The following is a 125,916-nucleotide window of genomic DNA, read 5'->3' as shown; positions in this document are numbered from 1 at the left end:
ACGTGACTTTACCGAAAGAACCAAAGAGTATGAATCCATGCAGTCACGAAAACTTCAAATCTATAAATACAGAATTTCACCAAGTTTACCACTGCACTTTAAACAATTTTGATGCAACCAGGTAAGGCCCAGTGAGCGATGTAGATTTTGTTTTCAGAAGCAGCCCTGGCCACAAATGATAGCCCCAAACGAAGTGGCTTATCACGTGGACATCTTGAGCAGCCAAAGACTCCAAACGCGGGTGATGTTGATTCTAAATGTGGAGGGAAAACCCGGAGGACCCGGAGAAAAATCTCTGCGGGGAGAGAAAGAGAGAGACACGCAAACTTCAAATATCCAGCAGGCGTCAGGGGATCGAACCGACGACCTCCTGTACACCAGGCGAGGTCGTCAACATTTCGCTACCGAGACGCCCCGAAGGCTGACGGAAGAAAACCCAAAGTGCTTGCAACGATGATGCCAGGCGCCGCCCTTCACAGAACCACCACCACCACTCATTACAGGTCATTACAGAGCCATTATCGGCACCAACGACTGCAACACTGCCGCAACGAAAGCGCAACAGTTACACAATAACTGTTGCCATTACACAATGACTGTTGCGATGACACAATGACTGTTGCGATGACACAATGACTGTTGCGATGACACAATGACTGATGCGAGTGAACGTGAGCGCAGTGCGGGTGTTGTGTGGAGTTGGCTCGTTTCGAGGCGCGGCTTGAAATGCGACTCGGAGCCGGGCCGGTCGAGTGACGAATATTGTGTGAACCCCACTGCTGTCTTGGTGGTCCAGAACTCTGGACCCTTCAAGACCTACCCCCCTCACTACCCCCCCACCCCCCTCACTAGCCCTCCCCCCACTAGCCCCCCCCCCACTACCCCCTCCCCACTCACTACCCCCCCACCCCCCTCACTAGCCCCACCCTCACTAGCCCCCCCCACTACCCCCTCCCCACTCACTACCCCCCCACCCCCCTCACTAGCCCCCCCCCCCACTACCCCCTCCCCACTACCCCCTCCCCACTCACTACCCCCCCACCCCCCTCACTAGCCCCCCCCCTCACTACCCGCCCCTCCCCTCACTACCCCCCCTCACTACCCCCCCCTCACCTCACTAGCCCCCCCTCACCTCACTAGCCCCCCCTCACTAGCCCCCCCCCCTTCACTACCCCCCACCCCCCTCACTAGCCCCCCCCACTACCCCCTCCCCCTCACTACCCCCCCCCACCCCCCTCACTACCCCCTACCCCTCTCACTACCCCCCCCCCCCTCACTACCCCCCCCCCTCACTACCCCCTCCCCCTCACTACCCCCCCACCCCCCTCACTACCCCCCTCACTACCCCCTACCCACCCCCCCTCACTAACCCCCTCACTACCCCTCCCCCTCACTAGCCCCCCCGCCCCCCATATTCTACCCCCAGGTAACCCAGCTGACAGGGCGGCAGCCATCAATCACCGAACAGTCGCCGGGGCGTGCCTCGCTAATTCTCAAGTGGCCGTGCTCACCTGAGTGTGATTAATGGGGTGCGAGCAGCAGCTCCCTGGGCAGCAGCAGCAGGAGGCTCGTGAAGGACGCTGCTTGGGGCAGTTGGAGGGCCATCGTCGCCCTCCACCACCACTAACAGTGGCGGCGACGTCATCAAGGCGCTTGTGCCAGGCTAAGTGCACTTTAAGGCCACGTGAAGTGTCGAACGCTGCGCTGGTAGGTCACGGGGCAGACCCAGCAGGTGCCACGGGTCGACCGACTGAGATGACTGCTGGCCGATGCACCACCCGTGCCCCCTACTGTGCCAACTCGCTGTATTGTATCCACAAACAACTGGGGTAAGCTCAGTGGTCCTTACCTTGTAAAATGAAATAGTTTATAGTTTGATACGGTTGGCATCAGCGAGGTGAAAAAAAGCTTCATAGCTCATCGGATTCCTCCAATAAATATTCCGATTCTGAGAAGGAACGGAGAAGAGGCTCGCTGCTGAAGAGTGGAAACAGTCTCTGTTATCAGGAGCAGAAGAATCTTTATTTCGACTGGAGAACTCCGCCGAGCTATGAAGGCCCTCTTCACAGATGTCCAGTGGAGGGGCGGGTCAGCAGGTCACAGCAGAAATATCAGGGTCAGTTGATAGGTAGACATCGTGGAGGAGTGGAGAGTTCGTTTCTCGATTAGTCGCAACCACATGGTTCAGGATTCCATCGGCATTGTGCAGCGCGTGTATCAAGGATCTAAAAAAAAAACCTACACTCCCAACGAGTTAAAGATTACTCATCGTTTATGCTCCAACAACGAGCCACGCTCGCGAAGACGTCGCCTGAATGTGTGGAAAAAATGTGTCTCAACTATTGTAGTGCCGTTTAACACGCAGGCCTTCGCGACCAATATCATCGATAATACAGGTATTATTTGGCGAGATCGCAAATCTGGCCGTCGCCTGATGATGCTAGTTGTAATTCCCGGCGAAAAGTCGTCCTCAGATTGTAAAATGTCGTGGCTTTGCTCTCCAACACACCGGTTAGTGCTGTACTAGTATACTACACTACTATACACTAGTGCTGTACTAGTGACGAATTGGCCACGTTCTGTTTACGTGACAACCCTTACTAGTTGGCTGTGTCGGGTGGCGGCTGGTTTCGACACATTTCTAACCCCCCCCCCCCCCCCCCTTGGACTATCGTTCTACCACGAGGGTTTACGAGATATTTCAACTCCACAACGGATGGCCTACCCCCCTCGTTGTCACCATCCCTCACGAGGCTGCGATGCCCGTAACCCCAAGTCGCTCCTCCGCAGAAGCCGATTGTTCCACCCCCTACCCACCAACAATCTCCATCAATGCGTGGAGAGGTTCTAGGCCACCGGCTCATGTCAGCGTTCTCGCCCCTCTCAGCCCTCGCTTGATGATGAATTAAGCTGTCGCAATAAAGCGGTCGACCAAGGTGACATCACTTTGACTTCACCCACTCACCACAACCCCCCCTTCTTTTTAATCCAACCTAGAGCTGACATAATTCGTGAGAGAGAAAATCAAAATCTCCTCCCGCCCCCACATAGATTCGACAGCGGCTACGTGGGCCATCAGGGGAGGGGGGGGTCGAGATTTCCCTGGACCCCCTTCTTGGCCCCTCGTGGGGGGCGGGGGGTGATGGAGGGTGGTGGTTGGGGGGGCTCATGCGCGTGGAATGAGGGGGGGGGGTGGTGGGGGGGGGCACGTCGAGCTAAGGCTGCGAGAGACGTAAAATGCTTCATTATGCAGAAGGCTGCCAATCACCGGCACTCATTATGATGCGTAATTGTAAGCAGGGGCGCAAAGTCGCTTGAAATAATTCTAGATTTGAAGCTTTCGTGACTTGCAAGGATTAATACTCTTAGGTTTTTTTCGGTAAAGTCACGTAGGTAAAAATAAAAAATATTAATTATTCACTTATTTTTCTCCGCGGATTTGTTGTTGTTGTACATTTTACGGCATCTCTAGGTTAAAAAAAAAACTAAAATGAACATTAAAAAAAGTACCCACTTTTTTTCCCCCTCGAATAATTTAACCACACATGGGCACTTGTTGGTGAACATGCAAACAAAAAAACATGCTCTGATGCCATATGTAATTATCAGAGCATGTATTTTTGTTTGCACGATCACCACAAAAGACTGTGTGTGGTTAATGCAGACAGGATTTGTTCTTTCGGTAAAATTAAAATAGATCACGTTTCGAACGCAACACAAGCGCTCGTCCTCAGGTGAAAATGGCTTAAACCACACAGAGGGACATCACACACAGAGCACGGCAAACTGCACGGAAGGTTTCTGTTCGGCGTTTTAACATCTGAACAAAAACTGTTTTCATTGTCAGAAAGGGGTTAAACTTATACTGGTAGTAACCTCCTGGTTCCACCAGCCCACAGGGGATTATTGTGTCCGTCCGTCCGTCGTGCATCTAAAAATGGGAGGGGTGGGGCTGTGTGGAGAGGGGAGGGTGGGGAGTGGCTGGGTGGGGAGGGTGGGGCTGGGTGGGGAGAGGAAAGTGGGGAGGGGCTGGGTGGGGAGGGTGGGAAGGGGCTGGGTGGGGAGGGGCTGGGTGGGAAGGGTGGGGCTGGGTGGGGAGGGGCTGGTCACCCCGTGGTGCCCTTATAAAACTCAACGTTTAACCTACTCACGCCGGCTTGTGCCCGCCCTCACAGTCGGGCATATTTGCGGAATACACCACGCCGCCGTTGACCCTGGCCATTGACCGAGCAACCCAACGTTCCTACCAGCTCCCTCCGCAGGAATGTTTGCTATATTTTGGGCGCGATTTTTCTAACTTTTTTTGTCTTTTACAGTGGGGGCGAGCGAGCTTTGTTGAATCGTGGTCACGTCCCATTCTGGGCGGCATCTTAACGAAAGCCACCAGCAGTCACCTCGTCCTGAAGATAGATGCCGACCCAGTGGTTGCCACTCGCCGTTCCCTGCCCGTCGCTCCTCACCCACCACCCCCTTCACGAAACCGTTTCGCGACGCACCGTGACTATCTCCTCGGCCCTTGCACGCACTTTCCCCCCCTGTCATCTAAACTCATTCCATTTTTTTGACATAAAACTTTCGTGACTGCGAGCTTCTTTGGTTCTTTCGGTAAAGCCACGTAGATAACAAAAATAAAATAAAAAACCAAAACCACATCAGCCTTTCCTGATGACGACCGCCTGTGTTAGCGATCGAAACAGTCGTGCTTTAAATTTTTAAAATTTTATTATAATTCTATTTTGTCACCGGTGTTTTTTTTATACCAAATTTTAAAAACGATGTCGAGCAAACCTTTAGCGAAGGCGCGCTCCCGTAAATATAAATTAGGATCAGGTTGTGTTATGCCGCCTGCCTAATTGTAATGTACGCACGTATGCGTGTTGAACTTCTTTCGCACCGTACGTAGCCTAACCGCGCTAATCGTAGGTGCGGGGGAAGGACAAAAAACTAAACACAAACAGCAGCTCTAAATAAATGAGTTCTCAATGTAGTTTCGTGGAGTAGTGTATAGTGTAGTGGATGCATATTGAACTTCTTTCGCACCGTACGCAGCCTAACCGCGCTAATCGTAGGTGCGGGAGCAGGGCAACAAAACTAAACACACACAAAACAACTAAACCACAAGAACCTGTGCAAAAGCACACGTCTCTTGAGCACGTTCCCTTCCTTGGCTGCCACTTGGTTGATATCCCCTTGCCCAGCCGACACGTCGTGCCTCGCATTCAACATCTCCTGCCCCGAATTTGCCCAAATTTTGCCCAAATTGTGGCCACGCACTTGGGACTCCCCATTGGTGACACGGCACTCTGGTGGCGTGTGCGGCCAACCATCGGCACAGAGCTACTCATCCACATTTCCGTGACATCCGAGGGCAATCGCAGTCCACCCAAGAGGGCTCAACGATTCGGGGCAGTACGTTGCCAGAGGACAGCCGAATCTACCAACTTAACGATGGGCGAACATTTAAGCCAAAATCTACCCGAACCCACCGGGGTCTTAAATCTCACTCAGCTTTGCAATCTGAAGGTCGCTTCGAAAAGGAGGGCCCCCGGTTAGAAATGACGCAAGTCGCTGCGATCTGGCATGATCGATCGCAGTTATTCTGAGCACCCCCGCTGGGATTTCGAGCTCATCTCCATGGTTCCCCCACGGTTTCTCCACGACCTCCTTTAACAGAGAACAACCATCCACTCTTTAATGGAGAACAACTGTTCACTCTTAAGCCGGGCAGATTAACCCAAAGCCACAAACCCTTCCTCGCCTCTTGCGTAATTGCTTGCAACAACCGTGCCGTCACTTGCTGCTCAAGCGAACACATTAAAAAAATATATATGAAGTTTTAAAAAAGAGCAAATTTTTGTATTTGTCCGAACGAGTGACTCTTCTTTCTGATCATTTGTTAAAGTTGCCTCAAACAACTTGTTGTGAGGGTGAATCCTTGATAAAGTTGCCTCAAACAACTTGTTGTGAGGGTGAATCCTTGATAAAGTTGCCTCATAGAACTTGTTGTGAGGGTGAATCCTTGTTAAAGTTGCCTCATACAACTTGTTGATGCATCCTTGTTAAAGGTGCCTCATACAACTTGTTGTTGATGCATCCTTGTTAAAGTTGCCTCATACAACTTGTTAATACATCCTTGTTAAAGTTGCCTCATGCAACTTGTTGTGAGGGTGAATCCTTGTTAAAGTTGCCTCATGCAACTTGTTAATGCATCCTTGTTAAAGTTGCCTCATACAACTTGTTAATGCATCCTTGTTAAAGTTGCCTCATACAACTTGTTGTGAGGGTGAATCCTTGTTAAAGTTGCCTCATGCAACTTGTTAATGCATCCTTGTTAAAGTTGCCTCATGCAACTTGTTGTGAGGGTGAATCCTTGTTAAAGTTGCCTCATACAACTTGTTGTTGATGCATCCTTGTTAAAGTTGCCCCATGCAAGTTGTTGATGCATCCTTGTGAAAGTTGCCTCATAAAACTTGTTGTTGATGCACCCTTGATAAAGTTGCCTCAAAAAGTTGTTGATGCATCCTTGTTAAAGTTGCCTCATACAACTTGTTGTTGATGCATCCTTGTGAAAGTTGCCTCATACAACTTGTTGTTGATGCACCCTTGATAAAGTTGCCTCAAAAAGTTGTTGATGCATCCTTGTTAAAGTTGCCTCATACATACAACTTGTTGATGCATCCTTGTTAAAGTTGCCTCATACAACTTGTTGTTGATGCATCCTTGTTAAAGTTGCCCCATGCAAGTTGTTGATGCATCCTTGTGAAAGTTGCCTCATACAACTTGTTGTTGATGCACCCTTGATAAAGTTGCCTCAAAAAGTTGTTGATGCATCCTTGTTAAAGTTGCCTCATACAACTTGTTGTTGATGCATCCTTGTTAAAGTTGCCCCATGCAAGTTGTTGATGCATCCTTGTGAAAGTTGCCTCATACAACTTGTTGTTGATGCACCCTTGATAAAGTTGCCTCAAAAAGTTGTTGATGCATCCTTGTTAAAGTTGCCTCATACAACTTGTTGTTGATGCATCCTTGTGAAAGTTGCCTCATACAACTTGTTGTTGATGCACCCTTGATAAAGTTGCCTCAAAAAGTTGTTGATGCATCCTTGTGAAAGTTGCCTCATGCAACTTGTTGTTGATGCACCCTTGATAAAGTTGCCTCAAAAAGTTGTTGATGCATCCTTGTGAAAGTTGCCTCATACAACTTGTTGTTGATGCACCCTTGATAAAGTTGCCTCAAAAAGTTGTTGATGCATCCTTGTTAAAGTTGCCTCATACATACTTGTTGATGCATCCTTGTGAAAGTTGCCTCATACAACTTGTTGTTGATGCACCCTTGATAAAGTTGCCTCATACAACTTGTTGTGAGGGTGCATCCTTGTTAAAGTTGCCTCATACCCCCCTCTACCCTCACAGTTGAAGCCTCTCCACTCACGGTCCCATCGCTAGAGCTCCCTCAAGATAGCTTCGTTTGCTTCACCAGACGAGATCTCGGGAGACACAAGAGAGAGTGATTCCGCAAGAGTGACTTGGGGGGGCATGAATCTCCCCTTAGGAGGAGTGCGACGATTGCCCAAGCAGAAACTGCTGTGCGCATGTGCGTTGATTTTTATTTTGCGCCGTACGCAGCCAACCATGCTAACCGGAGGTGCCCGGATGTCAACAGTTGTTGACATGCCGGATGCGGTACACTCATTTTACGAATCTTAGAGTGGAAGATGGGGAGGAGGGGGGGTAAACGGTGGACAGAGTAGTCTGCCACAGTACCATGTAACTAAATATGAGACCCTTGGGTGAATCTGATGGCTACAGTGGTCCATGAGACTCGCATATGAAATAAAACGTGCGATAGGAAAGTTACTCAAAACTCCTACAGGGATGTTGATAAAAACGAACATTGCCGCGTTACGTAACAACTTAGTTTCTCTACTCGTGGAGACTGCACGCTAAAAAGCAAAAATAAAAACGGCCACCACAATCTTTAAAACAGTTTTTTAAGCAAATTTTATTTCAACATTTTCCAAGCTAGAGGTAACTTCAGAAGTAACCAATGTGTGTTTTAATTGTTTATTGTTGTAAGTTGTCCAAAGGTGAAGAAGCGGGTGGCGGGGGGGGGGGTCAGAGGGGGGGGGGGGGGAGGGGCACGTGTGGCAAGCCAGCCCAGTCTGAGAAGCTGCTGCATGCCCGGACGACCACCACCACCACCACCACCGGTTCCGTTCCAAGCTCGCTCGCTGGCGCCGCCATCACGGAAAGGAAGGGGGGGGGGGGGTGTCGCCGCTGCCGTCGTTCATCTGCGTTGAGAAATTCTCCTCGTCGGTGGAGGCCGTTCACAAAACGTCCCAGGCGAGTGTGGTCACACAAATCGGGGGCGGCCTGCCCCGTGGTCGCCGTCGCCAGGCCGGTTCGGGCCGGAGGGCCGCCCCCCCCACCCCACCACCGCCCCCCCCCCCGCCTGACCCCTTCACCCCCACGCGCCCCCCTCCCGCCTACGTGGTCAGATCCGAGTGAGATGGTGCCACAGGCTGGACGGAAGAAAGCTCTCGATCTTCTCCACCATGAAGTTGAACGGCGCGAATAATGTGCTGAAGAACTGCAACGAGACGAACGCACGCGGTCCCATCGGGCGTTTTCGCAACCGCGCGCAAGAATGAGCACGCAGGGAACACGCGCCGCCAAAAAGTCGTGCAACATGTTGCTAAATGCATCACGCACTTATGATATCTATATATATATATATAAATCGGCTAAAGCCTCCAGTAATCACGGGAATTTGTGTGTGTGTGTGGCCACACCCAATCCGAATCCTTCCACTCTCCCCGCCAACAGGTGACACTGCTTCCAGTATCAGAGTGAACTTAATAATAATACATTTTGCATTCAAATGGCACTTACACGCCTTAGCAATGCAATGCACTGGTCGTCACATCTCATCGCAAACAATTCCAAGAGCACTCCTCCCCCCAAGCGGCAGTTGTCCCTGTGCGGCGCTAGATGGCTTGGCACCGGCCTCAGTGCCGGATTATCCTAGGAGCAAAAGTAGCTACATATGTAGCTACTCATCTATATGTAGCTACACATGTATGTAGCTAGTTGTGGAGCTACACAAGTAGCTACATATGATGCTACGGGCCCCGCACTTTCAAGGGCCCCGCGCTAAATGCTTTCAAGCTATCAATTCCGGTTCAGTGATTCTGCACTTGCTCTATTACTATAGTACTATACCGCCTTCAACTTTTATGAACGACTGGGTGTTTAAGGTGAGCGATTTGTCCTATTATCTGGCTGTATAGCAAATGAAACAATACAATTACTTGACAATGCAAGTAAAACATTTGTGTGTTTTAATATTTATGTGTTTTTATTTTATTTAGGGCCCCTTTATAACATAAAATAACAGGCCTCGTGCACTACCTTCATCCGGCACTGACCGGCCTGCGAGTGGACATTTGGTCTCCCTGTCAGGGGGAGCAGGCGAGGGGGGGCGATGACGATCGCCGTGTGTAATCCCACCCAAGCGATAATTTTTTCAATTTGGTAAATTTGAACGACGACGCCGCTGATGCACGGTGGGCCTGCTCTGCCAATGAACACCACGGTGGTTATCTTTGACGGCGCACGTGTGCACGGTGAGCTAAAACTAAATGATAACTTTATTTTAGATGAGTTTTTATTTGACCAGGTAAGGCCCACAGAGCTATACAGCTCTTATTTTTCAAAAGCGACCAGGCTATCAGCAATGACAGCTCAACGAAGTGGGGGGACTTATCACGTGGAAATTTATAGCAGCCGAATAACGCTAAACGCACGTTTGTAGACATGGAGGGAAACACCGGAGGACCCGGAGTAAAATCCACGCGACCACAGGGAGAGAGAACACGCAAACTCCAATTATACAACAGGCATCGGGGTCAAGATCGAACCCACGACCTCCTGCATACCGGGCGAGGTGACTAACATCTCGCCACGCGCGAGGGGGCTACGCGCTGGTGGACGCGTGCCGGGAGGACTCACAGCCTTGGCGAACACTCCCATGAGGTCCGGAAACTGGTGGGTGAGCAGGGCGAGCATGGCGGTGAAGGAGCACAGCCCCGCTGTGAAGAGGATGAAGAACGGCAGCTCCTTCTTCGGGTAAACAGATACCTCGTGGAACACTGCAAGACACGCGGGGGCGCGGGGCGGCAACGCACGCCCCACACACACACGCTTAATTGCGCTTCTTGCGAGGGCAGGAGCCACGCGTCTGGAGGCGTGCGTTCGTTCGCTCGCTCGGGAGTAACGTTTAATGCGCAGGAGGCTTATCGCGCCCGACGTTGATCATGGTGAAGGTTTTTTTGGGCCCTTCATTTGTCACGCAACGGCAGCGAAGAACCGTACCCTTCGTTCTTCACGAGGGTCCTGCATTGAGAGATGTTTGACCAACAGCAATTACATTGTACTTTTATTTAATGATTATTAATATTATTATCTGCAATGTGCTGGACATTTCCCCACCGTACCAGCTACTACTGATTTGAGGCGAGTCGACCTAGGGGAGGCCAAGGACCGCTTCAGATAATCGTCATTGGTGTTGGGCCGTGAGTGGGAATGGTGATGGCCGGGAGTGGGAATCGAACTCGGGTCACCAGGTTTGTAGCGAGTCGCGCTAACCGCTACACTACCGCTCCACACTGTTACTGTAAAACACAAGCACAAACATAGGCAAACATACGAGGCCACACACGTGGAATTACGCGCAGACGCAGGCACAATAGAGCAGGCGCGATATGAAGCGATTGTGCGGTCAGCATCTGTGCGGATGAGCTGACGATTGGGTTCTTGGGCTGAAGTTCATCGCCGGTTTAACGAGAGATTTACATCGATTTAAAGTGCATTTTGTTTAACGAGTGATTTTAAAGTGTATTGTGTTTAACGAGGCAAGGACTCGGAAGACCAGGGATAGGAGTCTCTTTTGCAGAAGCTGACCTGGGTCACCGCAAGTACGATAGCAAGGAACAAACAAAAACACAGTCCGGCAATAAAGGAACGCAATCAGAACAACAACAAAAAACTGAATCAGACGAAAAAAGGAAGAAACCTCAGACATATATTCACGCTAAATCGCTGCTAAATGTTGATAATTCCCTGCGGCGCAAATCATCACCTTTCAAAGCCACGGCCACCCAGAACGAACTTGAATCTATCGGGGAAACTTAAACCCGAAACTCCTGCAATGCAACCGCGTAACATGTTGCTTGCGTGTAAAAGATGGCAGTCTGCTCAATGGAAAACTCCCCTTGTGCCCACGCACATGTCCCCTGTACTGTTTGCACAAAACAGGAAGTTACCTGTAATTTAGAAATACAAGAATATAGGTTTTACCCTTTCTGGCAATAAAACAACATGTGTTAAGATGTTCAAACAAAGAAATAAGTCCCCATGACTTGTAGCTGTTCAATCCAAGCTATAAATACTCTGACACTTGCAATGTCTTCGTAGTGTTCACCTTTTGGCGTTCTCTGATCTCATTCTGGTGAGACTGGGCCATGAAGAAGGTTGTCTCTGGCGTAGGTCAATCAGTTTAAGAGACAATGCTTCTATTACCAGTGGGTGTTTGTTCCCCACAAGTACGTGTGGTTAACGCAGACTTGATGCCTCGCAAGAGGTTTCTATTTGGTGTTTGGACATTTTAACACGACTGTTTTCTTGCCAGAAAGGGTAAAAACCTATTCTCATTTTGCGTACTTTCATACTGGCAAAAAAAAATGCCCCACAATACCTGCCGTTTTGTTTGCGCGTAAAAGATGGCAGCTTATGCCCAATGGGAAAAAAACGCCACGCTCACGCGTGTCCTCCTGTGCCCACGGACATTTCCCCTGGACCGTTTGCCAAAGACGGGAAGTCACCTGTTCCTTGTTCGGAACGAGCACGGCTGTTGGGCGAATAACAACGTTGACGTCTCCTGCCCTCCGCTCGCGTAGGCGGCAGTTTGACGCAAATTGTGACGGGGGGGCGGGGGGGGTTATTTCCCTCGGGTTAACGGTGCGGGCAACATCCTGACAACTTGCAGCACCAGGTGCTGCAAGGTTACCTTTCGTCAAGTTTAAAGTATATTTGTTTAAGCAGAGGTGACAACTCAAGTGACCAGGATTGAGTCTCACTTTGCAGAGGTTGACCTGCGTCAACATAACGACTAAAGAAGAAACAAACAAAATAAATAAAAGCTCGCCAATGAAACGAATTGGAGCAAACACAAAACTGCGTCCACGTGAGAAATTGAAAAATGCTGCACGAACCATGAATCAACGTTAAGTCAAAACATTCCCTGTAGCGTAAAAGTCGGCTCGGGCAGATTATGTTCGGATTGATTACGAGCACAATTACAATTAGAGGTCACGGAAACATTTAGTGGATATAGGGTTGGCTTTCAATGCGTGTATCTTTCGCGACCAATATTACGATTTCTTGATAGATCTTTGGGGTCAGTCCGTGCGAGTAAATTGGATTGCTATCCAACACGCCGGTGGTGCTGCTGAAGCAATGGCAACGGGCGCGAGGGACTTGCGGTGTTTACCTGGCAACAGCTCTCGGTCTGCACTCTCAGTGCAGCTGGGGTACGGGTAGAAGAGATGCCCCTTCTCCAGTGGGTAAGGAATCATTCGAAATGCTGCAACAGACATTCAGATAATACAGAGAGTCAGTACAAATTACCATTGGGTGATGCTGCTGCTGCTGCTGTGAATTTGCAGCGGCGCACAGGCACAATTAATACAATAAAACAAGCTTAATACATTCGTCAATAATACGGATAGCATCACATGGCAGCCCAGGGGTGAATGCAACCCAAATTGAATGATTCGCGTGTCATTTTGCAGCATTGGCATATTCTGGCCAATACCCGACAGAAACCAATGCGGAACTAGGCGAGGACACACACGCGCACGCGCCCCACAGGGAAAGACGCTGGAAATAAAACTCGGATGCATATTGCCGCCGCTGTGAGACGTGCGAGCGTCAGCACAGCGCCAGCCGCCACCCACGCCAGCGTCCATCACGGCGGTTCGTGTCGAGGAACCGGAGGAGGCCACTGTTCAACCCCCACCCCGCGTTGCATCACCACGCCGCTGAAGCGCAACGCAATCTTCGGAGGGTGGTGGGGGGGGCACCACGTTTTGGTTGGCAAGCGCCGCGCCGGGCCGGGTCAGCTTGCGGTGGGGTCACATATTTTTTAGGGAACGAGCTAAAAAAACAAAATGCAGGTAGTAACACCTGGGACGGCCGCCATCCCCGCGCGCACTTCTCACGCGTGTGTTAAGTGCTCGGCTCCGCCAGCGAACTCTGACCTCGGTAATGTGTGCACGGCCGGGGTGAGCTGTGGGTGAGGAGGCAGGGGAGAGGGGATGGAGTGCGCGGGCTGCTGGTGTATTTATCAGGTGTCGGCACTCGGGAGGGGGTTCAGGAGGCATGTGCACTGTGGCAGGCATGCATGGCCTGCGGCTGAGCCACCAGGAATGTTTGCCAAAGTCTTGTGCGATGAAGGACAAACTGGGCCGTGATGTGTAAAGAAAAGGTGATTTATGGGTATTATTAGTTTACAAACTTGAGGCTACAGACAGATGGGCACCGGCGGTAGCTCTCGGTACCATCGGCTGTGAAACTCAAACGGGGCCCACCTTCCCCTGGGGGTGCCCAGAGCCTGAGTGCGGTAGAGGAACCGCACAGCAACCCACAGCGGCCACAAAGTGGGTTAATGCGCAATGAAAACATTGGCGCACGGAGTGGCGAGGACAACCATGTAGACGGGCGGCTGTCGCCTGGCACAGTCACCCGCACGGCTGATTAACTGCGGAATATTTGGCAGCGGGAAGAAAAAAAAAACGCCGCTCTTATTTTGCGGTTTACTGCCTGGGAATGACGACAACGATGGATGGAGGGCAAAACGGCACAAGAGTGGAACTAATACAACCGGTTGCTTCAGCTCGAAATGTGCACGGCAGAGTTTAGTGCGTGTCTGTCAACCACATGATGGAAGCAACCATAACGATATGAATTGTAGACACATGTAAAAAAAAATCGCACAATTAATGTATTCCGATGGCAAAATAAACACATATTTGTCAATTATATGACAGAAATTGTCTCCAAAAAGTTGCGATTTTAACGTCTTGATGGTAATTTGCATAACACACACAGAAAGTATGAAGACCCTGCGGATGCCACACAGCTACCCAGCAGTGCCCAACACGTTGAACTTATTTCGCTCCGCACGTAGCCGACCGCGCTATTCGGCGGTGCAGGGAATAACCCGAAGCACGCAACACAAGCCGCCCCCCGCCCACAGCAACGGGACGCACGCAGCCAGCGCCGTCGAGGGTAACCTTTGAAAGCACCGCTGCCCCGGCTAGGTTACTCGATGGCCTGCAACGGGGCAGCTCGCACAGGTGTGTGGTGTCTGACACGAGAGAGAGCGCTCGCAAGCGCCCTGCTCGTGCCGTGTCCACTGGAAACGCAGCACGGGCAAGCCGCTCTCTTACCCCCCCCCCTCCCCGCGCCTTTCCCCGTTCCGACGACGTCTGCAAGTTGCGGGGCGGTGGGTGCCCCCTCCGTTCATCGCTGAACGTCGGAACGCGCAAAGCGGCTCGGAGTTTAACTTCGTTCAGAGTAGGCGTAGTTGCGCCCGTTGTTTTTAAAGACGTTGTACTCACACCGCATGGCGGCACGACCGGCGCACGCCCTCCCACGTGGCATTTTACTTCCGATTCTGTTCCGGTAACGTACACGTACGTACGTCCTCGCGACGGATTAGCCTCGTGCCATTTGGCACTGTACACGCGGCTGACCTGCATCTACCAAAAATTCACTCCATCGTGAGGTTTGAATTCACTCATGCGCGGATACGCGCTACTCGGGACGGCAGCTATCTCGTGCGATGCATTATTTAAAATGGAAACAATTTTTATTTTTTATTTTATCAGCTCAGAGACGCGGCACGCAATGGTGATTAGGGGCAGCATCGATGATCACGAGAGAGGCACATGGCTGAGCACATCCGCCCTCGAGCGACACCCTACGTGAACATTCACGACGGACAACGCCAAACAGCGGCGTCAGTCGTGCGACAGGGCACCAACAGCCCTCCTGCGCACGGCTACAGCCACAAAGGGGCTGCGCTCGGGGAAATTAATTTCTCCAGTCAGCGTTCAAGTATGTAAACATGCATGCGGGCGGGCGGGTAGGTAGGTTGGTTTGACTTAACATGTCTGAAACAGGAGCTATGCATGACAGAGAGACTGCAACAAGGGGGTTGTCGGACTCTCGCGTTCCGACCGAAGGCAACAGACTGATTAATTACTGCGCGACAAGTGGCAGACTGCCGGGGCGGGCATGGCCACCGTACTGACATGCTTAATTTAGTGGAAAACGGAGGAGCAGTCTGCCACACGGAGCCAGAGTGTCTTCTCCAGCCGAGCGCACAGAGTCGGGAGGAGCATGACGAGTGGTAAAGCTCTCTCTCTTTTACAGACGTCCCAGTAGGGGCAGGTCAGAACGTCACAACCAAAAACAAAACAAAAACACGATAGGGGCGGCAAAGTATAGGAAAGGTAAGCAAATCGCTTAGAAATATATACAGATACAAACTAAACTATCATTATCTTAGCAGGTAAAGCCTACCGAGTTATTTCGCTTCTTTTTCCTTGCACATGTGTGCTGCTTTTTTGTGTGTTTAGTTTGTTGTCCTTCACCCGCACGTCCGATGAGCACGGTTGGCTACGTACGGTGCGAAAGAAGTTCAACACACACACACGGACGTACACATCGAGCGATCTAACACCCGGCTGTCCGTCATGCTCCACCGCTCGCCGAGTGGGCGACGGGGACGGGACCCCAACGACAGCGGCCAACGAAACCCGGGGAGCGGGACGGGACGACGGAGGTCGGGAAAACACCGACCCGTTCATTTTGACATCGCCAACAGCAACAGGGCCAAGCAAAAACAAACAAGGTCAAGGTTAAGAAGTCATCACGGCTCATGTCACAGATGCCACCACAACCAAACCCAACAGCTTTCTCACCCCCCCCCCACTGCCACATTCCACAACCTGACCACCTCCCAAGGGCCGCTCCTACAGGACCCCCACCAGTTGAGCTTGAGGGCTTCCCCCCTGGTCACTCAACTCTCGGCTGCCACTCCAACGCCCGTCTCGGTGGGCTGCTCCCCCCTCCTACCGCCACCCTCCCCCCCCACAAACTCCCCTTGCACACAGGTCCCACCAGTCGCTGCCAACGTGCAATTACGCCTGCAATGTTGTCTTGCCACCTTGTAATCCTCAACTCCCAGGTCGCTTAACTTGCCGGGTCGTGAAATTCCAAGTGTTCTCCGCGTGCCAGAAGCGGCTACGATAGCTGCTTTGTTGCAGTCAAGGTGTGTCCGGGTGTCTGGCCCATCCAGTCACACGGCCGTTACTCCTGCCACAAGCATCCTCCTTTTGACACCAACATTGAGCTTTGTAGTCTTTTAAATTGATTAACATGGAGTAAGATCCTGTTGCCGAAGCACTGCCAGCTTCCAAGCCAGACCACCTAAAACTGCCAATAAGCTGCACTACCTCCTGCGAATGTCACAGCTAAAACAAAAAACCCCACGTCGCTTGCAAGAAAGGGGGATGGTGACGCGTCACGAGAGGCAACCCCCCCACACCCCCCCCACCCCGCCCAAGAGTAACCCCCCCCCCCCCCCCCATTTTCTTCTCAACAACATTTACGTCGACTTCGTGGCCGCAAAAAAAACGTTCGATATGGCCGAATGATCCATCTCTTTAGAGAGAGAGTGAGTGTGGCAGAGAGAGAGAGAGAGAGTGTGGCAGAGAGGGAGAGAGCGTGGCAGGGAGAGAGTGTGGCAGAGAGAGAGTGTGGCAGAGAGAGAGAGAGTGTGGCAGAGAGGGAGAGAGCGTGGCAGAGAGAGAGTGTGGCAGAGAGAGAGAGAGTGTGGCAGAGAGGGAGAGAGCGTGGCAGGGAGAGAGTGTGGCAGAGAGAGAGTGTGGCAGAGAGGGAGAGAGCGTGGCAGAGAGAGAGTGTGGCAGAGAGAGAGAGAGTGTGGCAGAGAGGGAGAGAGCGTGGCAGAGAGAGAGCGTGGCAGAGAGAGAGAGAGCGTGGCGGAGACAGAGAGAGTGTGGCAGAGAGAGAGAGTGTGGCGGAAACAGATAGAAAATGTGGCGGACAGAGTGTGGCGGAGAGCGAGCGTGGCGGAGAGAGAGTGTGGCGGAGTGAGAGAGAGAGTGTGGCGGAGAGAGAGAGTGTGGCGGAGGGAGTGTGGCAGAGACAGATAGCGAGTGTGGCAGAGACAGATAGCGAGTGTGGCGGAGGGAGAGAGTGTGGCAGAGCGAGAGCGAGCGTGGCGGAGGGAGTGTGGCAGAGACAGATAGTGTGGCGGAGAGAGCGAGTGTGGCGGAGGGAGTGCGGCAGAGACAGATAGCGAGTGTGGCGGAGGGAGAGAGTGTGGCAGAGGGAGAGCGAGCGTGGCGGAGGGAGTGTGGCAGAGACAGATAGTGTGGCGGAGAGAGCGAGTGTGGCGGAAGGAGTGCGGCAGAGACAGATAGCGAGTGTGGCGGAGGGAGAGAGCGAGTGTGGCGGAGGAGCGCTACTCACTGCCCTCCCACGTGCAGTGCAGCAGATTGAGCGCTCCCTCCACCCGCTTCCAGTGCTGCAGGTGGAAGAAGGCGTACGCGATGGCCTCACTGTCCCCGCGCTTCAGGATGTGCTCCGGTGGCAGGATGAGGCTCTTCATCTCCAGCAAATACTGCGCACCGGACACGGAGCAGCGGCGTGAATGTCAAGACGAGGCGGACCTGGTCGCGGGAAGCAGAGGTCGCAAACGGGTTTTGATTCCTTACCCGTACCCGGCCGCACCAGGGTCGCAAATGGGTACCCGTACCCGTATCCAGCTGGGTACGGGTACCCGTTCCCTACCCGTACCCTACCCGAAATGAGTGACAAATGGTTACTCACCAGTGACTCACGGCCTACCCGTACCTGTACCCGGCCGCACCAGGGTCGCAAACGGGTACCCGATACCCGTACCCTACCCGATACCCGGCTACCCGTACCCGGCCGGGTACGGGTAGCCGGGTATCGGGTAGGGTACGGGTATCGGGTACCCGGTTGCGACCTCTGGCGTGAAGGAGTCGCGTGGCCCCGGCGGTTCGCGCCGAGTTCGCAGGCTTGTCGGCGCGGTTCGTGGTTCGAAACCGCGGAGGCGCCCACTGCACGGGCATCACCTGCGGGCAGCGCCGGTCGTCGAGCCCGCACGCCCCGCCCGCCCCCACCGCGCCCATATTCCCGCTTCGTAGCGGACATTTTAGATAAGCGGTTCTTAACCTTTACAGCAGCCTTGCACCCCCGCGGTTCTCAATCTTAAAAAAAAAATGTTTCGTGTTAATAAATACATAGGGCTTGATGAAACTAAGTAGTTGTTACTTACGTGCCCGTGATATACCTTTAAAAAATTGGCCGTCTCTCGCACCCCGAGAAAGGGCATCTCGCTCCCCCAGGGGGTGCGTGCACCTCGGGTTAAGAAGAAGAACCACTGGCTTAGACGATCCCCGGAGCGTCATCCGAAATGGAGAGGGCCATCAGCGTCGCGGCGTGAATTGGCAAGAGTAAAAAAAAAAATTGTCCACGAATTTAAGCAACTAAGATTACGCACACATACACAGCAACATCGCCCCCCACGCACACACACACAGCAACATCGCCCCCCACGCACACACACAGCAACATCGCCCCCCACGGACACACACACAGCAACATCGCCCCCCACGGACACACACACAGCAACATCGCCCCCCACGCACACACACAGCAACATCGCCCCCCACGCACACACACACAGCAACATCGCCCCCCACGCACACACACAGCAACATCGCCCCCCACGGACACACACACAGCAACATCGCCCCCCACGCACACACACACAGCAACATCGCCCCCCACGCACACACACACAGCAACATCGCCCCCCACGCACACACACACAGCAACATCGCCCCCCACGCACACACACAGCAACATCGCCCCCCACGGACACACACACAGCAACATCGCCCCCCACGCACACACACACAGCAACATCGCCCCCCACGCACACACACAGCAACATCGCCCCCCACGGACACACACACAGCAACATCGCCCCCCACGGACACACACACAGCAACATCGCCCCCCACGCACACACACACAGCAACATCGCCCCCCACGCACACACACAGCAACATCGCCCCCCACGCACACACACAGCAACATCGCCCCCCACGGACACACACACAGCAACATCGCCCCCCACGGACACACACACAGCAACATCGCCCCCCACGGACACACACAGCAACATCGCCCCCCCCCCCCCTACTGGCATGGCTACAACACAGCACCTTCCCTCACGTGCTAGAGAGAGAGCCCCGCGCTATACGGATGATGCAAATACCAAAGCGGTAAACTACTGAGACGGTCACGAACGCACGCCACGACCGCAAGGACAAAGCGAGCCCACGCCGCAACACGCACGTTGTGCAAACAAGGGAGCGAGAGACGGACGACTGCACCGCTCATTTTCTCACGAACATTTCTGCTTTAACAAATTTTAATTGTATGTCATTCATCCAAGGTTGCACAAAACCTAAAGGGGAGGGGGGGGAAGACATTCAGGTAGGTGAGGAATTGCAAACACAAAGCGGTTCTACACTCACGACTGCCAAACACCACCCGGCATGTACTACAACAATTTACTTGATACAGCTGTCGTGGCTGTGACGGTTCCACCTGAAGACGGAAGCTTGTGTTGCCTCCGAAACGTCGTGATTTTTTTTTTTTTTTTTTTTTACTTTTATACTTTTATTAATTTTAATGTTTTACCTACGTGACTTTACCGAAAAACCTAAGAATATGAATCCTTGCAGTCACGAAAGCTTCACATCTAGAAGTACTACAACAACTCACCTCTGCATTCTCGCCTCATCAGAGTTTGCAGCGGTGAAGGCTAATCTCAACCACCTGCGCTCTTGGGTCTGTTCGCTGGCGATGACGGTCGCCCTGTCGTGAATGTAAAACTAGAAACAATTTTTTTATTCTACCAGGTAAGGCCCCACTGGGCTATACGGCTCTCTTTCAGAGGCGACCTGCCCACCAATGACAGCTCAGCGAAGTGGCTTTTCAAGCGGAAATTTCTCGCAGCCAAATACTGGAAATGCATGTTTTCTTTGATGTGGAGGGGAAAAATCCACACGGCCACGGGGAGAACACGCAAACTCGAACTACACAGGAGTCGTAGTCAGGATTGTACCCAAGACCTCTTGCATACCAGGCGAGGCAGTGAACATCTCGCCATCGCGGCGAGGTTGAATCTGTCACATATTCGAATACGGTCCATGGTATGGTTATTACTACACAGGAGGTAAGTACGTACGTGAGTGGGAACTTCTTTCGCACCGTACGTAGCCGGCCATGCTAATCGGGAGGTACCCACGCTACGCATGGCCTAGTGTGTCGGCATGAGTGAAGTGTGAACAAATAAACTGCAACTCCGCCTTGAAGAGAACACTTTTTTTAATATCAGATGTTTCAGGACACTGACCCTTCTTCATAGCGAACATCCGGTGAAAGTCGCGGCGTTACTGACGAACATGTTCAGTTTTTTTTTTACGTTGGCTGATTTTGTGCACCGTTGCCAATGTAGCGGCATCGCCAAATCATTTGTGAAGTGTTGTATCGGTGTGGTGTATATTAGTGTGTGGTATAGTGTAGTATTAAGGGAGTAGTATTAGTGTGGTGTAGTGTCCTGTGCCGTATTTGTCGCCAACACAGGAGGGTAACACGGGATTCTATACAGCAGGCAACTCCTGGTGCAACCAAATTGATTGCCAGACTCAACACGCAGTTATGACGGTGTCAGCTGCTTCCAACAGCCATAGGAAAGCAGATAGGATTCAAAATTGTCATGATCTTGACTTTTTTTATTTTAACACGGTTGGCTACGTACGGTGCGAAAGAAGTTAAACATATTCGGATACATTTTCCCCCAACAACTTTTAAATAAACGGCCTTGCACTGATCTTTACCAACGGTTTGTTTCCTCTGTTTAATACCGTACTCTATTTACAAGTTCAATTCCATGGTTGACGGTCGATTCAACCCATTATGGCGCTCGGCCAATAGTATTAGTACTCATCCTGTGGATAGGCCGGGCCCCCGCCATGGGACTGTGGAGTTTCCACCACTGGAACAGGGAGAAGCGCGCCGCCATGCATCCACACGAACTCTGTGACGCTTTTGAAATCAATTCCCATGGCGAAGGAAGGCCCCACTTTGGAAATTTGCCAGGTGGAAAATTTACGTGTTTTGCCGCAGTCCAAGGATTGTGAAACCACGCGCCGTGCGCATTTTGCTGTGCCCCAAAGCCGCTTGAAAAATCGCTGTGTGGTGGCCCACTGCGCTGGTCATGCATTGAACAGAGAGACAAACACACAAGTATGGCTCAGATCCTGGGGGGGTAGGCGTACGGCGAGGTGATTTTGTTTACGCAGTCGTGAGCAAAGGTGCCACCATGCCCTCGACTCCCTTACCCACGCCGAGCCTGACGGCGACCTTCTTCCCGAGGGGTCACCGAGAACTCAACCTCGGCTCGGTTAGCCAGGCCGCTGTTTAAAACTCCTCTTGTCACACAAGCCGGGGGCTGACGTTTCTGTGCCGAGCATCGTTGTTGTTGTTGTTGTGTCACTGTACGTGCAAGGAAATGCGCAATATGAAATGTGAAGGCTTTGATGTCGAAAGGGCCGTGACATTTTACCGAGACAAAAAGTGTTATGGGCATTAGTTTTGACGTATAGTTTTTTAAAACCAACACATGCCACCGCCACACGCTACATTGCTGGCAGGAGGACCGGTCTTAGTGTGACTTGGAGGTGGGAAAGAAATTACCGTGGAGATCGCCTCGCCAAGTTCCGTGATAAAAATCAAACCCCAGTTCGCTGTGGAACTTCCAACAAGCAAAACCCGACACACAAACCACACACGTTCAAATTGTCTCCACGCCCCACCGAGTCCGGGCGTGCTGCTCGTATCCGGTGGAGGCCCTCAGTCAGTGGTAGAAATTCAACATTCCTAAGGCAGGGGCCAAGTTTATTCCTAAGGCGGCGAGATGTTAACCACCTCGCCTGGTATGCAGGAGGTCGTGGGTTCGATCCCGACCCTGATGCCTGCTGTATATTTGGAGTTTGCGGTGTCTCTCTCACCGTGGTCGTGTGGATTTTTCTCCAGGTCCTCCGGTATTTCCCTCCACATTTAGAATGAGCGTGCGTTTGTGTGTGGGTAGCAGTAGTGTAGCGGTTAGCGAGCTGCGTTCCGAACCCGGCGACCCGGGTTAGATTCCCGCTCAGTGACGATTATCTGAACCGGTCCTTGTCGACTCAGCCCCAAATGAGTACCTGGTGCGACGTGTAAACATCACCACGAGGGAAATAAAAGCGGCCGGGCGTGGTGTGGCCCACCCACCTCCCTTGTGTGCCGTGCCGGCCTAACAGCGCTTACCCCAACAGTCTGTTAAGGCTACACGGGGGGGGGGGGGGGGGATCTTTGTGCGTGTCTAAAACCACGTGTTACTCCGCCTGGTTTCATAAAGGGAGGCAGCTTCTGACCGCATTCGCCTGCCTGCCTGTACGCGTCCACCGTTGCCCACGCACGTGGACGTGCGACGCCAGGGAGGAATCTCGTGCCGTTTCCCAAAAAATAACGGCCGGCCGGAAAAATTGGGGGGTGGCGGAGACCTTGGCCGAGTTTTTTACAGACAAACGTCTGCGACCGCGCTAATGGCAGATTTGGCAAAGGGTACGAAATATCCACCCAAGTCAGAAGTTAATGGGGGGGGGGGGGGGGGCTGCTCAATCTCCAGCCATAAAACTGGCTTGACAGTGTTATGGTCCGGGAGAGACAGCGCCTGTTTGCCAACTGTAACAAACCTCATCTTGCGCAGACCACCAACAAGCAAAGCGACCATCCTCCTCCTCCTCTCAAAAAAAAAAAACACAACTTGGAAATACGTTACATTTTTTTCCTGTTGCTTTGCACAAAGTTCCCGACCCGACAGTGGGAATCGTATTCTCATAACTCTTTGTTATGACAAATCGCCTGATTTGCTGAGCGCGGCCCGTCGCAGGGACGACGCCGTGAATCACGTCCTCAACCCAGATGTACCGCAACAGCGGGATCAACAGCTCACCCCCCGTGAGCGCTCTCGCATCTCTCTCAAGTGCAGGCAACCTACCCCCTACCACCCCGACGTCGCATTGCAAGCTTTCGCACGGAGACGTTTCCTGCCACTCGTTAGACAACCAGCTAGAACCCCCCCCCCGCCTCCCCCAGAAACAGCTTTATCTGGTGTGGACAACTCAGTTTCAAAGACAATGCATCAGATACTACCAGAGCATGTAATTTGCTTGCATCACAAGTATATGTGGTTAATGCAGATAATGATTCCTCGAACAAAGGTTTCAGTTCGGTGTTTAAACATCTTAAGACACAACTGTTTTATTGCCAGAAAGGCTAAGACCCAGTCTGATATTTTGACACTGGCACGGGAGGTCCCGTGATGTGCCCACAGAATTGTTCGCCGCGCGATCAGCTGGCGTGGGGTCCCGGGGTCCGGCTCTCTTATCGAAGCAAATCTGACACACAACACCGGAGATGTTGTCACGGGCACACACGCCCTCATACCCAACTCCGCACGTGTTTGCGGCGCACGCAGCCGTGCGCGCCCTCTCCGATACCATTCATCTTCCGCGGCATTTCGGAGGGCCGCCGACAAACCCCTCCCCTGTTGCGTGCGCAAGGGGCAGCAGCGTAGGAGCGTGAGAGAGCCTCGCGCGTGAACGCGACGCTTTCGGACCATGTGCCAGTGACGACCGCGACGAAGATAACAATTAAATATGAAGATGAAGACCGACGCTTTGCTTAACTAGTTATAATAATGATGACGTGATCAAGGGGACGTTTCATAAGTCTATCCGATTGGTCAATGATACATTTTCTGTACTGTCCTTCCCCTCCCCACCTGCCATCCCATCCTGCGATCCGGCAAAAGGTTTGTTCGACTATAGTACAGATAAAACACTCATCACGTCCGTCCATAACACCGTGGCCTCGAAAGGTAACATACACAATTCCCGACTTATCAGGGGCAATGTCTCTTCTCCGTAGCACGCACGCGGAGAGGCCACAGAGAGATGAGTGGATAAGATTGGGAGACTGCCACTTGACACCATTCTCAGTTCTGCCATCTCCAAGTTGGCTCACATCGCCAGCAGGCTCGGATGTGACTCGGCTGTGATCCACCAAGTCTCGCAGTGGGCTACGTGCGTACGCCAACGTGCCTGGCAACGCGAACTCCCACCGAGGGTCTTTTAGAAATCGTAAGCATGTAATCATCTCTGTACATCTTTGACCCTGGTCACACCAATCCACGTTTCTGTATAGACAAAAAAAAACGTATTTTACTGGTGCCTGAAGTGTAAATAAAATGTTTAGTTTCCAACAACGGAACTGTTTATACTGTAGTAAATTACACGGCCAAAGGATATAGCTGCTTTATTAATGTATTACACTCGGTCGCAAACATAAAACTAATTTATGAGCAACTTGACCAAACTCGTACACGCATATACTTGCCATCAGGCCAGCACATGCCCATGGTGATCATCGGCCGTGAACGATCAACCGTAACGTCGAGCGCTGAACGAAGACCTGAACACGGTGGCGATATTCACCTCCTTCGACCGACCGCCACTCCCGGTCATTGGCCTTGAACGGCAACACACCGGGCAAACTCCTCGGATGAGAAAAGAAAGCGCAGTTTCCACTGCCAGAACATTGTTTACCTTCATCCCGGGGCAGATACCAACTCCACCCTTCTTCAAAAGTTCTCCACTCCCCTCCCACCACACCCCGATCACCCCCCACATCCCCGCCCCAACATCAAAGTAACAGGTGTGACTTTTATTGTTTTAATGCACGCATCTGCAAGAGGTCATTTCGTAAAAGCCATAGGCGTTTTGGTACTAAAGCGGAGAGAAATGTTAACGACCTCGCCTGGTTTGCAGGAGGTCGTGGGTTCCGATTCCTGAACCCTGATGCCTGCTGTATATTTGGAGTTTGCGTGTCTCTCTCTCTCCCCGTGGTGGCGTGAATTTTTATCCGGGTCCTCCGGTTTTAATCTCCACATTCGGAATCAACATCACGCGTTTAGAGTATATTGGCTTCTGTAAATTTCCACGTGGTAAGCCACTTTGTTGAGCCATCATTTGTGGCCAGGTCACTTCTGAAAAAGAGCTATAAAAGCTAAGTGGGCCTCACCTGGTAAAAATAAAAAGTTGAGTTTAGTTTTATTTGGCGCTATTAAAGCTATGGTTCTCATAAACCATGCCAGCCAGCACAGACGTCAATTCCCGCGACGGTCCAGGTCAAACCCGGCCAGGGCTGCAACCTGAGAAACCCCGTTTGCAAATGCCAGTGCTTCACAGCAGGCATACGACCGTGTGCCATGGCCACCCACAGCATTTTTTTGTTGTTGTAAATGGGCACTGGCGACTTCAGCTGCGTTGCTTGGGTGCAGACAGGCCATGTGGAGAACCATGGGCAAGTTAAGACTCGTGTCAATAACGCATCCTCGAGGAGAGTGCTAGCAAACGTTACCATGGACGCCGTGGAGTGCGTGGGCCATCTGCATATGATGCACGGCGCGGCGAACGAGTGACCTGCATGAAAGCTCTGCATATCCTTCAGAGCTCTGCAGCCATGCAAAACATATTTGTACGTGACAACGCGGACAAGCTGACATTTTTGTCTGGTTGCGTGGCACTGTGGTGGGGTAACGTGACCCACAATCCGGAAGGTGGAGTGTGTGTGCACGGACCAAATCCTAGTTGGGGGCTCGAATCAGCTCATCATCTCTCTGCGGCGGTTCGATGAAGATAGAAAGCAGTTTGCGTGAAGTCAACAGCGGTTGTGCTACAGAGGCCGGTCCTTGCAATAGGAATGTGGAATTCCCACCAATGGATCAGAGCAGCCAACATAGGCATGGGTGCAACCTAATGCTGGCTGGAGCATGGATACAGGATATAGCATTTCTCTTATCGGCAAATACCACAGACCAGTGACTCCAAGTGTGGCAGACCAACTGGCTCCACCTGTGGATATGGGGAGGTTATACTACAGTAATTATAAAAATAATTAAACTAGCCACAGAGTAAATGCAAAAACATGAAATGTATAACCAGCCGAGAGGCCACCGAGACAGAAAAAAAGCATCTTTTGAAAATAATGCACAGTACAATAAAATTTAAATTTTTATTAAAAGCATAAATGCATTAGCCCTACACTTTGGTTCTTTCGGTAAAGTCACGTAGGTATGAAATAAAAGAAATCACGACGTTTCGGGCGCAACACAAGCGTCCGTCATCTGTGTCGTGATTTATTTTATTTTCTACCTACGTGACTTTACCGAAAGAACCAAAGAGTATGGATGGATTCCTGCAGTCACGAAAGCTTCAAATCTAGATTGCATAATCCCTGCCCGCCTCCTTCTCTGTCTGTACTTCTGTCTGCACTTCTGTCTGCACAGGGGAATCACGGAAACTCTCGTGATGATGATGATTCCACAGGAATTCCATTTGATTGCAAAGCTGCGTTGCTATCAGGGGACTTACCCGACAGACAACCGAGCAAAACGATTAATCGGGTGAAAGGAGTACACACATCATAAATAAGGTATCACGCACAAATTGCATGCTCTGCACAATCTTCTCATTGTGCGTGATGTGATGATGTTTTCCAAATAATTGATCGATTTTAAACGTTCACGCGCTTGAGGCCTAGTGTCGCTGGCACCAGGCCTGGGGTGCCCTGTTCTGCCTGCCCAGGTTCCTGCAACTGCATGGGCAAGGGAATCTAGTCAAGGCTGGGATATGCCCAAGTCGTCATCGTCACCATCATGGGCCACGATCTATCCAGTTCTGAATGATGACCAATACAATGTCTAGTTTTTTTGCCTCATCCTCTTTCTGTCTCCCAGTGTACATTCCAAGCACGCATCTATCCAATCTTTCATCACATTGACCATGCTCTATCCCACTGCTGCATTACGAGCAAAATTACGTCTCTAAAAACTTGTTCTGATCCACGTGTTCCTCTCTCTTTACCTCCCGATACAATTCCAGGCATGCATCTCTACACGCTTCTGCACGCACTTTTTAGCTTTTGTTAAATTTACATTTCTTTCAATGTCCAGCTCTATTGATCCACATCCAGGCTAGTAATATGGTAATGCTGCACTGACAGCCACAAAATAAATTATACTCGCGTCAATAACACTGCGGGCCTTCATAAAAACGATATATATAATAGGTGACCGTTTCGGGCAATGGCCCTTCTTAATGCACATTAATAGAGAGGCCAGGGGGGATAATAGTTCTAAAAGGCCACATAGCAGGCAATACGCATTCATACTGGTAGGAACCTCCTGGTTACACCAGCCCACAGGGGAGTATTGTGTCCGTACGTGCAGGGAGGGTCTGGGTGGAGAGGGGAGGGTGGGGAGGGGCTGGGTGGGGAGGGTGGGGCTGGGTGGGGCTAGGTGGGGGGTGAGAGGGGTGGAGCTGGGTGGGGAGGGGAGGGGCTGGTCATCCCATGGTGCCCTTATAAAACTCAACATTTAACCTACTCACGACGGCTTGTGCCCGCCCTCAGTCGGGCATATTTGCGGAATACACCACGCGCCGTTGACCCTGGCCATTGACCGAGCAACCCAACGTTCCTACCAGCTCCCTCCGCAGGACAATGTGTTTAAAAACTCTGCACTAAAACACATTGGTAAGGTAACATTTGAGTTCAGAATTCCAAAAGGTACTCCGACACGCTCTCATCCACACTCTCCCTGTTTGATAATATTGATCCAGGTCCACCTTGAGCACCTGCCCTCGGCACACACGGCCGCCGTGCGTTGTGTCCAGTCTACGCGATCAAATGCCACCGCCAGGGATGGAGCAGAGCATGAAGAATGAAAATAGCCACTAAACTCACGAACTTACGAGGACAATGACGTGTCGGAAAGTGTTACCGAATCCGTGCGTGTGCAAGGTTTTTCTTCCCCCCTGTTGATTATTTAGCGCAGCTCGGCAACTGCGAGCTGTTTACGTCGGCGTGCACGGACGGCAAGGCTGTAGCAAATCACGCTTCGCTCGATTCCCGACTAGGCCCGTCAGTAGTCCCACCCCTCGCTCTCAGCTCTCCAACGCCGGTCACGCTGCATACACCACTATTGATCTATCGCCCCTTCCAGTTTACTTAGAGAACTTCAAAATTCCCGCTGTGGCAATATAAATACACACTCAAGCGCACTCTCGTACATGAACTGCAACAGCTGCCATTGCTATTAAGTTATTGTGATGTCACCATGACGACTGCGCCAGGCTAGGTGCATTTCGAGAGCACTTCAACTGCTGGAGAAGGCTAGCCGACAGGGATTCATTGAACAGAGGCAGGTATTATGGGTGGCTTCTTCCTTCTCTATTTCTTTCATACGGCCAATGTAGATGCAGAGCGACGACTACAATTTCACATTCAGGTAGTCATGCCAGATAACCGTGTCGGAAGCAGCGGAGGAGTGCATCATTGCTCCTCCGTTGTTTGCGGATAAATAATAATAATAGTTCAATTTGTAACGCGCGCAAATTTGCAGACGTAGTGGCCGCAACTCAGAGGCGCGGAGCCAAGCTCAGAGTCGCTCGAAAGCATGATTGTAGAGGTGAGTTTTTAAGTTTCTCTTGAAGGAGGCGATTGAGGTGATGCTGCGAATATGCAGAGGGATATCGTTCCAGACTGTTGGGGCTGCCACCGAGAAGCGTCGCATAGACATGACCATCCTAGATCTTGGTATCAAGAGGAAGATCGGGGCATTGCGTCGTTATGCGTTGTGCTGCGGTCCGTTCTGGATGACCACAGTCGCACACTACTACCGGAGAGTTTTTAACTTTCCATTTTAGCATCAGGTATCCGCGGCTGCCATGGTTCTTGCGGATGCCGTTTAAGGTGGACCATGAGCTTCGTGGAAGATCGCAACCCGGTAATCTTCCGCGTTGGGTCTATCACAAGGGTCGCTGATCTCGAGCGAGCAGGAGCAACGCACCAGCTGTGCACGCCCCATATCAACTCTCCGTGTTTCATGCATCATCACCAGTTGCCTCCGCTGGATTTCTACGAGCGTCGCTCCGCAGTCGCCCGTTGTGGCTCGAGAGGGACTGCCACTAAGGCCACCCAGGGGCATATCGTCATCCGCAAGCCTACGCCAGATGCCCAAGCTGACACCGCTGGCAAGAACAACAGAGACGACGTTTCCCGGTAACCACAAATTGTCCAATCCCGATTGGTCGATGACACACCTGTTTATTGGGTCCGCTCTTGTTCAATCGAACACGAGCCGTTTTGGCCATGCAATGGCTTGGCAAGCTGGCCTACACGGACCAGCCAAACGCAGTCTCACCTGTCGGAGGGGAGCCACAGGGATTTAGTGAAGAGCTCTCCTGTACTTTACCTTGAAACCGCTTGCACAATCGAAGTATCATGAACACAATACGCAGCATCGACCAAGCCTCAACGTTCCCGAAGCTGGTACGTACGTTCCCCCCCTCCTCCTTCAAGGGAGCTCCGAGTTTCACATGCGAAACGAGGGCCATCGCTGCGGCCAAAGAGACCCGGGGAGTGGAACAACAAGCCGGGCAGCTTCCTCGCAGAGCGCGGCGTGAAGACACGCACGCTCCCCCCGTGGTGACGAGGACACACGCACGCACACCCACACAAGCGCACGCACACGAACGTTAAGTCGTGAAAGCGACATAAACAGGCTTGACCAGAAATGTTTAGAGAAAGTGCCCTAAAAGAAGACAGCTTTACGGCTTCCCAGCCCCTCTTCATCACAAGTATGGCCCATAAAGCAGCAGAAAGATAAACTAGCCTTGCGGGGGCCTGCATGCAAGGCTACGGTCACGTGCTGCCCATGTCCCAGACCAGGTGGCCCAACACAACCACGACACTTCCACTGTAACGACGGTGCATTCCTGCTACACCCCCTTGGTATGTACAAAAAAAATTATAATCTAACAAAAAAAAATACATCTTACACCGACACACGCGCGACATACGACCGAACAAATGACCACCGAAGGAAGATGGTATTCTCATTTGACACAAGAGGCTCGTCTTCGGAATGTTTGACGAGAAAGACTGTGCTCTGAAAAATGCATCACCGTTACGGCATAGCCAACGCAATAAGGGAACTAAGACAAAACGGAGAAGCTGAGAGCAAAACGTGAAAAGATGTGCAAGAACAAAACAGGAGATAAGTTAACGACAAATATTTATCGTTACAAAAGACGTCCCTTTAAAACCACCGTGACGTTGTTTTGAAGTGCAAATGCCATCGTACAGAGTGTACCAAAGGCAGCGTGACAAATGGCCAATGAGAAGCTGAGTGAAACACGACTTAGCAGTGACCTGCGATGGAAGTCGGACACCTTTACGAAAATATATATTCAGATCCCATTAGTGTGGGGGGGGGGAGGGGGGTGGTGGTGGTGGGTACTGCCAGCAAAATTTCCTTTCGCACCGTACGTAGCCGACCGTGCTAATCGAAGGAGCAGGGGAACGACAAATGAAACACAAAAAGCACTTCCAAAGAAATGTGTTTTCATACAAGGTCCAATCAAGAACGGCGCGACTCAAAATTTTGTGGGCCAAGCGGAGACACGTTAGTAACGCTTGTTCTCTAATTCACAAGCCGGGAGGGGGGGAAAAAGCGTGGAAAGATGTACTGTGTGTTTGACTAGGCCTGGATTTACCCATACCTGTACCAAAACAGGAGGGATTATATCCGTAAACACCATTAATTGCTGGGTAATATTTAGATCTTTCGAATAATTTAAAGCTTTGTTGTAAAAGTGACAGAGAACATTTTAAACACATTAACAAACAGTACAAAAAAACGAACTTTCAAGAGCTTACAGAAACAAGGCAATAACATTTTGGTCAAAAAAAAAAACGGATAATAAAAACGTTTGGATCGAATATAAGTGTTATTTTTTTTGGTTATTTGAGGACTTGAGGTCAAGAGGTCATTCATGGAGTGCCACCACACCTGAGCACTGCTTCTTTTCACCCACTGCTATCCCCCCCCCTCATCCCCCCCACCGTATCCCCGGCCCCCCCCCATCATCCTCCTGCCCCCCACCGTCCCCCCCTCCACCGAACCCCCGCCCCCCCCCCCATCATCCGACCCCCCCCCACCCCCCGTCAACCGTCTCTTCTATACGGGATAAAATGTCGCCACGTGACGCGGGGGGGGGGTTCTCTCCGGGTGCGCCGATGTCCTCTCACTCGCGCTTGTTCGTTGCCTGAAGTACATTGTAGTATATATGTGTGTGTATAGAGGGTTGTCGGGCTTCGGGGCAACTGTCTGTATCGCCAGCTAACCCGCCCTGGCTGCCATTGCATCTTGTCTGCGGCTCCTCAAGGGACCGTGACAGAGGCAATTTGCAATGAACGACGGCGAAGCTCAATCAACTTCAAGGACAGTGCAAATGATTATCATCATCAGAGTTGTTTCTTTTTGTTTGCATTTTGACCGCTTGTGTTGTGGTTATTGCAAACATGATGCCTTGTATAAAGGTGTCAGTTTTTGTACCAGTTGAAAGGGTAAAAACCTATCACTATATTTTGCCACTGGTAAAGGAGATGTCTCATAGAGTAAAAACATTACTATTATATTGAACAATTTAAGGAGCGAATAGTGTGCGTTAGTGCACACAAGGCCACAGATGAATAAACACAGAACAATCTCGGGCTATTATATAATATTTCTATTTGTTACATACATTATTTTGTTCAAATTGCCATTCAAGAACCCAGGATACTAAGAATATTTCAAAAAGTGGGTGGAAACCAGCGAGTAACGTCTAACAAAAACTCGGCTTAATACATCCCCCTTTAAAGTACGGGATCGACCGTGGGACTCCGAGGCTCGCCGCCCCCTCGCGGTCAGGGAAACAATCGGGAGCAGCGTGTTTAACGTACATTGTTGAGATGCAGTGACATGCAGGACACGTTGTTTCTGCGTATCTATTTTGTCATCCTTGTCGCCACCCCCCCGCCCCCAAAATCCCTCATCCTAAAATCACAAACCACTAAGCCACGTTGGAACTTTAGAGGATCGCTGACTGAAAGTGGTTTGCCAAATACCTAAATGAAGCTTCAAATCAAGTTTTTTAAAATTTACTTTACCAAGTGAGGCCCACTGAGCTATGTAGCTCTATTTCAGAAGTGACCCAGCCACCACAAATGATAGCTCAACGAAGTGGCTTTATAGCAGCCAGAGACCCGAAACGCTTGATGTTGTTTCTAAATGCGGAGAGAGAAAAACCAGAGGACCTGGATAAAAATCCACACGACCACGGGGAGAGAGACACGCACACTCCAAATATACAGGCGTCAGGGTCGGGATCTCTTGCATACCAGGCGAGGTAACATGAATATAAAGCCCGCCATGCTTAAAGAGAGTTGGTGGCGCGGCATTTGAATAGTTTGTCAAATGAAAAGCGATAGGAAACAAGGGCCACGCCTAGCGCGCAACGGTGCGGTGAAGACCCCGACCAGACATCGGCTCACCTTGGGCACATGGGGGTTGAACTCCACAGCTCTGTGAATCGCCTCCACTGCGTTCATCTCTGCTGTGCTCAGCCCCCGCTTGGAGGCCGTCTCTGGGGAGAATCTGCACACGGGGAAAGGGGGGGGCACACGGGGGGGGGGGCAAGCGGGAGGAGTGCCGCACCATTACCGGCCGATCAAATCTTAATTCCTTAATTCCTAGATTTCAGTGCATGGGCCGCGGGCCTTAGAAAATGCGGCCAGAAGTACTGAGCCGTTGTGAAAACAGAAAACTGTCCACAAAGTTTTTTCCCCATCAAAAAACTGATTTCGGAGAGTCAGATGGGACTCTACGAGCGAAACGAAGACGTTTTTAAACCACTCAGGGCTACAGAGACCGGCACGGCGGCTGTGTGTGCGAGTCCTACGCTTGGCGTGCGCCAACGCAGTTCAGCACTGCGCTCTCGCTCCTAGCAATGTCCTCACTACCAGTACTGCCCGCACTCGCAGCACAAGATGGGGGCCTTGACAGTTGAGCACACAGTGGCAGGCGAGACACAGAAGCCATCGCAGCCTGTGTCACCACCATCACCATCACAGCCAAGATCATCACCCACCACCACCACTATCACCATCACAGGTGGCATGACCATCACAGGTAGCATGACCATCACAGCTGGCATCACCACCGCCACCATAACAGCCAACACCACCATGACCACCACCACCATCACAGCCAGCATAACTACCACCACCACCACCAAAACAGCCAACACCACCATCACCACCACCATCACAGCCAGCATAACCACCACCACCATAACAGCCGACACCACCATCACCACCACCATCACATGCAAACTACTCACTTGTCGCAGACCGCCCTGGCTTTGAGCAGCGCTGCTGTGTAACATATTGTTGCTGATTTTGGCAAACTTATGTCTGCAACAAGAGTACAAAAACACAGACACACACACAACAAAATTACAAAAAAATACAACATTGCACGTGAAAATAACTATATACACAGCAGCGTTAATGATCTGCATCGCGTATCAGCGTCAAGTCTACTCAAAACACAAACTGAACCCGGGTAGAATACGCCACGGAACCAGGCGTCAATGCAAGTCCGAGCGAAGAAGCCTTCAATAGCGAAAGGCGCGACATAGATCCGTGTGGCAAGAGGCAGAATCGACGAAAGAGGCGTTGGCGGACGCTTGGTCCGGCCTTAACGCAACCACTCCTGAGACGGTGAGGGCACGGAGAGCGGCCCCCTCTCACTGCCCTCAGTCCCAGTGCCACCCTCACTGCTGCCCTCACTGCCCTCAGTCCCAGTGCCACCCTCACTGCCCTCAGTCCCAGTGCCACCCTCACTGCCCTCAGTCCCAGTGCCACACTCACTGCCCTCAGTCCCAGTGCCACCCTCACTGCCCTCACTCCCAGTGCCACCCTCACTGCCCTCAGTCCCAGTGCCACCCTCACTGCTGCCCTCACTGCCCTCAGTCCCAGTGCCACCCTCACTGCCCTCAGTCCCAGTGCCACCCTCACTGCCCTCAGTCCCAGTGCCACACTCACTGCCCTCAGTCCCAGTGCCACCCTCACTGCCCTCACTCCCAGTGCCACCCTCACTGCCCTCAGTCCCAGTGCCACACTCACTGCTGCCCTCACTGCCCTCAGTCCCAGTGCCACCCTCACTGCTGCCCTCACTGGCCTCAGTCTCAGGTTGAGGGTGCAGTGGCAGATGAGTGAGTCACACGGTGGTAGAGACACAGGAGTTAACACAGGCGGCATAATCACCATCATCAAAGCCGGTATCACCACCATCATCACAGCTGGCACCACCACCACAGCTAGCATCACCACCATCATCATCACGGCCATCACCACCACCACCATCATCATCATAGCCAGCCTCATCACTACCATCACCATCACAGCCGTCATCACCACCATCACAGCCGGCATTACCGTCATACTTGGCCAGCACGGCTTGCACATCTGCGTAGGCCTGTAGCTCCAGGAGAGCTTCCAGTAAATTTTCATGAATATTTAACACATTTGGTAGAGGGAACTCTTTCATGAGCTGCAAAAAAAAGAAGCAAATATGCAATTCGAAACGTGAGTTATGAACAACGATCGTTAAAGAACACCTCCCGTTTGTTTGTAAACGTTTTATTTAATTATTGTAATTAATGTTTCTTTTTTTCTTTTTGTGTAACACAATTGCCGAACGCAGGCCCGAAAGGGCCCAGAATCTTAAACGCTCAGCAACTTAACATCATAAATAAATGTTGTCTTCTTGACATTGAGCAAGGTTAGTCTACGAGCTTAGGGATGGAAAGAGGATGGGAGAAAATTACGAAGCGGAGCAGCGCACGAGAAGAAGCAGAAAGTGTTGAGACCTGCAGTTTGGTGAGTGGGTGTGGTGAGTGGGTGTGGTGGAGTTAGTGTGGTGAGTGGGTGTGGTGAGTGGGTGTGGCGAGTGGGTGTGGCGAGTGAGTGTGGTGAGTGGGTGTGGTGAGTGGTGAGTGGGTGTGGTGAGTGGGTGTGTTGAATGGGTGTGGTGAGTGGGTGTGGTGAGTGGGTGTGGTGAGTGGGTTGTTGAGAGCGGTAGCCTAACAGTTAGTGGGCTGCACTACGAACCCGGCCACCTGGGTTCGATTCCTGCTCACGGTCGACACCAGTGACGATTATCTGAACCGGTCCTGGGCCTCCCCTAGGTCGACTGAGCCTCAAATGAGCACCTTGGTGCAGTGTGTAAACATTGCCACTGGAGAGGCAAAGGCGGCCGGACATGACCACTTGCCCCAACAGTCTGTTAAGGCTAAAGGAGGGGATTTTTATCGTTGTCTTGTGTGTTGCTGAGACCTGCAGTGTTGTTAGTGAGTGGGTGGGTAGGTGAGTTGTTGTGAGCTGCAGTGTGGTGGCTGAACGCGCTGTGGATGAGACGGAGCGATCAGTCTGGTCGCGGGTGTACGGGTGTGTGGGTGTGTGGGTGTGCGGGTGTACGATTGTGGGTGAGCGCAGATGTGCACACGCACTCAGAAATAAGTGTGTGTACGCATTAACTGCTTGCCGTCAATGTAATGTAATACAGGCCGCCCTCGAACCGAAGTCAGGTTACCCTCCAGAAAAAGTGCCGTACGTCAGAACGACGCTAAGAAACAATGATATAATAGGGCGTTACGTTCCCGATATGAATACAAACTGCATATTTGATCAACTATCAATCACGCAATGAGGTCACGAGCGTCACCCCACACTGCACCACCCTGCCCTCCCAGGTTCAACGTAAACGACGCAAAGTCTGCGTAGACGATGCAACGTCTGCGCCGACGTTCCGTACGCGCGCGCTGGGCGTATACAGGGCGTCCGCGAAGGTACAGCCCACTACAGGAGGCAGGCATTATAATGAGAGAGCGGTCGGTAAAACTGTAAAACTGGAAATGAACAAAGATAAAGATCCCCCGTACAAACTGTTGGGGCAAGTGCTGTTCGCGAACGCCAAACAAGCAAAGGCAACAGATAAGGCGATACACGGGGGATCTTTTTTTAAATCCTTTATATTAAGTTCATTTGCTTGCTTGCGCGCTTACGACCGTGCAAATCTTTCGGTCGTTTTTTAACCCACTTCCCGTGATACAATCGAGCTGACATTTTGCACACAGACTCGTTGTGCGTGACAATTTATTTTCGTGAAAAAATGTTTCCAAAATTTTCCACTTTTTAGGAAATTTTTTTTTCAGATTTTATTTAGAATACCAATGTGATAAAAATGAAACTCTTACTCAAGAAAAACAGAAATGAATAATAAAATAAAACCGATGCCATGCATATAAAGGATTTATAGTGAAAAACTTAGTTTTATGGGTTAGTTTATTCTTTGTTTGTTAGGTGCTCGCTTGTGGGGAGGTGGTAGCGTAGCGGCGAGCGCTACGAACCTGGCGACCCCGAGTTCGATTCCCGCTCACGGCTCACGCAGGCGTGAACGCTCTGCCAGTTGTGTGTTCGCGCGAGTCTGGTTCCTCTCAGCCCGCAGTCGTGCGGCCCTGCCGGCAGCGGACGTCGACGTTTGACGCGATCGCAGGTGTGCTCGCCAGACATGTCGCGAGCGTGCGGTCGTTTCAAATGCCTCTCGTTACGTGCTCTTGAAAATCACTCAAGCTTCTCATTTTTTGGCAAACTTTTCCGCCACATAAACCACAACATTCACCCAACGCCGTTCCAAACTGCTGTCGAATTATAATTCTTTAATAATAATGGATGAGATCTTCATGGATACCCTGTGTGTATATATATATACAGTGTGTGAATACAAAAACAAATATCCCTCGTATTTCCTTTTCAGACTGTTGGAGCAAGTGCTGTTAAGCAAGCACCTATGAAGGCTGGCACGGCACACAAGCAGGTGGTTGTGGCCAGCACCATGCCAGGCCGCCTTTGTCTCCGCAGTGGAAATGTTTACACGCCACAGCGGGTACTCATTTGAGGCCGAATCGACCTAGGAGAAGCCCAGTTCAAATAATCGTCACCGGTGTCGAGGTCGCGCAGGTTCGTAAGCGCAGCGTGCTGCCTGCTACACTACCGTGTGAATATAAACACACACCAGTAACTGAAAAGTAATTGCAAGCAAGCTCTATTGGTTTTAGAAATACGGTAGAACCCCTCTTAACGACCATCCCTGTCCACGACTAATCACTTAACGACAAACTGTTGAATAATAACATTTTGTCTTTTTTTCACTTCACTCGATCGAATTCCAGCACCGGGACTTTGCTCGGTTCGTTCTGTGGCATTGCGACGAACACCGCTTTGCAGGGCATCGGCAAGGCGCGACCCCTTGCCGCAGGTCAACAAGTCGGCTGCAGTGGCCCCCGGTCGTAGTGATTTTAGCGAGATCGTCTTCCTGGGCCCGTTCACTGACACAAGGCGATGCACCGCTTTCGCCGCATTGTGCTCCGAATGGTTCTTCTTTCTCGGATGATACGACACCGATAGCAGGCATGGAAGTGAATTGGGACCAAAAAGAAATAACTTTTCACTTTTTAAAGCGTTTCTGATGGTAAAAAATTATTTAAATTTAGATTCAGCACACCTTAAAGCCTCCATATATAGCCCATTGTAGACCTAGGGCTGCCCAAAGTAAAAAAATATATATATTTCTAAGAATAGTCTGGGCTATAACCATTTGAAACCTAAGCTCTCTGGCCGATTTTCAACAAGAAAATTAAACGCATGCCAAGAACGAAGGAGAGAGATGCATGTTGGGAATTCAGGAGAGAGAGAGACAGAAAGAGGAGCGCATGGATCAGGGAAGTAACGCAAATTATAAACATTTAATAATCCAGGAGAGGACGCTTGGTAGCAGGACAAAAATAAAATATGCTTAAAAATCACGAGAACCGGAGCGCCGTGCCGGGAGGCAGACCGACCGGCCGATGCATGAGAGACAATGGACAAGTTCCGGAGGCAGACCGACTGGCCGAGGGAGACTGAATGTGGCATCGCAGGACTGCCATTGACGGCATCGACGTGACGAGGCCTTCAGCGCGCGCTGATGTCGGGTGGAGGCCTCGCAAAAGCAGAAGTTCGACACCACGCGCACACACACACATAGTGCGCGCGTGGCGTCGAACTTCTTCCACGCTGCACGCAGCCAAACTGCGCTAAATCGGATCCGCCGGGGGACTCCGCGGGTTCATTTGACGCGGGGTTCGAGCGACGCGGCGAGGGAGAGGCGCGCGTCACTTACGTCTCTCATCATTTTGACGGCCTCCCTCGTGCGGCCCAGCTTGCGAGCGCACATGGCGAGCCGCCGCTTAATGTACACCAGTACGTTGGTGTCCCGTCCTGCCACGTCACGCGCGCGCGCAGGGAATCATCGTCAGCGCCTATCGCCCGCTTCACCACATTTATTCGTATTATTCTAATAAAGGTGCGTTTATAAAGTGCCTTTCCACAAAGTTGCTCACGGTGCTGTACATCGCGATGAATACCAAAACGTGTCCGCCAACGGGAGGGAAGACAAAGACGTTTAGAAGCGAATTAAGAGAACCGACAACGGGAGAGAATCAATGCGTCTTGAGGTGGGGTTCAAACCACATGGCCTTTGTCTCAGAACTGCAAACAACGCTGGGCAGGGCGCTGCACAGCCGGGGAGCGGCGCAACCCTGCGGAGTTCCGGCAGCGCTCCGACTTTGTAACGAGCGTCAACCACCACACTCGCTGTGCCGCTCCACGCTCAGTGCGGCACGCTCTACACCACACCCTCTGTGGGGTTCAACCTATACCACACCCTCTGTGGGGTTCAACCTATACCACACCCTCTGTGGGGTTCACCCTATACCACGCACTCTGTGCGGTGCGCTGTGTGGTTCACCCTATACCACGCCCTCTGTGCGGTGCACCCTATACCACGCCCTCTGTGCCACGCCCTCTGTGGGGTTCACCCTATACCACGCCCTCTGTGGGGTTCACCCTATACCACGCCCTCTGTGCCACGCCCTCTGTGCGGTGCACCCTATACCATGCCCTCTGTGGGGTTCACCCTATACCACGCCCTCTGTGGAGTGCGCTCTGTGCTACGTGCTCGGTGCCACGCTCTCTGTGCGGTACGCTCTGTGCCACACTCTCCGTGCGGTGCGCTGTGTGCGGCATGCGCTCACTGTGCTGCGCTTCGTGCTGCGTGCTGTGGTGCTGGAGTTGCTGGCTGCGCCTGTAGCACGATTCTCCGGCCTTGAGCGCCAGCTTGAAGAGCCGCTCCGCCTCGACGATGGTCGTGGCTTCTTCCTCCGCCAACAGGATGTAGGCGGAGGCGCACCTGGCGATCGCAGCACAGACACACGCCATCGACTCCAGCACGATGACCTCCAACCACGCATCATACGGTGGCGAGATGTCAACTACCTCTAGATTTGAAGCTTTCGTGACTGCAAGGATTCATATTCTTAGTTCTTTCGGTAAAGTCACGTAGGTAAAAAATGAAATTAAAATTAATAAAAAATAAAAACAATAAAATCACGACGTTTCGGAGGCAACACAAGCTTCCGTCTTCAGGTGAAACTGTCACATCTTGATACAGATTTTTTGCTGTGTATTGCCTCCGAAACGTCGTGATTTTATTGTTTAAATTTTTTATTAATTTCATTTTTTATCCTACGTGACTTTACCGAAAGAACTAAGAGTATGTCAACTACCTCTCCCGGTATGCAGGAGGTCGTGGGTTCGATCCCGACCCTGACGCCTGCTGTATATTTGGAGTTTGCGGTGTCTCTCTCTCTCTCATCATCATCACGGTGGCTAGGAAATGTCAACTACCTCGCCCAGTATGCAGGAGGTCGTGGGTTCGATCCCGCAGGTGCAAGTAAGCGCCATTTTTTGTCGTCTTATAAACGGTGACATGACGCACGCGGGTCGAAAGAGATGGCGCAAACGTGTGGGAGCAACGGGCGCCAGAAAAGAGTGAGGTGCAGGTGCAAGTAAGCCTCCGCGTTTTTGGTATAATAAAGAGGTGGGAAGGGGGCGCGCGCAAGCCGATCTACATCCATTCCTCATCGGCAGCCAAGCAAGGCGCACATTTGTTCTGGGAGCAGAGGCATCGCAAAAGTCAAAACTACCCCGAGCAAGGTCACATCCAAAAACCAACCGCGCACAACACACACAACAATGCTTAAAGTACAAACACATTTGAACCGTGTTATAAAATGCGCCACGGATGATCTTTTTTTTCTCCGTGTTACAGAATAAACATTATTCGAATTTTTTCCCCCAATTTTTTTTTTGGTGGAAATTTCCAGAAATGCAACATTTGCGACGCTTTTTTTTTTGACAGCAGGGACAACGACGCGGAACTTGACAGAGCCGCCGGAGAACCCGGGGCAATGACAGCGCCCAGATTAAGGTTCTTGTAGGCCCGAGGCACTTCTGTTTCGTTAGGCCTCCAGTGATAACTTTCTACAATTGAGACTGCCGCCCCATGTAACTACCGCTGTCACCGTCACTCCGCTTGTCCCACGCGGTACTTCGTCCAGCCGCTGGACAGATGTCGTCCATCTACACACAAGCATTTGAAGATGTTGCTGCTAATTTTTCAATGAAAAAAAATCTCTAAAAGTTCATCTCCGGTTGTTAATTTCTCTCACCTTATGAACAAAATGTTTTTCATTTGGAAATACATTGTGCCTATCCTTGTTATATATATATATAAAATACATTTACTTATCATACAAAAAACAAGGTCAACATTTTTTTTCCCTCGCCTGCAAGTGTTGCGATGGACGGCGCTCTGGGTGGAACAACGCAATGGACGGGGCCCCTGAGTGGCACCGCCAGATCTGTTTTCAACACCCAACGCCGAGTAAGAACGCTCATAGAAGACGATTCTCGTATATTCGATGTTTAAGATTGTTGCGTTTAGATCATTTGGCTGCATTGACAGGCCGACACTTTTTTTTTGAGATATCGTTTGTGGCCAGGTCGCTTTTCGAAATAGAGCTATGTAGCTCAGTGGGCCTTACGTGATGTAAAAAAAAAAGCTTAGTTTAGTAGGATGTTTTTATTTGGCCAGTGATTGCGAGTGAAATTTTGGACCGCTCCTCTAACCTCACCCCATCCTAAACCGCATCCACTGCACAAACCATGGCGGACGCAGACACCTGATGCACAAATGAATTAAAAACTCTCCGGCGTGCGACTGTGGTCATCCAGAACAGACTGTACAACGTATAAGGACGCAATGCCCAATCCACAAATACGAAGAAGACATCACTGCGATACACTACGCCGCTGCTCTTGACGCAGTTATCTGGCTTGACCCCCTGAGCGTGACATTGTAGTCGTTGCTCTGCATCCACATCAGCCGTACGAAAGAAGATTTCCACGCGATAAGCCACTACGTTGAGCTATCATTTGTGGCCAGGTCACTTCTGAAAAATAGCTATCTCGCCGAGCGAGCCTTAACCGGTAAAATAAAAATGATTTACCGGTTAATGTTTACATGGGTACTGAAGTGTTGCCGGTTCTATAATGGTTTACATTGGCTCGAACAAAAGAAAAATGCAGAGATGAGCCGAGTGTAAATTCTGTTTCTCACTGTATATATATATAGCCATTTCCGAATGTGACAAAACTTACTCAATGTTTTCCCAACGTGGACACAAAATAAGGTAGCCAGCGGAGGCGATGTCTCTACATGGCGTCGGCGAGGTTCTCAACTCCGCAGCATCACCCGGGAACATCATGAACGCTGCAAAGCATGTGCTGTCTGTCAGCAAACAGTATACCCCACCTGTCATCTCCAGCATGCCCCATGAGCAAGAAAATCATAACACACACTCATCTGCCTCCAGAGCAACAAGCACTCAAAAGTGGCTCTCTGTCCCGTCCCGCGAAGGAGGCCACAAAAACGTTGTCAAAATACTGCCCCCCCCCCCGCCCCTCCCCCCCCCCGCGTCGGAAATGTGCGCACGGCACGGCACGCCACGCCAAATGGATCCAACGTGCGCGCTACCGCGCCGTGACGTGGCACAAACGGCTAATAATGTTCATTCCTGTTCCGGGCGACTTCACAACACAGACATTCCCGTGAGAATAGGCGTGCTACATTTATGAAATGCTCACCGGCTCCCAACCCAACGCCAATCCCTACCCCCAAATCAGTCAACAAAGAGGTACCGGTGTGGTCAGGCGTCGGCTCCAGGGGCCGGCTGCCACAGCTCACTGGCACCGCCACGGCGAGAGGCCTTGACGACCTCGTGCACGCCGCAGCCACCGAGACGGCGCAACGACCGGCTCTCTCCACCGTGGAGAGACGGACAGCACGCACCCCACACACAACCACCTCACACACCACACCACGCACCACCACCCCACCACACACAACCACCACCACCAACCCACCACACACAACTACCTCATGCACCCCACCACCACCCCACTACGCATGCACCCCACCACCACGCCACACACAACCACCTCACACACCCCACCACCCCACCACACACAACCACCACCACCACCACCCCACCACACACAACCACCACCACCAACCCACCACACACAACTACCTCATGCACCCCCCACCACCACCCCACTACGCATGCACCCCATCGCCACGCAACCCGCCACCACGCCACCACGCCACGCACCCCACCACCACCCCACTCACCCCCACCACCACACCACCACCCCACCACTATGCCATGTACCACATCGCCATGCACCACATCGCCACGCACCCCACCAAGCACGCAACGCACCCCACACACGCCACTTGCTCTTCATCTCGCCCTACCCCAACCGCCACCACCCCCCCCCCCCCCCGCCCTCCCTCCCTCCTTTTCTCATCTTCACTCTTTTTAAATACTTTTTGTGTTCAGTTTGTGATCCTTCCCTCCCGCCTCACCTCCGATTAGCTACGGTTGGTTGGCTACGTACGGTGCGAAATAAGTTCCACGTGCGTACGTAAGTGACAGCGGCATTTTCAATTTGTCACTGCCAACCCACGCACTGCAGCTCGCCCGGCCGCCCGCGCGTAATGAATAACCGGGCCACGCTTCTTCTCGAAATGCCGGAGATGACCACTCGAAGCCTGCGTCACATGTAGTGTGGGGGGGGGGGGGGGGGGGATCCCCGCAGAGGGAAAAAAAATGAAGGGCTGATTAAAACCGTTCAATGGTCGGGAGTAAAACTGGAACCATTTCCAAAATGTTGGAGAGATTTTATTGAACACATTCTACAATAACCTTGCCTTTCCCTTTCCAGGCCACACACTGCTGTTATTGACAAGTGTGTTGAGGTGTTGCTATTTGTGCTTGAGCACCGATGCCAACACAGCAGCAGCAGCATCACCAAATAGCTTAGCTACATCTACAGCGCTCAGGAAGGGCTCTTGGTAAACGGAGCGCTACACGAAACAGCACGATAGGTCACTACATCATGGTTCCAATTGAGATGCGTTACCGACAGCGCTATAGGAAACAGCACTATAGGATGTCACTATAACATGGTTCCAATGGAGATGCGTTACTGACAGCGCTATAGGAAACAGCACTATAGGAGGTCACTATAACATGGTTCCAATGGGGATGCGTTACCAACAACGCTATAGGAAACAGCACTATAGGAGGTCACTATAACATGGTTCCAATGGAGATGCGTTACCGACAGAACTATAGGAGGTCACTATAACACGGTTGCAATGGAGATGCGCCCTCTTCGTAACTCCGCGGCAACCATGCATCGGACCCTCCGCCCGAACACTCAAGGTGTTGCCGGATAAACGTGCCAAGGATGCGTGCCGCCCTTGGTCGCTCCGTCACACGTACGAGCCGCTGAGAAATTCATTACAGAGCATTGCGGTTAGAGGAAACGTCATCGGGAACGATGGGGTCAACGATTCGATGCTTCTCGTTCAACCGGCGCAGGGCGCGGCCAAATTTAAACGCAGAAAACGTTGGAATATGTTCAGCAATTTAAACTATTGATGAAGCCAACTTATTGCCAAGTATCAAGCACCACATCGTCTCTGTACAATTGCATGGATCCAGCCAATTGAAGTAGGAAAACCATAGCAATGGTTAACATGCCAAACGAGCTTAAAATACAGCCAAGGAATGCGCCAACTTAGTTATTGGCTTTTTAAAAAATCTATAAATTTGTGTTTAACAATCACCGTCACAACGTGGACAATGAAGTTGAACGAGCAGAAGGATGATTTTGTGCATGCAAAAGCAATTCTGTCAAATTAAGGCAAAAATAAATAATAATTCTGACCCACAACTTGTATTAACCTTCAACGCTTTGGCGGGGATAGAATGTGCCTGTGGACTACGCGCAACCGTGCCAGCTGTAATGGCAACCGCATGTCGAATGCCCTATGAATAAAGCCATCCCCTGTTTCAATGTTCCCACGGGGAGAAGGAGGTAAAATGTTTGCCTTTCCGACATCGACTCCGCTGCTGCTTACGTGACTCCGTCCACCAAAAGCGCGTCAACGATCGCGGTCCCACAACAATTACCCGCGCGGCCTCGTGACAGCAAGCGGCTTGTAAAGAGTTGCTCAGCTCAGTGGAGCTCGGCGGTTGAAGTCCGGTGATACGACGTGAAGAAACAACATCGCGCCCTTTTTTTTGTTAATGCGTCAGGCTTTCACGAAACAATATTACGATTCGTAATCGGGGATTTGTTTTGTTATTTGGCTAGGTCGTGGAAGAAAAAAAGTGTCGGAATGCCCTCCTCCGACCCGACACGGCCACTGAAATAAAAGTGTCACACGTGAATCAAACGTGGCCAAAAGTACGACCGCTTCAGCAGCACTCGGTGTTGTTCGTGTTGTTCTTGGACAGCGATCTCACACACGCTTAAAATGGGTAATGATGTTTCGCTGGAGGTTACATCCAGAATCCTCCGGTTGTTAACAGGAGCTTCAGATCTCGAGATTGTACCGACCCAGTTAAAACACAGGGTGCTGCTGAAGCACAAACAAATCTGGCCATGCTTCATTCACGCGAGGTGCTTATTAATCGGCCGTGTCGGGTTGGAGGAGGCTTAACAACGCACTTTGGTTACACGACCTAACCCAATTAAAAATCCAACAATTACACAAACTCCTCTCCGTGACTTGTGCCATGATACCCACACAAGTCTTGTGCTGTACACATCAATAACGCTGTGACCTTAAAAAGAAAATATAAATACAGTTAGACGTTTGGGGCAGTGGCCCTTCTGTGGCATTCAGCAAGAAGCGATACACGATGAGAGAATAAAAACGCTTGTGGATACATTTCTACATTTTTGTTCGTTTAATCCAACGGAACCCACTCTGTTTAACACTTAGGCTATCTTCTTGGTTCTTTCGGTAAAGTCACGTAGAATGGAAATAATAAAATAATAAAAATAAAACATAATAAAATAATTCTCACGACGTTTCGGCCACAACGCAAGCAGCCGTCCTCAGGTGAAGAACAGGTCTGTCAGAAAGAGGACGGCTGCTTGCGTTGTGGCCGAAACGTCGTGAGAATCATTTTATGATGTTTTTTTTTATTTTATTATTTCCATTCTACGTGACTTTACCGAAAGAACCAAGAAGACGAATCCCTGCAGTCACGAAAGCGACCAATACCATCCATATAGGTTTTTTGGGTTAGATCGTGTAAATTTACATGATCTAATTCACGCGATCTAACCCAAAAAAACCTATATCATGGGAACCCATTCTAGAACGAGCAACAATTCCGAAACCTCCCAATCAAATCCACTCCCTCCTCTGGCCTCTCCAGTCACGTGCGACGGAGAAGGGTCGGCGGCCATTGCCCGCAACGTTGCCAGTTGCACGTTCTCCCCCTTTGAGAGCACGGCACCGCCGCTGACGGACGCGTGCCGAGCTCCGCGTTTCATATCCGCGGCACGTCCGCGTCACACGCTTAGCACGCAGCGGACAAGGCGAAGCATCGCGCCGAGGGCTGCCAACGTCGCTCTCTGTACTTGAAGGACGAGAGAAGGCCGATTTTGTAAAGTGAACGCGGCGATGAGGAGGCGGGTCACGTAGTTTGCGCACATTCGTAACCGTGCCGTGGCCGCGTCGCAACGACGCTCCAATATATTCACGGGGTTGCAAAAGAATTCGAACTTACGGTCGAGCATCGATAATTATCCGGCGCGCGATATATCCAGCTTCCGACATTGGTCTGGGCCGATCCGGCGAAACCGGCAAAATCACTCCAAAGGCTGTAACCTGTCAGGCGATCGGCACCGTGTGGGTGTCAAATATTATATACAGTACATTATACACTACATACAACATAAACAATGAAAATACTGTACGTATTTATACATTTTCACGACTAATAACTACGGTAATAAAAACTAAAAATACAAAGTGCTATCCGGCGAGAAGTTGCGTTGTGTAATTTGGCATTCGTCGGAGCACCAGTCTCAAGGCTGCATCAGTCCGGCGATCGTCAAACACATGTCGTTGAAACAAGAGCGTAGTAGAAGCGCTACGCACATCACCCCTTGCAGAGTCTTCGTGATTGGAGCGGTAAGTACGGTACAGTAAATACCGTAACTTTTTACAATATGATGTTTATTGTTGTCTATTTGTATGTTTATTTATGCCAATTTCACTTCGTAAACACAACACCTAAAAACATGTCTTACAAGATGTGTAAAAAATAAGCTATTCATGTCGTGATTATGCGGCTTTTTTGAAAATCCAGCGCCCCCTTCCCTCCACCAAAGCCACTGGATTATAGTCAATTATCTACTGTATATATAGAAAAGACAAAGATCCCCTGTATAGCCTTAACAGACTGTAGGGGCAAGTGCTGTTCGCGAGCACCTATGAAGGCCGGCACGGCACACGAGGAAATGAGTGGCCAGCACCACGCCCGGCTGCCTTTGTCTCCCTAGTGGCGATGTTTACACACCGCACCAGTGAGGTTGAGTCGACCTAGGGGAGGCCCACGACCGGTTCAGATAATCGTCACTGGTGTTGGCCATGAGCGGGAATCGAACCCAGATTGCTGGGTTCGAATCGCAGAGCGCTAACTACTCCACCTCCACTCTTTATAAACACACACACACACACGTATAAAAAATACGAGTTAAATTAGCAGCCACTGTGCTTATTTGCGAGTGGTGCGGTGGTCACGAGTCGTTTGGAGGAATGAGAGACGGTGACAACGCAACCGGCTTAAGAGGCAGGGCTCCGACGGACAGCGCTACTTAACGCGAGCCCCACAAGCCAACCGGGGTGTCACGCTCAGACGAGTGAGAGCTCGCGCTAATACGGAGCAAATGTCACTCCGATCCAGGTGTGCACTGGCTTACGGTTGCCGAATGAATACGTTGTGAGATGGCACTCATTACACACAAAGCGCTCGCCACAAATGAACCACAATAACTTGCCGATCCCGCCCAGGAGCATAAAAAATTAACCCGTAAAAACAAAGTTTTTCACTATAAATCCTTTATATGCGTGGCATCGGTTTTATTTTATTATTCATCTCTGTTTTTCTTGAGTAAGAGTTTCATTTTTATCACATTGGTATTTTAAATTAAATATAAGGAAAGTCGTATATAAGGATTATAAGGTTTTCAGTTTTTGTATGATTGTTTATATTGTACATTTGTGTTTTCTTGAATAATTTTCTGTGTTTAGGAAAAATATATGATTGTGTTAGTGAAATTTTTTTTCCCTAAAAAGTGGAAAACTTTGGAAAAAATTTTTCACGAAAATAAATTGTCACGCACAACGAGTCTGTGTGCAAAATGTCAGCTCGATTGGATCACGGGAAGTGGGTTAAAAAACGACCGAAAGATTTGCATGGTCGTAAGCGCGCATGCAAGCAAGCAAGTGAACTTAATATAAAGGATTTAAAAATAGCGGGCTTCGGTCGCTCGCAGTGGCTTTTGGCTGGTCGAACAAAGACGGTCACTGCGTCGCGCGCTTTCAGATACACTTCTACGGCCGTCTGGAACCCTCTTCCCTCCGATATTAGGAAGAAACTTGAGCTATGCACTTTTAAATGATCCTAAATTGAAAACTCATTGCTTTAAAACTGCTTTTTCTGTTTAGTTTGTTGTCCTTCCCCCGCACCTCAAATTAGTACGGCTGGCTACGTACGGTGCGAAAGAAGTTCAACATACGTACGCACGTGACAGCGGTATTTTCAATTTGTCATTCCCAACCCACGCCCTGCACCACACCCCCTCGCCCGCCCACCCGCACGCCCGCCCCTCCCCCAGTGAAGATGAGGATTGTTTTTACACATACAACAGCATTACTTGATACAGCTGTCGTGGCTGTGACGGTACCACCTGAAGACGGAAGCTTGTGTTGCCTCCGAAACGTCGTGATTTTTATTTTTTATTTTATTTTACTTTTTAATGTTTTTTACCTATGTGACTTTACCGAAAAAACCTAAGAATATGAATCCCTGCAGTCACGAAAGCTTCAAATCTAGAATATATAAAAGAGATGCTGACAATACTTTGGTACACTCGCCTACGCTGACAAGCGATTTGTAAAGGATAAGTGTGCAGGGTAAGCCAGTAGTCCGTTACGGAGCCTCCTACGCATCATACCGCATCGTGTAATGACGAGGAAATGCCACCGAGGTGACCGAACACAAATGCCTCGGGTGTTGTAGAAGTTGGCTTCTGATTATACACAGATTTTGGGCATTAATTTAACAAGTTTTTGCACCAGCTGGCCAGGATTGGGCAAAAGCTAGCTCACGTTTCACCCAGGAAACTGGAGAGCACAGACTAAGTGATTAGTAATCTAACATGAACACTAACAAATTACATATTTAAAAATCACAACTAAAGAGACGAACAACGAAAACAGACTATAAATAATAAATATTAATTATTAAACTTAAAGTAATGTTTAAACTTTAAATCTTATTTACGTGTCCTCAAACTATCCGGGAACATAGTTGGAGTGCCCCAACCAGATTATTGTTATTAATAGCATCATCATTATTATATTATTCGTATCATTCTTTAATTGAAAACACCGTGAGAGCCACCGACTGAACGTTGCGAGGGAAATATCTGCGATACAAAAGCAGTGACTTGAACACCAGGACAAGTGTATGTCCGCAAGTTTTCCAAGCTGCGGAAAGTCCAATTCATGAGGGGCGGTTTTTCTTGACGACGCTGCTGCCTCGGCAGTGGTGCGCAAAGCACGGCTAAGAAAAAAACAAAATTAAAATACGATCTCTGCACGGTCGTCAATAACGCTGCGGCCTTCAAAAGGAGGACGATATAATCGGTGACGCTGTGAGGCAACGGGTCTCCCTCCTTCGTAGCGTTTAAGTTTTCCTTTGAAGGCCAAACAGCATTTTTTTTTCGATGTAAAGCTTTCGTGACTGCAGGGATTCATCTTCTTGGTTCTTTCGGTAAAGTCACGTAGAAGGGAAATAATAAAAGAATAAAAATAAAACATAATAAAATACAGTGAGAATTGTATTTTATAAAAAAAAAAACCATAATAAAATACAGTGAGAATTGTATTTTATTATGTTTTATTTCTATTATTTTATTATTTCCCTTCTACGTGACTTTACCGAAAGAACCAAGAAGACCAAACAGCATTGTTGACGAATGCGTTGGGCATTTACATTTTTTTGTGGCCGTCAATATTTGGTCGTTTCTGTGTGGACGAGCAGGCGAGCGTACACACACCGCAGACACCGGCGCACGTCTCACGAATGCGTGCGCGCGTCAGTAATTGCTACATTGAAGCCCGCGTGGGAATGCCAAAGCGTTAATGGGTTGCCTCTGCAGCAGAAACCTACTCCCCAACAACGCCTTGCGTTACGGCGATCATTTACAAAACACACCAAAGCCTGGAACGCATACGCCCGTGGGATTTGCAACACCTGGCTGTGCGCTCACAGAAGCCGCCCCTCTTAACAAGGCTCGCGCAGCGCTCTGCAGCGGCATGCTCTCCGTGCGTGCCACGGTGCGCTAAATAACGACCTTGGTAACGTGCGCGTGTTTGCACAGGTATGTATGGCAACTGTCAGGGGGAATTCCAGTCAGAGGAGGCCAACGCTGCTCACAGCTGCCAGGGAGCGACGATGGGCACCGCGTCGCTCATCTCTCCGCTCGGCAGCCTTTTATTAGTTTAACACGAATGCTTTCGCGACCAATGTCATCCATAATAGTTTTTTTTTTAGTTAGAGCGCGTAAATATAAATGTGTCGTTAAACCGGCCACCACCCGACACAGCCAATTAGTAAGGTTTATCAAGTAAACAGAACATTCGAATTCGTTACTAGTACAGCACATCGGCGTGTTGTGGATTTGTGTTGTGGAATGTTGAGGATTTGCTCTCCAACAATCACCTGTCAAATAAACAAAACTGGACTCGAATGTAAAACACATGTCCGAGAACGGGTACCTAGAGCCATAAAGATGGGTCTGGATCCCAGTGATGAAATAACAGGTGCGGCTACATACATCCTCCGCCACGGTGGCGAGATGTTAACTCCCTCGCCCGGTACACAGGAGGTCGCTCCATCCCGAGCCCGACGCCTGCTGTATATTTGGAGTTTTCGGTGTCTCTCTCCCCGTGGTGGCATGAATTTTTCTCCGGGGTCCTCCCGGTTGTTCCTCCCTAATTCACGATCAAAATGCATTTCGAGTATTTGTCAGCTGGAACATTCCCACGCGATGATAAGCCACCCTCGTCGAGCTCTCATCTGTGACAGCCAAGTTCGCTTCTGAAAAACAGCAACGCAGGCTCAGTCAGGGCCTCACCCGGTAAAATAAGATGGGCAAGAGGATCGGCCTCTGCATTTCAAGCTCAAAAGAACGTGGGGGGGTGGGGGGGCTTTCCGATTGACCCAAGTGGTTTAGTCGCGTGCCGCTGTGTTGCGGACACGATCGGAGGTGCGGGCGTTTTCAATTGGCGGCATTTCTCAACGGTTTTGAGCGCGGTTGAACCTTTTGGCTTCACGGGTACCGGGGTCGTAGCAGCGTGGTCTTTGATGCACGTCACAAAAGCCACCGTTTGAAGAGGAGACGAGGAGGAGATTTTGTTTTGGAGAGACGGGTGTCAAAATATGGGCCCAAAAACGATGGGCTATAATGAAGTAGTAACAAAAAAAAGTGGATCACCTGAGACTGTTGAGGGCACACAAAGGCTGGTGGGAATTTCATGGTGGGCGTTCGGGTATGCAATTTGTCAGTTTCGGAAAGAATGGGTGCGGTATTTTTTTTTTACTTAAGAGAAGCGTGGTCACCACATCTACGCCTCGATATAAGGAACGAAACAGGTGGACTTCTCCACAAATCTGGCTGTCGCCTGATGAAGCCGGTTGTAATTACTGGCGAAACGTCGTACTCGGATTGTAAATGTTGTGGCTTGGCTCTCCAACACACCGGTTAGTGCTATACTAGTATACTACACTATACACTACACTATACACTACTGCTGTACTAGTATACTACACTATACACTACACTACTATACACTTGTGCTGTGCTAGTGACGATTTTGGCCACGTTCTGTTTACGTGACAAACCTTACTAGTTGGCTGTGTCGGGTGGTGACGGGTTTAACGACACATTTATATATTTACGCGATCTAACCCAAAAAATACTCTTATCATTATGGAAATTTTATTATGGAAAGATGAGATATCAAGGATTAGGGTGAGTTTGTTGTTGGGTGGTGGAGGAGGACACAAATTTTCAAATGCGCAATGGAGTGGATATATAAAGACAAAGATCCCCCCCCCCCCATAGCCTTAATCAACTTTTGGGGCAAGTTCGTTAAGCCAGCACCACACTCAGCCGCCTTTTTCTCCCGAGTGGCGATGGTTAGACACCGTACCCGGCACTCATTTGAGGCCGAGTCGACCTAGGAGAGGCCCAGAACCAGTTCGGAAAATCGTCACTGGTGTTGGCCGTGAGCAGGAATCGAACTCGGACGGCCAGGTTCGTAGCGCAGCGTGCTAACCGGTGAGCCACCGCTCCTCACTTGCACACAAACTAACTCACAGCCACAACTTGCTTGTGTGTGTCGTAATGATGTCGTGTTTGGCACTCTGTGTGACAGGAAAGGCGCCACGTGTTAAAGTGACTCGACTCCGGTTAGCACGGTTGCCTACGTATGGTGCGAACGAAGTTCAGCATACATACACTAAAGGTTCGTAGCGCAGCGCGCTAACCGCTGAGCCACCGCTCCCACACACCACACATACACGCACGCACGCACATTCTTTGAGCGTATACAGGAAAGAAGCGATAGCATCGATGTAATTGCATATTACACAGAGGCTTACGCGGTTGCATGTCAAAGCCGGGAAGTATTGGTACTCACCTGGAAAATCCAAACATCACATACACACAAAAAATAAGGTGGGGGGGGGGTGTGGGGGAGGAATTGCCCTGGGGTGACCTGATGCCTCTTCCCTGCCGGTGACGCTCCACGCTTGCCATGGTCGGGGAGTCGGGCGGCTCTCCTCCCCGTTACTTCTACGTTTGAGTTGTACTTTTTGAAAATAAATAAATCAAAAGCTCAATCACTTAACTTCCTCAAAAGGGATGTTCAAGCTCTTATGACTGTCGCCCCTGCCCCCCCACCACTCCCCCCAACTTGGCCCGCACGCTAAACTTTGCTTTGATGCGGCGAAGACTCAGCGGAGCGCCGGAGTGGGGGTTGTCGGTGTAGGGTACCGGGAGCCACCCCCCCCCCCCCCTCACGCTATGTACGAGCGCTCGGTGTTTACTCTCGTGGAGACAAAGCGAGCCACAACGTCGCGCTGCGTGTGTCCCCCCCCCCCCAACCTAGCGCACCGCGCTACGACCACCGGCAACCAGAGTTCGATTCTCGCTCACGGCCATTCACCGGTGATGAATATCTGAACCGGCCCTGGGCCTCCCCTACGTCGTCTCAGCCTCAAATTAGTACTTGGTGCGGCGTGTAAAACGTCGCCACTCTGGAGGCAAAGGTGGCTGGGCGTGGTGCCGCCCACCAACCCCGTGTACCGCGCCGGCCTTCATCGGTGCTCGCTCACAGCACTTGCCCCAACAGCCTGCTAAAGGCTATACTGGGGATCTTTGTCTTTGTGTGCCCACTCTAGCGATAAGCGCGCTGCGCTACGAACCCGGCGACCCGAGTTCGATTCCCGCTCACAACCGAGAACGATGGCGAACATCTGAACCAGTCCTAGGCCTCCCCTAGGTCGACTCGGCCTCAAACGAGCACCTGGTGCGGTGTGTAAACATCGACCGCTCGGGGGACAAAGGTGGCCGGGCGTGGCGCTGGCCACCCACCTCCTCCCGTGCCGTGGCCACCTTAATTAGGTGCGACACGCGAACAAGCACTTGCCCCCGACAGTCTGTTAAGGCTACACGGGGGACTTCTTTCTTTGCGATACTCGAGCGCCTTCCTCGCCGCCGCGCAGTCGAAGGTCCGACCGAAGCGGGAGAGAGCGTCGCCACGCTGGGGGGCGCCGCGTCCCAAGCGCCGCACCTCTACCATCACCCTGCCGCAGCGGCCTCGGATGACCCGCGGGCTTCCACTGCTGTCACATGCACCACGCCCCGAGCCTCGTCCTGTGGCGGCAGCGACGTCCGTCGCTCGTTGCAGGGGTCCGCGGCTCCAATTGGGCGGCGCGGCGGACGAGATGTTATCTACCTCGTCTGGTATGAAGGAGGTCGTGGGTTCAATCCTAACCCTGACCGTCTATAATATTTCGAATTTGCGTCTCTCTCGCTCCTTGTGGTCGCGTGGATTTTCTCCCCGGGTCCTCCGGTTTTTCCTTCCACATTTAGAAACGTGGCATTTAGAGTATTTGGCTGCTGTAAATGTCCACGTGATAAGCCGCTTCGTTGGGCTATCATCTGTGGTCAGGTCACTTCTGAAAAGGAGCTATACAGCTCAGTGGGCCTCACCTGGTCAAATAAAAACAGTTTATTCATAATCAACGTTTTTGGGTTTAGATCGCGTTATTTATAAATGTGTCGTAACCCTCCACCACCCGACACGGCCAATCAGTAAAAATGTGTCACGTTGACAAAGACTAATAGTTCACTGCTTTAGCCCACCGGTGTGTTGAAGCCACAACATTTACAATTTGAGTACGACGTTTCGCTGGTAATTGCAACCAGCATCATCGGGCAATTCGCCAGATTCAAATTGTAAATGTTGTGGCTTCAACACACCGGTGGGCTAAAGCAGTGAACTATTTGTCTTTGTCAACGTGACACATTTTTACTGATTGGCCGTGTCGGGTGCTGGAGGGTTACGACACATTTATAAATAACGCGATCTAAACCCAAAAACGTTGATTATGAATAACATTGGTCGCGAAAGCCTACGTGTTAAAAAAAAGTTTAGTTTGGAATCCAGCAGGCCGCGCTGTTTCATGCTGCGGGTGGATTAACCCTGAAAATACTGTGTGCCGTCAACTTCAATGTGGACATTAAAGAACCCGGGAAATAATTCGCAAGAGGAGGCTGCCGCTGTGCATCGGCACCACCTTCAAAATCCTACATTTAAATAAATAAAAGATTACCGCAACTTCATTGGGAGTAAATATAGCAATCATCATCCCCCCTACTGTGAAAACTTGGCAGGACCCTCCCTGAATAAGAGTCATGAGACTCAGCGAGGCATTGCTGGGTAAAGTGGAATGATAACAATAATAACACAAAAAGCAACGTGCTCATCCCACTGGCATAAACTTGGTAGCGACGTTTTGCAATCGCGTGAGTCATGAAAACCACCGATTGCTCCTGCGTGGCGGTGCCCATCAATCCGCCACAACACCCAGGATGTTATTGTTTGACTCAGACTAAGTGAAATCTTATCTCCATCCATGAGCCGCCGAATCTGGACATCTGAGAAAAATGTGCTTCATAGCTCGTCGGATTCCTCCGGTCTAAATAAATATTCTATTTGATTTTTTGGGTCGGGACACACAGCAGTGGTTTCATGCCAAAAAAATCTAGTCATGAACCCCCCCCCTCACAACACTGACAAGATTGTCACGTCTACAATGCATCTACGTAGAACTTCTTTCGCGCCGTACGTAGTCAACCGTGCTAATCGGAGGTGCGGGGGAAAGACAATAAACTATGGGTCTCGTGTGAGTTTATAGCAGAGGTCGCAACCGGGTACCCGATACCCATACCCTACCCGATACCCGGCTACCCATACCCGGCCAGGTACGGGTATGGGTACCCGTTTGCGACCCTGGTGCGGCCGGGTACGGGTACGGGTAGGACATGAGTCACTGGTGAGTAGCCGTTTGTCACTCATTTCGGGTAGGGTACGGGAAGGGAACGGGTACCCGTACCCAGCCGGGTACGGGTACCCATTTGCGACCCTGGTGCGGCCAGGTACGGGTGCGGGTAAGGAATCAAAACCCGTTTGCGACCTCTGGTTTATAGGTCTCCGGACGAGTAGTCTATGTACGTATGTTGAACTTCTTTCGCACTGCACGTAGCCAACCGTGCTAATCGGAAGTGTGGGGGGAAACACACCAAAACTAAACACAAGAAGTGGTTAGAAAGAAATGCGTTTTCAATATAGATGATTTACAAGTGCATAGCTCCAGTGGCTTCTTAATATCAGAAGAACGTTCCAGACGGCCGCAAAAGTACATTTGAAAGCGCGCGATGGGGTGACCACCGCCTTTGTTCGACGGGCAGCCAAAACGGCCCACTGATATTATTTATAGGTGTAAACGATTCCACTGAACCGAATGGCAACTCAACAAATTATGATTCACCGTTACATAATGACACTCAGCCTTGAGTTATGAATAGGTAAGCTCAAAACTGGAGTATGAAGCCGCGTTGAAGCTGCGCACAACCTTCGTGCCTTACGAGCAACGGCGCAAGAACGGGAAAGAAACACCACTTGTCGCGACCAATATTTTTCACAATCAAGGTTTTTGATTCAGATCACGTAAGTATAAATGTGTCGTAACCCTCCCAACCACCCGACAGCATCGTCGGGCAAATCGCCTGATGATGCTGGATGTAATTACCAGCGAAACGTCGTACTACTCAAATTGTAAAAGTTGTGGATTTACTCTCCAACACACCGGTGGGCTGAAGTAGTAAACTACACACTACACTATATACTACACTATACACTACACTATACACTACACTATACACTACGCTCTACACTACACTATGCTCTACACTACGCTCTACACTACCCTATACACTACCCTATACACTACACTATACACTATGCTCTACATTACACTAGACACTACGCTCTACACTACACTATACACTACACTATACACTACACTATACACTACGCTCTACACTACACTATGCTCTACACTACGCTCTACACTACCCTATACACTACCCTATACACTACACTATACACTATGCTCTACATTACACTAGACACTACACTACACACTACACTACACACTACACTACACACTACACTATACACTACGCTCTACACTACGCTCTACACTACACTATACACTACGCTCTACACTACGCTCTACACTACACTATACACTACACTATACACTACGCTCTACACTACACTATACACTACCCTAGTAAACTAATTTGGCGCGTTTTGTTTACGTGACAAACCTCACTGGCCGTGTCGGGTGGTGGAGGGTTACGACACATTTATACTTACGCAATATAAACCAAAAAACCTTCATTATGAACGTTTACGAATGCTTAATCCGTTTAACACGTAGGCTTTCGCGACCAGTATCATCCATAATAGAGGTTTTTTTGGGTAAGATCGCGTAAATATATGAATGTGTCGTTAAAACCCACCACCGCCGGACACAGCCAACTAGTAAGGGTTGTCACGTAAACGTTGACGCGATCTAACCCCAAAACACACTCGATTATGGATGCTTCATCCGTTTACAAAGTAGCTAATCGGGCTTACGAAAGTCCGAAGCGTATATATATCAAAGAAAGCGCCGCATTGCCAACAACCTCCGCCCCCCCCCCCACCCCCGGGTACTGCAATGGACCACCACCGCCCCCTTGTGGGCGCATTGCGACGCACAGCCTCACAGCACGTGGGAGCACGTTCATAATGCGGGGAATCCTCGACTTGCGCGCACTCGACTTACGAACTTTCTCGAGATACGAACAAACGTGTCCGCATGTCCAGTCGCCCGTTCGGACTGAGAATCGTAAGTTCAACCGCCGCGCAATAGATGGCGGTGGTGGCATCTACATGTGCAGAACGTGAAGAACCAGTGGCATCTACATCTGCAGAACATGAAGAACCCAGTGTCATCTACATGTGCAGAACGTGAAGAACCAGTGGCATCTACATCTGCAGAACATGAAGAACCCAGTGTCATCTACATCTGCAGAACGTGAAGAACCAGTGGCATCTACATCTGTAGAACACGAAAAACCAGTGGCATCTACATCTGCAGAACACAAAGAACCAGTGGCATCTACATCTGCAGAACATGAAGAACCAGTGGCATCTACATCTAGAGGAGATGATACAACCTGGAGAAAGCAAAGCGCGTGAGGGAACAACGCTTGATCCCCATGCGGATGGAAACAGACGGCGGTTTTTCCCTCCCTCCACATTTAGCAGCACGCGTTCAAATCATTTGGCTGCTTCTACAAATTGCACTATCACGTGTGGCCAGATTGCCTCTGATAACGAGCTAGGTAGCTAAGGTGTTTTCTTTGACATCGACAAGATCTGTAAGTCCCCGGCGATCCGCAGACCAAGGGAATGAACCGTGGATTAGAGGGGAGACGGATGAGAGGCGTTTCACTGCAATATGGAATAGCGTGTGTGTGCTTTCTCAGCAGCAACAGCAGCAGAACAGGAAGCAACAATGTGCTGATAAGTTTACGAAGCGCTCAGTGTGTTTAGAATGTCGTCAAATATCTCACGAGCTGTGAGAGGGTAATAAAAAAAACTGACAGCATGCTGCATTCATCCAGCAGTGGATCGATCGTTGTACTTAAGCAAGAGCAGTCAATCTCCCTACGATCATTGCCACGTCCACTTCTGGCAGGAGAGAGCTTAACTCGACGAAGCAAAGACGCCGCACACGTTTGCTTTACTGGAGAGGTTTTACCACTCTAGCCCCAAGGTAAAGGCTTCAGACCCAGCGCCACTTTACTAACAATCAGCGTGCATTCCACCGACACTTGCCGAAGATGACGCGAAACCGAAGCCCGCTATTTTAAAATCCTTTATATTAAGTTCACTTGCTTGCTTGCTTAGGACCGTGCAAATCTTTCGGTCGTTTTTTAACCCACTTCCCGTGATCCAATCGAGCTGACATTTTCCACACAGACTCGTTGTGCGTGACAATTAATGTTCGTGAAATTTTTTTCCCAAAATTTTACACTTTTTAGGACAAAAATATTATATTTAATTACCAATTGCTTAATGCTGCCATACAATCATATGACCCATAGGTGGCAGCCATCTCAAGCCAGAGAACGAAAGGACTCTAGCCGCCACGCATATAAAGGATTTATAGTGAAAAACTTTGTTTTTACGGGTTATACTTGTTCTCTTCGAGAGAGAGGACGCTGCCTCAGTGGAGTAACAGGAGAGCATCACCGTCAGTCTCGGTCGAGAGCAAGCCGGTTCCAACTCCATCGCCCGGACGCGGCAATCCAAGCAAATGGAGGGGGCATTATCCACCGGGCAGCATAAATGGGTAACATTAATGCTGCCCGGTGGTCAATCAGCAGATCGTGTGTGGTGGGGCAAAGTGTGGGTACGGCCACCGTTTCCTCGACGTCCGGGCCAGCGTGTAAGAAAAGGCTTATCGGTTTTGTTCCTGAGAGTAAACTAAACGACAAACTATTGTTTTATTTGACCAGGTAAGGCCCACTGAGCTATACAGCTCTTTTGCAGAAGCGACCTGGCCACAAATTACAGCTCAACGTAGAGGCTTATCATCACGTGGAGCGGCGAAATATTCTGAACGCATGTTGATTTTAAACATGTAGGGAAAAACCGGAGTACCCGGAGAAAAATCCATGCGACCACGGGAAGAGCGGGACACGCAAATTCCAAATATACAGCAGCAGGCGTCAGGGTCTGGATCGAACCCACGACCACCTGCATACCAGGCGTAGTTGTTAAAATCTCGCAACCGTGGCACCCCACGTACATGCATGACCTTACCTTATCAGTGTGTACACGCTCGATCAATAACCTACCTGCTCCAATTGGTGTTTTCCGGTCCAGTTTTAGTGGCAGCTGTCTTTGTTCCACCGACCGATCTATGGCAAGTGGAACAAGACAAAGAGACTCAATGAGGCCATTCAGAGATGATGCTCTACGCGCGATAGTTGAATACCTGCAAAGTGGGCAAAGCAACCACTCCCGGTTGTCTCGCCCGAGTCTTGACCTCTCATCGCACTCCCAAGAATTGACCGCATCTCTGCCAATATTCCTCAAGTGCCCTGCATACTCGTTCTCTGCAAACGTTGACGTCTTTTTGTCTTTGTTAGGTTGCTGTCGCCGCTCTGCTCACGGATCTGCTGTTTAAAGTAGCCTGGCAACTGGCTAAAACGGGAACTACCTGTGTTTCAAGCCAAATAAAACTCAAACTTTGGCGTGCACGCAGCAACTCGGCACCCACGTGAACCCACGTGTGCCCACACGTGCGACCACTTGCGTCCACCAGTGCCCACACCTGTGCCCACCTTATGCCCACACCTGTGCCCACACCTGTGCCCACCTTGTGCCCACACCTGTGCCCACCTGTGCGGACCTTGTGCCCACACCTGTGCCCACACCTGTGCCCACACATGTGCCCACCTTGTGCCCACCTGTGCCCACTTGCACAAACGCGGGCACGGTGCGGGTGGAGAGCGTGCACGTGGCTTACTCGTTATTGAGCTCCAGCGCCTGGTGAGCGGCTTTAATCCGGGCCTGGGGGTTCCTCTCGCGCCACGCCTTCTGCATGGCTGCAGCACACGGGGGGGGGGGGGGGGGGGGGAAGAGGACGGAGGGGGGGGGGCACGGTGTGTCTGCATTAGCAAGGCCCGGTGTAATCAGGGCAAGCCTATATCTTAATCGCCGCGTGCAACACGCTCGTCTATATACGATGGCGGCAACGCGCATCTACAGAATGCAACAAGAAGCTCGTGACGCAAACGCAAACACGATAAGTCTTAGCCCACAATGCATAATGCCAACCCCCCAAATTTAAGCAAATAAATACATTTTGGTTGCGTGCGCACCCCGAATTTATGCCAGAGTGCCGTACCTTTTGATTAGCACGGTTTAGCGAGGTATGGTGTGCGAAAGACGTTCAATATACATACATAATCATCTCAACGCCCAAATCAACGCAGTTGAGGATATCCACCCGCCACCCAATGCCAATCGCAAGGAGCGGGTCAAGTCTACCCATGTGATTCCAACTCAAGCTTGTTCCAGAGTGATCAAAATTGCTTTCTGGATCAGGTCATGTAATGACGTAGCCACATATTTTATTGTCGTGCGAAAATTCAAAGCGGCCAAATACTCGAAATGCGTGACGTCGATTCTAAATGTGGAGGGAAAAAACCGCGGGGGGGGGGGGGGAACCGGAGAAAAATCGACACCTCCACAGGGAGAACATGCAAACTCAAAATATACAGGCGTCAGGGTCGGGATCGAACCCACAACCTCCTGTGCTGTTTGCTGACAATACTGAACTATGTCCAAGCAGTCCACCGAGCACCCATCTCCAAAGCAAAGCCACGTTTGGGCACTTAGTCCTAGGTACGTGTAAAAAAAAAACATCTCACAGCAGAATGTAGCGTGACACGCTTCAACGCACTGTAATAACAAACAAAAAGAACATTACAATGTATGCTCAAGTTTATTTTCCTTTCATCGCATGGGACCTTCAAAGTCAGCAGCCCATGATGCCTTAACGATGCGCTCAAAATCGTTCCAACACGTGGGCCGAGTGCCCTCTCAAGTACCACGAATATGTTCGTAAAGAGTTGTTATTGTTATAAGCCTGCGATTGACGTGGAATAAAATTCCGATTCTTTAGCCAGCACCCATTCGACCACAGAGAAACAAAATCACTACCAGGACAAACAGCGGCAGCCACTAAGCGGCGGCGACATCACCATAGAGCTTGTGCCAGGCTAGGTGCACACTGAGGCCATGTGAAAGTGTTGGAAGGCCTCGCTGGCAGGAGGACACGGCACAGACGCAAGTGCTATGGCTCGACTGACCGAGATGGACTGGCAGATGCACCACCTGTACTCCCCCCCACTGTGCCAAGTCGCTGCGTTTTAGCCGCCCGGCGCTCCGCGCTCGCTGTTGTTAGCGTCGCTGCCGGTATCACGCACTCCATATGCGCCAGTGGCCACACACAGCTGCCTTTCCAAATAAGACAATCACCTCGGGCATCCGCGGCGAGAGAAATAGTCCTCGCCAAACGTGTTCGAACGGTGGCCATGCAGCCGACTGAACAGCTTAGCCTCAAGTCAATGACAGAAGTGATTACAGCTTCGGCGAGTCACAGACGCCACCGCCCGACATGGAGTTGTGCATTTACAAAACTCGGGCAACGGCAAAACCAGAGCCTCATAAAAGGAACGAGCCAAGAGAAAAGAGACGAATATCGCACGGACAAGGCAAGACCGATCAAAGAGGAGGCCATCTGCAAAGAGACCGCCCCTTGCAAGACAAATGAGTGCAAACCGGGTAGCTGCTGAAGACATCGTTGTGAAATAAAAACTCCGGGGAGGAGCTCCATCGCCCAAACCAAAAAAAACCTCTTCTTGGTTCTTTCGGTAAAGTCACGTAGAAGGGAAGTAATAAAATAATAAAAAAACATAATAAAATAATTCTCACGACGTTTTGGCCACAACGCAAGCGGCCGTCCTCAGGTGAAGACCAAGTCTGTCGGGGAGACAGCGTCTGAATGCACAGCGACTGAATGCTGTCTCCCCGACAGACCTGGTCTTCACCTGAGGACGGCTGCTTGCGTTGTGGCCGAAACGTCGTGAGAATTATTTTATTATGTTTTTTTATTATTATTTTATTACTTCCCTTCTACGTGACTTTACCGAAAGAACCAAGAAGATGAATCCCTGCAGTCACGAAAGCTTTAAATCGAAACAAAAAAAACCTGCTCTGGACGTTCAATCATTTCGGATGGGCTGGGGGGAATGGTAGGATCCGCTTACAGACACACTACGACTACAACAATTAAAAAAACCTCCCAAGCCGCCCTTATATACGCGCACACACACACGTGCCAAGTTGGGAGCCAGCATTAATTCCGATTAAGATGTCTCCGAGCCTCCCGGATCCAAACGCAAGAAGCACCTCACCCCGCCCTTGCAAGTCCCAAGCTGTCAAGGGTCAGCTTATTATCTGGAGATGAGAAGCAGACTGCCTTTCGCGTCGGTAGACTTGCAATGAATCGGTGATTGCTCAAAGCTGGTCCCTCCAAACCAGGGGTACAAACAAAAAAAAGTTTGACATCCAATAGCTCCTGGGCCCTGTTGGGAACGTCTACAATGACCCATTCACCTCCCTCGGATTTCTGCAGCGCTTTGAGAATCGGGGAAAGGCAGAAGGCAGGCAAGAGGATTGCCAAATTCATCAGAAGCAGCCTGTGGCCTCGACTGACAACAGGCCCTTTGCCGTTTCCCCTTAAGGTCACGAATTGCTTCTCCAGAATCCCCTCGTTCCCAGAACAATATTCCCCATCTCACGATCACTTTCAAAAGAAGGCAAGATGATGACCAGAAAAAAACTGGTACGTCTTTCGTTTTTTCTTCACACACTGTCTATTATTTCGCCAGGGCACAGTCTTCCAAATTAATAGTGCAGACCCCCAGCAACGGTATTTGAGCTGGGCCAGCAAGTCGGAAGGTTACGCGAGAAGAAGCGTCTCTCATCACGCGAGCCTTGCAGCCGCAAGTGCGGAAATCTGACACGAACGTAGTTTTTTGAGCGTGCCAACACACGTGACATTCATAGAAGACGACGTTCTATCACGGCATCTGCATGAATCTTGGTGGAACGGGTGGAATGGTTGCAAATTCTGTGCCTTTGGGGAGCGGTGGGCATAGCGGTTAGCGAGCTGAGCTGCGAACCCGGCGGCCCAAGTTCGATTCTCTCTCAAGGCCAACACCATTGACAATTATTTGAACTGGTCCTGGGCCTCCCCTAGGTCGACTGAGCTAAGAATGAGTACTCGGTGCAATGTGTAAACATCGCCACTAGGCAGAGAAAGGCGGTCGAACGTGGGGCTTGACCATCCACCCCCTCGTGTGCCGTGCCAGCATTCATAGGTGCTCGCAAACAGCATTTGACCCAACTGTCTGTTTGGGCTATACGGGGGGGGGATCTTCGTCTTTCGTGACACAGAAATGAATACGGTCACGGAAATGAGGCCCTAGAAATGAAAACGCTCTGCGGCGTTCCGTTGCCATTCATGCCACCCAAGCACATATTCTTGGTCCTTTTGGTAAATTCACGTAGAAGGGAAATAATAAAATAATAAAACGTAAACCAAGAATATGAATCCCTGCAGTCACGAAAGCTTTAAATCGAAACCCAAACACATGTTTATATTAAACGTCTCTCTTTTCTTATTCAAACACCCTTCATATACATTAATACATGTCATACATTATACCAGGCTTGTCACTGGCCAACATGAACCTTGCCCGATTATCCTCATGGAAGGGAGGTTAAAAGTTATCAACTGAAATGCAAAACATTTCATTATAAAGTGTGAATGCAGCATGCGGTCTCATTCTTTGTTCAGTGACTATGCCTGTTAAGTTGTTCCATTACTGAAATAACCGCATTTGTGGTCTGCCCAAATTAAACTGGCAGATGCCTTAAAAAAGCGATGTCGATGCTTAAAAAAATTGGCATATGCACCGAAGGCAAAAGTAACTTCCTCGTTCCCTTACGGATTTGCAAACATCACATGAAGCGTGCAACTAACCCCTTATTGCTAACCACAGTAACACTGCAAACGGCGCTAACATTTTCGAGATCCGAATCTGGGAAGGTTCCACACATTTCTCTATATTCACAAATGTAGACCGGTAACCTCCACTAAGTGTGAATGGAGTTTGTGGTCTCGTTTTTAGAATTGTCTATGCCCCTGCAGTTGTTCCATCATTGAAATAATCGCATTTGTGTTCTGCCCAAATACAACTGGCAGATGCCCTAATAAATTTAGTAGATACTTCAAAACAATTGGCATGTGCACTGAATGCAACTTCCACGTTTGCTTACGGATTTGCAAACATCACATTAAGCTTGCAACGAACCCATTGTTGCAAACCACAGTTACTGTACATTCTAAACGACGCTAACATTTTGAGATCCGAATCTCGGAAGGCTCGACACATTTCTCTCTATTCACAAATATACACCGGTGACATCCACTGACGAGTCCAATACTCTAATTCGGATTTGTCTTTTTTTTACCACGCACTTCTGCATCTTAAATTTCGATTTAAAGCTTTCGTGACTGCAGGGATTCATCTTCTTGGTTCTTTCGGTAAAGTCACGTAGAAGGGAAATAATTAAAAAAAACATAATAAAATAATATAATATAATAAAATTATATACTAATATGTTTTATTTTATTATTTCCCTTCTACGTGACTTTACCGAAAGAACCAAGAAGATTCAGCATCTTAATCACTGCCACGCGCGCGCAAAAAGCGTGGACCGAGTAACGCAGTGCCTTTGGCACGCCATCGGCCCAAAGGCATTAAGTGAAGTTGATTAAAAGCATCGGCCGAGGGGGTCACGGCTCGAATAGCAGTGGCGACGTTTACGTTTATTAACAAGGAGGACGTGGTTCAGTAACGACGAGTGAAGAACGGAACGTCTACGCCGACCGCGCTGTGTTTATAAACAAATGGAGAGTAACAACGGTGGTTGATTGGCGATCGCCAATCCAGGCCAGACGCATTCAAGCGAGGCCGTGTCCAGTCTGACCTTGCCAATCGCCCTTGGGGACAGGGGAAGAGGTAGAACTGCAAACTGAAGACTTCGCGTCCGGGGAACAATGATTGTGTCCATTGCCAGAGCCTGAGGGTCATACATATGGGTTCAAAGTTCAAGACGGGCGTGTAAAATAAGGGGGAGGGGTGCGCAGCCGTCCACAATCAGAGTGTAACATTCAACATTTTTAATAGACGTCAAAGTATAATAAGTCTGACCATTTCTCACCGCGCGCTCTTACGGGTGCAGTCCATCACGAGTGGCGCTAATCACACGTTGTAAGCTCTTTGGAACAACAACGGTTTGATTCTCCTGCAGAGGTTTGAGGTTCGAATCCAACGGGTTGGCCCCGATTAATGCTGCGGCGTGTATTAACCGCGACAATGCGAAGCGGTGGGCGTTAAAGATCCCACCCCCCCCCGACATGATTCTGAAGGATCGGTAATTAACAGACGGAGGATTTTTGCAAACCTCTGATCGTGTTTGTTTGTGACCGCGTGCAGTGTGAAGAGTGGCCCCGCTGGTAAGACTAAAACAGTGGATTGATCTACCACAGCGCAGTGTTGCAGTTTGAAATTATGTTTATTGCATTTATTTTATAATATTTTAAGGTTTTGTTGCTGTTGTCGCTGCAACCAAATTAATCGGTAGAGAACTACTCATAGAAATTCAAGTCGGTAATTGCCGGTGTATTCAAGGTATCGTAAGTCAAAAAAGCTCTCTGAAGTCAGTCAACATGTTCTGCATTCCCCGCCTCTTACTGGACTTCTGCCCTAAATAGCTACTTGCATATCATGCTGTTACATAACAAACCTCTCGGCTCTAACCTCACCATATTTAATGGAGTTCAAAGTTAAGCAATCAGGTTGAGCGACGGATCCAGCGATCGCCAATTCACCCGAGTAACTCAGTCGCTGGATCAGCAGTCGCCTCCTAGTCACTCTTCTATCGCTGCCACAACCACGGAGTCACCGTCGTTCCAAATTAACGTCACTCACTGGCTCATCCTCCCTACGCAGAGTACTCAGCCTACCAGACGGACTATCATCTCATCCGCGCCGTGTTCCACAACCACCGGCACGCGTTGCGTGGGTTATCGACGCTGCTCCTTCTGCCTCTCCTTGCCGCAGCCCGAGAGCGGGACCTCCCTCCCATCGTCTCTTCCAGAGCTCTCTCCCAGTTGCCGTGCTCAACTCAAGAGACGTGGTCAACACGTATCCGTGGCAACTTTCGCCGCGCTTGCGTTTGTCGCCGGCCGCTCGACATTTTGGGCCTAGTTTGGGCCTTTCGGGCCTGTGCCCGGCAACTTAATGCCGTGTGTTGGTATAACTGAACTACGAAAAAACTAATTATTGTTTTTCATTTATTTTACCAGGTAAAGGCATCTAAGCTATATAGTTCCTTTTGAGAAGCGACCTGGCCACAAATGATAGCCGAGTGGGGGGGTGGTGTATTGGGGTGAGTTGGGGGGGGCGGTAGATTGGGGTGAGTGGGGGGTGAGTGGGGGGTGAATAGAGGGAGGGGGGGGTGGTGGATTGGGGTGAGTTGGGGGGGGGATTGTGGATTTGGGTGAGTGGGGGGGCGGTTGATTGGGGTGAGTAGAGGGGGAGGAGCGGTGGATTGGGGTGAGTGGGGGGGGGTGCGCGTCTCTCTGCTCGTGAAACTGAGCGTCTTCTCGTCCGTGGAGAGGGACGCTGCGTCGCGGTGTCAACCGTCACGGGAGAACGCACAGCGGCAGCATCTGGCGTTCGCTAAAGCCTCTGAAGTAGCAGTCACAACCAGGCAGCATCGGTGTATCCGAAACATCCACTGCTGCTGTAAGATACCTAGCTTGAGTTCTAAGTACTAGGCTTGCAGCGATATCGATGAGATGCGATTTGAATTTTCACGACGGGATAATTATCGCAACGTCGGTCTCAAGTATCTGTGTCGTTGTTTATCGCAGGCTTGTTGCACGGTTTTTGTGCCGTTCGCTGCCTCCCCGTGCAAATAAAGACCGCTTAAAATCTCTTCAACTGCAGCTCACTCAACGTTAAGCCCCTGCCGGCTATCCATTCATTACAACTTGCGATCGTCATTTCCTTGTTATTTCTCTATTCATCTTAAATTTTTTTTACTTGAAGTGAGTGTCGGGTTTGTTTTTGTTCCATCTGTGTTACGGGACTGGCTAATCGATGTTGCGGCATTGTGGGAATGACGCTATGTAAATTTTTTTTATTATTATTGTTACAATCGACAACATTGGGCGAAGACCCAGGACACGCTGGTGGGACGATGTTGCTCTGCTGGCCTGCGAATGCTTGGGAATTCCCAGGAAGAGTTAAAGTCTACGTATAGTAGTGTATAGTGTATAGTAGTGCAGTGTATATTAGCTTTTTTTTTACAAATCATCAAATGAATAGGTGAAAGTGCCATTGTTGGACAACTTTAATGAGAGAATTTGATGTGTCAGCGAGTAGAAAATGTCATACAAATTAAATGAACCACTAAGGCCTTGATATCGCAATATTTAGCAAGATAGACGATACAATTTTTCACAGATCGTATATTGAGCAATGTGTCACCGTACAAGCATATCATGGCAACCCTACAAATTAGAGACTCACTCCTGCCCAAACTGTCATGCCTCATCGAGACTAGCTGTGCTGTAATTCAGCAGACAGCCTTCACAATTACAGTAGAACCCCTGTTAACGACTAATCACTTAACGACGGGCCTCCATAGAGCCCAATGTGTAGTATCTAGTAGTGTATAGTGTAGTGTATAGTGTAGTGTATAGTAGTGTATAGTAGTGTAGTGTATAGTAGTGTAGTGTATAGTGTAGTGTATAGTAGCATAGTGTATAGTAGTGTATAGTGTAGTGTATAGTAGTGTAGTGTATAGTAATGTAGTGTATAGTGGAGTGTATAGTAGAATAGTGTATAGTAGTGTATAGCGTAGTGTATAGTAGTGTAGTGTATAGTGAAGTGTATAGTAGCGTATTGTATATAGTGTATAGTAGCGTATTGTATAGTGAAGTGTATAGTAGCGTATTGTATAGTGTAGTGTATAGTAGCGTATTGTATAGTGTAGTGTATAGTAGCGTATTGTATAGTGAAGTGTATAGTAGCGTATTGTATAGTGAAGTGTATAGTAGCGTATTGTATAGTGTAGTGTATAGTAGCGTATTGTATAGTGTAGTGTATAGTAGCGTATTGTATAGTGTAGTGTATAGTAGCGTATTGTATAGTGAAGTGTATAGTAGCGTATTGTATAGTGTAGTGTATAGTAGCGTATTGTATAGTGAAGTGTATAGTAGCGTATTGTATAGTGAAGTGTATAGTAGCGTATTGTATAGTGTAGTGTATAGTAGCGTATTGTATAGTGTAGTGTATAGTAGCGTATTGTATAGTGTAGTGTATAGTAGCGTATTGTATAGTGAAGTGTATAGTAGCGTATTGTATAGTGTAGTGTATAGTAGCGTATTGTATAGTGTAGTGTATAGTAGCGTATTGTATAGTGAAGTGTATAGTAGCGTATTGTATAGTGTAGTGTATAGTAGCGTATTGTATAGTGAAGTGTATAGTAGCGTAGTGTATAGTAACGTAGTGTAGTGTATAGTAGTGTAGTGTATAGTAGTGGTGTATATAGTAGTGTATAATGTAGTGTATAGTGTAGTGTATATAGTAGTGTATAGTGTAGTGTATAGTAGACGGGCCTCCATACAGCCCAATGTGTTAACCTACCGACCTGTTGTAGGTACAGTAAATATGAATTGATGTATTGATGAACAGTCTTTATTTTAATAGTATGTGCTTATACTCTTTGGTTCTTTTGGTAAAGTCACGTACCTACGTCACTTTACCGAAAGAACCAAAGAGCATGGATTCCTGCAGTCACGAAAGCTTCAAATCAGTATGTGTTTAGAATGTTGTTCGTGTCTTTACGTATGAATATGCATTGTTAAAATATTATGAAGTACGTTTTTTTGATGCTATCGGAACGAATTAAGTCTTCAACATGCATTTCCTAAACTCGCTTAACGCGACCAAATCGCTTAGCGAACGGTTTCATGGGAACCAATTACCGTCGCCAGGAGGAGGAGGCTTTCTACTCTACACTATTGGACATGAGGTATGCTGCTTATGACACATGTTGGACGAATATCGATACGTGAAACACCAAGCAACGATTCGCCTTGTTAACAGAGCAACAATGAGCATAGCGTGGGATATCCATGGGCTCACCGAATTCCACACGATAGGCAAGTACACAGTCTTAGAATTGCTACTACACGGATACTTATCAATTGTTTGGTATTTATTACGATGTTTGCGACACTCTTTTAGACTTCCTAGTGCTGACAGGCGCGTCACAGATTTTGTACACATGATTAGCGGAGACATTTATTACGCGGATTGACTACAGAATGCAAAACCCTACCTTGGGAAGTTTAATTATCGTGTATAATGTGTGCTCCGGTCAAATGACATTCCTTTTTTCGGAATATGTATTTAATTGCTTATTAATTTGGAGGCTTACCCCCAATTCCTGCTTCAAAAGATGTTACTGTAGATCAAAGCAAAATTGAAAATCAAAGAAAATCCCTGAACCATAATGTCACGTCGGTTTGTAAGCCTTTGAATTTTCATCTAAATTTTCACCAGACCATAATTCCCCAACAGAATTACACTGGTCAACACACTTTTTCTGGCATAAGGTATTCCAACGGTTATAAGGTAATTTTGGGGTGCTGATTCCAAATCTGGCATCAGTTTTTGTCTATCACATTGAGATATCAAATATTGCATTTTCAATAAAAACTGCAGAAGAAAAATATTAAATAAATGTGGATATCTACATAAAATGATATTATAAACACACTGTCCTAAAAATACAGCACCATATTTTAACACAAAAGCAGTCACTGACTCGCAACAACTTGCAATCATAAGTGACAGAGTTAATTTCGCGAAAAATCAATGAAAATGGGGTATGCCGATAGCATAAAATTGAGACGTGATAGAGCAAATCGGAGATCAGATTTGGAATCAGCACCTTAAAATTAGTCTAGAACAGCTGCAAAAGTCCAGGCCAGAAAAAATGTGTTCTTTTTTTGTTGACCAGTGTTATATTTCCAATGTAATGAACTTTTAAATCAATGCATTCATGTCAAAGATGTCCTTCCAATGATTTAAGGCTCCCGTGCGTGCGAGACTCTGGGGCTAAGGTGACGCCCATTAGAACGTGGCCAGAGCTGTTTCACGTTTCCCTACACGACCCATTCACGGCGCAGAAGGCAAACCGGCGGTCACAACACTTGAAAAAGCCCCACATCGCAGATCAAAAGGGATTGTATCAAGAATGCTCACCACAGTACTTACTACAATCAGCTGACCGAAGGTTGTCAGTCTCACAGGTAAAGAACGTCTGGTGGTCCTGTGCCGACAAGTTCATGTCATAGTAGGTCAGCGGCTCCCGCCCCGTCACCCACGTATACCTGGGAAACGAGAGGGGGGCAGCAGTGAGAGGGGGGGCGGCAGTGAGAGGGGGGGGGGGCAGTGAGAGGGGGGAGGGGCAGCAGTGAGAGGGGGTCAGGAGTTTTAGCGAAAGCTTGGCTCTCGTGTCAAAGAACGAGCTGCCCGATTCGTGTCCCTACAAAAAAAAATGTATCCACATTACAGCAATAGTTTAAAATAACACAAAGACAGCAAAAATAATTGCACTCGCAAATTCACAGCCGCAAAGCAAGAGGCGGGGAAACATGGCCTCAGTCGGCGTCGGGCGTCAACTTAAGTAGCGTCGCCATGACGCGGCGAATGCATCCACCTCCGCTCTGCGCAAGCGGGCCACTTCCATCGGCGTTGAAAGGGTGGCGACAGTGTTGTGATTGTGGCTCCGAAACGAAGGTGCAAATTACACGTTTTATTACGTCTGGGGAACCAGTAAACGCTACAGGACAACCACCGTTGCCGAAATGCTTACCTGTTATATTCCGCACCTCTAAATAAATTCAGAGGATTTCGCCAGACCTTGCATTCTGAAATAAAAACATGAAACAATTACGCGAGAGTTCTCATGAATTTTTTTGACAATTGGCAGCGGAGAGATGGGGGAATTACGGATGGTGAAAGGTATACCTGGAGACACATCGTGCTCCCATCCTAACACGCCAATCACTGCCAAATAAATTTAACAATAATACCCAGTATTCAAACTGTCCGCTGGAATATAAAGGACTTTTTTGCGTTATGGAACATGTCAGATATAAATGGGCGAGCGATAATAATGGTGCGGCCATCTGGAACGCTCTTCCTTCCGATATGAGGAAGCCACTGGAGCAATGCACGTTTAAATCATCATCTAGATTGCAAACTCATTTCTTCAGAACTGCTTTTTGCATTTAGTTTGTTGTCCTTCCCCCGCACCTCCGATTAGCACGGTTGGCTACGTACGGTGCGAAAGAAGTTCAACATACACACACGTAATGAAAAGTTGATTATTTTAAAAGAAAACTACAAAGACCACTGTACGAAGTAAAGTGGTCTCCTTGCTTGAGCGCCCGTTAATAAAGAGAAGTCGATATATCTGGTTACAGCCATTAGCAATTGGTGAAAATTATTAATTCTTGTGATAAAAGTCAACAGCATGGAAATCGGCTTCTGTGGAGGAGGCTGGTGAAGGAAGCTGCTCGGCAGTTGGTGCCAGCCGCCTTCCGGCAACAAGTTTATTCAACTGTTCTCATTGTCTGGAGAGGAACAGTTACAGGATATTACCATAGTTTCGAAGTTAAAATGTTAAGACTTGGACAAGTGAGATACGCGAGAGAAACACATGATTTGAACAGAACGTATCGAATCTAACTAGGCAAACCCAGCCAGGGCTCTGATGCGAGTTAGACATTTTATTTGCAACAGAAACCAGAAGAAAAAAACATTCCATTCAATTATTTTACTCCAATAGAGTGGGATTACTTATTCAATTATTTACATATTTTGCCGATCACTGCTGTATGAAGGCCTTCCCCCAAACACCACGCCGCAGGTCGGCGTGGGCTGGCAAAGAAGGTGGCCAGGATCAGTTCAGACAATACTCACCAAAGAGTTTAGCCATGACCAAAAAGCCAATTCGATTCGTCGGGTTCATATGAGCAAAGCGCAAAGCCTTGTATCACCGCTCCGCTACAAATCAAGTTTATGCGTTTAAAACTGTTGTATAAGTGTGCGTTTCCATCGACAGACTTGTCATCAGAGGCGCCACGGTGGCAAGATGTTAACTACCTCGCCTGGTATACAGGATATGTTGGGATAGATCCTGACCCTGACGCCTGCTGTATATTTGGAGTTTGTGTGTCTCTCTCCCCGTGGTCACGTGCATTTTTCTCCCCTCCACATTTAGAAACGACATCTCGTGTCTAGATTATTTTGCTGCTATAAATGTCCAGACGATGATGAACCACTTCGTTGAGCTGTCATTTGCGATAACCAGGTCGCTTCTGAAAAACAACTACGTTGCTCAGCGGGCCTTACCTGGTAAAATAAAAATAGTTTAAAGTTCGTTACTTTAGACAGACTCAAACACCAATGTAAAAGCGAGCTCCACAACCAACCCTGCATGTATGTTGAACTTAAATTTCGATTTAAAGCTTTCGTGACTGCAGGGATTCATCTTCTTGGTTCTTTCGGTAAAGTCACGTAGAAGGGAAATAATAAAATAATAAAAATAAAACATTATTAAATAATTCTCACGACGTTTCGGCCACAACGCAAGCAGCCGTCCTCAGGTGAAGACCAGGTCTGTCGGGGAGACAGCGTCTGAATGAGACGCTCAGGTGAAGACCAGGTCTGTCGGGGAGACAGCGTCTGAATGAGACGCTGTCTCCCCGACAGACCTGTTCTTCACCTGAGGACGGCTGCTTGCGTTGTGGCCAAAACGTCGTGAGAATCATTTTATTATGTTTTATTTTTTTTATTTTATTATTTCCTTTCAATGTTGAACTTTTTTCGCATCGTGCATAGCCAACCACGCCATTCAGAGGTGTGGGCCCACATGCATTGCAGGGCCCCACACACCCCCCACCCCTCTCTGTGTGCGGTGCGTGACAGAGGCACGTTCGCAATAGGCGCACGCACCTGGCACGTTCTGCCGACTGGAGTCTGCATCGCCCCCGTTGCTGCTCGATGACGACCCTGGGGAGTTGTTGTTCTCCACGCCGCCCAGCAGAGGGCCCAAGTGGTTGACCGATACCTGCTCGATGAACGAAGTGCCATACTTGCGAAAGTACCACCACTCAAATATCTGTGGGATAACGCCGGGGAGAGGGGGGGGGGGGTAAGAAAGTCAAAGACAATAGAACTCAGAATATTGAGTTTGCTACTTTTGCTGGCGTATATATATGTGTGTAGTTTATCTACGAGATCGTCTTTTTATACACTACAGTAATTTTGCTGTGGCGGTTCCACCTGAAGACGGAGGCTTGTGTTGCTTCCGAAACGTCGCGATTTAATTTAGCCGTTTTCATTTTTATTTATTTTAGTTTTTACCGACGTGACTTGACCGAAAAAAACAAAAAGTATGGATCCTTGCAGTCACGAAAACTTCAAATCTAGAATATGAGACCGTTGTTTTGCCAGCATCAAAATGATGAAAAATATAAGAATAGGTCTTACCCTTTCTGGCAAGATGTTCAAACACCAAACACCTTTTGCAAGGCATCAAATCTGCACTAACCAGACGGACTTGTGGCAAAACACGCAAACACTCTGATCATTTATGCTCAACCCGCGTTATAAATGCTCTGACAATTGTATTGTCTTTTAACTGTTCGCCTTTTGGCGTTCTATGGTCTAACACTGGTCAGACAAGGCCATAAAGAAGGCCGTCTCTGGTGCAGGCCAATCAGTTTCGGAGACAAGGCCTGTATTACTAGAGCGTGCTTCTTTGCATGTACTGTGTGCGGTTAATGCAGACTTGACACCCTGCAAAAGGTATCCGTTTGGTGTTGAAATATCTTAACACCTCCTGTTTTATTTGGCAGAAAGGGTAAAGCAGCCGATTCTTACATCTTTACGCGTAGTACGTTGGCATTTCATGCAGCACGTAGGTTTAATTAACATGTTATTACTAAAGACTTAGACATGTTTACCCAGGAAATCCTCACCGATTCTCAATACCCTTCTTTACGGAGAGAAGCCAAGTCTCTGTCCACCCAGCAGTAATGGTGCCACGGTGGCGAGATGTTAACTACCTCCTGCAGGAGGTTGTGGGTTCCATCCCGACCCTGACGATGCCTGTACATTTGGATTTGCATGCATGCGCCGTGGCCGCGTGGATTTTTTCCGGGTCCTCCCGTTTTTTCCCTCCACACATTTAAGTTTTTGGCTGCTATAACATTCCACGTGATGAGCCACTTCGCTGAGCTATCATTTGTTGGACAGGTCACCTCTGAAAAAGACCTACATAGCTCAGTGGGCCTTACCTGGCATAAATAAAAAATATATTTTTTTTCCATAAATTCAGATACCGTCTTGAGCCGATCGCTAGGTCACGCGCGGTGTATGCCGGCCGCATTCAACACGTCTGGACATCGTGGAGGAGTAGGCTAAATACCCTCTCGAGTTCGATTTAGTGGAGGCCCATTCACTGATGATCATGGCGTGAGCGAGCAATTCCAGGGCTGTACATTTAACCTTTTATAGTGTACTCGAGGAGGCGCATGAGAGATGTGTGTTACGGGGGGGGGGGAGGAAGTTACTTACCAGGATGAGGCCTGATATTAGCGAGGATGTGCCTGTCAGAGCCACGTAGAACTTGGGAGTCAGCGTATTGAGGAACATGGCCACTGCAGCACACACAAAAGTAAGAAGACACGTCAGAAACACGGCCGCCACCATCGCCAGCGCCACCATCACCGCCATCACCGCCACCACCGCCACCACCGCCATAATCACACTTTACAATTCGTTACTGACCAATAGTTTACGCAAAGCCGAATAACAACAACAGCACAATGCCGAATATGGGTAGCATAAAACGACAGTAAAGTAGTCTGTGGAGAGTTTAGCTTGATGAAATTAAAGCGGTTGCAAATCAATATAATTTATTATAATTGTTATATTATTTACCACAACAGGACGCCGCTGCCGACGAAATCGCCTCCGTTCGAGCGGACTCGAAGAAGGCCTTTGGCCTACTCTTTCACACTGACTCGACGCGATGGAAGAGATGTGCGTGCCCACATTTTAACCCACCACACGTGACCTGCCGATTGACCAACTGCTGCGGTTGTACCTATTTATACCGTTGGGTGGATAGAGGCGGGGGAGGTGAGTGGGAGGGATTTGTTATCTGTACCGTTGTTCCAAACTGCCATGCCTGGAGATGGAATCGAACCGGCAATCCTCTGGCTTGCAAGTGCAGCGCACTCACCATTTACACCAGGGCAGCTTGAAGTTGGCAACAACAAAAACAAAAATTCCAATTCCCCATCCTATCTCGACACTAACCCTGCCCCCTTTGGTTGGCTATTCTGAGGTCACATGGAGAATACGTAGAATGCACTCGAATGTCAGGCTTGAAGTTGAGCAAGCAGTGAATTCCCACAGGCAATACGTACGGAACCACAACATTGCACAATGGGAGAGTGGAGAGTTTTACAATGTTACGCATTGCAGTCATAACCAATCATTTTCTCCTTTCAAATTGCCACAAGTCCTCTTCCCCCCCCTAATGTGTGCAGATACTAATGACTACATTGTATGTAGGATGTGTAGGCATATACTGTATACCTACACACCCTACAAATAGGGTGTGTAGGTAGGCATATATACCTACACACTCTACAAATAGGGTGTGTGTTGCAACATGCCCCCCCCCCACAAACTGGACAGACCGATGCATGCGTGCAAGACGGCACCCGAGTCACGTTATGCTGCACAGGGCCAGCTGACCATGGGGGTCCCCACTATAAAGTTTGAGACTACTGCGGCGATTCCGGCCGGCGCGAAACATCCCACGCTTCCGTCATGAGTGAGCGGAACCCGGGTGATCCCTGGCAATTCACCACTGCCTCCGCTGTCGTGTTGTACGTATGTAGGAACTTCTTTCGCACCATACGAAGACAACCGTGATAATTTATAATCGGAGGTGCGGGGAAAAACCAACAAACTAAACACAAAAAGCAGTTCTAGAGAATATCGTTTTCAATCTCACTCCAGTGGCTTCCAAATATTGGAAGGAAGAGCGTTCCAGACGGCCGCACCATTATTATCTCTCGCCCATTTATATCTGACATGTTCCATAACAAATAAAAGTCCTTTGTATTCCAGCTGACAGTTTCAACACTTGGTATTATTGTTATGTGTGTGTGTATGTTGAACTTATTTCGCACCGTACATCGCCAACCTTGCTAACACTGGTCTACAGCCAAATTGCTTCCGAAATAAATATAATCAGCGGTGCGGGGGAAGAACAACAAACTAAACGCAAAAAGCACTTCTGAAGAAATTAGTTTTCAATCTAGATTATTTCAAAGTGTTTAGTTTGTTGTCCAGTGGGTTCCTACTATCGTAAACAAGGGCGTTCCAGACGGTCGCAGAAGAGAGAGACACACACATAGTGTGTCTCTGTGTTGTCTCTCTCTGCTTGTGTGTCTGTCCATGTGTCTCCGTGTCTGTGTTTGTCTCTCTCTCATGCCGACGCAAACACCCCACGACCTCCTGTATACCAAGCGAGGCAGTTAATATCTCGTCACCGCGGCATCCGGAGCATCACCCGTGGTGGAAGCCACATGGCCCCGGTGGGATCAAAACGCCCCTTGCCCAGGCAAAAGTTCTGAATAAATGAGTTTTCAATCTAGCTTATTTAAAAGTGCATAGCTCCAGTGGCTTCCTAACATCGTAAACGAGAGCGTTCCAGACGGCCGCAGAAGAGAGAGGCACACACATAGTGTGTCTCTGTGTTGTCTCTCTCTGCTTGTGTGTCTGTCCATGTGTCTCCGTGTCTGTGGTTTGTCTCTCTCTCTCTCATGCCGACGCAAACACCCCACGACCTCCTGTATACCAGGCGAGGCAGTTAATATCTCGTCACCGCGGCGCCCGGAGCATCACCCGTGGTGGAAGCCACATGGTCCCGGTGGGATCAAAACGCCCCTTTGCTGGGCAAACGGCCTGCCGAGCAGAGCTCGGGGCAAGCTGTGTGAGGAGCTGCCAGATAATCTCTTTATTTAGCAGCTTTTGAATTTCCACGTGATAAGCCGCTTCGTTGAGCTATCACATTTATGGCATCCAGGTCGCTTTGGAAAAAATAACTAATAGCTCAGTGGGCTTTATAGGGTAAAAATAAAAATCGTTTAGTTTTCGTTTCAGTGATATCATTACCTTTCCTAAAATATGCACTCCTATCGTTTTTTGGTATTGTTGTGATGTAACTTGCTGAGCCATCCCGACTGGACATCTGTGAAAAGGTGCTTCATAGCACCATCGGATTTCTCAAAGATTAATAAAGATTATGATTTTGATATGTTTCTACAAAGTCAAAGCATCATATAATCACATCTTGGAGGATTATGCTTACTGTGAAAATGCGTGCGTCTCTTTTTGTGTGCGTCTCCGTGTCTTTGTTTGGTCGTGTAGCGGCTAAGGCGCTGCGCTTCAAACCCGGAGGCCCGTGTTCAATTCACCGCTCACGGCCAACAACAGTGACGATTATCTAAACCGGTCCTGGGCCTCCCCTAGGTAGACTCAGCCTCAAATGAGTACCCGGTGCAATGTGTAAACATCGCCACTAGGCAGAGAAAGGCGGTCGGACGTGGGGCTTGGCCACCCACCCCCTCGTGTACCGTGCCGGCCTTCATATGTGCTCGCTAACAGCACTTGCCCCGACAGTCTGCTAAGGCTCCACGGCGGTTCTTTCGACTTGTGTGTAAGGACGATCGGTCCTGGAAGGAGCAGAGTTTGCTCTGACGTTGTGGCTAAGAAATTATGGCCGATGCTCTCGGTTCACAGCCATATGTTCCCGACAGCTGCCCCGCATGAGTATCACAATCACCGACAGGTTCAAACATTACCAGCACACGCAGGAGGCCAAAGCCTCTCTCATTCTGTCTATGGGCCTGTCATAGGCTAGTAGACTAATAGGCACCGCAGTGACAAATGTAAAAGATCACGTCAAATTCGCCGCAGCAATGCATTGCACTTGTAAATGAAATGCATCATCAATACAAATTCAATACAAGTAACCGGATTAAGCTGGAAACAATATAAATTGATGTACTGTACATTACACCAAATGGAAAGGCTACCGGTCACTGCTGAGTGTTTTTATCACACTAAATTAAAGGAAGTTCCATAACCAGACAAATTTTAACTAAACATAGAATTATCTAATTAACCATGATTCATTTCAGAGCTTGTGTTTTTCAGTGTTACTTTTGAAAACTCTGCATGCAGCGGATTTCATAGTAACTTCCTTGCCTTTATATATTGCGTACTAGGCCATGGCACTACTGTTTTAACATTCATGAGCAAATAATTCAGATATAAACTAACAAAAAATTAGCTTTAACCCTCCATAACAAGGGTTTAATTGGGTTAGATCGCGTCAATATAAATGCGTCTTTAACCCATCAACACCACCACCCAACACAGCCAAGTAGTAGGTAGTAAATGTTAGTAAATTAGTCAATGTTGTGGATTTACTCTCCAAAAAAAACCGGTGTGCTGTACTGGTCACGAATTGGCACGTTCTGTTTACGTGACAAACCTTACTCATTGGCTGTGTCGGGTGGCGGGGGGTTCAACGACACATTTATATTCACGCGATCTAACCCAAGAACCTCTAATTAGCATATTGGTCGCGAAAGCCTACGTGTTAAACCAATTATTAATGTGTGTCGCGTAAACAAAACGTGTCAATTAGTTACTAGTTCAGCACACCGGTGTGTTGGAGAGTAAACCCGCTGAAAAATATCTCATTCGAGTACGGTGTCGTTTCGCTGGTAACAAAATCCAGCTTCATTGGGCGATTTGCCACATTTATACTTGAAACTTTTTTTGATTTCATTGGAGATTAAAATTTAGCGAATCGCCTGTCGACAGGATTCATCATAAATGTGAAGCGGTCCTCCAGTTTTCGGTCTTAATTCCGGCGCGTACAAGGCAAGCGGTAAATGTGAGGCCAATGTGAATCAAGGCACGGTGAAACGAGTAGGCCAAAAAAATAGGTGGGCAGAAAAAAACCATGCCGTATAATTCACTCCGATAGGCCCTCATTAAGTTTGGATATTTATCCTCAACCTGCATTCACAGACGACTACAAGAGAGTTAATTCCGCATGCTCGGGTGGAGTCAATTAGAAATGTAGCGAGACATCTATTTATTGATGACATCGATTCTTGCACTCGTGATACGCGGGCATCCGCTTGCATCTGTGGGAAACACATTATTTTGATTGCTATGTTGTAATCAATTCACATGACCCCTGTAACTATCAGAAAGCACGACATTCACTACACTGGTAAAAACAACATTCCCCCGGGGGGTTCTCAACGAGTGGGTCACCCCCCCTTGACCCTTGAAGGGGTACGGAAGGCCACGGGGGTCAAAGGTAAAGGAGGGCTACTGAGAAGTCCGCGGGGGTTCAACGAAGGAAACGTTAAGTCCACGTCAGCAGTCCAGCAAAAGTATCCCTCTCCCCTCCGCACACTTCCACGCGAGTACGCGTGCACGGTGTACGCTTGTACGGAATCGGTTCCTCTGTAAACGCGGTTGCAGTTTACGCGTTCCTGCAGGGCACCGCGTTACGGGGGGGGGGGGGGTAAATCGCGTGCGATAAATAATGCAGAGGGTAAAGCACGGTCCGTGATAACACGTGAGATGCTTAACGCAGGACGAACAAACACTGAGGCGCCGTGGGTAGCGTCTAGAAGCATCCAGCGGCATCCCGCCCTGCGTGATGCTACGCCGAGGTAGCCGTCGCAACCGCTTACTCGCGCGACGCAGTTCTGTGCACTCGATCGCGTTACGTCCAATTCGCATATCCACGTGATAAGAAAACTTTTCCGCAAATGCATTCGTCGTGTTGTTATCTAATTCGCGTTATTAAAACAACACGCGGTGTGAACGGAGAACGGACTGCATGTAGAACTTCTTTCGCCCTGTACGCAGCCAACCGTGCCGACGCAAACACCACATCTCTCACTCTGGGGCTGATGATGATGCTGAATTGTAAATGTTGAAGGTTTACTCTCCAACACACCGGTGTGCTGTACTAGTAACCAATCGGCACGTTCTGTTTACGTGACAAAACCTTACTATTTGGCTGTGTCGAGCGGTGACGCGTTTACGCGATCGAACCCAAAAAAACCTCTAATGTAAAATGCGTCATCCTCAGCAATGTCTTTTTAATAATTATTAGACGGGTGGGGGGGGGGGGATTGCCTACATGTATATAACGGGCGCAGCGTGTGTGAGAGATGTCGGCAATTGAAACAATTCCCCCGAGTGGCGAGGCTCGGGCTGTGACGCACACACACGCACCTGCTAAGGCTGTGTGCGCGCGTCACAGTGCAAAGCCTCACCGCCAGGATCTCACCCAGGGGACTCGGGGTGCTCCAGGAAGCCCGCACGGCGCCTTGCGCAACGAATAACAAGATGCGCAAGGGCACAATTCTCGCCTCCTTTATGTCCGTCCCTCCACGTTAAAATATAAATGTGCGTATTTTAACGGAAGCAGCTCAGCATACATGCATACAGTCGGTTCCCGCGTAACGCCGCCTGTTGTTTTGCGTGACGTGAATTGGTGACGACGCGATGGATGTATTTTTTTTTTATATAACGCGATCGGGCGAACGGAACTACGTCGCAGCGTGAGTCGGAATAAGCGGTCGTAACACACAAGGCGGGATTGCTGCTGGCTGCTTCCAGATGCTACCCACGCGCCTCAGTCGTTGCGTACGCATCTCACGATGTTATCGCCGACTGTGCTTTACCCCCTATATTATAGATCATTTATTAGAACGCGATTTTTCCACAACGCGGTGTTCATCAAGAACGCAATTGCCATCAGCTGCATGGGCCTTCCGGCAGCGCCTAAATTCAACAAGATTAGGCTCAGCAGAAAACAAACTCCTGACCGGATTCGATATTCAGCGTCTCATCCGCAGTCTGGGCTGCTTGAGCAATGCTGACCAACAGCCAGACGCTTAGCGAAGATACAGGTCCAAATCAGCATCACGCTTGCCTGGAAATATCGTTTCTGCAGACCCAAGCAAAGCTTTTGCCCCAAAATATCTCGCGACACACCGGGATTATTTTCAACACCCAATGATGGTACGGTAATCTGAAGAAATACGTCGTCGTACAAAATTGCAAAAATTCCGCTCCCTTTTCCACATTCCGGTTATGCTAATGCAACCAAAGCGATTGCCACGTTTGCCCAAGCGACAACTTCATTTGATCGGCCCTGTGGGGTGGTTGAGGGTTACCGTTGAACGCTGACATTAAAACCAACACGACGATCGGATCCCGAAATACATTTTCGAAATGTAATATTGGTGACGAAAGACTGCGTGTGAAAGTAAAAGCGATACTCGATGGGCTAACGAGAAGTAGACTCCCTTGGGAATTTGACCCAACGACAGTGACCGAGAACATGGGGATGCTTTCTCACAATAGACAAGAGACTTCATCTGTCAGCGCGCATTGGACCGCCTCACCCCCCCCCCCCCCCCTTGTTGCCTTCAAGGAATCTACACCGGCAAAATAATCTATATTCGAGTTAAGTTATGCTACTTTAATGCCTGAAAAATCCCCACACTCTTTCAGGATGGCTTCCAGCCACCAAGTCATGTCCTCAGATTAACAAAAAAGTAGATTCGACTGAACAAAAGTGCCAAGGTTGCAGCTTTACTGGAAAATACCGCTCTTTAAAGCCAAGATGCCAATTAACAAACAAAAACGTGTTTGAAAAAATATATACAAAATGTAGTGAATACTTTCACTTATTTTATATCCACCCACCAATACGAGCTCAGAGAGACAGCGGACTCAGCTAAAAACAACAAACCCTTTCCCATATATTTTAAAATATTTCTTTTCCGTCATTATAACCGTTCCTCTGAAACAAATCAGCACGTTTGTCAGCGCCCCAACGATCGTTACACGGGCGCATGCTCATCCCAGTCAGTCGCTGCGTGCCATTGGTGGGATACCTGCACTGCTCTCACGGGGGCCTACCACCGGTCTCTTGAAATGGAAATCACTGTCGACTTCCCACCGGAGTGGGCCCACTTGACATCAAGTCGTGGCGTAGATCACGGCCACGCTTGCCATTCACCAACGTCTCCGCTCATACGACCGCGACTGCTGTCGTATCAAACGAGCTGCGCGCCGGATTTTTTAACGACAGAATGTACAGACGCATGTGTCGATTACATCACCGGGATATGGGTAAGAATTTTAACTAGCACGGTGCTCCAGACAAGGTATTGTCGCCGTTTCCCATAACGCCTAAATAGCTTTGCATATGCACCACTGCTGTGCTGCACTGTCAGCGCATCTGAATGCAAATATCATCTTCGTAAGAGGTTTTTGTGTTAGATCGCGTAAATATAAATGTGTCGTTAAACCCACAACCACCGGACGCCACCAATTAGTAAGGTTTGTCGCGCAAACAAAACGTGCCAATTCGTTATCAGTACAGCACCCCAGTGTCTTGGAGAGTAGACCCACAACATTTACAAGTTGAGTACGTTTCGCCAGTCATTACAACCAGCATTATCATTTGAACATCACGTAATCACTGGCGAAATGTCGTACTCGAATAGTAAATGTTGTGGGTTTACAATACAACACACCGGTGTGCTGTACCAGTCACAAACTGGTACGTTTTGTTTCCGTGACAAACCTTACTAATTGGCTGTGTTGGGTGGCAGGGGGTTTAACGACACATTTATATGTACGCGATACAACCCCAAAACACCCCCCTCTATTATGGATAATATTGGTCGTGAAAGCCTACGTGTTAAATGTCATACACCTGATGACATAAACACGAAAATATATCATATTCTTGGGTCTCTCGGTGAAGCTATGTAGATAGGTTCAAAGAAAATGACAAAAAATAACCAACAAAAAAACTACGATATCGTGAGTAACAAATGAGGTACGATAGGTTATGAACAAATTGCAACCGAGACAGCCGTGGGCCTGGCCGTCAACCGCTGGACTGGAAGCATTGGCGACGATGCCGAGGTGCTACCGTGCGTTAACTTGGTAACGCCACGGTGTCCGGTGCGACCGCTATTACGATGGGCAGCCACGGAGGCGGGGGAGCTACCCTCACTCCGACGCACGCCCTCATACAAGCCCTACCGCCATTCACAGCACCACACTGCCCCAATGTCCCTCTGAGATTGGTGTTGGCTTCATTGCACACAAAGTGCTTGCCGCAAATGAAGCACAATACCTTGCCGATCTCGTTAAGCAGCATAAAAACCATCGCGCCAAATCTGGTCGTGCTCGCGGCGGTGGCTTTTTGGCTGGCCGTTGAACAAAGACGGTCACTGGCGTCGCGTGCTTTCAGGCGCGCTTCTGCGGCCTTCTGGAACGCTCTTCCTTCCGATATTAGGAAGCGACTGGAGCTATGCACCCCTGAAATCTAGATTGAAAACTCATTTCTTTAGAACCGATTTTTGTGTTTAGTTTGTTGTCCTTCCCCCGCACCTCCGATTAGCACGGTTGCCTACGGATGGTGCGAAAGAAGCTCAACATACATACGTGTTTGAACCTTTACCGATTCAGACATCACAAACCCACACGGGCCATCGTGGGTAAAGTAAAGTAAAACAATACCACACAGTCAACAGTGCCGGGCGCCTGCTATTGAGCACTGGATCTGTAAATTGTTATTCGAATGTTCCAAAACAGCACCGAATGAGCATGTACAATCAAAGGTCATGGCCTGTAATACACTGCGAGCTGAAGGCCTTCCCTGTGGAGTCCAGAGACCCCAAACGAGAACATGAATTCACGTCGGTATAAAAAGGAGCCTGTCAGTGGAGTACCACATCTTTGCATGCAATGTAAGCCGATGTGGAAGATTTGCCTGTGTCACTCTCACAGCTCGCCGAACCAAACGAGGCCACAACGCACTCGTAATAATGAATAACAATGCAGGACATTCGCTATTCGTGCCGTTCTTAAAACGCGCACAGCTTATTACGAGGGCTCTATGTTTCACAGACACGGTCTGCGGTAGTTTTGACAGCAGGGGGCGAGTTTTCGCCACGTGCAATCCCCAATTGAGCAATTTGCAGATCTTTCAAATCTGGCAAAAGCTGGGCCATGACCGCTATCTCACAATGGCCTACTCTTTTTGAATTGCGTCACGGCATCTTTGAGCGTCCACTGTGAAGCCCACCGAGCATGTTTTTACGGTTAACGCACACCGCAGCAGTGTTCATCGGGGGGGAGGCGTGCCAGATTTGAACCGCGGAAATCTTTGCAAACGAGCGGCGAAACGGCGGTTACCCGCCGGGCAGCGCCGTCACGACCTCCGTCAGAACCACGGCGGCACTACTCTCGTTTCTCGAACAAACGGCTCGGCAAAAAAACACTTGAATGCACCCCCAACAGTGGCACAACGCACACACACCGAGTGCGAGCACGAACGCGCGCCCACCGGCACCATTAACAGTTGGCAACCATCGTTAAGCTCAGCAGTCGGGGCCCGCCGAAGCCGTCCGGTGGGAAAGGGCGATCGGGTGGGGCGAGGTGCGAGCGAGCGTGCACACCGCCGGCCCAGAGACGGGACCACAAGCCATGAGGGAGTAAGCCGAGGGGCTACACCTTGCTGGGCGATCGCGAGGCTGGTGGTCGTTAAAACAAATGAAGACCCTTGGTAAAACGGTGACTGGCGACAAAATGGCAACGTTTTGATTTCGGCGTTACTGCGGAGGAGACGCAGGGAGCATCCTGGGGGCGCGTAGAGATGGCCCAAGATGATGAAATAAAAGGGCCCAAGGCTGTCCATAGTAATGGCAGCAACTCGGCTGGTTTGTTCAAACTGCATACGGGAGAGTGGTCTAGATATCATTTCAGGGATGCCGTATGCACAAACACGCGACAGCGCGTCAATGGCTTTTGAGAAGACGATGCTAAACGGATGCCTGTTCAGGTGAAATCCTTTACTTTCCTCTACACTGGAGTATGTTTGAAGGGCTTATTCTAAGAATAAGCTTTAAAACGAGGGACTTCAGAATAAGTTTATAATGAAGATTTTGGTGACAATTCATATTTCGGTAGAAAAACGTTGCTGTTAGTGTGTTATTTTTTTTACCGTAGATATTTTTTTTAAAGCAAAAAATATCAAAGTGAGTTCTTGCTCGAATGAGCACTCGGGCAAAGCTCGGCTCTTTGTTTACAGCCCTGAGCCAGGTGGTGGAAATTCAACATTCTTACGGCAGAGGTGAGTCTATCCACAGGGCAACCACTTCATGGCTTCCTCATCAAGTGGTACTTATTTTATCATCCCCGGTCGGATGATGAGCCGAGTCAAACCACCAACCAAAATTCGAATTCGCAACCTTCATATAGCGAGCGGGACCTGCTGTTCCGCCCCGCCAGACAGACTCCATGTGCTCTAAAAACAAAAATACCAGAGGAACCTTGCTTTCACCTCCATCTAAATCACATCCAAATACATCAATAATATATTACCATGATCAATAGATTCGTGTCCAGTTCACGTAACACATACATTTCTGTCCAATGCGTGCGGTAGCGTAATACCACGAGACTGTCCACAAATGCCAGTGTGTGTGTGCGCCCCCAATTTCATCTGACGAGACATTTACTCACCTCTGAAGGGGTAAAACGAAGAAAGCAACGGTACGATACGGAGACAACCGTGAGCAGTGCAGCCGAGTATTTATAATATGGCGCACGCAACCCTTTCATTGACAGCACAAAGAATAGCAAAGCGACTTGGTTATTTATAATAAAAAGATCATGGCTGCTGTCATAGCGTGCCACGTCCTTAACCAAGCCAATTTAACGTCAACCGAGGATACGAAAATTAAGCAGCACAAATTAATCCGCGGCTCGACATCGCGGAGCAAAATATCATATTCCTAAGGCGTCAAAGGGACGACAGCGCACCACGGCCAACTGCCTGCAACAGCAAAATAATCAATGGTCTATTGCAGCAGGCACGGCAAAAAATGTCACCGAAATATTCCCTCCATCATCGCAAGAACGGGACAAAATCGCCCAACGCTCGGCAGCGACCTAGAAAGTGCGAGTGCATGCAAGGCACATTAGGCGCAGACAAAGGCGGCGGCGCGGACAAAAGGGTGTTGCGGGAGGAGAGGAATAATAGAGTATACTGACGTGACGAGTCGGCGCTGAACATGGCTGCAGCAGCAGCAGCAGCGGCAGCAGAAGAAGAAGCAGCCAAAAGCAGAATAGCGCGCGCATACGCCCACGATTTAACCCCACCAAGAGCTCCTCCTCGGGCGGACCAGCGACGGCTTCACAGGAAAAACCCGCCCGCGCTCCAACCGGCTGGCGCCACGCGTCGGGTGCTCGCGACGACGGCGCCCGGGAGCCGGTCGTTGCCGCTCGCTGCAGACGGAGGCACCCACCCACCCCCCCGAGCCGAGCGTAGCGGCAGTATCGGCGGTGGTGGCGGCGGCAGCTGCCGAGGGTTTGTGCGGTGCCACACAATGGAGGCCGTGCCTCAAAGAGGCCGTGACGTCAGAGCCTGTGCAGCCGAGATTGATTTCTCCTCCTTTATGACCACACGTGCGTCGTGCACCGCGTGTTTTGAAGGTTATACGCGATGGGATAATTCCTACGGACTTGACGGCACACCGCGTGATTATATAAATACCTGCGATTTTAATCACTGGCGAATCCAAATTTCCGTCAGAATAATTTTTTGCTGGGTTCACAAAGCGCGGGCCAATGGGGTGAAGGATTGAAAAAGGTAGCAGGGAATAATTGGGTGCACGGTCTCCTTCCTTTGACGTGTGGTTCTCCATGGTTACCAACATTCGCTCTGATGCCACCCTAAATTGCGAAAGAAAAAAAAGATCAGATTGATGTACGTGCGCTAGCGGCTGCGCCAGTGCATCATCGACATTTACGTATGCACTGGATATTTAAATGTACACAATTTAATATTTTTTTTTTACAGGAATAAATATGTATAAATCACTACAAATCTCTATATATGTTTTTCTTAAAGCACATCACTGCACAGCTATTCCGTGTTAGTATATATATTTATTTTTAAGAAAGAGATAATTTCATCGACATTGCATCTCACCGATTGTGACCTCTTCAACATCAGCTGACTCAACGGTGGCGCTGCGTTCGCCGCTCGTCACAGAGGTTCGAATCCAGCGGCTGCCCCTGGTTAATACTGCGATGCAATAACGGTGATCACACCACGACGCGCCGTCTCCTTCACAGCACAGACGTTAAGCATCGTTTGACGTCATTAACAAGGGTGCGGGGGTGCCGCTGTCTGCCGGCAAAACAACTTCGCGGGAAGTCAACGTTGGCTGTCCTATCAAGGGTCTGGGCCGTGACAGGAATGTGGAATTTCCGTCGCGAGCTCAAGGCCACCTTTGTAAATGACTGCCGCCCCCCGTCGCATAGCACGGACAGGATTGTAGGTGGGATCTTAACGAGACCAGATTGCATTCACATCAAATTCGCGTAAATCGGGAGTCGTCGTCGATTAATTACCCCGTCAATTGTGGGCACGGTCATCGGTGAAACTCTCCAATCATCTTTCTAAAGTATTATCCTTCCACCACACTGCCCCAGAAACTATAGAGAATGCACCAGGAACCATTTGCCGTCGTGTTCTCTGCTGCTGTAGAGCAGTGCTCCGGCAAATACGTCTCCCGGTGATGCGAACCGAGCCACCGCAACTTTTGCGTTAGGAGTGCATTTCGTTGAAACGTGATCTTCTCCGCTTGTGGTTAAACTAGGGTAGTTGAGTTGATGTTCTCAGCTCAGTCAGCAATGACTGCACACACAAAAAAACCCCATCGCATTAGATTTACATCCTTGGGACTTTTCTTGGCCAGTACCCATTCTTATTTTTCATCACATTAGATGTGTTTCTGCATGCAATTTGGCTAAATAGCAGCGCTTTAAAAATGAACTCCCGCTTTGACTGCCAAGAGATGAACGTCACTCTCACAGGCAGAGTGGGCGGGAACGTGATGCTGCTTCTCTCCTGCGCGGACTAAGTTGTCTTGTGGTTGTTGTTGTTGTTGTTTAACTTGCATCCCACTGGGATTTTTGCACACAGCGTTGGTGTACGGTGCTTTTTCTGCAATATTTTGCTGTCTTTTCTTGGATTCTCTGTTTGCACATAGTCACTTTAAGATGTTTTCTTTTTCATGTTTTAGTTTTTTTTGTTTGTTGCGGTTGCACCCGATTCAAGAGCCGAATGGCTCACAGGGCTACACCTAATACATGAACTTGAACTTGAAAACTTGACCAGAGATCACTCGAAGAGAGACCTCAGAGGGAGCTCTACGATATCTACTTTGTTGAACCGTTCTCCAACGCGAAAGCGTTGCACTGCACTGCGAGAGGTCCGAATGAAACACTTTAATACACTTAGGCTTTTTCGGTAAAGTCACGTAGGTAAAAAATAAAATTAATAGAAGTAATAATAGAAATAAAATAATAAATCACGACGTTTCGGAGGCAACACAAGTCTCCGTTATCAGGTGGGACCGTCACATCCCCGAAACGTCGCGATTTATTATTTGATTTCTATTATTACTTCTATTCATTTTATTTTTTACCTACGTGACTTCATCAAAAAAGCCTAAGAGTACAAATCTTGCAGTCACGAAAGCTTCAAATCTAGAAAGAAACACTTGAATCTCATGACGTGACACCGAATTCAAGGTTTTGTTAAATTGAGGAAAAATGGCCTCAAAGAAAAGAGAAAAGGAGGAGGAGGAGGAAGTCCACCAACAAATGGAGGCAATGAAATCCGCTCATGCGCAGGCGCTCGATAGATATTTTTGCATCGCAAAATCACGAGGTGGCGACGGACGCTTAGCGAGGCCTTCATCCAGTAATGGATTAATCGTGACGGCTGTGGCTTCTGCTGCTGACGATGATGATGATGCTTTATACATTACTTAATTATTTACACTGTCACCCATCCCCCATAACCAGAAAGGCTCGCTCCCTAATGAGTCCGGCTTCAGGGTTTTTTTTTTACTGCACCACTAAATCAGTGGGATGATAAAGTAGGTGACGACGACAACGATGATGACCAGACGACCACCGGCGATGAGTTACCGCGACAGTTCAGCAGAGACGCATGCGGCTCTGAGAATCAGAATCATGATTCAAGACTGGAGGAATCCGATGACCTATGAAGCTCTTTGTTCACAGATATCCAGCCGGGGCACGGGGTAAGAACGCTACAACAAACATCACAAAAACATGATAGTAGTGTAAATTACAGTAAAACCTTGGATTGCGAGTAACCTGGTCTGCGAGTGTTTTGCAAGACGAGCAAATTTTTAAAATAAATATTAATTTGATAAACGAACGGTATACGCTTTGTCTGCCGAGCGTCACGTGATCACAAATGAGCCGATGGTTCTTCTCTCTCTCTCTGTGGGATTGTGGGTAATCGTCTCCCATGCTCGGTCTAAGTCGGCGTGCCTCACTCGTATAGTCAACATTCGAGCGAGCTTATACTGTTTACTGTAGTGTTGTGACCACGTGTGTGTGCGTAAAGCATTTTTAAAATTTTGTGTCCAAGTGTAGTGACTGTTCTTTAGTAACTGTACTGCAAGTGAAAGTCCTCCTACACAATAACACCCCTCTCCTCTCTCTCGTCTCCCTCACACCAGCCACGATTAAATTTAATGAATTAATTTGATTACTTTCTATTAAATTTAAGTAATAAAAATATTAAAAGGTATTTTGTATTAATCATTTTTATATGAATACAGTATTTTTGGGTTGTCGAACGAATCATCTGAGTTTCCATTCTTTTTTAGGGGCAAATTCGCTTCGATATACGAGTGATTTGGATTACGAACACGTTTGCGGAATGAATTGTGCTCGCAATCCAAGGTTTTACTGTACAAGAAAAGTAAACAAATCACCCAAACACATACAAATAAAACCAAACCATCCCTATCCTACCAGGGCTCATTGCACTCTGTCCACTGTGCAATATCCCAAGCTTTTCCCTTGCCAATTAAGTCAAGGTCCGATTTAAAGCTATCGTGACTGCAGGGATTCATCTTCTTGGTTCTTTCGGTAAAGTCACGTAGAAGGGAAATAATAAAATAATAAAAATACAACATAATAAAATAATTCTCACGACGTTTCGGCCACAACGCAAGCAGCCGTCCTCAGGTGAAGAACAGGTCTGTCAGACGCTGTCTTTCCGACAGACCTGTTCTTCACCTGAGGACGGCTGCTTGCGTTGTGGCCGAAACGTCGTGAGAATTATTTTATTATGTTTATTTTTATTATTTTATTATTTCCCTTCTACGTGACTTTACCGAAAGAACCAAGAAAATTAAGTCAAGCTTCGTCAGAGCTACATTTTCACCATTCTGGCGAATTGCCCGATGATGCTGGATGCAATTACCAGCGAAACGTCGTACTACTCAAAAAATCGTAAATGTTGTGGTTTCACGCTTCAACGCACCGGTGGGCTAAAGTAGTGAACTATTTTGTCTTTTTTCTACGTGACACTTTTTTTTGCTGAATGGCCGTGTCGGGTGGTGGAGGGTTATGACACATTTATAAATAACGCGATCTAACCCAAAAACGTTGATCATGAAGAGCTACATTTAAGTCCATCTTGAAAACTCGCCTCTTTAAACCGGCCTTTAAACCCCCACGCGCTGAGCCTGTTTACCCCCGGGACTCTGTTAATTTAATGCTTTCCATGCATGGGCGCATTTGGGATCTACGGATGAAACGCGCCCTACAAACGTACATTATTGTTATTATTATTAAAAGATTAACATTTACTACAGCACGCGTGAGTGTATTTGCCACGTTTTTACCGCGATCGTGTTTTTCACCGCAACTTGACAACAAAAATGATCCACTCACTTTTTGCTGGAATTGCCAATGACAGAAATAAACGTGCAACTCTCTGGTGTCAATATCGCCATCAGCCGTACCAACGGCAAACGCCGGAGTCAAAGCGATTTTCCTGCTCAAATGAGTATTAAGGAATCGGTGCTTATCTTACAAGCGAGTTGGTGGAAATTACAAAGGCCTATGGTGGGCGGTGAGCTTTAATCTTATCTTCAGGACAACTTCTGTTGACTTCCCCCACGAAGTTGTATGTACAGTAAAACCCCTCTTAACGACCACCCCTGTTAACGACTAATCGCTTAACGACAGACCCCCATAGAGCCCAATGTGTAGTATATAGTAGTGTATAGTGTAGTGTATAGTACTGATAGGAACCTCCTGGTTACACCAGCCCACAGGGGATTATTGTGTCCGTCCGTCGTGCAGGGAGGGGCTGGGTGGGGAGGGAGGGGCTGGGTGGGGAGGGGCTGGGTGGGGAGGGTGGGGAGGGGTCGGGTGGGGAGGGGAGGGGCTGGGTGGGGAGGGAGGGGCTGGGTGGGGAGGGGCTGGGTGGGGCTGGGTGGGGAGGGGAGGGGCTGGGTGGGGAGGGTGGGGCTGGGTGGAGGGTGGGAGGGTTGGGGCTGGGTGGGGAGGGGCTGGTCACCCCGTGGTGCCCTTATAAAACTCAACGTTCAACCTACTCACGCCGGCTTGTGCCCGCCCTCACAGTCGGGCATATTTGCGGAATACACCACGCCGCCGTTGACCCTGCAGGCCATTGACTGAGCAACCCAACGTTCCTACCAGCTCCCTCCGCAGGAATGTGTTTGTGTGTAATGTAGTGTATAATGTAGTGTATAGTGTAGTGTATAGTGTAGTGTATAGTGTAGTGTATAGTGTAGTGTATAGTGTAGTGTATAGTAGAAGGGCCTCCATATAGCCCAATGTGTTCCCTTACTGACCATTCCCCTGTTAACGACGGGCTGTATTGTCCAGTAATTATTAATTAATGCATTGATTAACCGCGTTTCTTGTAATAGTTTGTGTTTATAATGTTGTTAGTATCTTTACGTATTGATATCCATCATTTAAATATTATAAAGTTAGTTTTTTGGGTGAAAAAGGGGTAACTTTCGATGCTATCGGAACGAATTAAGCCTTTAACGTGTATTTCCTTTACTCGCTTAATGACCAACATCACTTAACGACCGTTTTCGTGTGAACCAATTACCGTCGTTAAGAAGAGGTTCTACTGCAAAAGCTGTCAACTCATCCAGTTCACCCGTATTCTTGTATTGGCTAATTGAATTTTCATGTCCATACGGCGTACAGCCCGTTTCAATACGGGCAAAAAACAATAATGTGTCTAATTCTAGATTCGAAGCCAATAATGTGTCTGCTTGTGTTTCTCCCTTGTGATGTAGGATGAACGTGGAGATTAATAAGGGGCACGGGGTGACCAATAAGCTCTGAATTGGTCTGTAAGAAGGTAGGGCACTGATAAGGGGTTGACAGGTTTGTACTGTCGTTCATCGGCTCAGGAGGATGTGATCTCGCAACCTTTCCAATGTGGAGCCGCTCGCTCCACCGTTGAACCGTCGAGCCGGCTACGTGGCAAGAGGCACCGCCGGCACATTCTGCTTAAATATGTTCTAAGTATATACAGAAGGCATTTCACTACCACACGCGTGACAGTTTTATAATTGATTTATTTACGTGTAACGATAAACATTACTGACTTCTGGGTATACAGTAAACTCGGGGGACGTGAATAACACCGGAGTTATAATGGAAAATGCATGTGTGTGTGTGTCCGTACTCAATGCTACATTCATTCGTTCAAGCAAGCCTGACTGATGGGGAGCGGGAGCGAAACGGTTAGCCGGTTGCGCTACGAACCCGGCGACCCGAATGTGTGTCTTGTGTGTGTCTTGTGTGTGTACTTGTGTGTCCGTGTGCATTCGTGTGCGGCTGTGTGCGTCCGTGTGTATCCGTGTGCGTCCGCGTCTCCGCGCCCGCGTGCGAGTGTTTCTCGTGTGCGTGCGTCCGCGTCTCTCTGTGCACGGTCCCCCTGGTTCGTTTCTCCAACTGAGAATTCGCAAACCGAGGCAGCGGAGAGGGCTGGGGGTGCCGCACTGTGCCGTGGCCAATGGACAAGAGGCGGGAGGTGGAGGCCTGGATCGCCCACTTAACGCGTCATTTGTGCGTGTTGTGTTTTTTCCCTCCGGGAGACATCGATTTGCATACCCGTCAACCCCTTATCAGCGCCTACCTTATTACAGACCAATTCAGACCTTATTGGTCACCCCGTGCCCCTTATACATCTCAACGTTCATTCAACAAAGTCCCATCACAAGCAAGACACACCAACAAATAGACATTTTTTTTGCTCCGTATTGAAACGGCTGTATGCCGTATGGACCTTAAAACTCAATTTCCCTGTACAGTACAAGAATACGGGGTAAACCATACGTGTTGACAGGCGTGGATTTGACACTCAGTAGATTCGTGTGCCGTGTTAGATTGGCCTTCAACAACTGTATCATGCAAATCCTATTTGCACCACACGGTGTGACGTTTTCCCCATCTGTTCCCATTGAAACTAAACGTAATACTATACATTTTTAGTTTCTCCTGATAAGGAAGACACTTTTACCATCAATTTGAGGATTAACTGTCCATTCTCCAATTCTTTACACCTCTAAAATCGGATCGAGAAATACATCCAACAATGCGTGAATCATTCAGTCCGACTGCTCTACCAAAAATCCTGTCCACAATACCACACACACGCACACAGAAGCCACCTGCCCAGGTGATGTGCTGAATGCAAGCACCTAAAACACGGTGTCTCCTGTGCAAGGCGCTGCGGCTCAACAAAATCTCTTTTGGTGCAGCAAACCAGCTGTCGACACAGCACATGTTCTGCACAACACAGCGTGCCACCACGAAGGTGGAGTTTTCGTTTACACATCTCATCGGCCACACTTTTTTTTTTACCAGGTAAGGCCCACTGAGCTGTTTTTTCAGAAGCGACCTGGCCATGACAAATGATAGCAGCCAAATGCAGAGGGGAAAACCGGATGACCTGGAGAAAAATCCACGCGACCACAGGGAGAGAGACACGCAAACTCCACATATACAGCAGCAGGCGTCAGGGTTGGAATCGAACCCACGATCTCCTGTAAACCAGGCGAGGCAGTTAACATCTCGCCACCATGACACGGTCTTCTGGGAAGTGCATAATTTCAGCAGCACTGGTTCAACGCGCATGCAAACTGTCGGCCAGTTTCGACATGCAATGTCTCATCAGCGGAGTCAGCCTTCAGTAAAACCAGAACATCTGGTAGTCCACCAGCATCGGTCCTAGAAAGCCTGACTCTCCTGACGAGAGACTGAATGTTGAAATCGATCCAGAGTTTGATTGTGCGCTGAACCAACGCTGATGAAATTATGCATTCCCAGAAGCCCATGTGGCCGATGGCAGGGACAGATATGTGAAGGTGCATTGTCTCTTTCTGGTTGGCCTATTGCTCTAATTTAGTGGTTCTTAACCTTTACCGCAGCCTTGCACACCCACCCTTCGGTTCTCAATCGTTAAAAAATATATGTTAATAACTACGTAGGTTTGATGAAACAACGTAAGTTGTCACTTACGTACCCGTGCTTTATTTGTGTTTTTCGATGATTAATTAACGTTCTTTAAAAAATAAAATCTGGCCATGTCTCGCACGCCCAGAGAAAGGGCATCTCGCACCCCCAGGCAAAGCACTAATGCTCTTATTCGATGCATTGTTTCATATTGTTGTGCAGTTTTACGCTTTTTTTCTCTCGCTTTGTGCAAAAATAAAAAACACCGCACAATGTTATCGTGTTTTTGTGTATCGTTTGTTGCTGTTATTATAATATTAATTTTATTATTTTTCTATCTACGTGGCTTTACCGAAAGACCCAAAGAATATGAATTCCTGCAGTCACAAAAGCTTTAAGTCAAGATTTAATGTTATGCTATCCTGCGCGATGAGCATAGGCGTGAGAGGACACGTTATAACGGGCGCGTGCTGCCACGCGTACCTTTCTTCGCACGGTCGAATGCCACCAAAAATAAATCGGCACACACACGTCACGAGCACACGTTCGTAGAAAAATGGCAGGGCTGAACCGTTAAAGTGCTGAAAGTGAAAACTTGCATTCCAACCCCATATTGATCACATCCCAAAGACAAATAAATTAAAAACAATAGTTTTTATACAGAATCAAAACATTGGTTTTCCCCCATTCGATTGCGCCTGCAAATTGTCCAAGCCCTCATTGTACCACTCTTTTGACGACTGTGACGCTGCTACCATACAGGACCTGCCATTGTGACCTCTACTTAAAATCCAATCTCACATCACTTGATGCAAGAAGAAATCTACATGGGTCACTGTTCATCTATAAAATTCTTATTGGCAAAGCTGCGCTAGACTTAGCTAAATCATTAACCCCATTGGCAAACCCAAGAAACCTCAGATGCCCATCGAATTGCCTTTTAAACACATTCCTGCGGAGGGAGCTGGTAGGAACGTTGGGTTGCTCGGTCAGTGGCCAGGGTCAACGGCGGCGTGGTGTATTCCGCAAATATGGCCGACTGTGCGGGCGGGCACAAGCCAGCGTGAGTAGGTTAAACGTTGAGTTTTATAAGGGCACCACGGGGTGACCAGCCCCTCCCCACCCAGCCCCTCCCCACCCAGCCCCACCCTCCCCACCCAGCACCTCCCCACCCTCCCCACCCAGCCCCTCCCCACCCTCCCCTCCCCACCCAGCCCCTCCCCACCCACCCCTCCCCTTCCCCTCCCCACCCAGCCCCTCCCTTCCCACCAAGCCCCCCCCTGCACGACAGACGGACACAATAATCCCCTGTGGGCTGGTGTAACCAGGAGGTTCCTACCAGTACTATCCCAAGAACAAGAATAGGAATGAGTGACAACGCCTTTGCCGTTGCAGCACCAGCATTGTGGAACAACCTCGCGTCCTCCCTCAATATCCTGAAACAGAAGATTAACACTGCGTGATATGACCGCATTTGCAAATGAGATTTGTAAAGTTTAATCCTTTCCCGTGTATCGATAGTTACATTTTTACGTGCAACTGTACTGAGTGACTGCGTGTTGCATTGGCGTGGTCTGGGACCGCTGTTGATTTGCTGCCTTGCCAAACCTTGGGAATTTGTGTACTTATGCAATTTAAACATATACTTGATCTATTTTTACGTATATATATTTTGTCATTTGCTTTCCTTTCCTGTATTGAGCACTCCGATAAAAATTGTTTGCCATCGTTTGTTGTTCTAACTTTATGACCTCCCCCTACTGGACATGTGTGAAAGAGAGCTTGAGAGCTCATGGGATACCTCCAGGGAAGAATAAATAAATATTCTGATTCTGAAGCTGCACTCACACCGACAGCGAATCCCTGGCAGGAGACGGAAGAGTGCTGCTCCCTTGAGCTGTCATCGCGGCCCCGTACGCATGACACGGGTCGGGCAGAACAGCGCAGAGACCGTGCGGCAACACGCCACAGGCAAGGGTCAAATGCTCCCCATACCCCCCCCCCCGCACTGTGTGCCTCCCCCATATTTGAGGGCATGGCGCAAAGACCACCAGGTTATCAGAGCCCAATTCCGCTCTGGTGAAAAGCGAATGGTGCAGAGACCACCAGGTTATCAGAGCCCAATTCCGCTCTGGTGAAGAGCGAATGGCGCAAAGACCACCAGGTTATCAGAGCCCAATTCCGCTCTGGTGAAGAGCGAATAGTGCAGAGACCACCAGGTTATCAGAGCCCAATTCCGCTCTGGTGAGGAGCGAATGGCGCAAAAGACCGCCAGGTTATCAGAGCCCAATTCCGTTCTGGTGAAGAGCGAATGACGCAAAAGACCGCCAGGTTATCAGAGCCCAATTCCGCTCTGGTGAAGAGCGAATGGCGCAAAAGACCGCCAGGTTATCAGAGCCCAATTCCGTTCTGGTGAAAAGCGAATGGCGCAAAGACCACCAGGTTATCAGAGCCCAATTCCGCTCTGGTGAAGAGCGCATGGCGCAAAGACCGCCAGGTTATCAGAGCCCAATTCCGTTCTGGTGAAAAGCGAATGGTGCAGAGACCACCAGGTTATCAGAGCCCAATTCCGCTCTGGTGAAGAGCGAATGGCGCAAAGACCGCCAGGTTATCAGAGCCCAATTCCGCTCTGGTGAGGCGCGCATTGCGCAGAGACCGCCAGTTTATCATAACCCAAAGCCTCTCTAGTGCAGAACGCATTGTGCAAAGATCGCCAGGTTCTCACAGCCCAATGCCTCTGGTGCAGAGCGCGTGGCACAGAGATTTCCAGGCTCTCACAGGCAAAATACACACACACACAAAGCTACGTGTGAAGCAGTGCCATCTCCAGCTGCTTCCTGAATTCTGCCCAAACAGCTCTGCAAGCACCTCCACCGTAGAGCTCCCTGCACAGCTGTGCATTCGTTTCCCAGGTATACAATGGGTGGCAGGGAGCCACTGACCTACTAAGACATGAACTTGTCAGCACAGGACCATCAGACGTTCTTTACTTGTGAGACTGACAACCTTCGGTCAGCTGATTGTAGCAAGTACTGTGGCGATGCAATCCCTTGTGGTCTGCGATGTGGGGCTTTCTCAAGTGTTGGGGGAGCGCGGGCGTGACCGGCTGGCTTGCCTTCTGCGCCGTGAATGGATCGTGCAGGGAAACGTGAAACAGCTCCGGCCACGTTCTAATGGGCGTCACCATCTCTTAGCATCACAAGCACGGTGGCCTTTAAATCAGTGGAAGGACATCTATGCACCTCCGATTAGCACGGCTGGCTACGTACGATGGGAAAGAGGTTCAACGTGCATTCGCCAAAAATGTGCTACACGCTCCCGCGCTATGGGGGATTGCACACCCGCGCCGACGCACCAAACGTAATACTGGAGGAGTGGAGATCTCGGGAGGTCAATCGTGAGATGCTCACGCAGAGGCGACGGCTTCCTTTCCGTAACACCGTGGATCAGCGGACGCTTTCCCCGTTGGAAGTTCACCAACGGATGTCCACTCAACCCAAACCTCCGCAGGGCTGTCAGAAGCGTACTTACAAAGGTACTCATCACGGCAAAGGTTATAGAAGCCAAAACGGTGCGATTCTTGAATGAGATGGTCAGCCGAACATACGCTTGCTGTTTTTGTTGAAAGTCAACGCAGGTTTGCTTTGCCTTTAAAATGGCCCTGCCATGGCAATGTGAAACTTTCATTTCTGTTTCAGAGCTGTCAACGCATGCCGACAACACCGATTGGTCAATCAAACGAATACACTTTAAAGTTATAATAAATTTATAGCAAAGGATGTACTGCCAAACACTTCATATGCAAATTGAATGAAATGCAAGTTGTACAAGAATCGGCATTAGCAGTGGATTGCAAGGTACCTCCTCGCTTAACGAAATTCACAAAACACATTTTCGCTACAATCGCTGATTCTTCTAATTAGGGAACGCTTTTCGAACGAATGCGGAAAGCGCCCTCGTTATAACACGGAAGGTCCCCCGTTATAACGTGACCTCTCTGCGCGGTCGGCAACGGAACTACTTTTTCGAGCTGCGGGGCTGAACGGAATGATACAGTAACGCGGAATGATACAGTAGCGCAGCGGCCTAACCTCATCTCAGTTCATCGCCCCGCCACATTTTGACTTGCAGGCCAAGTTTACGGTGCAAGCTTGCGATTCAGTAACTCGCAGCAATTCCTCGCTGAACGAGGTTTTCGCCTAACGCGACACTTTTTAGAAATGCATCTACTGCCGCGTTAAACGAGGGAACTGCTGCATACATGTTCACGTGAGCAAGGGTCCACCAAACGGGGAAAGACAATCAGTGCAGCGTTTCCTGGTGCAGTGAAGGAGCATTATGCATGCTTTATATTCGAACCCATGTGGAGTAGCATTAAGGACGGTCTCACGTTCAATTGAGAAGTCAGCTGTGCTCAAGAACAGAAACCCGGTAACATTTTGAGCTGAGCAAAACAATAAAACTAAATGTTATATTTGTAAACGATCATAACAATGAGACACCCTCTGCTGTAAAAGGTTGTTTTCTAGATATTCGCGATGCAAGGGTTACACTCAGCAAGCTGGTGCAAATGAACGATTTAGCGAGAGTGTTTTTTGTTAACATTGTATTTCGTTATAGCGGGAAAAGCACAGAAAGCAGGCCCAGATCGAGGTGATTAGAATCTTCGCCCCATTTCTCTCGGACAATACCACGTGGACGGTGCCAAAGACAGCAACAGGCAAGAACAAGTTGAAAGTTGAAACGCGTCGCACAGTCGAGAGTCGAACAGCATTTTGAGTCGTGAGCGTTAAAACCCTTCCCGTGGAAATTGGCAATAGCAACCAGCAGATGACGGTGGTGGGTGGTGATTTTGTAGATATTGTTTTTTAAGCAATCGGCATTACACGCAATGTTTCAAGCTGCGGTTCTTCGTAACCTGGGGTGCACGAACTCACTGGTGGGATGTGAGATGCCCATTTCTGGGGGGGGGGGGGGGGGGGGGAGTGTACGGGTAAGGAATCAAAACCCGTTTGCGACCTCTGACGAGACGTGGGCAGATTTTTTGTCAGAAGGTAAATAATCGAAAACGCAAATTAAGCAACGGGCACGTAAGTAACAACTTACTTTGTTTCATCAAACACTATGTATTAATTAACATTACACTTTTTTAACGATTGACAACCAAAAGGGGTGCAAGGCTGCAGCAAAGGTTTAAGAACCGCTGGCTTAACGCCTCGAGTCTTCGTGCGTGATCAGCGTTCACAAACCCTTAAATCCCCCCCCCCCCCCCCCCCCCGCTGTATTCCCTGTATTGGGACATATTTTTGGACATAATGTCTCCTGTCTCCGTATAAACCCTCTCTCTAAGTATTATATTAAATCCTCCCACTCGTTTACAAATACGCTTCCCCGTGTCCCCCACTCCTCCCGCCCTATCCAATGTGCCTGGGCTAGCTGCATCAATTGGGTCATGTTCCTTTGCTGCTCGTCTTGCAGAGAGAGAAAGAGAGAGAGAGACAGAAAGAGAGACAGAGAGAGAGAGACAGAGAGAGAGAGATCAAGAAGGGCTGGGTGCAGATGCAGCACTTGTAAAAAATATTACAAATATTACATAGAAAACATAGGGGGAACATAGACATGGAGCAGGGAGAGAGGGGGTAGAGAGAAAGGGGGGTAGAGAGAGGGGGTAGAGAGAGAGCAAAAAGGGGTAAGCAGAGCAGAGCGTGAAATCTTTGTGAAATATTTCATTTAAAAAGGGGGGGGGGTGGGTTTTATTTAAAGCAAAGCATTAAAAAAAACGAAATGATGAACGAAGCAAAGTGCCGACTACACCGAGCATCTTCTTGCTTCCTCTGATCGTAAAAAAAAGAGAGGTCTTTTGGATTTAAAGCTTTCGTGACTGCAGAGATTCATATTCTTGGTTCTTTCGGTAAAGTCGAAACGTCGTGAGAATTTTTATTGTTTTATATTTGTATTATTTTATTACTTCCCTTCTACGTGACTTTACCGAAAGAACCAAGAATATAAAAGAGGGTCGTTCGAGTGTTTTGACTGAAAGCAAATATAAACTTGACGGTGAACCCTCGAATATCGCGGGCTTCATCGTTCGCGGGTGTCGACCAATCGCGGGCAACCAGCAAACCGGTTACCCCCCCCACACACACCACACATCCTCGTAGGTTCAAGATGTGTTGGGTGGGGACGTGGGGGGCGAGGTTGACGTTACCCGGCTGGATTACGGTATTCCTCGTGGCGTGCCCACAACCACCGCAGTGGTAAACATGGGGGGAGGGTCTCTAATGGGCTGGTAACCCCTTACACACAGAGCATTTCATTATCAAGGAGACGGACTATCAATGAGGGCAATGAAGGAGTAGGTGGGGAATGGATGGTTGGACCCAAGTAAGAATGTGCCGGAGGCCCTAGACTCGAGAGATGCTGATCATTCAAATACTTTCTATGACCTCCCCAGGCTTGTTTCAAGTGGTATATGTTGTGATTAATGGTCTAGGCGGGGGTGAACTACAAATGATAATCACATAGCATTGTGGCTAATCAATGTTGGACTACGCAAATACATTGTGGACGCTGATAGCACTCCAATCCAAGGCATCTTCATCCAGGATATATCCGCTGCTAGATGACGATGCTGCCTTTGCCGTATTCGGCAAAGATCTGGCTCACGAAAACAACTCAGTCGGCAGTCGGGAGGCAAAATCGGCCTCCAAGCAGCAAAGGCGGGTTGCGTGAGCGACGCTCACAACAACGAGCAGAGCTGTGGGGGCGGATAAAAGAAAAACACGGCACAACGTTGGCAGCAGTGATGGGAGCAAAATTAAAACCCATAACATCTGGGATGTGAGATCAGGACATAATCCTGGATCACCTCCCCGAGGTCGAATCAAACTGAAACGAGCGCGTTGCATAACACAGCCCTCCTCCTGGTGCGGTGTTGTAAAACGCTAGCGGCTGGGGAGACAAAGGCGGTCGGGCGTGGTAAGCGGCCACACCAACACAACGCGTGGTGGGGAACCGTAGGGGTTTGTCTCTCCTACAGCAGCAGCAGCAAGGGGGGGGGGTCTCCTACAGCCTGTGCATGCTACACAGCGGGATGATGTCTGTGTGATGATGATGATGACAGCGTGCGAAGTTCAAATTAATACCGAGGGGGTACGAAGCGCGTGGAAGTTGTTTAGGAAGCACGCGGAGTCGCCGGCACACGGGTGAAGCACGTGCATGAGTGACAGTATATGAGTGACCGTATATGAGTGACAGTATGAGACAGAGTGTGAGAATGTGTTAGGGGAGCGGTGGTGCAGCGGTTAGCGCGCTGCGATACAAACCCGGCGACCCGGGTTCGATTCTCGCTCATGGCCAACATCAGTGATGATTATCTGAACCGGTCCTGGGCCTCCCCTAGGTCGACTCAGCCTCGAATGAGTACCTGGTGCGTGGTGTTGGCCATCCACCCCCTCGTGTGCCGTGCCGGACCGCATAGGTGCTCGCTAACAGCACTTGCCCCTACAGTCTAAGGCTACACGGGGGATCTTTGTCTTTGTATGCGCGGTAGTGCAGCGGTTACAAACCTCGGCGACTCGAGTTCGATTCCCGCTCACGGCCAATACCAACCTCACGGCCAATACCAACCTCAAATGAGGAGGTGCTCGCTAACAGCACCTACCCCAAGAAGCAAGTTTGAGTAAATGAATGAATGAATGTATGAGTGACAGCAGGTAAGAGTGAATGAGTGACAACAGCTATGAGTGTATGAATGAGAGCAGGTAAGAGTGAATGAGTGAGTGAATGAGTCACAGTAGATATGAGTGAATGAGTGACAGCAGGTATGAGTGAATGAGTGAGTGAATGTGTAAGTGACAGCAGGTATGAGTGAATGAGTATATGAATGAGAGCAGGAATGAGTGAATGGATGTATGTATGAGTGACATCAGGTATGAGTGAATGAGTGAGTGAATGAGTGACAGCAGGTATGAGTGAGAGAGCCAGTGAGAGTGAGTGTGTGTGTGTGAGAGCGCTGTATAAAGTGTATGAGTGTGAGAGAGCTAGACAGAGTGGGTTCGAGCCAGTGAGAGTGGTGTATGAGTGAGTTTGAGCCGGGGAAAGTTTTGCATGAGTAAGAGTCAGGGAGAGTGGTGTACGAGTGAATGAGAGTCAGGGTGAGTGGTGTATGAGTGAGACCCATGCAGAGTGGTACACGAGTGAGTGACAGTCAGGGAGAGTGATGTATGAGTGAGTGAATGAGAGTCAGGGTGAGTGGTGTATGAGTGAGTGAGATCCATGGAGAGTGGTGTACGAGTGAGAGTCCAGGGTGAGTGGTGTACGAGTGAGTGAGTCAGGGTGAGTGATGTATGAGTGAGTGAGAGTCAGGGTGAGTGATGTATGAGTGAGTGAGAGTCAGGATGAGTGGTGTACGAGTGAGTGAGAGTCAGGGTGAGTGGTGTATGAGTGAGAGTCTGTGTGAGTGGTGTACGACTGAGTGAGAGTCCAGGGTGAGTGGTCTATGAGTGAGTGAGACCCATGGAGAGTCGTGTACGAGTGAGAGTCAGAGTGAGTGAGAGTCAGGGTGAGTGGTGTATGAGTGAGTGAGAGTCAGGGTGAGTGGTGTATGAGTGAGAGTCAGGGTGAGTGGTGTATGAGTGAGTGAGACCCATGGAGAGTGGTGTACGAGTGGGTGAGAGTCAGGGTGAGTGGTGTATGAGTGAGTGAGTGAGACCCAGGGTGAGTGGTGCACGAGTGAGTGAGTCGGGGTTGTGAGTGTGCTAAGAGCTCTCAGTGTTGCCCGGCCCCGCGTCTCTCCTCGTGCGCGCTCCCTCGCTCTCTGTCTGTGTCTCTCTGTCTGTGTCTCTCTGTCTGTGTCTCTCTGTCTGTGTCTCTCTGTCTGTGTCTCTCTGTCTGTGTCTCTCTGTCTGTGTCTCTCTGTCTGTGTCTCTCTGTCTGTGTCTCTCTGTCTGTGTCTCTGTCTGTGTCTCTCTGTCTGTGTCTCTGTCTGTGTCTCTCTGTCTGTGTCTCTCTGTCTGTGTCTCTCTGTCTCTCTGTGTGTGCGTCTCCCTGTCTGTCTCACTGTATCTGTGTCTCTCTGTCTCTCTGTGTGTCTCCCTGTCTCTCTGTGTCTCCCTGTCTGTCTCCCTGTCTCTCTATGTGTGTCTCTCTATGTGTGTGTCTCCCTGTCTGTCTCTCTGTGTCTCTCTGTGTGTGCGTCTCTCTGCTCACTCACGCGTGCAGGCGACCGAGAAAGACAACGCGCGAACGAGCGAGCGATCGAACGAGAAGCGCGCGCGTGAGGCAAAGATCCACGCCGACGGACCCACCCGTGTTGACGTTCTCGTTGATCCTGAGCGGGGCCCTGAGGATGTAGACGAGCAGCAGCACCATGAGGAACCAGAGAGCCCACAGGTAGCTCCAGGACCACGCCAGCGTCGCCTTGGCGCGCTCCACCAGGCTCGCGGCGCCCTCCGCCATCTCAGCGGGCGGCGCGCGGCACTGTGTGACGTCATCGCGGCGGTGGCCGTGGTGACGTCATCGCGGCGGTGGCGGCGGCCGTGACGTCATCGCGGCGGTGGTGGCGGCCGTGACGTCATCGCGGCGACGATGAAGTTTTGTTGTCGTTGCAATGACGTCATCGCGGCGGCGGCAGCGGCGATGAGGTTTTGTTGTCGTTAACGCGGGGGTTGCGGTGACGTCATCGCGGCGATGCATTTTATTTTCGTTGCGGTGACGTCATCGCGGCGATGAGTTTTGTTGTCGTTAACGCGGCGGTTGCGGTGACGTCATCGCGGCGATGAGGTTTTGTCGTTAAAACGAGGGTTTTTGGGACGTCATCGATGCAATGAATTTTGACATTAACGCGGGGGTTGCGGTGACGTCATCGCGCGTGATGAACACTCGCGCGGACGTCATCGCCAGAGGTTTGCACCGCGGCGACGTGGTGACGTCATAACACGAGTTTAGTTTCACGCCATGTCGGTGACGTCATCGCGCTTGTTTGCAACCGCTCCGGCGCGATGACGTCATATCGCGAGAGTTGTCGGCGATTCCGATGCAGCTGCCACGTGCAGAAGCAGAACAACAACATGAACCATCACCATGTGCATCAATAATAAAAATAAATATGCGACGTTTCGGGAGATATGCCCTTCGTCAAAGCACACGATGATGTGCTATTGAAGAAGGACCATTGCCTAAACCGTCGAGTATTTGATGTGTTTTTTTGACCCAGTGGGATTTACACTTTGCTACAGCATATCCATCTAACAACTACAACCACACTTGACTTCCTCACACAGTGGTGCCAATTTTATCCGCCCCCGTGGGATGATGGGCTGAGTCAACCACCCCAACCAATATTCGAATCCGCAAACCCTACCGATTGCAGCTGCTCGCTCGACATCGAATCAATATTTATACCGCAGGAGGAATCCGAGGAGCTATAAAGATATTTTTTCACGGATGTGCAGTTGGGGTTGATCAGAACGTTAACAACAGCAAACAATACAAAAAACACGATAGGAGTGCAAAGTATAGGAAATGTAAAAAAAAATCACTTTTAAAATACTGTATATATGGAAATGGAACTAAATTTGTATCTTACCATAGAATACAATATAAAGTGTTCCTCGTGTTAGAACGTATTTAAGCACCGTTTCAATACGGGCAACATTTTTATTTTATTTTTGTGTATTTGTTTGTGTTTCTCCCTTGCGATTGGACTTTGTAGGAGGAACGTTGAGATTGATAAGGGGCACGGGGTCACCAAAAAGGTCTGAATTGGTCTGTAATATAATAAGCGGCACTGATAAGGGGTTTACAGGTATATCATTGTGTTTGTTGTTGTAACGTCCTTACACCCCGTGCCCCTACTGAACAATATGTGATAAACAGCTTCATAGCTCATCGGATTCCTCCTTCAATACAAGATTCTGATTAAAATAAAAACTGTTAATCCTGCATAATGCTGTTAATCCTGCATAATGCACATGCATATGCAGTACTAATCACATTCCTGCATTTCCCATAAATATGCTAAATTCCTCTTGATATGCAAATTCCTTTGTCAAGGCGCCCAGCTTATATATATGCTCCAAGCTCGTGTGCTGTTTCATTCAGACTCTGTCGCCTCGACGGACCTGGTTTTCACCTGAGGACGGCTGCTTGCGTTGTGGCCGAAACGTCGTGAGAATAATTTTATTATGTTTTATTTTTATTATTTTATTACTTCCCTTCTACGTGACTTTACCGAAAGAACCAAGAAAGATGAATCCCTGCAGTCACGAAAGTTTTAAATAAAAAAATAAAATAAAAACATCAACAATTCTCATCCCTTAGCAATATGGCGCTCGCCACGTGCGTCGCGCGACCGAGCTGACGTCACGGGCGCGTCACGGCGCGTCACGCCACGTGGGGTCACTGGGGTCGCGGTGCCGGGAGACGCGTGGTGGTGAAAGCAGCAGCTGCAATGGCCTCCGCGTTGGAGACCTACGTCAATCGTATCCTCATGCTCGCCCCTGCTGCTGCTGCTGCTGCTGCTGTTGTTGTTGTTGCTGTTGCTTCTCCTCCTCGCCCTCCTCTTGCGGGGAGACAGGGGGTGCACGTGTTGGGGTAGACAGGGAACGCGCGGAGGATCGAGAGGGTGACGGGGGTCGCATCGGAGTTCATCACAAAGAGCGCGGGTTGGAATAATTCGCCGTCGTTTGAGGGGTTTCGTTGCCTCTGCTTCGTTAGCCCGCTCGCTGACCGGGCAGGGGTCAGCGAGGGGGTAGGGGGGTGGGTGGCGAGCGGATACTAATACCGCTGCGACTATAGTCGGCTCTGTCCCGTGGTTGCCCGTCACCCCCCTGTCCACAGCCGGGGCTCGAACCCGGCTGTGGGCCTGGCAGAGCCTGGCAGAGGGGGGGGGGGGGGTGCGAAGAACGTAGAGCAGCTGTGGTGTGGTGAGGTGTGGTGTGGTGTTTTGTGGTGTGGTGTTTTGTGGTGCTGTGTTGTGTGGTGTGCAGTGCTGCGGTATGTTGTGGTGTGTTGTGGTGTGCTGTGTTGTGGTGTGTGGTATGTTGTGGTGTGCTGAGGTGTGTTGTGGCGTGCAGTGGGTGGTGTGCTGTGTACTGTGGGGTGGTGTGCTGTGTTGTGGTGTGTTGTGGTATGCAGTGGTGTGGTGTAGTGAGGTTTGGTGTGCAGTGGTGTGTTGTGGTGTACTGTGTTGTGGTGTGCTGTGTTGTGTTGTGGTACTGTGCTGTGTTGTACTGTGGTGTATTGTGTAGTGTGGTGTGCTGTGTTGTGGTGTACTATGAGGTGACCGAGACTCCTTGTAACCGCACGCAATACATCATTATAGAGGCCTCGTGTGATCAGCCGGCGTACGGAGAACTATTGAGAGGCGGATCGATGAGAAGATGAAATTGTCTGCGGGTTTTTGGAGAAACGACGATGTCCCCCTGTCAGCTTGGTGCAGAACTTGACTTGCCTCCGAGATGAGATGTCAACAGTAACTTGGGGTACCGCATTCGCGTCCCCAATATGCAGGCGCTGCAGTGGCAGATTATCCCAGTAGCACAAGTAGCTACACGTGTGGTGGCTGCACGTGTGGTGGCTACACGTGTGGTGGCTGCACGTGCGGTGGCTGCACGTGCGGTGGCTGCACGTGTGGTGGCTGCACGTGCGGTGGCGACACGTGCGGTGGCCGCACGTGCGGTGGCGACACGTGCGGTGGCGACACGTGCGGTGGCCACACGTGCGGTGGCCCCACGTGCGGTGGCGACAGTGCGGTGGCTACGGGCCCAGCACTTTCAAGGGCCCCGCGCTAAATGCTTTCAAGCTATCAATTCCGGTTCAGTGATTCTGCACTTGCTCTATTACTATAGTACTATACTGCCTCAAAGTTTTACGAACGACGGGGTGTTTAAGGTTAGCGATTTGTCGTATTATCTGGCTGTATAGCAAATGGAAAAAAAACTGACTTTACTGCGCAAGTTAAAAATGTATACTCTTTGATTTTTCAGTAAAGTCACGTCGGTAAAACAATCAGTAAAATAAATGAAAACAACACCTGATGAAGGAAGCTTATGTTGCCTCCGAAACGTCGTGGTTTAATTTAGTTGTTTTCATTTATTTTATTGTTTTACCTACGTGACTTTACCGAAAAAGCAAAGAGTATGAATCCTTGCAGTCACGAAAGCTTCAAATCTAGAATTAAAAATGTTTGTTTTGATATTTATGTGGTTTTGTTTATTTAGTGCCCCTTTATAACATATGCCACAGGCCCCGCACTAGCTTCATCCCGCACTGCGGCGTCTTCGTTGTGACGCACCGGTAGAGCGAACGATTGATGGCAAAACCACGTCGGCACGTTGGCTGCCACGAGGAAGTCTGGCATCATCCGATGTCGCGCGAAGGCCCGGTGCAGAGGGACAGGTTGGGCGATCTTGTGGTCTCCCCGTGTGAGTGTGTGTGCGTGTGTGGTTGGTTTTGTTTGCAAGTGTCCGCTTTAAGCGAAGGCATCATTCCACGTTATAACGGAGCGCATTCCGCGTTCCCTCATTTAATAACCGCGTTATAGCGAAATCGCGTTGTGTCGAACACCGGGCGTTGAGCGAGGACTTGCCGTACCTATTTGCCCGCCCTTCACGATTGTGTTGTACTATTGAAAACTGCATTGGCACGAAACCGGACACGATAAATAGGCGGTATGATTACGTTATTTCATGTTGAACTTCTTTCGCAACCGTACGTAGACAACCGTACTAATCGGAGGTGCGGGGGAAGGACAACATAAACACAAAAAGCAGTTCTAATGAAATTAGTTTTCAACTTCGATTTGAAAGTGCGTAGCTCCCAGTGGCTTCTTCACATCTGGAAGGAAGAGCGTTCCAGACGGCCGCAGAAGCGCATCCGAAAGTGCGCGATGCGGTGACCGCCGCCTTTGTTCGATGGTCAGCCAAAAGCCGCCACTGCGGAGGATTGTCGGAGTTGGCTTGACGCTTTATGTCCTGCCTTGATGTATTCTTGTAAACACGTGGATTCCCTTCGTTGCCAGGTCGAAAATGTACAACTTACCCCTGGCTCTGCCAAGTTTGTCCTTAACTCTAGGATCCCACAGACACGGTCTCCGTCATCACTGCAGACGGGAGGATGATTGTGGTAAGCGGAGTTTGTGTTCGTTTTTTTAAATCCTTTATATTAAGTTCACTTGCTTGCGTGCTTGCTTGCTTACGACCGTGCAAATCTTTCGGTCGTTTTTTAACCCACTTCCCGTGATCCAATCGAGCTGACATTTTGCACACAGACTCGTTGTGCGTGACAATTAATTTTCGTGAAAAAAAATTTGCTAAATTTTACACTTTTTAGGGGAAAATAAATAAATATTTAATTACCAATTGCTTAATGGTGGCAGACAATCATCTGACCCATAGGTGGCAGCCATTTCAAGCCAGAGGACGAGAGGACTCTAGCCGCCACGCATATAAAGATTTATAGTGAAAAACTTTGTTTTTACGGGTTAATTTTTTAAAATCTCGCTCGTCAAACGCTCCGCTAAGGAGTCTGCGCTGCCTGAGGAGAAAGCGCACAGATCTGATGAAAATGTGTTCAAGTTTTGTCGTTGATTAAATATAATCCTGGAGAGCAGCGGCGGTGGCTACGCACGTGGCGTGTAATCCGCCACGGAGGGGAGGGTTGGCGGATCGTGCAAATGTTGCTTAAATAATCGTCATCTGTTTCCATCTGTATGGGCATAGAGTGTTGCCCGCCCGCACGCGCGCATGGGTTTTCTTGGGGTGCTCCAGTTTCCTTTCATTTGTATAACAATCGCTCGTATATTACGAGTTAATGAAGCCCGTCTTCGTCGGGAAAAAGTTTTCAATGAATAAGATTTTTGTTTACAATTTTTATCTACCATCAGACCACGAACAACTACTCCAAAAATGTGTTTTTCCGCAAAAAAAATTGTTGATAACTTGATTCAACTTCTTATATTTAAAGACGTATCCATGGGAAACCGCTCAATTTATAGATTACGTTTTTTTAATAATAGAAAACACTCATTCATTTACTTAACAGTCCACGAAGGGAAGCTGTCCTATCTTTGATCGTTTTCGAATTATTCAGATCTGAATATCATAAAATGCGGATTTTTTAAAATCTGAAACCGAAGAATCTCAAAAACAATAAAGATGGAACAATGGATAATTATATTTAACGCTCTATCAAACGAAAAAACGCAATCGTATATTTTTTTACGGTTTCTAAATGACCCCACGTGCACAAACATGTTTATGGGGCACTAAAAATCAAGATTTGGGGACGTGAAAATGTTAAAACCTCGTATTTTCATATCTTTACTGTTGTCTGTATCCTAAAAGCTCCATGTGTACCACATTTTCAACGTTCCACCTTGTCGGGAAGTACTCTTAAGAGGTTTTTGAAACGGACATACAGATTAAGGTCTTTACTTATATAGAAGATTTCATGTGGTGCTGGGGGTGTGTGTGATATCGCGAGGAGATACACGAGACGATTCACCTGTGCGCACCAGCATTTCTAAAGCCCTACACTTCCCCGTTGTATGGGATTCCGCAAACCAGCGACTAATGGATAATGCATTATAAGAAGTGATCAGCAACAAAGGAAGATGCAGCAGCGCTTAAGCCAAAGAGAGAGAGAGTGTTCATTGGTTTTTGGTTCTTTCGGTAAAGTCACGTAGAAGGGAAATAATGAATAAAATAAAGAGAATGGTGGTGGCGACGATGGTGAGCGAGCGACGGGTGTGAGTGTGGGGCGGTGATTGCTGGCGGACCGACCGGCGCTTGTGTGCGGCTGCGGCAGGGGACCCTCAAGGGCTTCGACCAGACCATCAACCTCATCCTGGACGAGAGTCACGAGCGCGTGTTCAGCTCGAGCCAGGGCGTGGAGCAGGTGGTGCTGGGCCTCTACATCGTGCGTGGAGACAACGTGTGAGTAGCCGCAACGCCGCACACACACGACGCCACTTTTATACACACAAAGACAAAGATCCACCGTGTAGCCTTAACGGACTGGAGGGGCAAGTGCTGTTAGCGAGCACCTTTAAAGGTCGGCACGGCACATGAGGGGGTGGGTGGCCAACACCATGCCCGGCCGCCTTTGTCTCCCTAGTGCGGCCGGGACGCTTCTTGAAAAAGATCCGCACAGCTCAGCGGGAACTTACCTGGCAAAATAAAAAATAGTTTTGGGGTATTTAGTTGAATGCATTCTTTCACACTGGCTGGGAAACACTTCCCCCCCGTAGGTCACGGCGTATCATCCTTGCTGTTGCAGTTACCACTCGAGCTTGTCGCGTGACCCGTTCTGTACAAACGCAGGTTCGATTTTGAGAGTGGGCGTTTGAGGGAGTGAACGATGTTGCGTCCACTATTGGAACCTTTTGGCGTCATCTGGTCCAACCCATGTGAGACTAGGCTCTAAGGAAAGCTGTCTCGGGTGTGGACCAATCAACTTCAAGGACAGTGCACATTATCAGAGTTGTGTTTTTTGTTTGCATTATGACTGCAGGTATTGTGGTCTATGCAAACATGACTCCTTGTAAAAAAAAGTGTCAGTTTTGTTGCCAGATATAAGGGTAAAAAAACAATTATCATATTTTTACTGGCAAATGAGGTTCCCATAGTGTAGATGCTTGCCCCGAGCTCTCATACTCTGATGGTGCATTGTCCTTGAGTTGTGCGCCTTTTGGTGTCATCTGGTCCAACCCATGTGAGACTAGGCTCTAAGTAAAGCTGTCTCGGGTGTGGACCAATCAACTTCAAGGACAGTGCATACATTATCAGCGTTGTGTTTTTTGTTTGCATTATGACTGCAGGTATTGTGGTCTATGCAAACATGACTCCTTGTAAAAAAAAGTGTCAGTTTTGTTGCCAGATATAAGGGTAAAAAAACAATTATCATATTTTTACTGGCAAATGAGGTTCCCATAGTGTAGATGCTTGCCCCGAGCTCTCATACTCTGATGGTGCATTGTCCTTGAGTTGTGCGCCTTTTGGTGTCATCTGGTCCAACCCATGTGAGACTAGGCTCTAAGTAAAGCTGTCTCGGGTGTGGACCAATCAACTTCAAGGACAGTGCATACATTATCAGCGTTATGTTTTTTGTTTGCATTATGACTGCAGGTATTGTGGTCTATGCAAACATGACTCCTTGTAAAAAAAGGTGTCAGTTTTGTTGCCAGATAGAAGGGTAAAAAAACAATTATCATATTTTTACTGGCAAATGAGGTTCCCATAGTGTAGATGCTTGCCCCGAGCTCTCATACTCTGATGGTGCATTGTCCTTGAGTTGTGCGCCTTTTGGTGTCATCTGGTCCAACCCATGTGAGACTAGGCTCTAAGTAAAGCTGTCTCGGGTGTGGACCAATCAACTTCAAGGACAGTGCATACATTATCAGAGTTATGTTTTTTGTTTGCATTATGACTGCAGGTATTGTGGTCTATGCAAACATGACTCCTTGTAAAAAAAGGTGTCAGTTTTGTTGCCAGATAGAAGGGTAAAAAAACAATTATCATATTTTTACTGGCAAATGAGGTTCCCATAGTGTAGATGCTTGCCCCGAGCTCTCATACTCTGATGGTGCATTGTCCTTGAGTTGTGCGCCTTTTGGTGTCATCTGGTCCAACCCATGTGAGACTAGGCTCTAAGGAAAGCTGTCTCGGGTGTGGACCAATCAACTTCAAGGACAGTGCATACATTATCAGCGTTATGTTTTTTGTTTGCATTATGACTGCAGGTATTGTGGTCTATGCAAACATGACTCCTTGTAAAAAAAAGTGTCAGTTTTGTTGCCAGATATAAGGGTAAAAAAACAATTATCATATTTTTACTGGCAAATGAGGTTCCCATAGTGTAGATGCTTGCCCCGAGCTCTCATACTCTGATGGTGCATTGTCCTTGAGTTGTGCGCCTTTTGGTGTCATCTGGTCCAACCCATGTGAGACTAGGCTCTAAGTAAAGCTGTCTCGGGTGTGGACCAATCAACTTCAAGGACAGTGCATACATTATCAGAGTTGTGTTTTTTGTTTGCATTATGACTGCAGGTATTGTGGTCTATGCAAACATGACTCCTTGTAAAAAAAGGTGTCAGTTTTGTTGCCAGATAGAAGGGTAAAAAATCAATTGTTGAGGTTGCGTTCATGTGCTGTGTGCGCAGGGCGGTGATCGGAGAGATCGATGACGACACGGACGGAGCGCTGGACTTGGGCAACATCCGCGCAGAGCCTCTCAACCCAATCATCCACTAGCCCTGTACCCCCCCCCCCCCCATTCCCTTCCATAACCCCTGACCCTATACACACGAAGATCCCCGTATAGCCTTTAACAGACTGATGGGGCTATACTCTTTGTTTTTTTCGGTAAAGTCACGTAGGTAAAAATAAATGAGTGAAAAAACAACGAAATTTTTCATTTATTCATTTTTACCTACGTGACTTTACCGAAAAACCAAAGAGTATGAATCCTTGCAGTCACGAAAACTTCAAATCTAGAATAAATGATGGGGCTATACCCTATACACACACACAGACAAAGATCCCCCAGTGTGTAGCCTTAACAGACCGTTGGGGCAAGTGCTGTTGGCGAGCACCTGCGAAGGCCGGCACGGCACACGAGGGGGTTGGTGGCCAGCACCACGCCCGGCCGCCTTTGTCTCCCTAGTGGCGATGTCCCCACGTCGCGCGAGGCGCTCAATTGAAGCCGAGTCGACCGAGGATCGGTTCGGATAATCGTCACTGGTGCTGGCCATGAGCGGGAATCGAACTCTGGTGGCCAGGTTCGGTAGTGCAGCGCGCTAACCGCTACACCACCGCTCCCCACCGGATACACGGAGCACACACGCACGCACACACACGTGCATTCGTAGCAAACCCTCGCACTCATTCTACACAAGACTCTCCTCGCATCCTCCTCGCCGGTCATCACTGCAGCCAAACTCGCGCTGCCGCCCCCCACCCCACATCGCACACTCGTCCCATTTGTCCGCTCACGTGGCTGTGAGCATCGGGAGCGGGGCGGGGAGGCTCACGCGGAGATCTCTCCCCGCCCAGAGATCCGCCCCCGCCGCCCGCCACTCGTCGTGTTGTCGTTTTCATCATTTTCCCGGCCACGCTTTGGGATCGTGGGCAGAGGCGGCGTGCGGCCGTCCCGGGAAGTTGACCGTGCACGGCAGGCAGGGAGGAGACTCGCCTTGCGACCGAATGACCGTTTTCGTCGGTGCGCGGAAAGGCGCGGCGATCGACCAATCCACGGTCCCGCGTTAAACGCGCGACAGGGAACAAACAAAAATACCGCGGTCTCAATTTTTGTATACGAATTTTTCTAAGAGGCATACAGCGCACGCAGATGGCGTCAACGTGGAGAGTTAATGTCCGTCCTCTCCGTGAATACAAAACTCAATTTTGTCGTGGCAGGGAAGAAGGCAACGTCGCATTTGATGGTCGAGTTTTGCCGGACGCAGGAACGAACACGGCGGCTGGTGGGCGGGCACGTGAACATCGCCTTGGGGGAGCGGTTTAGGTTGCGCAGAACAACTTGGGGTCTGTGCAACGCTTCTTGTTATTCCAGTTGTTGTCCATAATATATATATTTTTTTGGGTTAGATCGCGTAAATATATAAATGTGTCATTAAATCCGCCACCACCACCCGACACGGCCAACTAGTAAGGGTTGTCACGTAAACAGAACGTGGCCAATTCGTTACTAGCACAGCACACCAGGTTTGTTGGTGTGCAAAGCCACAACATTTACAACCTGAGCACGACGTTTCGCCAGTAATTACAACGAGCTTCATCAGGCGACAAGCCAGTTTATTTTTTAAATTCGGAGCCTTTCATTCTCTCAAAGCCCTCGTCGTCGCCACTGCGCAGGCCGCGCGACTTGTTCGCGAGCGGATGCGGCGACGGACGTTCGAGGTCGCGAGGGCCAGAGTGGTCAACGTAGCCAGAGAGCGTTCGTCAAGCGTAGCGTGGGTAGTAGTCCGTACGACGATTCGTTCGACTCGGGACGTTTGGCGCAGAGTACGAAATGACCGCGGTGCGGTAAAGCGATTCCCACCTTGAGGCGGAATCTGTTGTGGGGAGGAAGGGCGACTGACGAGAAACCACGCCGCGCCCGCCCCCTCCCCCCATCGCAACGGAAACTTTTTGTCGACGCGCGAAAGTGTTGCGGCACTGCGTGTACGAACAGAACAAAAATCTCTCGGCCTTGTCCAAACCACCAGCTCGCAAAGAACTAAAACCTGCGGCCATGCTCGTCGTTGAGAACCACCGACTCGGAGCTCGGAAAATGTGGCTCCTCCCAACAGGCAGCAGCGGAACGACGACGTCAACCGTGGACCGGTTTCGCCTTCGACGGGACTCGTCAGCACAGCCCGCAAACGACAAAAAGGCCGCGTGTTGGCAGTTCTTTTGAGCTGGTGGTCTGGACTAGGCTGAGAGCTGTGATGATGCGTGCAGCGCTGGTCACCTTTGTGTTGGTCAATGTAGGTGTCGGCAGAATGCTTTGCTCTTGAGATATTCTGACAGCCCAAAGGTTTGCGTGTTATTTGCTAAGGCAGGCCTGCTACCAGGTGTGTTTTGAAATTAATTATACATTTTTTTTTAGACCTGTTATCCACGTTAACAAAAAGTGCATTTGTGTTGTCTGGACATTTTAATTAATTTAGGGCTTTGTATTAAAGGTAGAAAAAAAATCCCATTTAAATACTTTGCCGAGACTTTTGAAATACATTGTGTGCGCGTGGCAATTGAAACACCTGTGTGTGTGTGTGTCAGTTGAAACGCCAGTGTGTGTGTGTGTGGCAATTGAAACACCAGTGTGTGTGTGTGTCAGTTGAAACACCAGTGTGTGTGTGTGGCAATTGAAACACCAGTGTGTGTGTGTCAGTTGAAACGCCAGTGTGTGTGTGTGGCAATTGAAACACCAGTGTGTGTGTCAGTTGAAACACCAGTGTGTGTGTGTACATACACATCGCAATCATCCCAAGCCCTCCTCCCCAACTTGCTTGATTCACCACAAGTTGATCGGCACAGCATTCACTCAACTCGGAGGAGGGGATGGCTCGCGATGCACGGGGGAACGACAGCCGGAAAGTGAATGCCCCAGGCCAGGCGAATTAGCCGGTGCCGAATTCCTCCCAAACTCTTGGAGTATTTACATTATGAGACCTCCTTTGCCAGTAGCAATATATAGTAATAGATTTTTACCCTTTTATCTGGCAACAAAACTGACACCTTTTTACAAGGGACCATGTTTGCATTAACCACAACACTTGCGGTCAAAATGCAAACAAAAAGACAACTCTGATAATGTATGCACTATCCTTGAAACTGATTGGTCCACACCCGAAACAGCTTTTCTTAGAGCCCAGTCTCACATGGTGTTGTACCAGATGACGCCAAAAGGCGCACAACTCAAAGACAACGCACCATCAGAGTATTGAGAGCTCGGGGTAAGCATTTACATTATGAGACCTCCTTTGCCAATAGCAATATATAGTAATAGGGTTTTACCCTTTTATCTGGCAACTCTGATAATGTACATTTTCAGACTCTTAGTTCTTTCGGTAAAGTCACGGAGGTAAGAAATGAAATGAATACAAATAAAACAATAAAAATCACGACGTTTCGGAGGCAACACAAGGCTCCGTCATCAGGTGGGACCGTCACAGCCAGATTTGCTGCATCAAGTGAGGCAAGGATTCAAGATGTAATCCCTTAAATGCGAGTTGAGGGGGGAGAAGAGGGGGGGGGAGCTCATCAGAATGTGGTAGCCAATGAATGGAACGTATCGGGAGGGAGGGGGGGCGGGGCTAAAAGAACACGTAGAATGGAAATAATAAAATAATAAAAATAAAATAATTCTCACGACGTTTCGGCCACAACGCAAGCAACCGTCCTCAGGTGAAGAACAGATCTGTCGAGAAGATAGAGTCTGAATGACGGTGACTCACCAGTGACTCACGGCCTACCCGTACCCGTCCGCGTTGTGGCCTGAAACGTCGTGAGAATTATTTTATTGTTTTATTTTTATTATTTTATTACTTCCCTTCTACGTGACTTTACCGAAAGAACCAAGAAGATGAATCCCTGCAGTCACGAAAGCTTTAAATTGAAATTTGAGCTAAAATCGTTTGTCACTCATTTCCCAACGTCTTGTCTCTTCTCACAATTCAAGTTCCTAGAATCAACCCACCCGCGCCTGCAACATGGCTTCATCCCAGAGGTCGCAATCAGGTACCCGATACCCGTACCCTACCCGTACCCGGCTGGGTACGGGTAGGGTACGGGTACGGGTAGGCCGTGAGTCACTGGTGAGTCACCGTTTGTCACTCATTTCCCAACGTCTTGTCTCTTCTCACAATTCAAGTTCCTAGAATCAACCCACCCGCGCCTGCAACATGGCTTCATCCCAGAGGTCGCAATCAGGTACCCGATACCCGTACCCTACCCGTACCCGGCTGGGTACGGGTAGGGTACGGGTACGGGTAGGCCGTGAGTCACTGGTGAGTCACCGTTTGTCACTCATTTCCCAACGTCTTGTCTCTTCTCACAATTCAAGTTCCTAGAATCAACCCACCCGCGCCTACAACATGGCTTCATCCCAGAGGTCGCAATCAGGTACCCGATACCCGTACCCTACCCGTACCCGGCTGGGTACGGGTAGGGTACGGGTAGGATGCGGGTACCCGTTTGCGACCCTGGTGCGGCCGGGTACGGGTAAGGAATCAAAACCCTGTTTGCGACCTCTGATAGAGCGTCGCCACCGCCGCCGTCTTCTGTGAATTGTTCGAACGATTCGATGAATGATGGTGTCGATGTCGTCTTTGGTTCTTTCGGTAAAGTCACGTATAAAGATAAAATAATAAATTAAATAATAGCATACTACGACGTTTCGATTGCAACACAAGCAATCATCATCAGGTATAAGTGAAATAGCAACAAAAATCTAACCAGAAAACTATAGACAGACATATAAGCAGGCAGATATCACCAATAGATACACAGAGAGAGAGTAACACAGGTACCTTGGTGATATCTGTCTGCTTATATGTCTGTCTATAGTTTTCTGATTAGATTTTTGTTGCTATTTCATTTACACCTGATGATGATTGCTTGTGTTGCAACGAAACGTCGTAGTATGCTATTATTTAATTTATTATTTTATCTTTATACGTGACTTTACCGAAAGAACCAAAGAATAATTCCTGCAGTCACGAAAGCTCCAAAATTAAGGTGTCGATGTAGTCGGTTGGTCGGCAGAGGGCAGTACAGCCCAATACATTGGACGGTGCGAGGCTTTGATGTCGAGTTGCCTTCGCGAAATTCGCACGTGGCCATCCTGATGAAGGGTCGGCCAAAGTCAGAGTTCTAGATTTGAAGCTTTCGTGACTGCAAGGATTAGGTTTTTCAGTAAAGTCACGTAGGTAAAATAAATAATAAAAATTATAGAAATAATAATAGATTTTTTTTTTATAAATCACGACGTTTCGGAGGCAACACAAGTCTCCGTCATCAGCTAAATGTACTGTATCACCTTGATACAGTAAATTTAGCTGTGACTGTCCCACCTGATGACGGAGACTTGTGTTGCCTCCGAAACGTCGTATTTGTAATTGTATTTCTATTATTAAAATTTTTATTATTTCTTTTTACCTACGTGACTTGACCGAAAAAAACCGTACACCAACGCTGTGTGCAAACATCCCAGTGGGATGCAAGTCAAACAACAACAACAACCACAAGACAACTTAGATTAAGGCCATCATTCTAACTCCGTACTACAACAAACAAACATGGCCCAAACCGAAAAACTTTTCGAAAATCACCAAAATAAGGCCATGAAGCCATGAAAGCAATCGATCATGGGAACTGATCATAGGAACTGATCTGTCACTCTCACAAACCGCACCAAATCCAGAACTCCTTGCAGCTCTGCCCAGGAGTTTAATCTCCACGCCCGAGAGAGAGAGAGAGAGTCAAGGACCACGATCGCCACGGCGTCGTTTTCTACTTTGTCGGCCCCCTCCGCTACCTGAAACACCGCCATCCCACCAGCAACAACAACCGCCATTCGCCACTAAGTGGCGGTGACGTCACCACGACGCTTGTGCCAGGCCATGTGCACCTTGAGGCCACGTGAAGTGTCGAACGCCCGCTGGCAGGTCACGGGGCAGACCCAGGTGCCACGGGTCGACTGACTGAGATGACCGAGATGACTGGCTGATGCACCACCTGTGCCCCCTACTGTGCCAACGATCATCACCACCACCTCCACACTCGCATCTTTTTTTTTATCCATAATGGAGGTTGTTGGGTTAAATCGCGTAAATATATAAATGTGTCGTTAAAACCCGCCACCACCCGACACAGCCAACTAGTAAGGGTTGTCACGTAAACAGAACGTGGCCAATTCGTCACTAGTACAGCACAAGTGTATAGTAGTGTAGTGTATAGTGTAGTATACTAGTACAGCAGTAGTGTATAGTTTAGTGTATAGTGTAGTATACTAGTACAGCACTAGTGTATAGTGTAGTGTATAGTGTAGTATACTAGTACAGCAGTAGTGTATAGTTTAGTGTATAGTGTAGTATACTAGTACAGCACTAGTGTATAGTGTAGTGTATAGTGTAGTATACTAGTACAGCACTAGTGTATAGTGTAGTGTATAGTGTAGTATACTAGTACAGCAGTAGTGTATAGTGTAGTGTATAGTGTAGTACACCAGTACAGCACTAACCGGTGTGTTGGAGAGCCAAGCCACAACATTTACAATCCGAGTACGACGTTTCACCAGTAATTACAACCAGCTTCATCAGGCGACAGCCAGATTTGTGGAGAAGTCTTACTGTTTCGTTCCCAAAAACCTCTGTTATGGATGATATTGGTCACAAAAGCCTACGTGTTCAACTTTTTTTTTTTAATATTTTGAATGTTACTTGAGCGTATCTCTCTGCGCTGGGCCCCACATATCGGGAGGCAAGTGAGCATTGTGCGCGTTATAAATTAGCATTGTTATTATTATTAAAATGTATAAATACATGGTTTGACGTTCTTGTTAACATTCATTGCGGCTCTAGAAATATATGTATTTTTTAAACCGAATTATCGAATTAAATGGCTCTTATTATTGTGTTTGCCAACTCCCCTGGGCCTTAGAAAAACACATTCCTGCGGAGGGAGCTGGTAGGAACGTCGGGTTGCTCGGTCAATGGCCAGGGTCAATGGCGGCGTGGTGTATTCCGCAAATATGGCCGACTGTGAGGGCGGGCACAAGCCGGCGTGAGTAGGTTAAACGTTGAGTTTTATAAGGGCCCCACGGGGTGACCAGCCCCTCCCCACCCAGCCCCACCCTCCCCACCCAGCCCCTCCCCACCCTCCCCTCCCTCCCCTCCCCACCCAGCCCCTCCCCACCCTCCCCACCCAGCCCCTCCCCACCCTCCCCTCCCCACCCTCCCCACCCAGCCCCTCCCCACCCAGCCCCTCCCCACCCTCCCCACCCAGCCCCTCCCCACCCTCCCCTCCCCACCCTCCCCACCCAGCCCCTCCCCATCCTCCCCACCCAGCCCCACCCCTCCCATTTTTGGATGCACGACGGACGGACGGACACAATAATCACCTGTGGGCTGGTGTAACCAGGAGGTTCCTACCAGTAAAAGTAACATCGCTCCTGGAGCCAGCCTCGCTGACGGCATTCAAACCCAAAGATATATATTTTTCCTGACCATAGGTGGCAGCATCATCATCATCTCTCCGAGTGGGTAAATCACAGCGGCGGTTCGCATGCAGAGAGATACCAAGGTGGAGGCGAGGCCCATGCCGCAGGCACTTGGGAGGTAATGAACTGTGGTGTCGAGTTGCATTCGTATTGTAAATTTTAAAAAGTTACATTTGTTATGCTAATCATTCTTGAGATATTTAAAGTTGCAAAGGTCGTGTTTGGTTTTCTAAGTCTCCATCATCATCATCCTCACCAGCCATGATCAATCCACTGCTGCATCGGGGCTCTTGAAATCGCGGGTTTGTTTCTTTTATAGAATTCTAAAAAAAATATTCTTGTTGCCAACCCCTGAACCGAGCCTGTTATTTTAAAGGTTAGTTTTACTCTCGTTTTCCGTTTCGTTATTCACGTGCTAAGTTTACCTATCCGTGTAGATTTTACAGTTTTGTACCTCCATAATAATTGGCATTTGCTCTGGACAAATCGGTTGCCACCCAGATACAACAACACAACTACAATTACAGGGACTCCTCTACTTGCGAACGAGTTAGGTGCCAGAGGTCTGTTCGTAAGTCGGTTTGTTCGTAAGTCCCAACTTTACTCCTGTCGATTCCAAACATGCTGTGCGGCGTACACACTAAACACGGGGAATGGCTTTAAAAGTTGTATAATCTCCTGCAGATGTAGATGCCACCGGTTCTTCATGCTCTGCACATGTAGATGCCACCACCGCCATCTATTGCGCGGGGCGGTTGAACTCACGACTCTAGGTTCGAAAAAGGCAACTGGACATACGGACCAGGTTTGTTCGTATATCTGAAAGTTCGTAAGTCGAGTGCTCGCAAGTAGAGGGGTCCCTGCACACTGCTTTTTTCCCCTGCCGTGCGTGCTACTCACTCCCCATTGCCCCAATAACTCCTTCCATTTCTTGAGCCAACCTCACAGGCAACATGTCAAAATCATCTTGAAGAGCCACGCGCGGTGGGACTTTCCACTTTACCACCATAAATAAAACGAAACCATCCCCATCCTACCAGGCAGAGCCCACTGAGGTATTAACTTATTGTTCAGAAGCGGGCTTGTCCACAAATGATAGCTCAACAAAGTGGCCCATCATTTGAACATTTATCGCACCTAAATAGTCTAAATAATCTGAATGCATGTTTATAAATGTGGAAGGAAAAACCGGAGGACCCGGAGAAAAAAAATCCACGAGACCACGGAGAGAGAGACACGCAAACTCCAAATATACAACAGGCGTCAGGGTCCTCTACTCTCCCCCTAGGTCGACTCAGCCTCAAATGAGTACCTGGTGCGTTGTGTAAATATCGCCTCGTGTGCATTGCTGGCCTTAATAGGATCTCGCTAACAGCACTTGCCCCAACAGAAGGTTAAGGCTACACGGGCGATCTTTGTCTTTGTTTTTGTTTCCTGGCGAGATAAGAGAAATGCAGAGGATGTGGTGAGCGAGAGAACGAACTGTCGAGGAGAGATGATAGAAGGGAGATACAGGTGACAGAGATGTCACGACGGGAGAGATGTGTCGATCGAGAGACGTGGGGATGGGGACTGAATGGAAGGAGAGAGACAAAAAAACAAGATAAGCCAGTGACAGATTAATTCGCTTTTTTGTTGTTTCGATTTGAATTCGAGGTGATGTTTGGTGCAGCCCTATATATATATTTTTTTATGAATCCCTGGGTCCCTGAGTCAAGCCAATTGAGTTGACCTTGGTTTGAGTGTGCTGTTTGTTTCTGCGTGGGGCAATATAAATATATTTGCTGTTGTACAGTGTCGTGAGATGAAGTTTCGCATGAACGTCGATATCACCGGTGCGCTGTGCTAGTGACGAATTGGCCACGTTCTGTTTACGCGACAACCCTCACTCGTTGGCTGTGTCGGGTGGTGGCGGGTTTCAACGACACAACATTTATTCATTCTTAGGTTTTTTCGATACAGCTATCGTGCTGTGACTGTTCCACCTGAAGACGGAGGCTTGTGTTGCTTCCGAAACGTCGTGATTTTTATTTTAGTTTTATTTTACTTTTATTAATTTAAATGTTTTTACCTACGTGACTTTACCGAAAAAACCTAGGAATATGAATCCTTGCAGTCACGAAAGCTTCAAATCTAAAACAACATTTATATATTTACGCGATCTAACCCCCCCCCAACCCCCTCTGTTATTCAAGTTCAAGTTCATTTATTAGGTATAGCCCTGTGAGCCATTCAGCTCTTGAATCGGGTGCAACCGCAACAAACAAAAAACAAAAACATGAACAAAAAAACATCTTAAAGTGAATATGTGACTAAGTGCAAACAGAAAATCCAAGAAAAGACAGCAAAAAATATTTCAGAAAAAACACCGTACACCAACGCTGTGTGCAAAAATCCCAGTGGGATGCAAGTCAAACAACAACAACAACCACAAGACAACTTAGATTAAGGCCATCAGTCTAACTCTGTACTACAACAACACAAACATGGCTAAACCAATACACTTTTCGAAATCACCAAAATAAAGCCATGAAGGCAATGAAAAAGCAATCATAGGAACTGACGGAATTTTCACAATAAATGGCATAAACAACATGTACTACCAAAACCCTGCAGCCATAGCTGGCTGCATGAGTCACTCCACAACAGCAGGAGGTTTTGTTCTGTTATCAACGCCGTGTAGTGCATCACTGCCACACAGCACCGCCACGTCACCTCGGTGCAAATCAATTCGTGCCACCGCCCGAACGAACACAAGAGCTGCCCGTTTTTCAGACCGTCCCGGGCCAAACCCGTGTCAGTTGTGAGTGGTTGTTCGGCCATATTTCACCACGGTGGTGAGTGGGATGTCGTCGAATGGGTGGGGTAGTTCCGATTCAGATATCACTTGCCACTAGGTGGCAGCCAAAGGAAAGGACCACCACCACAACAACTAACCGCCATTCGCTTCTAAGTGGCGGCGACGTCACCACGACGCTTGTGCCAGGCCATGTGCACCTTGAGGCCACGTGAAGTGTCGAACACCAGCTGGCAGGAGGTCACGGGGCAGACCCAGGTGCCACGGATCGACTGACTGTGATGACTGAGATGACTGGCTGATGCACCACCTGTGCCCCCTACTGTGCCAACTTGCTGTGCTTTAGCCACCCTGCGCTCCACTCGTTGTTGTGAGCGTCGCTCCTCCGCCCTCCGTTGTTGTTGGAGGGCGACTGCCTCCAATTGCCCAGTAGCGTCCTTCACAAGCCTCCTCCACAGAGGCCGATCTTGACACCACTGGTACCAGTCATCGGCAAGTCCACTCAGCTCCACGTCCTCCTGTACCAGATCACTCCATCTCTTCTCGAGCCCGTGCCGCGCCCGTTTAGCCCCCTCGATCCAGGCCGAACAAAAACAAAGATCCCCCGTATTGCCTTAACAGACTGTTGGGGCAAGTGCTGTTAGCGAGCACACACACACGCGTGCGCGGGAAAATTTTCAACCGCACATTTATTGATACGTTTGAGAACTCATGCGGGCCCGTTGAGAGATACGTAGGGGGGCTGTGGGTTTTAGCAAGGGGTGGGCAGTGATCAGTGAGGGTCTTGACTGAAGGTCCACCAAACCAAGACAGTTGAGAACCACGGAGTGAATGACATGGCATTGTTCTTCAGGTCACGTGCCACAGTGGTGAGATGTTAACTAGCTCGCCTGGTACACAGGAGGTTGTGGGTTCAATCGCGACCCATGACGCCTGCTGCTGTATATTTGGGATGTCTCTCTCTCTCTCTCCCCGTGTAATTTTTTTCTCCGGGTCCTCCCGTTTATTCCCTCCACATTTAGAATCAGTAATTGTCTGCTGCTATAGATTTCCACATGATAAGCCTCTTTTTCGTTGAGAAATCGTTTGTGGCGAGGTCGCTTCTGAAAAAGAACTATCCGGTAAAATTTAATAAAAATGTGTTTCAGGTAGCAAATGGCCAAAAAGGAAACGTAACATTGCGTATAATTCTTGGACCAGGTGGAGTGAGTCTGTGGGCTGTGTGGCATTTGTAACAAGAATCCCAAAAAATATAATCCCGTGAATTCTAATCATGACATTTGTTCTAACAGAGTGTTCCATCACACTGCGGACGCGGCCGAATATAGCGACGTGCTCGGTAACATTAAACCCGAAGCGGGATTATTAATGCAAGAAGCTTTATTGAAGCCTACGCGAGTCAAATTAGTCCCTGTGTCAATCCCACAGAGTATTCAATCACACTTTTGTTCCACACAGCAGCGGATTATTTACATTCTCGTTAAGAAAATGGAAATATAATTTTAAAAATTCAACCAGAATGACATTAAAGCAAGTACGGCACTCAGAATCAGAAACGGTTTTAATCGCCATGTAAGTTTGCACAAACAAGGAATTCACTATGGCGGGACGGTGCATACATTGAACAAGTAGGAATCTTAACTTATATAAAAGGTATACACTCTAACTATACTAACGTTACAAAGTATAAGTAATACTAAAGGGCTAAAATCTTTAAAATATGAATAAGTAGACCTTATAAAATGCGAATGTAAAATGTTAATTAGCCGTATTAAACAATCTTAAAATACAAAAATACAAATAAGAGTACACGTTGTAAGTATGGAACGGTGTAATTATGTAGATAAAATGTTATAGTAAGTGTAACAGTCATTTTAAGTGTAACAGTCATTTTAAGCCCTTGGCCTTGTTGAGGAGGCCAACAGCGGATGGGAAAAAACTGTTTTTATGACGTGAGGTTTTGGTCTCCATCTAATTCTGATGTCTGGGGTTTCTTAAATATATAGAATGTATGAACAGCAGTGCGTGTAATACACTACACGCTTCCTGCCATTAAAAAACATCCTAAATAGGACTTATTAATGCTACATTCCCACCTAGATCGCTGGATAACCACTTCACAGTCAAGCCCAGTCCTGTGATGTATGATTTAAAGTTAAACATCGATGGACTTGAATAACGACGCGCCTTAATTGTTGGTAAAATAAGTATTACATTTTTTTAAATAAAAATGTGCATAATTGTTGAGAATGTAAGGTACAAGATACATGAGCAGATCACGCGTCTGAGATGTTTTCAGGAGGCTTCTTGTTTGCTCACATATTTCATAACTGTGCTTGACATTCAACCAGAATGTGATTTTTTATTTTATTTTAATTCACTTTTATTAATTAAATTTTTTTACCTACGTGACTTTACCGAAAAAACCTAAGAATATGAATCCTTGCAGTCACGAAAGCTTCAAATCTAGAAACAATAACACCCTTTTGTACGTACATATGTACGTTGAACTTCTTTCGCACCGTACGTAGCCAACCGTGCTAATCGGAG

General features: G+C 48.9%; 2 protein-coding genes across 6 annotated transcripts; one reads left to right on the top strand and one right to left on the bottom strand.

Moving 5' to 3' along the window:
- Window positions 1-8,111: 8,111 nt before the first annotated feature.
- On the bottom strand, window positions 8,112-104,319 carry ST7 (suppression of tumorigenicity 7). 5 transcript variants are annotated; one of them, XM_061572866.1, is made up of 17 exons: window positions 104,156-104,319; window positions 74,919-75,001; window positions 73,293-73,458; window positions 71,146-71,200; window positions 70,533-70,660; window positions 65,176-65,268; window positions 60,077-60,155; window positions 59,403-59,465; window positions 39,380-39,534; window positions 38,467-38,564; window positions 34,683-34,797; window positions 33,584-33,656; window positions 32,736-32,838; window positions 17,622-17,772; window positions 12,550-12,642; window positions 10,011-10,150; window positions 8,112-8,589 (listed from the first exon to the last, which is right to left on the bottom strand). In XM_061572866.1, the coding sequence occupies exons 1-17, from the start codon at window positions 104,304-104,306 to the stop codon at window positions 8,494-8,496; spliced, it is 1,842 nt and encodes a 613-aa protein (XP_061428850.1). In that variant the 5' UTR covers window positions 104,307-104,319; the 3' UTR covers window positions 8,112-8,493. The 5 variants fall into 5 exon arrangements, with proteins under 5 accessions (XP_061428850.1, XP_061428853.1, XP_061428854.1 ...); XM_061572869.1 differs by lacking the exon at window positions 104,156-104,319 and adding an exon at window positions 86,550-86,998; XM_061572870.1 differs by lacking the exon at window positions 104,156-104,319 and adding an exon at window positions 75,285-75,421.
- A 1,895-nt stretch (window positions 104,320-106,214) lies between these two features.
- Window positions 106,215-115,550, top strand: LSM8 (LSM8 homolog, U6 small nuclear RNA associated). The gene is made up of 4 exons (XM_061572951.1): window positions 106,215-106,330; window positions 108,934-108,974; window positions 110,658-110,785; window positions 113,011-115,550. The coding sequence occupies exons 1-4, from the start codon at window positions 106,300-106,302 to the stop codon at window positions 113,099-113,101; spliced, it is 291 nt and encodes a 96-aa protein (XP_061428935.1). The 5' UTR covers window positions 106,215-106,299; the 3' UTR covers window positions 113,102-115,550.
- The last annotated feature ends 10,366 nt before the right edge of the window (window positions 115,551-125,916 follow it).

This window comes from Lethenteron reissneri, chromosome 51 (assembly GCF_015708825.2).
Source record: "Lethenteron reissneri isolate LAM-NWPU_2019-01 chromosome 51, ASM1570882v1, whole genome shotgun sequence".
Taxonomy (NCBI): Eukaryota; Metazoa; Chordata; class Hyperoartia; order Petromyzontiformes; family Petromyzontidae; genus Lethenteron; species Lethenteron reissneri.
Note: the sequence above shows the minus strand (reverse complement) of the source record. Positions and strands in the feature narration are given on the sequence as shown.

Bases quoted from the DNA above. Each gene is read 5' to 3' on its own strand.
- LSM8 (XM_061572951.1), top strand. From the start codon at position 106,300: ATGGCCTCCGCGTTGGAGACCTACGTCAATC. The intron at 106,331-108,933 runs GTATCCTCATGC...AGGATCCCACAG, and splicing joins GTTGGAGACCTACGTCAATC to ACACGGTCTCCGTCATCACT. The intron at 108,975-110,657 runs GTAAGCGGAGTT...CGGCTGCGGCAG, and splicing joins CAGACGGGAGGATGATTGTG to GGGACCCTCAAGGGCTTCGA.
- ST7 (XM_061572866.1), bottom strand. From the start codon at position 104,306: ATGGCGGAGGGCGCCGCGAGCCTGGTGGAGCGCGCCAAGGCGACGCTG. The intron at 33,657-34,682 runs GTAATGCCGGCT...CTCTTGTTGCAG, and splicing joins CGTGCTGGCCAAGTATGACG to ACATAAGTTTGCCAAAATCA. The intron at 17,773-32,735 runs GTGAGCCGATGT...TCCGGTGCGCAG, and splicing joins TCAACCCCCATGTGCCCAAG to TATTTGCTGGAGATGAAGAG.